We start from the raw sequence: 143,399 nt of genomic DNA, 5'->3' as shown, positions 1-143,399 counted from the left end.
GTAAACATACTGTGCCTCTACCGGGGCTGTCAAACATACCATCAGCAGGCCAAAACTGGCTCATTCGAGCAGTGGTTCTCAAACTTATTGCGAAATGAAAGCATCTTAGCCATTGCAATTTCTTATTACAACATAACACAATCATACTTATCTAACACTCCCAAGATCAGCAATAACAGGAACTCATCTTTTATCACTCACATTGTCAAACTCCAAAAATGCCTCCTTCCCTTTCCAGACAACTTCACTTTAACCCACATGGAGCAAAATGACAGATATCCTTTATTTGTGACATCTGTTGTCTTGTCTACTTCCACAGAAACAAATGGCCCGCCATTAATCTCCTTTTTAATATCATTTCTAATGACATCAGCGACTGCTTCAATTAAATCATTCTGTATTCTATTTGACAAGCCAGAAAACACAGCAGTTGTCTCCAAATGTCTTGCTAATGTTTCTGCGATTAAAAGAGCTTGCAATCTCGTCATTGATGCTAGCTCCTTTATTGTGAGGTTGCGTTGGTAAAGTATTTAATAATATCTCTCGACTTTCTTTTATCTTGGCATTGTGGATGCTAACATGAGGTCTCCGCTGCTCAACCAGAACTAAATTGATCCACGATCTCCCAAAGGTTTCCAAACCAATCTGACTTTGAATGATAGAAGTCTTTCCTGTTTGCTGAGATTTCTTAGTGAAATGTTTATGTCACAATTTCCATCCACACGTTGTCACCGGTGGAAACAACAAGCAGAGGAAAGAGAAAACCTGTTTCTTGTCAGGCAGCCACACAGCCAGTCTTTACCGCTACGTTTGAAAATAGCAGTTTATTTTATCACCTGATTGAAGCAGATCTTACAATTCGGGTGTTGGTCTTCCTTTATCTGTTAGACCCCGTTTCAATTGGTAGTCCAGTTTTGAGATGTTTTAATGGTTCAATATCTTCCATGTTTGGCTTTTATTAAAACGAACTGACTGCAGCTGTGCACTTGATTTTGGACATGCAGCTAGCGAGGTGTCTATGTAAAAGAACGGCACCAGCGTCAAGGTGCTTTTGTACGCCCCCTTCTGTTAAGGCGGCAGAATACTGTCTGCCTCAGCTCATGTTTAATCTGCACTTGTATGCGATCAGAAAAACTAAACATCTAACACACAAATTCAAATAAATTTTCAGCGAGCACTGAGTTTCTCCAGCCCGTGACACCTCCGCAAAGCGCGAATGACAAGCCTCCTCCACCAAGTAAGTGAGGGATTGTGCAATCTGAGGTGAGGCCAGCTGCTCGCTGCTGCTGTTCTTGTCTCGCCGATGAATTTGAACACGAATTACAGTGGTTCCCCACTTATATATGGTAGATAAAGTCGATACAAGCCGTTGTTCTGCTGATATTTTGCTTTAACCTGCGAGCAAAAATTTGAGATAAGAGCGCTGGATGGTGGCAGTGACCTTACCTCATCTCACTTAACAACCACCAGCAGTTTTGCAGATAGAGAAACATTCTTCAAACGAGAGGGTGCAAGCTGTTAAATGCCACCCTCAGTTGAAGTTTCCGTTAAACCTAACATAACATATACTAAACATTTGAAACAACCACACAACTTTGTCTTCTGCTAGCTTAATGCTAACCCGCAATGCAAAATGTTATAGGCAGGCTAACGACTAGCATTGACAGTGGTGGTGGGTACCCTTTAAGCAATGGATATTTGAAAGCAAACGGTAGAGCAACACATGTACACGAACAATATGAAAATACTCACACATTATCCTCAACAAAAAAACTTTTACTACCGCAGTTTATTGAGCGTACTTGTGACTGTCTCTACATGTATATCTGTATGTCTGTATTACACTGCACCTAGGTGGCCAAGGCATGCACACTAAAGAAGCGGCACAGTCACAATGAATAATGTAAACGAATCGTTAAATTATTTACATTGTATTTAATAATTTGATTGCTCTTTGTTGTTATAAAGTACAATATTATATAGAGTGCTATTTTCCTTCTAAAAGGAAATCAATATAAAGCATAGACCAGACAACTAAAATTGAAAATGATTTAATTTCATCATTATTCTTTTTTTGTTTTATTTTTTTACTCTTCACAATGCAGGAGAGGCTCCGCCTCCGCTGCCCCACCTGACCACACGTCCCCGTTAAATGAGTTGATATGCAGACCCCCAGCTTTCCACTCTGAAGGAGATCTGCCCTTCTCGTTTACGACTGTTAAGATCTGTTTGAATCCCCCAATGTAGAACTGATGATAAACTGTGTGGGAGGCCCCACAGGAGGCGTGAGAGGGCGTTGGCCACTAGAAAATGCGATTTGTGTCACTGGTGCTTGAAGATGCGATGTGTTACAGGATGTAAAACGAAGGCAGACATCCCATTTCCCATGTAGTAAACCATGTGGGCATTCATGTAGTTGTCTCATAGGGTTGGAAAAAAAAGGGGGGCACAGATCCAAGTTTGATTTGATGGTTTTGGATGCAAGCTTAAACATGAAGGTGATCGTATTTTCTGCAAATCATTAGCATGTTTTGGAAGACAGAGTTGTTCTAAAAACAGCACTAAGACAACTTGTGTGGACTGCACTTAGCTCTGATTAAGTACATTATTTACAAGAACAACACTACAGTTCATTAAGACAGTATTGACATTGGCAGCGATGTCTGATATTGACTAAATGAAGCTACACGCTAGGTTAGCTAAACAGCACGTACTTGATTTGTCAGTGACTGTAGCGGTGGGGGCTATTTGTGTTTGTTGATGCTTTTATTGTTTTCATGGCCACTGACTCCCCCCCAACACACACACACACACACACACACACACTGGGCTCTCTCACCGCAAATAGAAGCCACTCCAGCCGAAAAGTTAAGGCACCGCCCCTGGTCGTCATGGTAACAAAAGCTGGACTTGCCATTGGCCTAACAGTACAGTATATACCAAAGGACCATCGTTCAACTGTTGGAGGATGTTTTATAATGTGTGGTTGTGTGTTTTTAAAATATTTTCTTCAGATATCCACATATTCTGTCCTCCTTTCGGATTTAATTTCACACCAACGGATGGTAGAGTGATGACACAACTATCTGATGACTTTTCCATTGGGCTCTATCTAACATGATTGACATCGAAACACAAACCGAGTGAGACGACAGCGTGTTAAAATAGTTGCTGTTTGGTGGTGATTGTACGAGTGATGAATTAGAGCAAAAACAATCATAAATTATCAGATAATCCTCAATTGTTCCAAACGATGACAGCAATTGGCTCCCTTCACTCATTTATCAATGCTGTTAAGTGATATTTGTGACGACTTCTTTTAATGATGATTTTTCTTTTTTTTCTTTTCCTTTTTACTTTTTAACATAATGTGATCAATGAAAAAAAAAGTTTCATAACATTGTTTTTTAAATAGGGATATAAGAATATGACAAAAATCCCAGTTGGGTATGTACAATGGATATAAAAAGTCTACACATCCCTGCTCAAAGGTCAGGTTTTTGTAAAATGTAAAAAAATAAAAAAAAATGGACTAAAAAAAACTTTTTTTCCCACAATTAATGTACGGCTCGATTCAAAAAGGAAAGTAAAAGTAAATGTGAGATAATGTGGTCGCACAAGTGTGCACACCCTTTTAACTGGAGATGTGGCTGTGTTCAGAATTAACCAAGCACATGCAAACTCATGTTAAATAGGAGTCAGCACACACCTGCCACAATTTAAAGTGCCTTTAACTAGCTACAAATAAAGTTAATTATTATACCCGGCTATGACTGATAACTTTGAATAATGAGAGCCCTGTGATCCTATGGTGATGCGTTGGGGTATCGAGTTATTTCCAGGTTACAGGCGTTAACGACACAGGTGTCAAACTGGTGGTCCGTGGGCCAGATCAGACCCGCCACATCATTTTATGTGGCCCGTGAAAGCAAATCAAAATTGCACATTGTGTTCTGGTGTAATACTATGGAGATATTTGCAAGCATTTTTTGTTACCAATCTCCCTTTGAAAAGAAATGTAATTAATTGAAAAACATGTTTTTATAGGCTTCTGATTTCAAAACTGGTTATTCATCAATGTGTATACTGTATGTAATTAGAATATATGTGATAATCTTTCATTTAAATAGGTTCAAAGTTGTAGCACCACTCCGAGGGAAGTCATAACTACGATGTGGCCCATGACAAAAATTAGTCTGACACCCCTGCATTAACACATCACATCACAAGAAACTCTTAAAATGATGTCATCCATAATTATGGTTTGAATTGAAGTTTTGTTTGACTTTTGGGCTATATTTTTAGTTGCGCTTCAAATTGTCCTACTTTGGGGACGTTTGACTTTGAGGCTCGACAGTGTTTTTTCCAAATAGTGCCTTGAGCATAATCTTTTCCATCATGTTAATGGAATACTCTAGTGGAGTTGTTTATCTTGGGGTCCAAATGCCTAATGATCGTGTTGATTAATGACATCACAAAAGGAAACTAGCCCCTCCTGTACCGTAAGCCACATCTGTGAACAACATATTACAAAATATCACCACTGTCCCAATACGCTACTGCTTCCAGCAACCGTTCTGAGTTATGAACTGGCAACATATTTACATATTTGTCTTTTTTGTGTTATTATTTTAGAGGGATTGCTTAAGATAGATGAAATAGTCCAGGCCTCTGTCTTTAGCTCACATTGGGCTAAAGATCACGTGTGCGAAGGGGAAACCATACATTCACCTTACATGGTGAGATATATATATATATATATATATATATATATATATATATATATATATATATATATATATATATATATATATATATATATATATATATATATATTCATATCTGTCTGGTGTGTTGTGGACTAAACCAAGCTGTAATATTTCTTAATGCTTTTCTTAAAGTTTATTTTTCCAATTGAACATGATTTCATAACTGTGGGCTGTTGAATGTGACCTCGGTCCACTCGGACTTTCCAGGCAGCAACGTCTCACTCTTGCTGACAGTGATCAAGCCTCTTGAAATACAATTGGTTGACCATAGATTCCTTCTGTGATATTCACTACATTTTGGAAAACATGCAAAAGGGCCAATCGGCTTCCAGTGAGTGCAAAAATAACATGGTTGCACGTTGCAAGGAGTCCAGCAATGAAATGTTTGCAAACAGTGTTAAACAATTATATTAACGCCTCAAATGATGTCCAAAGGTGGGCCAGGTGAGGACAAAGCAGTTCAGCTGCCGCACACAACAGAGAAAGGAACACGGTGTTACATAGATAATGGGATAAGATTATTTATATACTTACATTTCTGAACTGAATCACATATGGTCCTATGAAAAGCATGTAGATCAAATTTTATTATTTATTAATTTATTGCAGATGAAACACAACACATTTGAAGACACAAGTTTTCCATTTTACAGTAACAATGTAATCGTTGGGCGAAACATTGCTTTCATTGGAGGTTGGCGATATGAAATTTGTAATTTCCAGATATTTGAAGGTAGATTTTATTTTTTATTTTTTTGAAGGCATCAAATTCGTAATTTGGCGTCATCGGTCGGATCTGGTAGTCCATTCTATCTTCATCCGTCCTGCTAGGTTAAGATCCTAAAATCTTAATCATGTTTTTTTCTCATGAATGGTGAGTCCATGAACATTTCCACTGCATAACCGTGCATGGATGTCCTCCCATTGCTTCCCAACCTCCTTGATTCTCCGCTGGTGTGACTTGGAGTTTGCCCGTGCATTCCTGGCAGCAAAGTTCGATTAGAAAACAACCAAATCTTTTCCAGATGTTCCCGTCGACTGCCCTCATTCGTCGAGCGTGCAAAGGGTCTAAAATGAAGAGGGGGGGGGGGGGGGGGTGATCCTAAAGTTGCTGTTGCTTCCACAGCAGGAGGAGTGTGTGCCCGTGATGCCCGGTTGGTGAAAATATACGGTCATGTTTTGCGACATCACTCGTTGACCCCCACGGAGGCCTCATGACTAGACAAAAACAGAACACCGTCAGTGAAGACTGTTGGAATTTATGCTACCAGCAGACATAGTTTTCCTCTTTAAGATATTTGATGAAGATCATCGCATTGAAATGACTTTTCCGACTTAATATGAAATTAAAAAAAAAATACATAAATCACCCGTGTGTTCTCTTTACTCGCGTTACAATTTCCTGCCGTGTCTGGCCTCACATGTGCAGGCTGTCACACGAAGCAACCTAATGTTTTCTCATCGCTGCTTTCATGCAGTTAAATGCCAGTAGCCAAGTCTCTGCGGGGGGAATCTGTTTAACACAAAGATGACCTTTCGATTGAAAATGGTCCAGTGGAGTAGTGATCAGCACGTCTGCCCCACAGTTACGAGGTTCGGGTTGAGAGCTCAGCTCTCTTTCTGCATGGAGTTCGCATGTCTTCTCCGTACTAGTGTGGGTTTTCCCCGGTCACTCCGGCTTCCTTACAAATTCCACAATATGCATAGAGGAAAGGAAACATGGTGAAGCAGCTTTTTGCTGCTATGCTGCACACAAATGGAATAAGTTACCAACAGAAATGAAGTCAGGCCCAAGTGTCAATATTTGTAAATCTAGGTTAAAAACTATTTTCTTATGCTTACAATTGAGCATTTTAGAGCATTTCCATTTTTAAATGATCTTTATTGCACTGTGCTTCTTTCTTTGTTTTTAAATGCTGTCTTTTACTTTCCTCTTTATTTTTTAATGCTTTTAATCATGTAAAGCACCGAGTTACTTTGTGTATGGAATGCACTAGATGAATGTACTTGCTTTGCTTTGCTTTGCTTTATCCCATTTGACTAGGTGAGAGGCACGGTACACCCTGTACAGGTCACCAGCCAATGACAGGTACAAAACGTAATTGTGAGCGTTTAAAAAAACACTTTGATGATTTTATTTACAGTGTAAAAGTTACACCTGATCGATCAACGGCAACATAAACATTGTGAGGGTTTTACACAATTCTGGCAGTGGGTAGCTTGACGCTATAAAATAAAACTGCTGGTAAATTATTGGCAAGCCTAATAAAAGCTTTAGAGGTTTTTTTTTTTTTTTTTTTTCTTTTAATACGCTGGCACCCTAGACGGGGGTCGGAAGGTTTCTTGAGAGGATTTAGCAGGATGAGGATAAGCGGTAAAGAAAATGGATGGATGGATGAGTTCAACGGGTTTTAACTAGTGTCTTGTAGTCCTTCAGTCGATAGCACAATCAAGTGTCGCGCCCGTTGATTTAGAGCTCCTCATAAAATTCAGGGACAAAGATACTGTAGCTTAGCACCATCGGTCAGCACGACCCCTGTTTGACTTTTCACTGCATTAATTAATGTTTCTTCATTCAAGCGTCATCCTGCTCAGTGTGCGCTCGCCTTTTTCTTATTTGTTTGGTCGATTAATTGGAACATTGCTTTTTGTGAATAAATCTTGTACCGTTGGAAAGCCTGTCCCAAATCAATGCAGACATTTTACGTCCTTCTCCTTCCAACAATTCTTGACCGATTCAAACTGTTGTAACTTCAAACTGTTCAGCTCATTTAGGACATTGCGTTAGGTTACAGAGTTATTATAGCATTCCTCTAATTTCAACATTTTCAAAATAACATTCCCAAATTAAGATATTTTACATATTTATCTCCTTCTTCCACATATTTTGACCGATTCAAACCATTCAAACTTCAAGTCTCACATTCTACATTTCAACAGTTCAATTTAATTCCACGGCATTTCAGTTCAGGGCTAATTTTTAAACTTTCTTTTCTTTGTAAGTGTAACTAAAATGTTGGCGCTGCTCCTCCTTTTGGAATAATAATAATAATTACGGTACTCCTATGATGCTCGCTGAACTGAGGTCTATAGCATGATGTCATGCATGACGACCGTTCAAACTATGTTTTGTGCGTCTCTCAAGTGTTGGTCAAATTCCAAATTTTCCAACCCAAGATGACTGTGTTTTATCCTATGATGCATTAAACGCAAAATCTTGCCAAGTTCCTTTGTGTGTAAGCATTCACCATTATAAACAAAAACACCAGTCCAAAGAAGACACATTAAACTACAAACTGGGAAGTGAATGGGGGGCACAATATTCCCATGGAGGGGTCCTCTGGTTTGAGGCAAATGGCCTTTACACAGGAAGTCAGCGTTGTGGCTTATTTGGATCATGTGCTGCTGTTCGTGTGGTGGCTTTAATCGCAACAATTTCGATTGGCCCTTGTGTTCAGGACTGTTCATTTTTAGATCAGGAAGAAGCGGGTAAGGAAGTGCTAGTAGAAATTTCCCCTTCCTCAAATTGTCTCTGCTTCCCCTCTCCCTGACCTAGAAAAAAGGATATACTATGAATACATCTTCTTGGTTTACAGACTAAATAAAACTATGTTTTACGATATTTTTCAGTACATTTTGAAATTTACAGATAATTTAATTTTAGCATTCAAAATATCATTGGGGGGGTTTGAGCTTTTACATACTGTTTTTTTTTTTCAACCAATAAAGGAGCATAAAAAATATTTTGGTCATTACTAATATTAATTTAGAGTAGCGGTGGCATAAACCTAACATTGGGTGGCGGTTTAATACATTTGTTAAGCACTATTGCACAGACAGATAAACATTCTTGTAGATACAAACTTGCAGAAACATTATTTTTGTGTCTATGAACAAGTAATTCACTTAAATAGCTTCATTCATCCAGTCACCCATTTTCTATAGTGCTTCTCCTCATGAGGGTCAGGGGCAAAATGGAGGCTTTTCTAGTTGATTTTACCTCTACTGGTCGCCAGCCAATCGCAGGACACATACAACCATTCACACACACATGTGGACAATTTAGAGTTAGTTGGCAAGAATAGTTTTATTTGTGAGAGTTCCAGCACTGCTACATTGGTTATACACACACACACACACACACACACACACACACACACACGCACACACAAATAATAATAGAAAAAATAATAATAATACAGAATAATGTGGCCTTTTTCAAGTGGTTGAAAACATCCAATGCAAGAATGAATTACACCCGAAACTGCCGTATTAATCCTAATATTCCTCGGTGTCGAGCGTGGTAAACTCAGTAGGTGATCCAAAACAAACAGACTCTGCAGACTTTGAATGTGTTTGTGCGGAAACAGGCTGTACTATTGATTTAGTGTGCTTAGATCCTCTTAAGGCCGCAATTGCATTCTCAGGGTTTTCCCGGTCAACTCATGAGCCTTAGAGCTGCCTCCCCAGACTCGGTGTGCTCTCATTCAAGAAGTCAATCGGCACCTTATTAAAAATGCTTTGACAGCCAACAAATGGTTCCTCGACGGAAAGTGTGAAAGATGGTAGTGTTAATTGGGAATGTGTATGTACAAAAATAGACACGTATAAATGTACTTAAGTAAAAAAAAAAATTAAAAAGTACATTTATATTTTCCAGCCCAGTAATAAAATATGTAAGGAGATTTTTGTATCTGTATATGTTTGTATCTCTCAATAATTGGGAAAATATTTTTTAGTGGTCGGCCAATGGCAGCTACATTGACACATTCCTTTAGATTCCTTTACGACCGAAATCCAAAATCCACGCTATCCTGAGGGAACATTCATTTGAAACGTAACGTAAGGAGTAAAAGAAAACCCACCTCTGCTTAGACTGTATACTACACAGTAACACCCCTGAGCATATAGTGTACACTTTATAGGTTCCAGTAGGCCACATGTGACCTTGTTTCAAAAATCTTGACCTGCAAAAGTGATCATCCAGTGCTTGAAGCACTGCCTCTGGTGGTCAGGAGGCTAGAACCAAACTTCCATCATCTAGTTTGTGGAAGGCATTTTCTCACAGGTATGTTCCAATGCCTCTCAATGTGTTGTGTTTCCAAGCATTAACAATGATGAGACAGTCAGCCAAACCCATGTTTACAGAAGTGAAACTATAACAGAAAAGTGAATAAAAGAAGAAAGAAGTCATTATTTACAACACTGGCATCGATATTTTTCTCCAATTGTTATGTTGACGTTTAGCAGTTGATGATTGGACATCCGCACTATCAACACAAGTCAGCCACGCCATCACCGGGCCGCCGGGGCAGTTACCTGAATCAAAATGTGCGATATGCTGTTTGACATTCATTGAGACGCTAGATTTACAAAAGCCTCTGGAGTGCTTAAGTCCACGAGAGAATATCCACACTTTGTGCGCCTGCTTAGATTTGACAGTAAACGCCCGCATTTCAGGGTTTCTCCGCCCATAGTGGATAGCTGGCATGATGGTACATAAATTATAGGTTTGACCTGATAGTGCAGCCAGAAATGCATGCAGCTGCACCTTTTCTGACTAATGCACATGGGAAAATATGGCCATAAATGAATATGGACACAATTAGCTCAATGTATGAATATATAATATATATTCACAGAGAGTGACAAAATGAGAATTTTTAGGAATAACAATACAAAATAAAGCTGCAAGCAGGGATGAATAGGCCCTTGTTTTGGAAATTCAAACAGATCAAATATCAACCGAGGTCAAAGAAGGGACTGTGCTCGCTCTTCAACCTTCCACTGTAGAGTCTTAACATACGGTGGGTACGGAAAGTATTCAGACCCCCTTAAATTTTTCAGTTTTTTTATATTGCAGCCATTTGCTAAAATAATTTTAAGTTCATTTTTTTCCCACATTAATGTACACACAGCAGCCCATATTGACAGAACAAAAAAATTGAATTGTTGCAATTTTTGCAGATTTATTAAAAAAGAAAAACTGAAATAATCACACAGGCATAAGAACCCTTTGCTCAGTATTTAGTAGAAGCACCCTTTTGATCTAATACAGCCATGAGTCTTTTGGGAATGATGCAACAAGTTTTTCACACCTGGATTTGGGGATCATCTGCCATCCCTTGTTGCAGATCCTCTCCAGTTCTGTCATGTTGGATGGTGAACGTTGGTGGGCAGCCATTTTCAGGTCTTTCCACAGATGCTCAATTGGGTTTTAGTCAGGGCTCTGGCTGGGCCATTCAAAAAGAGTTACAGAGTTGTTCTGAAGCCACTCCTTCTGTATTTTAGCTGTGGGATTAGGGTCATTGTCTTGTTGGAAGGTGAACCTTCGGCCCAGTCTGAGGTGCTGAGGACTCTGGAGAAGGTTTTCGTCCAGGATATCCCTGTACTTGGCCACATTCATCTTTCCTTCGATTGCAACCAGTCGTCCTGTCCCCGCAGCTGAAAAAAATCCCCACAGCATGATGCTGCCACCACCATGCTTCACTGTTGGGACTGTATTGGACAGATGAGCAGTGCCTGGTTTTCTCCACACCTGCCGCTTAGAATTAAGGACAAAAAGTTCTATCATGGTGTCATCAGACCAGAGAGTCTTATTTCTCACCATCTCGGAGTCCTTCAGGTGTTTTTTTTAGCAAACTCCAGGCGGGCTTTCATGTGTCTTGCACTGAGGAGAGGCTTCCGTCGGGCCACTCTGTAATAAAGCCCCGACTGGTGGAGGGCTGCAGTGATGGTTGACTTTCTAGAACTTTCTCCCATCTCCCAAGTGCATTTGTGGAGCTCAGCCACAGTGATATTTGGGTTCTTCTTTACCTCTCTCACCAAGGCTCTTCTCCCCCGATTGCTCAGTTTGGCCGGACGGCCAGCTCGAGGAAGGGTTCTGGTCGTTCCAAACGTCTTCCATTTCAGGATTATGGAGGCCACTGTGCTCTTAGGAACCTTAAGTGCAGCAGAATTTTTTTTCTGTAACTGACCAGATCTGTGCCTTGCCACAATTCTGTCTCTGAGCTCTTCATGCAGTTCATTTGACCTCATGATTCTCATTTGCTCTGACATGTACTGAGAGCTGTAAGGTCTTATATAGACAGGTGTGTGGCTTTCCTAATCAAGTCCTATCAGTATAATCAAACACAGCTGGACTCCAATGAAGGTGTAGAACCATCTCAAGGATGATCAGAAGAAATGGACAGCACCCGAGTTAAATATGAGTGTAACAGCAAAGGGTCTGAATACTTATGGCTGTGTGATATATTGGTTTCTCTGGTTTCTCAATTACGTTTTTTCTTCCATGTCACTATATGGGGTGCTGTGTGTACATTAATGAGGGGGGGAAATTACTTAAATAATTTTAACAAATGTCTGCAATATAACAAAGAGTGAAAAATTTAAGGGGTTCTGAAAACTTTCCGTACCCAGTGTAGACCATCATGCTCTCTGATCTAGATGTTGCTGCATGGCTTCACACCACAAGCCGCATATGCAACAACAACACTGCCATCTTTGACATTTCCTGTCTTGGGAATAGAGCAGAAAACGTGAGGAGGAACAAGTGCGTGGAAAAAGATGACACGTGAGATCATGGACGGAAAAGCAATGATGTCATGGCAGTACCTCAACACACTTGGCATTCATTGCCTCTGGGGATTGCTTTGATAGGCTTTAATGTACAAACATGCAACACAGGCCTCAATTATGCACTGTACTTTCTTTTGACAGCATCACTCGCAACTCCATCAATAATTTTCCAGACAAACCCCACCATCTAGTGGTTAACTACGATAGAAACTCAAATCAACTCACTGAAACACGCAAGACATGATACACACTTTCTCAACTGTTCAATGTTTCAATACTTTTTGCACCACTTGCTGTTCTCGAAAATGAAATGCACAACAGCTGTTTGATCTTTGAGCTTTTGATCCAATACATTTCCTGCTGAAATAAGAATTAGTTAATTACCCTATTCATCATGCTGTTCACATTTTGACATCATGTAATTGGTCAACAGTACCTCACCATGGCGAGGCTTCAAACAGCATTGTTCTCAGAGGGAAGTGGAGACTGGGTATAGTGTGTAACAGAAGGGTGAGATACACAGAGACTGGAAGAGTCACAGAAAGGGGTATAAGTGTACATCCTTGGCAATGGATTAATGGATCAAACAGCTGTTGTGAACTTTGATACTGTTCAGCCCTTTGTTAGAGACCAGCAAGCTGTGCAAAAAGTAATGAAACATTGAAGAGCTGGCATCCAGAAGTTAACGGAAGGGCGAATAAAATTGAACTGGAGAGGTTATAGTCCATTTTAGGTTCATCCTGTAATTTTACCCCTAAAATTAATCCTATCTTTTCGTGCTTTGTTTATGGTTCAGATACTAAAAACAAAATAATCATTGTTTATTGAGGATGCAAATTCATTACAATTGAGACTGCACACCCTAAAAAGCAAAGGTATCACTGTAGTATTTTGCATATAGTGGTTAAAAAACATGAAAAGGCATGATGAAATTGATTAAATTGCAGCCTAGAGTATAAATAAGTGTTGACTAAACGTGTTCATAATCAAGAGGAGCATCCTAATTCATCTTAATCTCAATTGTGAGCTACTCCAATTTGAAGGCCTGTTATGACCATTTCCATCAATAGGGGGAGCGCTGTAGAGTTGTAAAACCTGGGAAAACGCGTACGTAATGTACTGTCTTTTTTGTATTTTTATTTTTAATTTTTTAAAATATTTTTTAAAAAGCAGTTATGTCAATATTTATGTGAGAAGTGACTGAATTTATTTGTCTCTTTACACTCTCGGCCATCTGTTCCCTTTTTAATTGTGGCGTTTAAAAACGTCACTAGGTAGAGACCATAGAGAATTTCTCTGCTTTGAGGCGTGCTGCAAAGCTGCATTGAGTTTATGTCATATGGTGCGATCGGCAGTTTCGTCCATCACTATGTCTGGAGAAAATTAGAGATTCGTGAATTGTGTTATTATGATATGGTTATGTCATGAAAAGTATTTGAATCAGGAAGTTGTCCAACAAACAAGGCAATTTCAAGTGGGGCAAATCGTATTTAGCCAGCGTCACTTTTAAGAAAACGTGGGTATGTAGAACATGCTCCCTTTGTGATTAAGTTTATTCTATAGATTAGTAAATGTTCAGTTTTCAGTTTCTGCTCACTAAGTGTGTCACGGTGTTCCAACTGCGTTCATCGCTAAATGAAAGGTGCTGGTTCTGTTTTAACTATAAACTATTGCGTTTTGGGATGTTACTACATTAAACAGGTAACCTACATTGTGTTTATTAAAAGGGAGTTCTGGTGAGAGGGTTTTGGTAGTTAATGGAAATATCATATACTGTGCAGTATACGTATTTGGTATTGCTTTATTAACTGCCGTAAACCTTATCACTTTGACGTCATACGGTATGGCGTCAAATTGAAAAGGTTTACGGCAGTAGACAATATGTATGGCCCATACCTACTTCCGGGTGGCAAAAGTCTGGGTTTTCTCGATGGGACCAGCCGTTAACAAGCACTTTCATGTCATTTTAACCAATGCAGAGCGATTGAGAAATAGTGTAAAGGCATAAATGATTATTTGAGCCCAATTTTTTTTAACGTTGTTGTTTGAATGTGTGAAGTGTAAGTTTAAAAAAAAAGACGATTTTACGTGAGGTAAATTGCTTCAAAGCGAGACAGAACGCCAAAGTATTTTGTAAGTATATACAAGTATTTTGCCATTTCAACAGGTGAGTTGATTTTAAAAAACAGACGTGTTAGGAATTCAGACATAATTAACATGATCATTGAGACTGGTAGTTGACTTTTCTTTTGCTCGGATTAATGGCACAGGCATAGTCTTTTGACATGAAATTAATTGTGCATGCATAGAGCAGCCGTAATGTGTTGCTAAATAATCAAACACAACCAAACCAATCTCGTAAGTAGTCTCTACACAGAGCATAGGCTTTCCAGGGTATCAGTTAACGGTACAACAACACAACAAAAATGAAAACCAACAGGTGAATAAAACACAGTTAACTATTATTACGGAGAAAACACAAAAATGTCTAACATTGGAACTGACACGTAATTACCGCATGTAGAACATTGCTAGGAAGGCTGGGACGTCTGTGTCCACTTCTTTGGGCGCTACAGTACATACCCTACTGTAAATATTAAAATTGTGATATTGCACCTCCGCCAAAGGTGAAACTGTGTCGCTTAAGTTTAATAATCTACTGGGACCCTTTACTGATTTTTGTTCAAAACCCCAGCACAAAGTTACCATCCACCTGGCAAGAGGCAATCAGTACCGAGAAACAATTACTAAAAACTATAAAGGAACTACTTCTGGTCAAAAATTGTCGTTAGCCAATTTCATGACCTATAATAGCAGCCTGTTCGAGCAGTTCAGGTCAGTGTTAGTCAGTCACTCCTCTGTCACCCGGAAGTACACTGGGGCCTATTGTTTACAAACAAAGTGGCATTAGGTAGGTAGGGAGGAAGGTTGCTTGGTTGGATGATAGATATAGTCAATTAGTCAATCAGTCAGTCCTGTGAGGGAGAGATAGATATTCACTCCCTGAGGTCCACAATGTAACTAGCTAACTAGATAGATAGATAGATAGATATACCCATAACCATGTCAAACTACTGTATATGCAGTTACAAGGAGTAATTCCTTGGGTGTCTTTTCAGGAATAAGGAGTTCTGCCGTTGATGATCATTTTACCTCAATTAAGTCACGTTGCTGTGTTGCTCTATAAGATGAAGAAATTATTTGCCAGCTTCTCCAGCAAGATGCGAAGACCAAGTGATGCACCAGACCGTGGTGGTAAACTCACTGTTGGCTACAAGGTGAAAAAAAGGAAGATGGAACATTTCCACAAGGCTGCATGGTTGGGTGATATGACCAAACTGCGGTGTCATGCCATGTGCAGTGATGTTAATCAGGTTGACAAGTACAATAGGTGAGTGAGTGTCAAATAAGATGCGACACATATAGATAAGCCTGTCAGTATGTTGTCAGAAAATGAATGCTAGCAACATTCTCTCCTGTTTACAGAACTGCACTTCACCTAGCCTGTGCCAATGGACAAGTCGGGGTGGTGAGTTTCCTCCTAGGGAAAAAAGCCAAGATCAATCTACGTGATAACCAAAATAGGACCGCCTTGATGAAGGTGAGCCTGGACATCGTCCAGACAATTTCACACCGGCTGCATCATGATGGCCACCAATGACTGTCTATTCACTCTCGTTTTATCAGGCAGTGCAGTGTGATAATGATCTCTGTGTGAACATTCTGCTGGAGAACAATGCCGATCCTGACCTGACGGATGCAGACGGAAACACTGCTTTACATTTGGCCTCGAAAATCCCGTCAATCTCCTGTGTCATCTTGCTTGCGAAGAAGGATGCCGACCTTAATGCAAAAAATCTGGTGATTCTTTCTCACTGACCATTCTTAAGACATGTGACATTGAAATGCTGCATACTTTGTGTTTGTATGACTGTGATCTCATTTTCAAGAAAGGCCTTTCACCCTTGATAATGGCAGTCCGAGGAAACCACATGGGAGTCACTGAGTTGCTGTTGAAGAAAGGTGCTGATGTTAATATTTCAGACAAACACCAGAGGTTGGAGCAAAACGATGACACACGACTATCATTCATAATCAATCTTTTTACAGTTTGGCTTTGTTTGTGCGCGGTCTCTAAACAAACTTGCAGGACACCATTAATCATAGCTGCTGGCAATGGACAAATGGACATGGTGCAAATGCTATTATGGTTCCAAGCAGATATTACACTGAAGGACGACAGAGGACTATCAGCTGAGGACCATGCTGTGACAAATGGCCATCGGCCGTAAGTTTATCTTCTTTTTACACTTGTATGAGAGTCAAGCATGATAAAAAGTGCGACACATGAAGTCGACTTTCCTTCAGCAGCCCTCCCTCGCAACATTTCCATAGATTATACACGAATAGTGCATAGTTTTATTTTACAGTTGCGCCTTGAGATATGTGTTTAATTAGTTCTGTGACCACGCTCATAAAATCAAAACACGTATCTCAAATGGTCTTTCCACATTAAAATGAATGTTCCAGCCTCCTAAAAAGATCCCAAAAATGTTTGTAATGTCTATTAAAAAAGCAAAATAGCACTCTATAATATTTTACTTCATAAAAACATACAGTAATGACAATTAAGTAGAATGTAAATAAATTATATTGTTTTTGCCATATTTTGTTCTTCAATTCAATGGCCATTTTGCTGCTCCTTTTGGTGTGTGCTCCTTGGCCACCCGAGAGCATTATAGTGCAAACATAGGGATATAAGGAGACTGTCTCAGTTCCTGCAGTAAGCTGCACTAATATTTGTTTGTCACAGAGGATAAAGAATATATGCCTGTGTCATCCATCCATCCATTTTCTGAGCCGCTTATCCTCACTTGGGTCGCGGGAGTGCTGGAGCCTATCCCAGCTATCATTGGGCAGGAGGCGGGGTACACCCTGAACTGGTTGCCAGCCAATCGCAGTATATGTCTGTGATTATTGTTATATTATCGGTCTACGTGTTGCTCCACCATATATGTTCAAATATTTGTTGCTCAAAGGGTTATGAGACACCAATGCTATTTATTCGTCCGTCTATGGTGTTTCCCATTATGTGTTAGCATTAAGCTAGAGGCTTTAGGGCAAAGTGTTTTAGTTCTTTTAAATATGCAACATGTAATTCTATTTATTTAACATGACAGTAAACTTTATGCGCGAGTAAATATCTTAAAGCTATCACTATCTGCCAGTTTGCTGCTTGTCGTGAAGTTCTCTTCCACAATATAGTGCTAAAAGTTTTTGCTCACAAGTCAAAGGAAAAAAATCAGCCAAAACACTGTCCATCCATCCATCCATTTTGTACCACTTATCCGAGGTTGGGTTCAGCCACCTCATCGGGTCCAGCCACCTCATCTGGCTCTTCTCGATGTGGAGGAGCAGCGGCTCTACTCTGAGCACCTCCCGCATGAATGAGCTTCTCACCCTATCTCTAAGGAAGAGCCCGGACACCCTGCGGAGGAAAGTCATTTCGGCCGCTTGTATCCGGGATCTTGTTCTTTCGGTCACGACCCACAGCTCGTGACCATAGGTGAGGGTAGGAACATAGATTGACCGGTAAATTGAGAAATTCGCTTTTCGGTTTAGCTCCTTCTTTACCACAACAGACCGATACGAAGTCCGCATCACTGCAGACGCTGCACCGATCCGCCTGTCGATCTCCTGTTCCATTCTTCCTTCACTCGTGAACAAGACCCCAAGATACTTGAACTTCTCCACTTGGGGCAGGATCTCATCAGCGACCCGCAGAGGGCACACCATCCTTTTCTGACTGAGGATCATGGTTTCAGATTTGGAGGTGCTGATTCTCATTCCGGCCTGAATTGCTCCAGTGAGAGTTGGAGATCACGGCTTCATGAAGCCAACAGAACCACATCATCTGCAAAAAGCAGAGATGCAATACAGAGGCCACCAAACCGGCCACCTTCTACGCCTCGGCTGCGCCTAGAAATTCTGTCCATAAAAGTTATGAACAGAATCGGTGACAAAGGGCAGCCTTTGCGGAGTCCAACCCTCACCGGAAACGAGTCCGACTTACTGCCGGATATGCGGACCAAACTCTGACTCCGGTCGTACACTGTCCATATCGCGAAAAAGTCGTGAGTCGGGTATCTCAAGGCACAACTGTATTTTACTATTTTATTGTACAGCGGTTAACTTATTTTTACACTTGTTTGACCATTAAACAAAGCTGAAATGTTACTAAAAACTTTGCATGAGTGTACAGTTTATGAAGGTTTTATTTGTCTCTTTAAATTGATAAAATTTTGCATTATTTTCAATGGAGATATTCCTAAATTGTAACATTGGAACTTGACCAGCCTCCTGGATTGGATTGTGTTCAGCCTCAGCGGTCTCCACTGTATTTTGTCATAAAAGAACCTCTCCTCATGTGCACCACTTAAGGCCAAAAACATGGTCACAATGTCAGTGTCTTGACTTTCTTGTAGCTGTGCCCTCCTTATTACTGAGCACGCTGCCAAAAGGAACCCAGCGCCCTCCCTGTCTCCTCCAGTTGCATGTGAAGAGACTGTAAAATCAGAACAAGGCAACCCTTCCGGAGTCCTCGAAACTTGTGGAGGACCATCCACTAGCAAAGATGGTGATGGTTTTACTTAATGTGATTACTAAATGTCTTCCTTGTGTGTCATCACTTGATTGGAACTAGGGTGTGTTTGCCAACTCAGTAAAAGCTGTTTAAGCAAAGCAAATTTATTTATATAGTGCATTTCCTACACAAGGCAACTCAATGTGCTTTACATGATTAAAGCATTAGAAAATAAAGATGAATATAGAACACAGCTTAAAACATTTAAAAACAAAGAAAAAATATAAAAAAATAAAAATAAGAAACATACAGTGCAAGAAAGGTCATTTAAAAGTGGAAATGCTCTAAAATAATCATAAGCATGAGAAAAAAGATGAGTTTTAACCTGGATTTAAGAACATTGACACTTGGTGCTGACTTGACTTCTGTCGGCAATTTATCCCATTTGTGAGCAGCATAGCAGCTAAAAGCTGCTTCACCATGTTTGCTTTGGACTCTGTTTTCCATTATTTGACCTCAGTCTGTAGATGTCAGAACCCTACTGGGTTTATATTCCACTACCATTTGTTTCATATATTGAGGACCTAAACCATTTAATGATTTATAGACCAGTAGCAGAACTTTAAAGTCAATTTCAAGCTGACTGGGAGCCAGAGACTTGAGAATTGGAGTAATATGTTCTGACCTGTTCCGGTCAGAACCCGAACTGCAGCTTTCTGAATGAGTTGCAACTGTTTAATGCTCTTTTTGGGGAGTCTAGTCAGAAGACCATTACAATAATCAAGCCTACTTGAGATAAAAGCATGGATGATCTTCTCCTGGTCTGCTTCACACATGCAAGCCTTCACTCTGTATATGTTCTTCAGGTAGTAGAAGACTGTTTTAGTAATTGATTTGATATGTCTACTGAATGTCAGGTCGGAATCTATCAGCACACCAAATTGTCGGACCTGGCCTTTTTTTTGTTTTAAAGAGAGTGACTCTAGGTATGTACGAACAGCAAACCCCTTTTTCTTTGCTGCCAAAAACAATTACCTCAGTGTTGTTGTGGTTTAATTGGAGTTTTGGTTTTGGTTCATCACGTTATTTATTTGACTTCGACAGTGACACAACATAATCATCTGGAGACACTGCTAGATATAACTGTGTGTCATCTGCATAACTGTGATAGTCAACGTTATGGTTTTGAAAATTTTGACCCAAGGGAAGCATATACGGGCTGAATAGGAGTGGTCCAAGAACTGACCCTTGAGGGACTCCGTATGTCATGGCCATTCGATGAGATTGAAAACTTCCAATGGTTACGAAATACCTCCTTTCCTCCAGGTAGGATCTGAACCATTTAAGGACTGTTCTATTTAGTCCTACCCACATTTCCAACCTGTTCAGCAATATGTTATGATCTACTGTATTAAACGCCACACTGAGATCCAACAAGACAAGAACTGACACCTTTCCTGAGTCAGTGTTCAACCTTGTATAATTTAGCAATTTGATACGAGCTGATTCTGTACTGTGATGCTTCGGAAATCTGTGAAATTTGTCAAAAAGTCCCTTTGACTTCAACTAATTGCTGAGTTGATTAAAAAACACTTTCTCGACAGTCTTGGCTATGAGGGGGAGATTTTAGATGGGGTTTATAGTTTGCTAACATGGAAGCGTCCAGCGTTCTCTTTTTTAGAAGTGACTTAATGGCAGCTACTTTAGGGTTTGAGGTTTAGGAAACTCTGCTGACTTTAGTGAACAAGTAATTATTTGCTGCAAATCACTGAGCACAGGCTTCGCAATAGTTTTGAAAAGTCAGATGGTATTGAGTCAAGACAATAGTTGACAGTTACAGCTGCCGTTTTCGCTGCAATTGTTTAGTCAACTGTATTAAATTCTGGCATGTTAATAGAGTAATGCCTGGAAGGTTGTACGTGTTGTATCATATTTTCATTATGATGATTTGTGGTGATACTTGCCCTGATGGATTTTATTCTTTCACGAAAATAGCAAGCAAAGTAATTGTATTTATGCTCTGTGAAGTTATGGAGCTATCTGATAAAAGGAAGGAGGGGCCCTTCGCATCTTGATGGATGTTGGTTTCAGGCGAAGGGGGATGGATGGGAAGAAGATACTGGCGTGGTGTATGTTAGATTCCAACACTGGGAATGGCCTTCAGCCTGTCTGTGACAGGGCATTAAGGCTAGTGGAAAGGGAGTTTTGTGTTGGACTTAGCGCCAATGGGGCGTAGAGGAGTGTGGGAGATTCCAAGTGCTGCCTCATCTCAGTCGTCATTCGTTCCTCCAATTGTTTGGTTTATCTCGGTGACTCCGTCTGCTTGTCATATCGTCTTTTCTCTCATTTCTATTGTTTATATACAGCTGAAGACTTGTTCAGTGCCTTTTGTCCTTCAGCCACATCACCAAGGCCAATGTTTTCGTTTTGTGCCGCTGAATGAAGTACACAGTAAACAATGTTGACAGTCAGTAACGTAACCCCTTGTTTATTTGGAGAGAAACCTTCTGCCTTGTAAAGACCTCTGCAATACCCAGAAATACAGTCATTGTCAATGAAGCTCACCAATAGAGTCATGCACACTTTTTAAGTCACCTATTTAATTGCCTAAGCCTGCTGAAATGTTCATCTCTAGATCATACCATTGGGAAACCCTCAGCATCCAAACATTACGCTTTTGTGAAGCGATTAATTAAATCTTGTTTCAGTACCTCTGATTGCTGCTTGACAACATCCAAGGACCCTGGGTGTATAATGACAGATTTCACAGTTGGATGCTCATTAATGATCTTCATGATTTTAAGATATCAGACACCGTATTGTTGGTAAAACACTAATTCGGTGTTCTTCTCGGTACAAAAATGTTTCACATCCTTGATACTTCCATCACTGACTCCATCAAAAAATATTGGAATATGGCTACGACCGATAATCTACAAAAAGTACAGTCCCATTGGTTTAAAAATATCCAGGAGTTGCTGCTCCTAGTTTCTTTGGAAGAAGATTAACAAGCTTACCAAGAAAAATGTAAACAGAGGCGAAGCAAGCAGGGTGAGCAGCGTCACTGTATGAGAGCAGGAGTGGGAAGAACTAATAGGTTCTGGAGATGGTTGCTTAACTTTGATGAATGTATCTACAATACCATTTTCTATTCTGTGACGGTTTTGGTAAAGCCAATTATGTTAACATTTTATAGCTAAATTAGTAATCTTATGACAATTTTGAGTAGTAGTTTGACTTTATGTTGAAACGGGTCTGATTTCTGTTGTCCCTTGAGGGGTAAAATGAGCCAATGTAGACCTTATGGTTTTTGTTTTTTTTAACAGGAACCTATTCACCTATTGCTGAATGTGTTGATACTAGAGGTGGTCATGACATAAAAGAGGATCTTCAACCAAAAGAGGTAGGCCTAACAGAAGAATGCAGCCTATACAGTCAAATACATATATTTTTGAGATTCAATAGCATTTTGCCCGCATCACTAGACCGACATGAACAAATGGGGACTGCTTTTGAGCAAATGTGAAGAAGAGAGCCTCGAAAAGATCGGTTAGTCCGCTTCATTTCATTTCATCGCATGCATGATTTTGATTAACATCCTTGTTCATTTCACAGAATTGTTGGAAGAGCTTGGTTTTGGAAAGTTTGTCTGTAATGAAGGTAATTCTTACAAATGTAAAATGGCGTCCCAAGCTGAAATACACATATAGTATTGTACTGGTAGCCCCACTTACAGCCAAACCCTGTGCACATTTCATCAATAACTGCTACACCTTGCGCCTGTGTTCCTTTCTAATGATAAATCAGACACGGACAAATCTAGCAATAGCAGTAATGGAAGTCTGCCTGGATGCATAGAGGAAATTAAGCCTGAGGAATTCCCAAAATGCCCCAGTCCTTCTCTTGAAGAAGAGTTAGTAGTTGTGTCTCCAAAAGTGGCCTTTACTCTTCCGATAACAGTCAGCTCGGATGACAAAAATGTCAGCGCATGTCCTACTCCACCTGCACATCCCCATGCCTCAAATGTGATTCTTCAAGAGAGTGACGGTAAGATGCAGGCCTTACATTTGCTGTTTTGCACTTTAATATTAAGTGTACACATCATTGAAACGGGACCCAGGCACAAGGGTGTCTTTTTAATAATTGTTTTTATTCAAATGCACTTCTTCAGAATCAGATTGGGACCAAGACAGTTTGATTTCATTTTGTAATGAGACTAAAACAGAGAAACAGCAACTTCAAGAAGCAGTTACAGGAGGTAAAAACACTCACCATTTGTTAGCAGTCCAAGTTGTGTGTGCATGTTCTCTGTGTAAAGATCTTACCTCTGCTTAGGCTCCCCTGAAGTATCAATGGCAAGTGACGATAAAAGTAGTTTTCATTCTGACAAGCAGAAACAAAAGGTAACCACATTGCCAAAGAACAAGACTGTTTTGATCGCTTTGTAAGACACATACCATGCTTTAAGATCCCCTCTTGAATCTGTCAATCAAAAACATCAGCTAATGTGTGTTAAAGTACCTATACTGTACAACATTGATAAAGTTCTTATTTTAACAATACTATGTGTACTTCACAAACTCACATATGATCTGTATTGTGAACCAAATATTAATGAGATCATATTGTTGAGTTTTATCCATATTGAAAGAAGAATTGCAGATATATATTTGTTTTATATTTTTTTGTGTCTGTTTTGTTTTCCCACTCACTCCTTATAAGTAGACAGTTCTACCTGAGACCTTGGATGAGAAGCTTGGCGAAGAAGAGGAGGAGCAATCTGCCTTAAGTAATGTTGTTCAAAGTTTGAAGGAGATACTTGGGTTGTCCAAATCAGGAGGTGTTAACGGAGAAAATCAGAGTGACTCTACCTCTGCTGAGCAACAGTCCGGCAATGAAGAGGACGGACAGTCGATCGTGCTGTCCATTCATTCAGTTCATGAACCCCACCAGTGGGAGTTTGGAGCAGAAGATTCTGTGGCGGAGCCCGCTGACAATTCTCTGAAAGAGGGAAAGATAGAAGACTGTGAGTTCCCTGCTAGTGAGAACATCGTGCTTCAAATAGCAGAAGAATCACCCTCTAGTGAGGCACCATATTCCCTCAAAGCAAAGAAGGAGAGCTGCGTAGACTCTGCCCCCACAATTTGCACTGCTGGTCACAACACAAACGATGAGACCAAAGCTGGGCCTAGTCACAACCTTAACCTAGAAGAACCTGAAGTAAGGGTGCTGTTTGCTTTACTGTATTTATCTATTTGTGTGCCATCTGGAGTTTTGTAAAGTCAGCATATAGAATTTGCCCTTGAGGTTGCTTTTCAAATAAACCCTAAAGTTGGCCTAAACCTGTTTCTCTTTACTGTGATATTCTTTTGAGGTGGCCCCTGAGATTCCTAAGACAATGAAGGCTTCCTGTGACACAGGTGAAAGGGCACCAAAGGGGCTTTCAAAAGAGCTACCTGAGACCAGCTTAGCGAATGAAACTGAACTCTGTCAAAAAGTACGGAAACCTTTAACCTCTCAAAGGTAATCACTATTTTACATGTGCCTTTTTAATACGTTTTTTTCCTATCACAACAGCATATTATACTGGATGATCTTTACATTTCAAAACTTTCTTACATCGCCTCTCTTTTTGATTACCCTTTTTTGGCGGTTATGTCATTATGCCGCATCAACAACCTATTATTGAACTGTATATTCTGTGGTTTGCTGAACGTTGGGGCGGCAGGCTGGAATCACAACTTACACATCAGCTGTCCTTCAACATCAGACCTGATGGCCAGTCAGAGGAAAGCTCACAGCTTACAGTGGTTGGTGACGCATGTGGCCTCAGAGTCCTTCAGAGCAATGGTGGAATCAGCAGAGATCGCTTTGTGTTTGACAGCACTTTAAGTGATCTGTCGGAAGACGATGGAAGGTATAAATTCGCCTGATTGCTTGTGTGCCTGCGAATGCACTCTATAGGAGGTACTGTATCAATGTTTTTTTCCACGCAAACATGACTATTTCTTTAAAAGTATATTCATCTACGTTTTTATCTACATACAAACCAAGTATACCAGCTGTGTTCAACCTCTGTTCTCCCCCCCTCCAATCGATTTAGCCATGACCAATTTTCATTATGAGCACTATTTTGCTGTTTGTCTCCAAAAGGTGGCAATCAGCAGAATGGCTAAAAAGAACACGAAACACTGTCCTGGTAAGTTTAAACTGTAAGTCATCAGTTTTCACCTTATTGTTTGTCGATTTTAGTCCAAAGTTTAAAATGTTTAAATGTCATGCTCTTTTTCTTTCATCAGAACAGTGACGACAGTGAGATATCCGAAGATACTGATGGTGTCATTTCAGAGGACTCTGACGTTGCCCTCCACATTCAGAAAATGGGCACAGTCACTACAGGTATTGCTCATTGGAAAACCAAATTATGTTTTATTCATCTATTGCCTTATAAATACTTGGTTTATATTTCTCAGATTCCAGAGGTAAGAAGAAGCTGCAAGACATAATCAATGAGATCCGGTTGCTGAAACCGAAAGGCCCTCTTGGTCCTGTTGGAGAGGGGCTGAGACAACTGGAAATTGATAATCGTGTCTTGGAGCAAAGCAACATAGAGTTGCAAACTGATGTCACAAACCTCACGTAAGAACCGCTTAATTTTCTCTTCACTAACTTTACTCTGCTATGAATTAAATATGTTGAGTTTAGCCCATGTGATCAATCTTTAAAGACCCAGTAAAGTAATGTTCATGTTGTTGTTGTTTTTTAAATCATTAAATATGTTTGAAGGCAAGACCTCTATCTCACTGGCCTGTAGACTAGTTGGGAACCTAATGGCAACTCGAGTCTCCGTTGGTTGCAGTGACGTCTCCTGAAGACTAGTCTGTTGCCCAGTGAGTTGATTTCATTGGAGACCTTTTGGAGACTCCTCTTCCTGGATGGATGGAGGGATTTTATAGACGTTATAAGCGTTTTCTTCTTCATATGGGCGCGTGACGATCTTGGATTTTATAGATGTTAAGTGGTTTCCTCTCCATATGCTCACTATATAGAAAATGCTTAATGTTGTTTAATGTCACAAAACTGCAACCGCTCATTACCAAACCTTATGTAGACATCTCTATTTATGGCCCCTTCAACCTCTAAAACTATCTGAAAGGTCGCCCCAATATTATGGATTTTATGTACGCTATAAGCGTTTTCCTCTTCATATGGGCGCTCGGCTACACAGGAAGAAAACAGTAATGTCAAAAAACTGGGATCAGTCAGCACCAAAATTCATGAGGATATCTTTACTTGAGTCAACGTTAACCTCAGAAAATATCAGCACAATCGCACCAATATTTTGGATTGTATGGACGTTGAAGCGTTTTCCTCATTATAGAGGATTGTTCCAGTGTCTGTGCGCCGACGAAACCTCACCACACGTCGCCCCTGCATTTGAGAGTTCGACAGCAAAAGAAAAGAATAGTGTATTTAGGTCAATAATAAATTATTAGTGATGTAAGTATTTAGCAGAAGAAAAGAATACTTGGCTCAATAATAAATTATTAGTGTGCCACCTTAAACCAAATATTAATTTCCATCTCCGTATTTTAAAACACACACACAAACACACATTATATACAGCTGGAACCAGGCTATTTACCTACGAACAGACATACAGTAATATGCAGCTGAAACCAGATATTTACATACACTTCATAATAAGACACATATGCTTTTTTTTCCCCTCACTGTCTGACATGAAATCAGACTAAACATTCTCTGTTTTAGGCCACTTAGGATTACCAAAATAGCATAAGTGTAATGTTTTGTCTCAATTATTGACCAAGTCTGATTTAATTATGAAATCATACATGATTTTTTTTTGTCACTTTACTGGGCCTTTAACTAATTGAGTTTTATGGTGGTGGTGGTTTCCCTTTTGGGAAACTAAAAGGTGGCATTGACCTGACATATTTGCCTGACGCAGAGTTAAGCTGGAAATGGCCATTAAAAAGATTGTGTCGTATGAAACCACCAATGAGAAGGTAAGGTAAGGAAGAGCAGCATCAGTTGGGTAGTTTGTGGCAATTACATTTGTTTGTTGCGTATCACCTTCCCAGCTTGAGGAGGACCATAGACAGGCCCAAATGCTTTTGATGCAGAATCACCAAAAACTGAATGAACTAAAACAGGATGCACGAAGTCAGCTCTTCAAGCAAAAAGAGATGGAAGAGGAGTACAAAAGAAGCAAATGTAACGAGGTAATTTTCAGCTAATTTAATTGCTTAAGTAACCTGTTCTAAATTTGCCCCACAGTGATGTAAATGTGGTGGTAATTTACATAATACTGTCATGTCAAAGTCAAAAGCTAAACAGAGCTACATTGCGTCATGGGATGGACAGATTAGCGTGAGCCAACAACCTTGGCTTCTGATAAGCGGCACATATTTTAATGTTATTAGGGCAGAGGCATAGTTGTATTTGTCAATGTGTCCGCTGCATGCACCACATACACACCCACTGGGCTCCCTGTTTGTCTCCTTTAGGTGTAGCCCTCTTATCTTTCAGGAGCAACTGAGAGCAGAACTTGAGGTCTTGCGGGCCGACAGCAGCATCAAACAGACAGACCTTGCAGAGGAGAACGAGGCCCTCAAGGACCAAGTAGAAGATCTTCGCCAAGATCTCAAACTCACCTGTGACAACGAGAACCAAAATGCCTTGGATTGGAACAATACGATTACCTCATTAAAGTATGAGCTACAATTAGCAAATGCCAGCCTGGAGACTGAGCAACAGGCTCAGGACAACTTGGTAGCGGAGGTTCAGGCCATCCACTCCCGCTTGGCTGAGGCCGAACGAGCTCGATCAGACATGGAGAAAGCTCTGCTCCAAGAGAAGGAGGAACATCAGCTACTTAAAAGTCAGTATTTACATCTGGCCTCTTGTGGTGGCTCAACTCGTTTCTAAGTTTGTTCTTTTTCAGGCGAAGTACCCTGTCATCGTGAAGCGGTCAACAGACTGTCCCAGAAGTTGTCCAAAGTGAAGGCACACGCAAACACCATGGAGAGCGATGTACATCGATATGAGGTCCAAATGGTTGAGAAGACCATGCAGCTGAACATCGTGCAGCGTGAGAGTGAGCAGACAGCGGTGCGTGGTAAAGAGCTGGAAGCTGCTCTGCAGGGCGAAAAGGAGCTGGTTGCTCAGGCTGCAACACGACAAGAAGCCACTCAGGAGCTTCTAAACCAAGCCCAGAGCGAATGCACGTTGCTACGGAAACGTCTGGAGGAGGCCCAAACCAAAGCTGTTGCGAATGAGAATGCTTTGACAGATGCCAAAAAGAGTTTCAATGACACTTTGTTCAAGCTTCGCTCCGACTGTGAGGAAAGAGTGCAAAAAGCACACGGAGCACATAAGGAGCTCTCCTGTAAGGCAACTGAACTTGAAACTTTTGTTCGAAAATTAGAACAGGAGAAAACAGAGAACCAGGTAAGATCAGGGCTGGAGGAGCACCTTACTTTGAGCATTTGTCCGCATCCAAACTTACTTACTTTTTGTGTATACTGTATTCCCAATTACAGTATTTTTTTCCTTGTCTGGATTTTGTTTGGGGGTGCAGATTAGTCTGAGGCAGCTAAAGCAGGACTTAGATGACTCATTAAAGAAGCTATCAAAGTGTGAAGCTTCTTTGGAATTCAGCACACGGTATCGCAGCGATTTGGAAGAAGACAAGACTCGGCTCCTCCAAGACATTGACAAGCTCAAAGGAAAGGTAAAAGGAGAGTAGAGGGGCAGCATAGTGCATTTGGGATGTGTTATTGTAGTCACATCACATGCCAAAAATCACTTTCATGTTTCCTGCAACCAACTAATTGAAGAGGTAAAAGGCAAAGTGTAACTACTTCCTCTGGAGAGATACTGGTATTGTGCTTGCCAGCTTTTCAGAAACAATTTTATTTTTTTTAAACAAAGTGCAGTTGTGCTTAAACTTATGTCATGTATACTAATGCATCTTCATACAAACATAGCGAAAATAATGCATGACCACATTTTAATTGGACTGAGATGTTGATGTCAGGAAACTGCTAAGCGCAAGCACCTGCAAGCAGGGCCAGAAAAAAACAAGGTCCCGTCCTCTGTGTCCAGCAAAGCTTTAATAAAGAGTTTTTTCAGTGTCAAACATTTAATTTTCTTCCAAGACAAAAAAAAAAGTCTTTTGAAGACGACAAATTGTCCAACAGGAGAAAGAAGCAGGAGAGCTTTTATCTCAGAATAATTTATTATTGAAAATTGAGCACAAATTCATTTGAGCATCTCCCGGGAGAGAATGGAGTACATTGGGCAACTATGGACTTAGATTCATTTTGGACAATTCCCTTTTCTCTGAATGGTCAGTCCTGGAAGGGGATGATGTCATGATAATGACCATCCATGACTGGATTTGTTGTTTACTGGTGTATCAATTAGTCTAGCTGTGTTTATAAGATTTTAATTGTGTCCAGCGACTTATCCAGCCCCTGTATTTGGCTGTGTTGGGTTCTGTGCTTTCAGGCTATCACACCCGCACGTGCATATAAGGTTTTAATGAAAGACCTGCGAGTCCTGTGTCTATATGGGACTTTAGTGCTGTACTTGAGTTCCAACCCACATGTGCTGATAAGGTTGCAATTACGTCCAGAAGCTTCCTAAACACCTGGTCCTTGTCTCTCTCTCTGTGACCCAATTTGATGTAGTAGTCCCTCACTCGTCAACCTTGAGACTAAACTTCCAAGTTTGATAATACTGGAATCCAGGTCCAGAAAGTAGAAATAATTCTTAAGGTAAAAATGTAAGTTCAAACAGTGATATAAGGTACAAATCTAAGGATTAACACAATATCAAACGTGTATATTAAACTCAAAAGTTTAATACAAGGAATGAAAAAAAGCAACACTGCAGTCTTTTGCTAATGAGGTGACCCTGCTCTGTTATTTATGTAGCTGCAGGAAAGAGAAGCCCACCGCATCCAAGCTGAGAAACAAATGAAGGACCGAGAAAGTCTTTTAGATGAAAGAGAAAAAGAACTGAGCTTTGCTGCGCGAAAGCAGAAGGACGCTCAGGCTGCTGTGGCCGCCTCCAATGATATTGCCCAACAGCTTGAGGAGGCTGTGCAAAGGTAAAACCACATCAACAACACAGCAGTTTTCACTTTCCAAGCAACTGATTTATTTTGTTTTTTGATTTGTTTTACCCATTAATGACATATTCCACATGAGGCTGGAGCTTGACAATATCAGGCTGGAGGCTTCTGCAAAGCAACATTCTAACAAATTTGATGCGCTTCAGAAGGCGGCTCAGGAGGAGGCAAGGGTGAGTGCTGCATACCTGGTTTGTCTTCTCACTCCATCAGCCACAACAGGATGTCTCTTCCTCCTTAATTCGTGGTTAAAGATGAAACTCTCCTCGACCTGTGTCCTGGAACCCTTTCCCTCAGCCCTGGTAAAAACTCAGGACGTGCAGAGATAGACCATTATTGGTACTTCCGCTTTGACCTTTTTGCTCCGGATGAGAAAAGTGCCGTTTTCCATGGAGCCCTTTTATTGTTGTTGTTATTATTCATCAATATTTAAACAATGGGAAAAAATTATATAATTATCGGATTGTAGCATACTAAATAATAAATGCCTTATCTGCTGTTATGACTGTGACGCTGCATTTTTGAGAGGTCTTTGTGTAAACCAGGCTGTTGAGGTCACGGGTTGGTATTATTTCTTTGGACGTTGATGCAGTTATGAAGTTAATACTTGGGGGATGGGGACTTGACAGACAAAAAAACATTTTACAAGATTTTTTGGTATGAGGAGAAACAAATCCCAAAACAACACTAAAATATCACCTCTGTATTTTTAAAAAAAATTCTATAGATGAGAGTACAATTGGAGGACTTGGTGACAAATCTTCAAAGCAGGAAGATTACATTAGAGGACCAACTCAACAAAGAGGTAAGTGCTATAATGTAATGTGTAAGTAATGTTTTTACCTTCTTTTTGAATGTGAAAAGGGACAAATACAACATAACCTATTCTTTTATAACTGTTTTTGTATCAGCCATAAAATGGGGCAGGGAATCTATAATTTGCTTAATGCTTTTGAAGCAAATGTCCTGTTCTTATGGTCTTCTTTTTAGGTGCAAAAGCATAGCGCGTTATCTAACAGCACCCAGGACACTCAGCTCATGTGGGAGGAGGAGCTGAAGAGCCGCTCGAAGTTAGGACTGCGTTTAGCAGAGGTCGAAAAGGAAAAAAATGACATGAACACCCAGGTGGTCATAAAATTGCTTTGGTGTCATATATATGTAGCATACAGGAGATGGATTAATTGTTAGATAGGTAGCAAAGTTTAACAAGTTCTACTTCAGGTGGAAACAGAGAAGAAGAAATCAGAGCAAATAGCAGAGCAAAAAAGGGCCGCTGACTCTCGTCTGGAACAAGAGATGAAGAGAAACTCGGCGCTTCAAAAGGAAATGTACAGGTGATTACAAAAGCTCTGTCTCATGCAGTACATATTTGTCACGCTTCTGGTAGACACTTACCATTTTGACACACAAAATTCCATGGAGAACGCTAAACTATTTGTTATTAGCTTAATGTGTATCCCATCAAGATGTAGTTTTATAGTGCTTCAAAGCTTTATTTGTTCATAAAAGGACACTAAGGCTGACATCCAGACAAAATTAAACAAGCAAAACTATGTTGGTCATTTGCATAGTCACATCACTTCCTGTCTGATCCTCAGTGAGCTGACTGCTTTCAGGCTTAGCCTAGCATTTGGCACCTCCACAACAATATGCGAGAATTCATTCTTCGCTGTGAGAAACGCGTTTTCAAACCAAAACACAGGGTGCTGCCCGTGCAACTCAGGCGCATTTTTTGAGCAGTAAAATGTGCCCCCCTGCACCGACCGAATGTCTCCCCCAACTCCATCGAACATGCTCTGGCCCCGACAATTTTTTTTGGCTTGAGCACCTGCCCCCGAAAATGTCTGTGCACGTGCCTGTCTACGTCGATCCATCCATTTCATTCACCGCTTATCCTCACGAGGGTCGTGGGTTTGCTGGAGTATCCCAGCTAAGTGTGGGCGGGAGACAGGGTACACACTGAACTAGTCGCCAGCCAATCGCAGGGCACATATAAACAAACAATCATTTGCACCTGCGGACAATTTAGAGTCTTCAATCAACCTGCCGTGCATGTTTTTGGGATGTGGGAGGAAACCGGAGTACCCGGAGAAAACCCATGCAGGCACGGGGAGAACATGCAAAACCAACAGAGGCGAGGCCGGATTTGAACCCAGGTCCTTAGAACTGTGAGGCAGATGTGCTAACCAGTCGTCCACCGTACCGCTGTCTACATCCATGAATCTAAATTTAAGATCGTCTTTTTAATATTGTTCCCAATGTCGGAATTTCAGCATCAGTTTTGTTTGTAAATTACTCGAAACATTGTTGGGTTTTATGGTATGTATTTCTCAGTGTAGGAATACCTTAAGAAGGGTATCTCTATTCACTGATTCTGATTGTGTTAACAGGTTACAAACTCTACTTAAAACTGCTAAGAGGAAACTACAGGATCAGCAAATGAGTGGAGCAGACAGAGAAAAAGTTTGTCCCTCTATTATAGCACTTTCAATTAAAAACATGTTCTAAAAATATGTGTAGAGGTGGTGGCATAGCTCTGAATGATGATCTGCTTAACATTTAGTGATGTTTTCATTTGTTCAGTTAAATCACCGGATTAACGACCTTCAGGCGGAGCTGGAGAGAGAGGTGTCTTCCCGCAGCCAGTTGGAGAGGACTAAGAGGCAGCTGGAGGACGAGGTGCTGAGTCTGAGACGGAGTCAAGGACCTTCTTTTGATGGAGGCTGCTTGGCTTCAGCAGCCAACACAATGGGCATCCAATACAGATGCCACTGCTCAAAAGCCCTCAGTCCTATGAGTGAAGGACACACCTGCAGTGTGGAGGACTACCTGGCCAAGGTTTGCGGTGGAACCGGGAGGGGGGAATGTAAACGGTGAAGTACACCACCATTCAAAGGTTTGGAAATGGTTTCTCAATAATAGTATCAGAAAGTATGTCCAAACTTTTGACTGGTAGTTTATACAGGTGCAGATCCCCATGAATTAGAATATTCAGTAGAGCTTGTACTTCAGGATTGCGATTCAAAAAGTGAAACTCATAAATTATACAGATTAATTCAACACAAGAAAATATTTTTCGGAAGGCCAATTCCGACCTCGTTTCCATTTTAAAATATTTTTGACTGTTTCTTATGTAACATTCTAATTTCTTGGGAATGGTAAAATGTGGATTTTTGGTAGCTGTAAACTAAAATCCCTCCATCCATTTTCTACCGCTTATCCGAGGTCGGGTCGCGGGGGCAGTAGCTTTAGCAGGGGCGCCCAGACTTCCCTCTCCCCAGCCACTTCATCCAGCTCTTTCGGGGGAATCCCTAGGCGTTCTCACGCCAGCCGAAGGATGTAGTCTCTCCAGCGTGTCCTGGGTCGTCCCCGGGGTCTCCTCCCGGTGGGATGTGCCCGGAACACTTCACCAGGGAGGCATCCGAATCAGATTCCCCAGCCACCTCATCTAGCTCCTCTCGATGTGGAGGAGCAGCGGCTCTACTCTGGGATCCTCCCGGATGACCGAGCTTCTCACCCTATCTCTAAGGGAGAGCCCGGACACCCTACGGAGGAAACCCATTTCGGCCCCTTGTATCCGGGATCTCGTTCATAAGGTCACGACGACGAGTCCCATAGGCCAAAAAGGCCCATAGGCCAAAAAGGCCCGATAGGACTCCTTCTTCAGCTTGACGGCATCCCTCACCCAACGGGTTCGGGGATTGCCGCCACGACAGGCACCGACCACCTTACGGCCACAGCTCCGGTCGGCCGCCTCAGCAATGGAGGCGCCGAACATGGTCCACTCTGACTTGATGTCCCCCGCCTCCCCCGGAACATGAGCAAAGTTCTGTCAGAGGTGGAAGTTGAAGCTCCTTCTGACAGGGGATTCCGCCAGACGTTCCCAGCAGACCCTCACAATACGTTTGGGCCTGCCACGTCGGACCGGCATCTTCCCCCACTATTGGAGCCAAGTCACCACCAGGTGGTGATCAGTTGACAGCTCCGCCCCTCTCTTCACCCGAGTGTCCAAGACATAGGGCCGCAAGTCCGATGACACAACCACGAAGTCATTTATCGAACTGCAACCTAGGGTGTCCTGGTGCCAAGTACACGTGTGGACACCCTTATGCTTGAACATGGTGTTCGTTATGGACAATCCGTGATGAGCACAGAAGTCCAATAACAGAACACCGCTCGGGTTCTGATCGGGGGGGCCTTTCCTCCCAATCACGCCCTTCCAGGTCTCACAGTAATTGCCCACGTGAGCATTGAAGTCCCCCAGCAGAACGATGGAGTACCCAGCGGGAGCGCTCTCCAGCACCCCCTCCAAGGACTCCAAAAAGGGTGGGTACTCTGAACTGCTGTTTGGTGCATAGGCACAAACAACAGTCAGGGCCGTCGCCCCACCCTCTCATCCACCGGGGTGAACCCCAACGTACAGGCGCCGAGCCAGGGAGCAATAAGTATACCCACACCTGCTCGGCGCCTCTCACCGTGGGCAACTCTAGAGTGGAAGTCCAACCCCTCTCGAGAGGACTGGTACCAGAGCTCAAGCTACGTGTGGAGGCGAGTCTGACCTTATCTAGTCGGAACTTCTCAACCTCACACACCAGCTCGGGCTCCTTCCCTCCCAGAGAGGTGACATTCCACGTCCCGAGAGCCAGCTTCTGTAGCCGGGGATCGGATCGCCAAGGTCCCCGCCTTCGCCCACCGCCCAGCTCGCACTGCACCCGACCCCTATGGCTCCTCCCACAGGTGGTGACCCCATGGGAAGTAAAATCATGAATAAATAAATCATGAAAATAGTTTATGTACTGAATACTGAAAGTGTTTTAATTGAACAGCAGAAATACATAGAAGTGACTCAACTTTTCCCTGAATATTTAAAATTCATTGAGATGCACCTTTAGTTTGTCATTTTATATATTTCTTTTTGTCTAATCTTTAATCCAACCCTTTAGCTCTAACATTAGTGAAATTACAAACCAGTGTTCTTTTTCATACAGGGGAAACAAAGTAAACTGATGTACTGACTCCAGTGCACTTTATAAAAGCTAGTGTCTCTCTTATTGGAAATGTCAATGATTTGTGTTTTTGTATAAAGTAACATCTGAACTTTTAAGTTTATTTTCCAGCAGAAAAAGCAACATTGTTTACAATGGCAGTGTATAGTATTATGTAGTGCAGCAACGAGTACCAGACTTACTGGGGTATGCCTTTAAAGTAATATGTACTAATACATTACAATATTGAGGAATTGTAAATTCACTCATGATGGTTTGTGGTTCACTCACCTGACTTAGGTGCAGCCACCGTGGGTTTAGTTCCCATGAGTGACGGTGCAAATGTGAGTGTGAATGGTTTGTCACTATACAGTATATTCTTCGCAGAGGATAAAGGAAATGTGCCAGTGAGTATTGTTATATTGTTTGTCTGCATGTGTTGCTCCTCACTTTGTGTTTAAATACCTATTTCTTAACGGGTTATAACAACACAGATGCTATGCGTTAGCCTGTCAATGGTGTTTCCCAATATGGGTTAGAATGAAGCTAGTGGACTTAAAAGCAGTTCTGTGAATGTCATAAATGCACGTGTATTTTTCTTTGTTTAGTTTGACTGTAAACTTCAACTGGGAGTGGCAAACAGATTGAAGCCTCTTTTTCTGAATAATTTACTATCTGCCAAACTGCTGCTTGTTGTGAACTGAGTTGAGTTCACTATATAGCGCTCATAGCATAAGGTTTTGCTTGCAAATCAAAGCAACAAAAAAGAAATCAGCTGAATGATGGCTATGATCTCGAAAAACAAAATAGTACATGTTCTATATTATAGTATGAACTCTTGGTCACTCATTAGATGGAAGATCAACTCCAAAATCACTTGTACTTTTAATTTTCTCTGGCTTTTTCTGGTTCTTTCTATTCTGTGGCCATTAAAGATTCTGTTCTGTTGTATCTCTGTAGATGCGGCAGGACCTGGACGTAGCCATGTCAAGAGAATTAGCCAATCGTGAGTACACTGAAGCACGGCACTACTGATGACGATAATTATGGTGATACATTTGACCCTTAGGCACCTTACAAAACACTCAAGAACTGTCTTACAAAAAAAATGAAAGTGGTCAGATGCTGCAGTAGAATGGTCTATAACCAGAGTACGCCCTCCATCCCCAGCCTCTGTCAAACTGGACACGTCTTGGGGGCGTGTGTCACCTGTGAGTCGGGCAAGGCAGCAGTACGTGAATATACTGAAGAAGAACCATGAGGTGTAACCAGTTTGAAGCATGACATCACAGTGGAAGGTTTGAAGAGAAGGTTTGGTATAATGGCCATCTGAACCCAACTTGGACTGACTGCTCCTGGCTGAAATTTGGTCACGGTAGTAATAGTAGTAGTTGACTACATGTATTAGTATGAAATCTACACCTCTGCTAAACATATGATAAGTAGTTCCAGGTTTTACACAAAATATACAAAAAAAATGTTTTCACAGTGTTTAGTACTTGCAAGTTTCCTTTCTGATCTAAATTCTCAGTGGGTGAAATGTATATTCATTCCAAAAGGTACTCCTTTTTGTAGTGTATTGCTCCTCTCCTGAATGTTTTGTTGTCATATTTTTTTTCAGTCATGAAGTCGCTTTACACTTTAACAAATGTATTACAAATGCAAATGAATAGACTAGTTTGTGGAAATGATTACTGTGCCTTGCACGAAATGGACGTGACAGTGGTTGTCTTCCATGTACTAATGTTTCGCTGAGTCTGTGTATTCTTTTGTTTGTTGTTTTATTTGTTTTCTAGGGGTTCATTTAACAGCACTTATTCCATCAACAGCGTACCTGACTTACACAAATGTAATGTGATTAAAAACTAATAAACTACTGAGGATACAGAACTAATCTAATTAACATACACTACTCACAGTTAGGGATACAATATGCAGCTTTCGAGTGAACCTAAAGATACACTGTAACCTTTTCAGGTGAACTTTATTTGACCTTATCTAAAGTTCTGAATGCATTGCACATGTCCTCACTGTTTTTGCACAACTTGCTGCTCTTTGACAAGGAGCTCAACGGTAGGGTCCAAAATGCTCAGCAGCAAGAGACAGTTGAATCACCTGTTGTATATTTTGCTGTTCAGGTCGTCTTAGAGAACAGTTGGACAAAAAGGTACTGGAAAAATGAAGTCTTGACATCTTTAAAGGTCAAATTAAATTCACCTGCAAAGGTTGCATTTTAGGTTGATCTTCAATGTCTCCGAAGCCAAATATATCAAACTTCTTATCAGTAGTGTACGGTATCTCATCAACTATCTCAAAAATGTAAATCAAATATTCTTCCAACGCTGTTGTGGAAGTATAGTATAGTCAATGGCAGGATTAAAAAAAATTATAATTACTCCAGCATTCATCACATTCGTGAATTGGCGGAAGGATTCCCAGCAGAAGGCACTGAGACGACGAAGCCGCTACATCACAATGACGCCCCATTTCTTGGGAGCCAGCCCGTTGCCTCGTCGCCATTCTCCCCTTGCTCCACAGCAGGTGAGCAACATGAGACTTAAGTGCGTTCGAACCGTGTACGTTGTTACGAGGCCCAAACCCTTCATGTAGGTTCACCATAATATTAACGATACAATTAATGGCCTAAGTGTAAGAAGTGAATGGATAACACTATCTACCGTGCCCCTTGTGGGGAGAAAGAAAACCATTGACGTTCGAAACGACGTCATTTGGCAGAGAGAACTAATAATTTATATGTATAGACGCGTGTGACAATAAAGCCGTCGAAACCAATGATCTCATGACGCGTCTGAGATTTTCGTCCTTCCCTGTTTACTTAGATTTGTTTTAAAACTTGAAGAAAAGAAAAAAAAAGAGCAAAAAGTCAAAACTTTGTATGGTTGGGCACGAAAATGGTCAATACAATTAGCTCTTGTTTAGAGTGCCATTATCGCGAAGAGCCTGCTCACTTTAAGAAAGTGTGGGTATGTACTCACGTCTGTTATTGATATTTTAGTTCATGGTAGGAAAAACATCAGCTAATTAGCTAGCCTGCGTCTGTGGCGTCCAAACTTGATACATTTGTTATTAAACTATTTGACAAATTCACTGCCAGGATGTATTACATGATGTATTGGTACAGTGGTTCTCAAAACTAAGTGTTTTTTTTTTTGTTTTTTTTTTTAAAGAAACAGTTTTGTCACTGAAAAGTGTATTTAATATTGTAAACCATTTACATTGGGCAATTTTAAAATTGACATTGTGCACTTTAACATTAACATTAATATGTAGGAAAATCGAAAAAGCTGTACTTAAATGATTCCATTAAAATGCCTGGCACATGAAAGTTAAATGTAGATATACTAAAAAGTTAAACATAACTGAAGTTCCTTGTAAAGTGATTCTTTCCCGCACCACTTGAGGACGCCTGGATACCTCAAATGGTGGTAGTACCACACTTGGAGAATCTGTCTTAGTAAAATGAGTTTGTAAAAAATCACATCATCTTGTGGGGTTTTCTTTGTGGAAAAGTAACATTTGATTTGATTTTGGTTTTCATTTGATTTAGGGATGAGAGTCGCCACCTATGATCCTCTAGCAGCAGTTAAGTAGCAGTGTGGTGGTGCGAAAGCATCGCTTTGCTGCTGTGTTAGGATGAAGAAACTATTCAAGTTCCCGAAGAGGAAGACCTCATCAATTGATGCAGTTGACAGTGCTTCCATTGCCAGTGATCTGAGAGAAAATGAGATGGGCAAGTTTCACAAGGCCGCCTGGCAGAATGACATGGCCAAGCTGGAGCAGCTCGTCAAAATTGTTGATGTCAATCAGATTGACAAGCAGAACAGGTCAGTGTGGGTACAGGTGCGCTATTAGTTGCATCTTCCAATGTGTATTTGTTGAATTAACTTTAAAACTAAGTACAAAAATGTAAATTATGAAAGAGAAAAAGAAACTTGCAGTGTGGAAAAGTGAAAAGTTTGTCCATCTCATCTATAATGTTGACAAATGTGGTCACAATTAACTTTCAAACTCCTTACTGGTGGTGGTATCGGATATCTGAAAATCCAGACCTGGTTGAACAGTTTGGTCTTGAATGCTGGTCATGCTCAACATTCGATTTGTTCACATTCGGTCCGTTTTCCATCATATCAAAATATGGAGATTGAAATTATCTGTACAATTAAACTTGCCATCATAACCTGCCTATCATAATCAGGGTCACAGGGTTGGTGGAACTTATTCCAATTGACCTTAGGCGAGAGGTGAGGTACGCTCTCCACTGGTTGCCAGTCAGTTGCAGCACGTACAGAGAAAACAACCATTCACAAACACACCTATGGGCAATTGAGTCTTCATTGAGTCTTCATTGAAGCTAACCTGTATGTTTTTAGATAGTGGGAGCAAACAGAGATAGAATATACAAACTCCACACACAAAGGTTAATGTTATGTTGTAATGAAATGTAAAAACAAGAAAACCTGTTTGATAATGAGTAACAGACAGTGACAAACATGCACAGGGAGATTACTACACCTGAGAGGTGAGGCTCTTCACAAAAAGAAAAACTCTGTGGTGTACATTGCATTCTTTTTATTCTCTTTTTCTGACTTATCTGTTATAAGCAGCCAGGACATGAGATTTTGGTCGGGTTTAAAATAACATCAACAAATCTGTCTCTCCTATTACAGAACGGCACTTCACGTCGCTTGTGCCCGTGGAAACGTAGAGGTGGTGAAATTCCTTATCGAGAAAAATGCCCAGATCAATTTATGTGACAATCAAAATAGGTCTGCTTTAATGAAGGTAAGCTTGGACATCAACAGACTTGGAACAAATTTGATGGTCATTGATGGCTGTTCATTCCTGATTCACACTCATTTTATCAGGCAGTGCAAGAACAGCGTGAGCTCTGTGCGAACATCCTGCTGGAAAACAAAGCTGACCCCAACCTGATGGACTCAGATGGAAACACAGTTTTACATTTGGCCTCAAGCATCCCGTTAATCTCCACTGTCATCTTGCTCGTGAAGCATGATGCTGACATCAATGCCAAAAATCTGGTGATTGTCTATTAACTGCCTAAATAAGCACTTTCTCTTAACAAGGCACTAAGGCCTGCCGCACACCGACGGCGCGGCCTAACCAAGGATTTGGCAGCTAGTTTTTATGAGTGGCCGACCGTCGGCCACTGGATTTGCTGCGATTCAAAATTTGATTCGACGAACAATGGCGTCACAATGTGGCAGATAGAAAATGCACGAGCATGCTCAAAAAGAAAATGTGGGGTTTTAAGAGTAGGTCGTGACACCGCCAAGCTATACCGATTCGCTATTTATTGTTTCACGCCTACAATACTAAACTATATAATTCCATATGTACCTGTGGCGAGAAAGCAAAGTGTGGGGAGTCGCCGAAATGAATGAATGCAGTGAAATTGTCAGTAGGTCTTAGCCAACAGCCTCTCAAACGATCCACTCTTCTTTATCGTTGCCCTTTTTCTCTGTGGCAGTCCGCTTCTTCCTTGACAATCATGCCATGTTTAAGTGGTTCAATAGTAATAATTGTCCAGTATATTGTATGTGCAGCCTGGAAACCCAATACAGCTCGTAGTTTTTCCGTTGGCAACGTGTCATTATACAGTATGTGTGTAGTTCAATCTGCTGCAAGAGTCGGCATCTTAATTTTTTCGGGGTGGTCCACTTCAGTCACGTTCGGCTGCGCCGCTTAGTGTCCGGGTGGCATTAAAGGTAGTCAGTTGTTACATATCAATTCTGATGGCATTTTTAGGAGGGCATTTCACCCCTGACTGTGGCAGTCCAAGAGGACCACATAGAAGTGGCAGAGTATCTGTTGAAGAAGGGTGCCAATGTTAATATTTTGGATAGACATCGAAGGTGAGAACACAAAAACAGTGGCACTCTTATCCATTTAAAATAACCTTGTTATGTGGCTTTGTTTGTGCACTCTCCAAACTTGGACAGATCACCGTTAATGATGGCTGCGGGCAACGGACACATCGACATGACGCGACTGCTCTTACAGTTTAAAGCCAATGTTGAACTTACGGATAGCAAAGGACAATCAGCCACGGACTACGCCGAGATGGAATACCATGATCAGTAGGTTGAGCTTCTCTTTTCTCCCATTACAGAAGCATGGTGTCGTGATCATTCTCTTGACTGTCTTCTAGCTGTAGCCTCCTTATTGCCGAACACAGGAAGAAACAGGCGGCCTCCATCCAGATCCACTCAAGTCCAAGTAAAAACCAGTCCAAATCATTTGAACGCACCTCCAGCAAAGATGGTAAGCACTTTTATTTCTATTTTGTATTAAGTATTTACTAAAGCCCCACTTGTGAAATCTACCATTTTGTGTTGGTGTATTTTAGTCTTAATATGAGAATTGGAAACAGTTATGGTGCAGCCTTGCACCACACTTCAGTATGTTTGTACAAAGATGCAAAGGGACATCACTGGATAACACATACCACCCATCTTGTTCAGGCTAATTGCAACCCTTTACAAATCAATCATTTTAAAGAAAACACATTTGTGTTTATTTTTGTGTTTACTCCTGCAGCTGTAAGTCTTGACCGAGTGAGTTCCGCAAGTGCACGGAAAGAGGATCCCACACAAAAAGAGGTAGGCCTAACAAAAAATGACATGGGGTATTCATTTGGTGATTCTAATTTTCTTTTTCTTTTTCTGTCACCAGTGTGACATGAGCCAACTCTTCAAAATCTTGACTCAACTTGGAAAGGATAAAAATGAAAAGTTTGGTAAGTAAACCTAATCAACAGTATTCTCCAGTAGCTGGTGAACAATAGCTAATGCATGATCGTGTTTAACATCTCATTGCTTCTCTGACAGACCTTGAAGAAATTGGTTCAGGTGAGTTTCACCAGTATAGTCTTTAATCTTTTATTTATTTAATTGTGTTTTACCTGTTACGCTACAAGACTAGTTTCACAATGTTCAATCTAACATGAAGCTATGAATTTCGAATTGTAAGTTTATCAATAAGCTAAGAAAGACAGAGGAGTCATACTTGTAGTGTTCTTGATGTGTTCATTATATTATACCTTGCTCTTATTTTCCTTGCGTCAGACTGCGATAAAACCAGCAACGCCAGTAAAATAACTCTGCCTGAAGGCTCACTGGTCTCTCAGATATCCGAGGAATTCCCAGAATGCTCCACTTCATCTATGGAGGTGAGGGAGGTTGAGGTGCATCCAAAAGGACCTGGAAGGAACATCTCAGATGTGATGCACTTGAGCCCACAAACCAAACTTCATTCAAAGAAGCCATTTTTAGAGAGTGACAGTAAGCGTCAGACAGGCCTTTGTATTACCTTCACTTTTTTTAGACTTAACTTTTTGTATTACATTTGCACGCATCATGAAAACAGGATGTGAGCCAAAACTCATTCATCACCTGCATGGGACTGCAGGTGATGAATGAATGGGATAAAATACAGTGCACCCTCAGAACTTGAACGTTCCGATGCTTGAACTATTTTGAAATCAATCTAATATTTTAAGGAAAAAAATTCCAGGAACTGAATTAAAATTGCATTAGATGACACAGAGAGGTCTCGACACCAGTTAATCAGCTGTTTTTTTGCATTTTCTTTGTCTGTAAGCCAAAGAGGAAAATTGTAATCACAATAATAGAACCTAAACAGAATTTGGCACACAAACTGGTACCTATCACACATAAGTTTCATTGTTTTTAAGCTATAAACAAAAATAGATATATAGTTGCGTGACGATTAACTTTGTTTTTAAGCTATTAACAAACAATACTTGCGTGACAGTTAACTTGGCTTTAGTGCTGCTTAACATTACCTGTTCAGTAGTTGTAGTTTATTGAAAGTTCTATGATGGGATGGATTTATTTTGGGGAAGATTAATTCAATCTGAACAAATCAAAGGTCAAAAGGGCTTCTGGAACAGATTGTGTTAGGGGTATTGGGGATCCACTGTATATTTTTGTCTATACAGTGGTGCTTTGAGATACATTTTACCCGCCTTGCAAGTTTTTCCGAGATACGAGCTGTCGGGACGATTTTTTTGTTGCCTTGACTTGAGAGCATAAACTTGAGATATGAGCGCTGTATGGTGGCACCGAACTCAACATACTCACATATAGTGTATTTCAAATAATCAAACAACTTTACCTTAGGAATTAGCCGCTACCTTAATGCCAACAAATAATGGAAAATGTCGTACATGGGGTAACGATTAGCATCGATAGTAGTGGTGTTATAACCCTTTAGGCAACACATTTGAACACAAACGATTGTGCAACACATGTAGACAGACAATATCACAAAACTATTAAGATTTCAGCTTATTGAGACTAGAGGTGACTCTTCTTCGGGTGTACACCAGAAGCAGCACAATGAATTGAGTTGAAGCATCAAATCATGATGCACAAACTGTTTAATTCTTTACAGAATATTATATTTAATTATGTTAATACTGTTTTTATAAAGCACAATATTATAGAGTGCTCTTTTGCTTATTCGAAAACATTACAAAATTTTTTAAAATTTTTGGGCGGAGTTACAACGGATTAATAGCATTTCATTTCAATACGGAAAGATGATTTGACGATTTGTTTTTAAGTTGCGAGCGTGGTCATGGAACAAATCAAACTAGTATCATGCACCACTGTAGTAGTAAACATTTTCTATTTTGGTATCGCTGCTCTTTAGAATCCGATTATGACCAGGACATTATGTTTGTATCATGCTATGACGCCAAAACGGAGGACCGGCGTCGTAAAGGAGTGGTTGGGCCAGGTAAAAAGACTCACTGAGAATTTGAGACCAGATCTACTCGCTTAATCGAGTCCTGTTGTCTTTGTAAGCACTCTGTCTCTTCTCAGGCTCCCCTTGTGCCTCAATAATGTCAAGAGACATCAGAAGTCAATTGCAATCTGACACGCCAGTAGGCAGAAAACAGAAGGGGAGAAAGACCGAGGTAATTGTAATATATATTTACATTTTAAATACATTTTTAAGAAATGACAACTTCCCACGTGTTCCCCTAACATGAGGGCGGGTTCGTCATTGGGGAGGTTGGTGGTGGGTGGGGGTGGGCGGGGGGATTGGGGAGGCAGTGACATCATTGAGATGATGTCAGTGCTTTGTATCAGATCTTTAAAGTTTTTAGTGTCCCCTATCACTTAAAGCACATCAGATCCTCTAACTAGAAGTGTGAAAGTTCATGCCATTTGCAATTAGGAAAAAAAACATGTAAATGTTAAGCTGACTGTCTTAAATCATACAAATGGGATTTATTATGTGTGGAACTCCCATCTGTGTCAGCCAGTACGTCTGTGTTCAACCTGTGTGATGGTCAAGTTGTAATGTATTGAAAAGTCCGTTCTATTTATGCGCAGTGCACAAAGTGTCTATTAAAATGCTCAAGCAAATATTTTGAGCTCTCAGTGATAATTGATGTAGTATAATTCGGCAAGCATTAGTGCTTAACTCTTCTTTTTTTAAAACATCTTTATCGTTATCTTACGAGGGAGGACCACGAGAAGACCATGTTCTCAATTTGGTAATGGCCAACTTTTTGTTGTTTCCAGATTTATGTATGTAAACAACAAATGTTGAGTTGCTTGTTATACAGATAGAAATGCTATTGGTTAAGAAAACACCTAATGAAAGCAGAATACGGAAAAACAACTAATTTGATCATGTACATCGTGTGCACATGATTGAAATGTGGTAAAGGGACGCCATTTTCCTCTTTTCCTTGAAAATAATAAAATAATATATGTTACTTTAACACATTTCACACACGGGCCAAATCCTCATGTCAAAATTTGGTAAATTTCATATTTTTTTACCAATACTATTGGTCAGTCCCCATGTGTGTGTGATATTTTTTACAAGTTATTGACCTATCTGAAGTGTTGAAAATGGTTTACTCTCTTTCATGATGCAATTTTAATGGTTCAACAAACTCAGTTTTTTGGTCTCCTGTAAAGTGACAGTTTTGGAGGTACGAGGTTTCTGCCCGACACCAGCAATGTTAATTTAACACATTTTAATCATGTGCAATCAATGTACATCTTCCAATTAAGTTGATACAAAGGACTTTTTTTTCAGTGTAGAATGATATCTTTTCATCATGGCAAAGTAAAGCTAATGTAATTAAGTGACATTATGCATGTAAAAAGAAACAATTATCCGCAATCAGTGACCCAGAACTACTTTTCTTGCAGTGGTCTTTTCAGGCTGCCAAAGATGCCGCTCAGATTGTTTCTATGAAAAATCTAAGTACTACCAGTGACATTGGTGGAAGAGGATCAGACGGACATGCAAGTGAGAAAACGGAGAGTTCAATGAGCCGCAAAGAAAGTTCATTGAGAAGCAAAGACATGTCAACTCAACCTGAAACCCCTTTGCATTCAAAGAAGCAGGCACCATCTGCCGGGTATGCACAACTACATTTTGAAATAGCACGTTTTGTTTTTTTACCGGTATGTGCAATTGGTCTCTCCATTTGTAACCGTCCGACATGTGGTTGACACGTTTTCATAAAAATGGGGGGGGAATAAATTAAAAAAAATAAAAATTAAAATAAAAAAAATATATATATATATATATAATATCTTTGATTTCCAACTAAAAAAATTTCCCCAGGACCAAGCTCCCAGAATGTAAATAAATAAACTAGTTTTATTAGGCATAAACAAGCCAAAAGTCACTCACACACACACACTAGTATTTGTGTGTTGTGTGGCTTTAAGCGGTGTGGCCTAGTGAGTGATGCCATGAGCTGAAGTCGGAGTCGCTCCTTGCCAGTGTTTTCATTATGTATTTATTGTTTGTCCCGTTCATTAAACAGCTGAAAGAACATCGGCGACTGTGGGTCTCCTTGCCCACATGCAAGGGTATTAAAAGTGCCCGTGACCCAAATGAGGACATTGGGTTTAGAAAATCAATTAAAATTTGGTCCAGATCTGGGGAAAAATGCATTGACAGAATTAGGCCTGTCACGATAATTACTATATCGACTTATCGTTCGATAAATACAATGGACACGATAGTTTTTCTGGACTCGAAATATTCTCATTTACATGCGTTTGTTTACATACGTCGTCATGAAGCAGAATGAAAGGAAGATTTAGCATACTCGGCTAACAACGGCTAGCCAGTAACTGTACAATTACAAAAAGTTAAGCGGCATAAGTGGAATTAGTTCCTAAGTCTAATGCCACAGCAGCATTGTGGGAACATTTTGGATTCAAACCAGATGAACACGGTGAAGGGCGATCCGGCTAACTTCAACGAGCTGGCATGTCAAAATTGTATGAAGTCGCAACAAAAACAACAACATAAACCTCAAAGTGACAAAATCAATTGAAAACACAACCATCCCACCCAATTTCTTCAGAAGGAACAAAAAAACACAGTGGGACATTTCCCGTTTCCCGTCATCTTGCAATTAAGGAAGCCTTTGCTCAGCAATACAAATATAAATGTGACAATGTATATGGCGCACGTACGCTCACATACAAAGTATAGCGTTACTTAAGAGATGCAGCCATCCAACATGTTGACAAAACAGCGTTTAAAGAGGGAAAATATATCATCTTAAAAAATTTGTTATTGTGACAGGTCTAGACAGTTTTCATCCTATAGTCTGCTTGGAATAGCCCTCAGTGAGTCAAGAACAGATCTTACAGCTTGGCTTTTATCATGTGTTTTGCCTTGTGTTTCATTAGCAGGCCACTTGGGGAATCGCCAGTGTCACATCAGCGGTTCTCCATTGCAAACAAACCTGATGATCAGACTGTAGAGAAGATCTCACAGCTGGCAGTGGTTAGCAAGACCCGCCCTGCCAAAGTCCTTCCAAGCAGCAGAGACCTCGCTGTGAATGATGACAGCACTTTAAGTGATGTGTCGGACGATGAAGGAAGGTATATACGCAGCATTTATCCCCGTTTGTCCCTCTACCCTTTGGCAATAATGCGCAATTGTGAGCATAATTCAAGTTGGAGAGGGTGCATGATAAAAGTCAAGAGTTTTTAAAATAAGACTATTGTAAGAGTACAATAGAATTTCCAAAGTTGAACACTATTCTATGATGTTGGTTTACTTTATTTTTTTTCTGAAATAACATAAGAAATAATGCAAAGGGACTCATTTTTTACAGGCTGTCATAAAACCTTAACTGAACAAGCAGTGTTTAGATACATTTTTAACACTTATTTGTTCAAGGGTTATGTTAACCTCTGTATAATAAAACGAAAATGAAGTAAAACTACTCACCCTTGAAGGTGTCGAACATAATGGGGAGGGGAGTTTATTTAATTTAAAGAAAAATTTCAGTGATATCACCGAGAAGCATTTTATAGGCATTCATGAACTAAGTGTTCTATAGTGTATGTGTGTTTATATTGGAATCTGATAATTTCTGTAAATTTCTGTTTTTCTGTAATCACAGATTAATTGATGCAATTACACAATTACACATTTTCCAAAGTTTAGCTCGACTGTGCTGAATTCTCCTGACATCATGCCTGATCATAGTTTTGGTCTCGCAGTTTTTGACTTTTGAGGCATATTTTTAAAAACAGTTTTGATTGGGCTCCCAAATTGTTGGCTTTTGTGGTGTTCAACCTTGGAGCTTGCACTGTCGGATCATTTGTGGGGTTGATGCATTTAAAACCTTGTTGCACACATTAGGGTGGAAATTATAAACCTAAGATGTATGTTGATGCTCTATTTCTACAAACAAAAAATCTCATGTACCCACCTCACACTGAGGTGAACTTGACTGGGAAAGAAAAATATTCATTTTGAAATAACCTTCTGTTTGTTGGCAACAGGTGGCAAGCCAAACAAAAGCCGAAAAAACAGGTAACCAATAGTGAAATGGATTTTTACTGAATCTGTCCTCTGCTTTAAAAGTGAAATTCAACACAGTTTGCAGACAGGAAAGTGTACATTCAGGTAACATATTATGTTCACACATTCAGCGTATTGACGAAATGGAGATCTCTGAAGAGCTTGATGAGATCACGTCCTCATCAGACTTGACTCTAGATGAATGTGAGCTCCCCCCTCCAACCCATCAGGGCACGAGCTTTATCCCTGCGAACCTTTCACCTTCAGGTAATGCTGGTTTTAACGCCAAACAATGCATTAATTATGTCATTGTTTTGTTTTGTAAAGAATAAGATGCATGTATGTACAAGCCTTGTTTCTAGTCTGTAGACTTCCTCATATACTGTAGCTGGTTTATATTCACCAGAACGCCCATTTAAGATGAAGCTGGATGGCTTTATGGGCCAACAAAATAAGCTCCCTATTCTGAAGCCAAAAGAACATCACAGCTGTGCTGGAAAAATGACCAAACTAAAAACTGAAAAGGCAGAATTAAAGAACAAAATTGAGGAGGTTAAAGATGATCAATGTGCCATGGAGCATAAACAAATGCAAATGGAAAGTGAAATCACAAACCTCAGGTATTAACTTTTTTCTCGAGGCATTCTGTTCTGTAATTGTCTTTGAGCTGTGCAGCATACTTGAGACAGTTTTGAATTGTTTTTCTTTCTGTTAACATCAACAGACTTTCGACAAAACAACAGCAAGAAGATTGCCTTAATACCATCAGGATGGCTCACATCAACAATGAGAAGGTGAGAAAGATGAGTATGCAGTGGCTGGGAGTGATTTAGGAATTGTACAATCCTTATGTCTATGTAATTGTTCAACGCTGTTGTGCATTTGGAGATGATGTGAATGTTGCACTTGTGGCTTGTGTTTCATCAACCCCACCCAGCTTGAGGAGGAACTCCGACAAGCCCATGTACAGTTGTCTCAGGAACGTTGCACAAATGCACAGCTGCAACAAAAGCTAAAGAGTCAGGACTGCAAGCAACATACCATAGAAGAGGACTACAAAAGAATCAAACATAATGAGGTATTTTGCAACTGTTTTAGAATGTGGGCACTGTGTTGCTGCTCTGGAGAAGTTGGAATATTGCAGCTGACGAAAATATATATTTTTAAAATCATGTTAATGTTTTATTGTGACTTACCGGGGTAAACTAATTTGGTTGTTGTACAAACACGTATAAAATAAGAGAAACGTAAAAGAAGTGTAGGTCTTGCCAAAAGTACATCACTTTGTGAGGTACATATAACTTTTCCATGGAAAGTTTCCAACAAATTACCAGAGATTTGCAACCCTAATTTGCCATCCTTAATCTTTCAGGAACATCTAAGAACAGAACTTGAGGTCACCCAGACGCACAGCAGCACCAAACAAAGAGACCTTGCCGAGGAGAATGAAGCCCTCAAGGAACAGCTTGAAGATATTCGCCAGGATCTCAGACTTACCAACGACAACCAGGCGCAAAGTGTTTTGGAGTGGAACAATATGATTACGGGATTAAAGTGTGAAGTGACACTCGCGAATGCGCGACTGGAGGCTCAGTATCAGGCTCATAACGTATTGGAAGCAGAGACTCAGGCTGTCCGCGCCCGTCTGGCGGAGGCCGAGCAACTGCGGTCCGAGATGGAGAAAACTCTGCTCCAAGAGAAGGAGGAACAGCAGCGACTTCGAGACAAACTTGCAAGTAAGCATGGGTGGGGATGGAATGTTCTTTTTCCATATGATTTTAGCATGTCTGCTTCTATGGTGGCAGCATGTCAGGCTAGTCTGCCTCACAGAGAGGTTCTGAGTTACAATCTCTGCTTAGGCCTTCCTGTGTAGCATGTTGCATGTTCTCACTGCACCGGCCTAAGTTTTCTCTGGGCATTCTGGCTTCCTCCCACATCACAAAAATTTGCATGTTATGTTATTCAGGGGTGTCAAACTCATTTTTCTCACAGTGTTATTACGGTTCCCCTCACAGGGCCGAAAAAATCTTTAATCGCCTTATCAGAATCCAGAATCAGAATCCTCTTTATTAGCCAAGTGTGTCAAAAACACAAGGAATTTGACTCCGGTAGTTGGAGCTGCTCTAATACGACAATAGACAGCCATTTTGACGACAAATACTTTTGAGACATAAAAATATAAAAACACACTACGGCGAGTCACTTAGCCTCTAGCAATTTAATAGCAACAAAGAATTAATGGATAACTAGTTTTGATATCAGAAGTCAAGCATTATAGTTTGTTAAGCTATTGTTTAAGTTACTGTTAAAAAATATTTTAGTCACAAAAAAAATGCTTAAAATATAGCAGCGTTTGAAATTTTGCTAGACGTTTTAGCAAGAATCAAGGAAGTAGACATGATTTGCTTTCGTGGGCCACATAAAATGATGTGACGGGCCGGATTTGCCACCAAGGCCTTTAGTTTGACAGTTGTTCCCTAGAGAAAGTGGAAGGAAGGATGAACGATTCTGGGTTTATTACACTTTTTCTCTTTGCCATGAATGGCCCTTCAGGGGTGTTAAAAAAATTATAATAAAACCAAAATATTGATCAGCATGTTGAACCCTAGCTAGCTTGTTTATGTATTTTGTAATTGTAACATTTCAAGACAACTGGAAAAAGGCCTTGACTAATAATTTGATTTCCCCTCGTACACTTGTCTTATCTATGGCGGCTTGTAAAAGTATTGACTGACTTGACCAGTCCTAATTAAATGTTCTTTCCAGGTGAGATAGCCAGTCAACGAGAGGCAGTCGCCAAACTGTCCCAGAAGCTGGCAAAGGCGAAGGCACATGGCAACACAATGGAGAACGAGGTGCATAGAGTAGAGGCGCAGCTGATCGAGAAGAACGCGCAGATTGCCACCTTGCAGCGTGAGATGGATCTGATAAAAGCACATGTGAAAGAGCTGGAAGCTCTTCTGCAAACTGAAAAGGACCTGGTCAGCTGGGCCGGAGCGCGCCAAGAGGCCACACAGGAGCTCCTAGGCCAGGCCCAGAGTGAAGGCATATTGGTACGGCAAAAGCTGGAGGAAGCCCAAAAACAATGTGTTGCAAAGGAGCTCGCCGTGACAGACGCCCAAAAGTGTTTCACTGAAATTTTGGCCAAGCTTCGCTCTGACTGTGAGGGCAGAGTACAACTCGTGCAAGACAGGAACCAGGATCTAGCCACAAAGGCAGCGGAACTTCGAGAACATATCCACCAATTACAGGAGGAGAAAAATGAAAGAGAGGTAGCGCTCATGTCTAGTCATATGTTTAATGTGTTGACAATCACTATGTCTAAATATGGTCTCTGGGTTTTGTCCAGGCTTGTCTGAGGCAGCTCCAGGCAGAATTAGCTGACTCTTTGAAGAAGCTGTCAAAGTGTGAAGCTTCTTTGGAGGTCTACATGCGATATCGTAGTGAATCCGAGGAAGAGAAAACTCGGCTCCACAAAGAAGCAGACAGGTTTAAAAGAAAGGTATTGAAAGTAAACAGTCCCATCATGTGTGCTTGTTTTTTTTCTCCCTGTTTTCATTTATTTGGCACTGGATGTGATACTAAAAATGGCACGCACACAATATTTAACACAAGAACAGCCCAAATAATGATAGGGAGTTTTTCATTTTCTCCCTGTTTTCATTTATTTGGCACTGGTTGTGATACTGGAAATGGCACGCACACAATATCTAACACAGGAACGGTCAAATAATGATAGTTAGGTAGTTTTTATTTTTTTAACATTGCTGATGATCTTTGCATTACGTCATGTAGATGGAAGAAAAAGAATCCCATTGCATACAAGCTGAGAAACAGGTGACAGATCTGAGGAGTCGTCTGGACGAACGAGAGCAACAACTCATCATTGCTGCTCAGAAACAGAAGGAGGCGCTCTCTGTTGCAGCTGCCACCAATATCTCGGTCAAACAGCTGGAAGAGGCTGTGTACAGGTAGTCTTGTGCACATACACGTTTACATGGAAAAGCAAATCCAGTTTTAATCCCTATGTTATCTAGCTTTTCATTAATTGGGAGCAGTTTGTCATATAGTAAAAGTTTTCATAAATAGATTTTTTTTTTTTAAATCTGAAAATGAATATTTAAGCTTTTGTTTATTATGCACAATGCAAAGCTCTCCATTGATGATTTATATTCTAAAATTTAAACCGCTAGCCCATGTTTTAGAAACCCCTAAACCTTTTAATTAGATTTTGATTATTTTTGATTATATATGAACTATATACTGTATATCAACATTTTCTTATCTGAATTAAGGCTAAAAGCTCTACTAAAGGGTGCTAAGAAGAAATTGCAAGATTACCGAGCAAGTGAAATAGAGAGAGAAAAGGTTTGTCTTCCAATTGATGCTGCACTTTTAACCGACAGTAAATCTGTACTTGTGCTTCATATTTGCTCTGTTTGTTTCACGCTGAACGTGACCAGGCGAATGAGCTGCAGGCCGAGCTGAATAGGCAAATGTCCTTCCGCAGCCTTTTGGAGAAGAATAAAAAGCAGTTGGAAGAGGAGGTACAGAGCCTGAGACGCAGAATGGAGACCAACATGGTGGAGCAAAAGCATGTGGAACAGTACCGCCGTGAGATCGAGGAAAAGGCCCGACAGGAAATACAGAAAAAAATACACGAGGTCAACCTATTCTTGCAGGTAGAATAATACAGATGATGACAAAAACAAGTCAAGACAGCAGGTGTAGTCAGTATTTGTTTGGTCTGTTTTCCCAGTCCCAGGCAGCAACGCAGGAGGCCCAGGACCAGATTAAAGCCACCACCGAGGTCAGCCTGCGCTCCAAGATCCAAGAACTGGAGGGCGAACTGAAACGAGCTCGAAGCATCCAGCATGACACCATCGCCCAGAGAGACGCCTTGCACAAAGAGCTGAAGCGCTATCGACAGATGCACAGAGAAGAGCAGTGGCTCCGCAAGTCCCTCTCCAACGACCTCAAAAGGTCTGAATGCGGCCGGTTATGTCTGAACAAAAACAATGTTCACACTTTTCATGTCTGGGTCCGTTAAAAGGAAGTGTTGTGTTTACATCTTTTTCGAGATAGAAGTTATACACCTTTTTAAAAAAATATATATGTATATATATATATTTTTTTTTTCCCCTTCATTAAATTGAACAAGCACTTTAAACATATCTAAAATCCTCCATAACAAATCAATTCACAAAAAAAACAACTGATTACTGAAGTACTTGACCTCATCCACTGCCCACACTGCTCTTCTCACCAACGTTCTTGGAATTTCATTCCGTATGAGCGTTGGTGGATATTTTTAAAAAAATTATCAGCTTATCGGACAAAGGATTCTCCCCAAGCAGCAGACAAACTGAACCGGTAAAGATATAATTCCATCCATCCATTTTCATTGCCACTTATCCTCACTAGGGTCGCGGCCATGCTGGAGTTTATCCCAGCTATCTTCGGGTGGGAGCCGGGGTACGCCCTGAACCGGTCGCCAGCCAATCCCAGTGCACATAAAACAAAAAACCATTCGCACTCACATTCACACCTATGGGAAATTTTGAGTCTTCAATCAACCTACCACGCATGCTTTTGGGATGTGGGAGGAAACCAGAGTGCCCGGAGAAAACCCACTCAGGCACAGGGAGAACATGCAAACTCCACACAGGCGGGACTGGCATTTGAACCCGAGTCCCCAGAACTGTGAGGCAGATGTGCTAACCAGTCGGTCACCGTAATGGCGTAGATATAATTTACTACTAATTATTACATTTTACTGTTTTACTCTAATTTGAAGGCATTTTCTGACCAGAATTTCTATCATCGATATCACGTCGATATCACACAAAATATATCATATCACACAAAAACACAAAGGAGATTTTTTCCGACACACAAAAACTAAAACAAATAAATAAATCTCCTGAATTCATCGTCCAATTTTCAAAATTCTTGCTGCGTTGTACTTGGGTTGAAGTGGCCGTTCCAGCCAGACCCCACATTTAGATTGCTATTGAGATACGATTATATGGGCAAATTCGTGATCAGAGTATTTTGAGTTAATGTGGTAACGGAACGAATTAAACTCGTATCTCAAGGCACCAGTGTACATTTTAGATACTTTTTATGACATCTCGTGGTAAAAATTGGAAATGACCAATATTTTCACCCCAGCAAACGGAGCGAGCACAGTCTATCCGGTCACTACAGATCTACAACTGTAAAACCATTCTCAGTCTTTGTCAAGAAGGTTCAGTTTTCTCAGTGGGGGCAACATGTTTTTTTACTGTCTACAGGACTAACAGTCGGCTCACAGAAGCCAATTCCAAATTGCTCAGCGAGCGCTGCAAGTCTCTCGTCGCGTCGGGAACCCCGGGTACCACGGGCCCCTTGCCTTCTACCTCCGGCACAATGGCAGCACCATACAGGATGCGGAACTCGAGAATCCTCAACCCTGTGGCTGAAGGACAGGGCAGCAATGTGGAGGATTACCTGTCCAAGGTTTGTAGAGCTGCTAAATCACCATTCGTGTGAGACATTTTCACTTTTTCACACAACATTGTAAATTTATGATTCATGGTGTTTCTTTTGAAAATATCAGCTGTACCAAGTTATGGAAAAGGTTAAGTCTTCTACACGTGTGTATGTATTCAGCCTGTTCTTCTCCTTATCACACCAAGTCCACATGCATAGACACATCCACTCATGCCATGGTTTCAAGGGGGTCAGGTGGTTCTGTGTTAGGCAAATGCTGAACACAGTGGCAGTAGCAGTGCATTCATTTTACATTCCTTATGTTATTTACTTTTTATGTTTTAATAAAGTACAATAGTGTAGTGATATTACACACTGAGCTTTCTGACCCTTATATACAAAAAATGTGGTCTCATACTTTCACTCTAAAACGTATGCTTGTGCTTGCCTTTCAAAACAATGCTTTTCAAAATGAAAGTCAGCATGCACATTCAATCTTATTTAAAACTGCTACTAGGGCAGCGTTTCAATTGTCAAGTATGAACATTAAAACACATTGTAAGAATGAGGTTTTCTGGTGAACAACAAATGACACAGGTGTTTTTTTTTATGTTACTTAAGAAATCAAAGCAGAGTAAACTCTCCTGTTCCCTTCGCACCGACCTCCTGTATGTACATTAACTTCTATTTGACAATTCAACAGACAGAACATCAAGAAGAAACAAAACATTTTGAGCTTGATTTGATTTGTTTTCTTTTCAGCGGTGACCACAGAAAGTTCTCACGGAAGTAACAGATTGAAGGAAATCGAAGAAGACGAACAAGGGTGAGGACAATGAATTCACTCCTACAAAGTCTTTTGGTGTTTGGCATACAAAGTTGGGGCGCTGGATTCTGTTTCCTGTGACCAACGTGCCATTGCCCCCCTCAGCCAAAGCGAATCTTAATGTGTATTTGGCCTGCATGCCTCGTGGGTGGAGCTTGAGCCTGTTACCAGAGCGAAGCAACAGTGCTTCGGGGGTCCTGAAGAACAACCACGAGGGATGTCCCAGCAGTAACGACAAGCTGAGGTAGATGTGACGACAGAACTACAGAAGCCATCAGACCTGAGACACCTCAACTTGATCTCACAGAACTTGCTGGCTGTTGGCTCTTTTTATATGAATAAATGCATATAAAGAGCATGGCCCTAGCCCATAATTGCTCTTGTGATTTTGGCGCTACATTTCAAAATACTGACTGCACCAACCTCCTCATCTGTCACATTCCACCAAGATTACTATTTCCCTTTAACGGAGAAAAAGTAACACAATGCACATTGCACTTAAGGACTCACATGATCAGCCACATTCTTAGACGCACAATCTAATGTGATACAATAAAAACAAAAAAATCCTGCCTGTTTCTTTAAATTGACTATTAGAAACAGCTCATTATGATGTAGGGCAATCCTACTCCACTGCCAAGTCCAACCACAATAAACTTTATTACCTCCCTTGACAGTGTAACGGAGTATGACGAGGCCAAATTAATGATCTCATTAGATTGCAAATTGAACCTAGGGTGGCTAATTGGTGTGTGTATCTACCACATACTGTATGTTGCATCGTAAGAGCTATTATTTTTATAAGCAACATACAGTACAGATTTTTTATAATCCTGGTTTGGGATTTTTATGTTTGTTATTGCAGTTTTTGAATTTGATGTATGTATCATTTATAATTTGATATGTGCCATCATAAGGGGAAATGTCTCTGTTTTAGTGTTACAAATTATTTTTTTAGGTGACTGGAGAATGCGACTTACTATGATATTGCTGCATTTCTATTGCCATTTATGTGTTCAGCCTTATGTATTTGTGGTTATAGTATTAGATTTCTGTAAATATTTTGTAGTCATGTAAATAGAGAGGACTCTTTTAAATCCTGTACATTAACTGAAGGTTGTAAATAAATGTGTGCACCAGCCTTATCTAGAGTATCTTTAGTTGACGTGACTGTTAAGTGACCATTGTGTACATATGTAGTATTTTGCACACAGTGGAACATTAATTTTGTTCAGTGTTAGGGATTTATTAATTACATGTAATGAGATTGTGATTTGATTACAAAATTTATGTAATTGTGATCCATTTCATTACTGGGAGAAAATGTGTAATTGAATTACAGTTGCTTTTAGAAATTTCTATCATTACAATTTTCGTTACATTTGAAAAATTACCATTAAAGCTCATTCTTTTCACATCACTTGCACCTAAAGCCGACGCTTGTGATCGGCTCTCTGGTCGCGTGCCATTCTACATGACATAAAACATGGCTTTTTTTTTTTTTTTTCCCAAACATGACTTCAAAGTGCCCCGTTGTGGTGAAAACTATTTTTACATTTTGGAACGGTTAGACTCATTTGCACTTCTGAACACAAAGGAACACTGACTTCTGAGCTCTTTCATCTTTAGAACGTTTGAGTTTTTATGGAACTTTCACTTAATCTGGGTTGTCGTATGTCCCAATATTGTCTAAATTATGAACATTTAAAGTGATATGGTATGGTGATTTTCCACATGCTGAACACATAATGCAACTAACATTTTTTGTGTAATTCAACATTTCATCATGTTTTGTTATCAGTTTATTATGTAAAGAAAGTGGTTAATTTCAAAATTAGCTATACTTTTAATCCACTTTTTTAAAGGAGACATCCAAGGGTCATTGATGCATTCATTCTAAATAATGAAAAGTAATCAAATGCGATTAGTTATATTACTTTGAGAAAGTAATTGAAATAATTTACACTACTACTACATTTTCACCAAGGTCACTTGTAATTGTAGCCAACTACATTTCCAAAGTAATCTTCCCAAAACTGATTGCATCATTATGAAATACTGTATTCTTATTAGCAGTTCCTGTGAGGTTTTTATTCTTTGTTTTTATTTGCCGGGGCTCTATCTGGTTCCTCACGCCTCCAGAAGAGGTGGCCACATTTCTGTGCCACGTTTGATTTTTTTAAATTGACACATGGGGCAAGTCATTTGTTGATGTTAGGTTTAGTTAAATTGAGTTAAAATATGATTGTAAAATAGTTTTTCGTAATGGAACAATAATTCAATTTATATTTTAATTTGTGATTAGGTAATTCTGTAATAATGTAAATGCAAACTCATTATCTGGGGATGTAGATTAAGGTGTGTATCTGTGGCTAAATATGCTAGCTAACATTGCAGTTGCATGATGTCATTGCATAATTACGTAGAACAGTGATTTGCAACGTGTAGCATGATTACCACTGCTAGTACGGGTGATCCCTCTAGTGGTATGTGAAAGAATCACTGAAATGTTCAAACTGTATAATGTTGAAGAGGTTCAACTTTTTAAAATCCAGTACATTATATTTAGAATAGTTAAACTGTATTTAGTGCATTACATTTGCATTTAATCACCACATATTAATATTAAATGTGTTTCAAAACATTTATTTTGGTACCATTTTTATTTTAACTTTTTCCCTTATTTAAGTGCAGTGTTAATGTTTAAATTGTGCATAATGTTACAGTGGCAAACAAAAATATGAAATATACTGTAATGTCCTCGGATGTGGTCAAGGAGGACACAGTCGCCGATGCCTTTCAGTCACTTTATTCCCATGAGCGCTAACAAAATGCACATTCATACAAGAGCTGTTAGCGACCACAACTCACGTCCAGGTACTTCACATTCGGACTTGAGCCAACGTTGAAGCTTAAATGTCACTTTGCTTTTTCATCTGAAATGTTCCTTTGTTCCTTTTCAAGTTCATCTCATGTTGATGTCACAAAACTACTATGAATAGGCCCACACCCAGAGTTAAGATAATACACTATGTTTTAGGAGGGTTTTTTTTGTTTTTTTTTTTTTTTTTTTAGGCCTACTTTGCTACTATATTTTAATGTTGGTCGTGACGGTGGTACTTGGTCAAGTATTTTTTTTAGATGGTACTTGGTGTAAAAGATTTCAGGACCATTACGTAGATTACACAGTAGCATTACTCAGATGGCCATTTACGGAAAATGCGTGCGTTTTACCATCTGTGTGCTGAGCACCGTGTATAATCAAGCTAGAAACCAGCTGACTAAAGAAATTAACATTGCAAAGAGGAACTATGCAGCAAAGTTGGAAAATCTGTTTAGCGCAAACGACTCTAAATCAGTCTGGCATGCATTCCAATCGCTGACTAATTACAAGCGACGATCCCCCCAAACTGAGAACAATAGCACACTAGCCAACGACTTGAATACCGTCTACTGCAGATTTGAAAAGGACAGTTTCACACCACACACCAACCGGCCTCACCCGCGACCACAATCACACCTCTGACTTCTGCGTTAACCATCCATGAACAGGATGTGAGACGCAATGCAAACTAGAACTAGTAGACATTCCAACAGCTTCTTCCCTCTTGCGATCAACTTCTTAAACACCTAACCTATAATTCCATTACAACAAGCTGGCAATTTTTTGACTTGAGTTCGTTGTCACATTTCTGTGGGGCCAATTATGTATTACTCGTGCACTCACTAGTTGTCTCGCCATGTTGCACTATTTGCATATACTGGCCACTCATGCCAGAGTAGCATCTGCTCCTTTTGCACACTGATTGAGGAGTTATCTGCAACATTTGCACAACCGACATTGTCCCAGATGATCGCACTACTCGTCACTTTAAACCGCATACAATCCTTGAAGTCTCAGCGCCCTTTGCACAATGCTCATTGCACCGGACTATTGCAATATTAGTCATTCGAACTGCTCTAAGTGCTAGAGGACTCTGCATCTTTTTGCACAATTGTTTTTTGTCAATGTCTTTATGTCTCCAAAGTGTTCTGTAAATTGACTGTTGTACTAGAGCCGCTCCAACGACCAGAGACAAATTCCTTGGCAAATAAAGATGATTCTGATCTGAGTCACTTTTTTAAAAATCCTTTACTGCAAAAACTGGGCTTTTAAAAAAGTCATAAAACAGGGAATATATTAATCTGCCCATAGAAAAGGCCTTGAATATGACCTTGCTAGATTTCTTAAAAGAAGTTGCAACTCAAATTTTAAATGTCTATTTGAAAAATTTGCTGTTATTTTGGGGAAAATAGTGGTAGCTAAGCAAAGCAAATGTATCTATATAGTTCATTCCCTGTACAACTTTACATAAAGCATTTAAAAAATAAAGACAAAGAAAATAAGACCGCTTAAAACATGTAAAAACAAAGGGGGAAACTATATATAAAAATAAAGATAAGAACCATACAAGGCATGAAAGATCATTTAAAAATGGAAATTCTCTGAAATAATCATAAGCACGAGAAAGAGTTTTTAACCTGGATTTAAAAACAATGACAGTTGGTGCTGACTTGACTTCTGTCGGCAACTTATTACATTTGTGAGCAGCATAGCAGCTAAAAGCTGCTTCATCATCATGTTTGCTTAGGATTCTGTGCACCATTATTAAATTCCACTTGCATTTGTTTCCTATATTCAGGACCCAAAGCATTTACTGATGTTTTTCTATTCTGAAGCTGACTGGGAGCCAGTGTAAAGACTTTAGAATTGGAGTTATGACTTTTTTGTTCTGGTCAGAGCATTAACTGCAGCGTTGCGAATGGGTCGCAGCTGTTTAATGCTCTTATGTGAGAGTGCAGTCAGACGACCATTACAATAGTCAAGTCTACTTAATATAAAAGCCTGAATGAGCTTCTCCTGGTCTGCTTGGCACTTTGTAGTCTGAAAAGTCGCTAAATCTGTCAACATAGGTGATGAATTCTCCACAATAAATTCCTCATGCCCCAAGTTGGTGAAATTTACAGTACTGTATCAGTGTTAGTTGATGTTGATTTAAAAATAAAATCTAAACAATGCCCGAAGGTATCGTGTAAGTTTATTTTGAAATGAACAACAGGGGCGGTTTCCTTTCCGAGAAGTGACATGAAAGACTCCATGCCCCATGTGACGTCTGCACTGAGTTGTTTGAGCCTGTCACGGATTTGTTCATCGTACCGCGTGTTCGGTTTGTTTTGTAAATTCGATTCGAACGCTTGTCTCGATGGCGTCCAAGTGGCACGGTAACGACCCGGAACCACCAACCCTGTACATTTAGTCGGTAAGTTACCGCTACTCCCCTTTTTTATTTATTTATTTGTGTTTAAGTGTTATTCCGATAACACGACTAATGGGCCGTGAATGTTATTGTGTGGGTAGCAGCTAGAACTCAGACTTAACACATGGTTTAGTGGCCATTCGAGGTTACTGAGAAGTTAAAAAGCCTGGCAGGCAAGGTCAAACAGAGTTAGCATGCTACCATTAGCCAGTGAGGCTAGCTAAGGCACGGGACGAGGTTTCACGGTTGTCTTAAAATTGCTGGCGCTGTGATTTAATTTCACGTCTTGTGTTGCATTATGAACACGGTTGACTGTGCTGCTTTTTAAGATGTCGCGTTAGCGGTGTCGGTACAAGTCTAGGCTAAAACCGCAAAGGTGGTTTAATTTTGGTCTTATTTGTTGAAAACGTTTCACCTTTATCGCATCTTCAGGTATTTGTTTTTCTCTCAATGAGTTTTGGGTGGTGTTTTTTTTATGTCTCTTTATTTAACAACAAAAGTACAGAACAGTATGCTATATATTATGAAACAAACATATCAATAACATAAATACTATATAAACACATAAGAAAACAAAAATGCCAGGGTTTTCAGGTGACTCAGAATCATCTTTATTTGCCAAGTATGTCCAAAGAACACACAAGGAATTTGTCTCCGGTAATTGGAGCCGCTCTAGTACGACAACGGAGACATAAAGACATTGAGAAAAACAGTCACTGAGCAATAAAGTACCCCCCTATCCACCCTTGAGGACTTGCACGCTGCCAGAACTAAGACAAGAGCGTGCAAAATCCTCTCGGACCCTCCACATCCCGGTCACCGGCTATTCCAGCTCCTTCCCTCAGGTAGGCGCTACCGATCAATGCAAACGAGAACTAGCAGACATTCCAACAGCTTCTTCCCTCTTGCAATCAACTTCTTAAACACCTAACCTACAATTCCATTGCAACATGCTGGCAATTTTTTGTCTTTTTGTCTTGTTTGTTGTCACATTTCTGTCGGGCCAATTATATATTACTCGTGCACTCACTGTAGTAGTCTCACGACGCTACACTATTTGCATCTGTTGTTGACCAATACTGGCCACTCATGCCAGAGTAGCATCTGGTCCATTTGCACACCGACTGAGGAGTATTTGCACAATCAACATTGTCCCAGACTATCGTACTACTCGCTTGAAGTCTCGGCGCCCTTTGCACAATGGTCATTGCATTGGACTATTGCAATATTAGTCATTTGAACTGCTCTAAGTGCTAGAGGACTCTGCATCTTTTTGCACAATTGTCAAAAAAAAAAAAATGTACCGGCATTACCAGATAACTAGCAACCCTTTATTGCTCACTGACTGTTTTTCTCAATGTCTTCATGTCTCAAAAGTGTTCTGTCAATTGATTGTCTATTGTCGTACTAGAGCAGCTCCAATTACTGGAGACAAATTCCTTGTGTTTTTTGGACATACTTGGCAAATAAAATTTATTCTGATCAATCCTTGTTAACTGTGAGTCTGTGATGTCCTTTGAGACTCTGTGATCAAGGGCTATACAAATAAATACACATACAAACTATACAAACCAGACTTGAAGAATAAAAGTTGTTAGTGAAAGAAGAAAACCTTCGGGAGCAGTTAAACTGATTATCTTTTTAATCAAAATAAGACCTTTGCAAACGTGCTTTTACTTTAGAAAACAATGAACGTTTTTGCCTATTTTCTGAAGTTACAGACCATATCAGTAACTGAATTGTAATCAATTTATGTTTGTGCATTTTCTGCACTGTCAATTTTCAATAATGTCCTGTTTTTAAATAAAGGGATGGGACTTCGAAATGTTTTTTTTTGTCCGTTTTATCGAGTTAACTGAAAAAAAATAGATTGATTAAATTAATATTATTATTATTGCACAAAATGACAAAGGTTAGGTTTGACGTGTGTGAGGTGATACCTCAAGCCTCTTCTTCTGTTTGGGGAGGGCTTCTTTCACCCTCTTTTAGACTCTAGTCCACACCTAAAAATTTTGACCTGAAGAAGCCTTTTGGATTAAACGTGAAATGTCTTTAACTAACAAGAAAAGTCCAGGGGTCTCACGTACAAAAGGTGCGTACGCACAAAAACATGACGTCTGTTCTTTTTCACGGCAAAGTTCAGATGTATCAAGAGTGACATGACCGTGGAAATGTGCGGTGCCTCACGCCAACTGCATGGCTGGCGTACGCACGTTTCTGCAGCCTTTGGTGCTTTGGCGACACTTAGGTGATGCTGGGAAACTGTTCTCATAAATCTGCACACCAGAAACATATGAATAATTAGCACTGATGAACCGTTCATGCCTGCGATTGGCTGGCAACCAGTTCAGGGTGTCCATGCAGAGATTGGCATCTCAGGTGCAGGGTTCATTTAAATATGACTTGCATATTCAAATGTAGGCGTGGACAGGGAGGACTCTGCTACTCCAACATGTGCGCTCATTTCCACATTGATGGGAATGTATGAAGGAAATGTGCTTGGATTAATGAGTACGCAGAGTTTCATACATCTGAATATTTTTCTGCGTACGACATTTTCTGGATTCCCTACATGGCGTCATTGCATTATCTTAAGCAAGCCCATTGTTTTGTCATTGATAAGGTGAGAATGTCAGCAGTCACTTGGGGCCCCCTTCAGCTCATGTGCCCTAGCCAATCACGTGGGTTGCCTGCCTTCTTGCAGAATCAGTGGTAGTGGTGGGAGGCGGTTTCTTATCTGTTCCCTCGCCTCTCGGCCAAGTACCGTAACACACTTTTCTCTCCACATCAGGATGCATCACAGTCGCTTGGGTGCGGCTGACACACGTGACGCCTGACGGGAGGATTGGAAAAAACAAAAAGCAGTCGAGCCCACTCAGTGGATACGTTTGTGTGGCACGGTGGAGCCATGAAGCTGGAGACGAGGAAAAGCTGCCTGGCCACGGTTCACGCAGCTGGCAAGTGCACCCAGGAGCCTGTCAACAATGGCATGGGCGAGCCCGGCTTCCCTGATCTGAGTACAACGCTTAAAGCCAAAGTCACCAAGCAGAGCTCCAGGGAGAGCCTGCAGCAGAAAAACACAGAGTGCGAAGTGTATGACGACGGGACCAACACGTTTTTCTGGTGAGTGCTCTCTGCTCATGTGAGTCGTTCACACCAGTGCTTCCCAACCTTTATTTAGCCAAGGCACTTATTTTACATTGTAAAAGTTTCACAGCATGACAACCCTCACACCCCCGCCCAAAAAAATGCAAAGTACTTTATATATACTGAAATACAGTAATGATGATCTCAGTGTACTGGATTGGCAACAGGTGGATACACGTTAATTCTGTCATCTAGTGAAAGAGCATTTATGTTCTGCCTGTCACCATACGTTACTGGCATAGATAGGTGAACAAAGATGGTGAGGTGAGGTGGCGAATGACAAATCAGTGATGGTTTAATGTATAGGCACCAGATTGCCACAAATAGTGGCCATCCCTCCAAAAAAGGAAAATGAATTAAATTGTGAAACCTCACCCTATCATGACATCTCAATCATATCAAGCCCCTTTCTCACTGCCTGTACAAGTCTGCATTTTTCCACTATGGATTGGGAGGGAAGAGGTCAACCATGACAATTTTTCGTCTTCCTAAAATGGGAGGGCGATTAATAGAAAATTAATTGTGATTTTGATTTTGGCTTCTCACGATCATACAAACATTATAATAGAAGAAAAACGGTTAATGTGCCAAATGGCACCCGTATATCCATGCAAGTTACTATGTCATAAAAGCACCCTGATTGGACAATGTGACATATATTATTGTGCCCTCTCTGAGTGTGCTTTAAGATGTTTGACACTCCAGTCGGAGTTTACTATAAAACTAAACTCACAGCAATAATAATTACACACACATTGTATATTTAAATAAAACACATACTTAGTTTTAGCTGAAAGTCGCCATCTTAATGCTAGCATACAATGAAAAACCCTATTGATGGGCTAACAAAAATTAGCAATATTTAGAAGTCACGGCTTACAGGAGTGATACGTCTTCCAATAATGACTAGTCACACCAAAACTAATATAAGAAAATCCACAGGCAGATATTCTTCCTAATCTGTGAAAAACAAGTTATAAATAAACTACAAATAAATTACATCTTTCTTCTACTCTTCATCTTAATTTGTGTATCTATGCATGCACCACAGTGAGGCCAAGGAGCACACAGCAGAAATTTATTTTTGTTTTTTCCTTGCTGTTATTGTGATACATTACTATTTTACTTGTTACTATTTTTTTCTGGTTGTTCTTCTAAGTTATATTTATACTTAAGTTTTGGTAGTTGAATGAATAAGAAGTTTTAAAATCAATGAATAATTGTTTATTAATCTTAATTTCGATATCGACATAATCGCGATTATGTTTTCCCCTTAATCGACCAGCCCTACTTCCTACCTAGTTACAAAAGCAAGACCGGGAGTGTGACACATGAAAAACACCTTTCTTGCCCTGTTGTGTTTTTTTTCCATCTGATAGGTATTTAGAATGTCATGCCAGATGTTGGTGCAAACATGCTCATCACACATTTATCTACACATATTTACACCTACACACACTGGCTCTCAGTAGCAGTAAAATTTGGCATCAGCTTCTTCTTAATATGCCAGTTTGACACAACTTTCCGGCAATTTCATAAAAATCCTTGATTTTTTTTATTTTTTATTTTTTTCCCAAATCAATAAGTGACCAAATAATGTATCTGAGCTGAAGACAAAAGAGGTTTTATTTGTTCTTTTATTTTTAAAGACATTGGAGACAAATTTACTGTTAAACTAAAGAAGTCAGTTGTGCTTGCACCTGCTGACACATACATGAATGTACAGAGGTGGCCAATCCGGAAAATGTACATTCTGTTTGGCTTTCGTTATCCTAACAGAGGTCTTTCGTTGCCACCGCATTGTCGTGGACGGAAAATAAAGCTTGCTTAATGCTCATCAGCTTATCTAAACTTCTCCTGTCAGAATAATAGCAATAGAAGCGGTTGATACGTAAATTCAGAATCAAATAAAGATAAAGATGATTCTGATTGAAATTAAGATTATTCTGAAATTAATGTCAAATAGCATAACAACGAGATCGTGTATTTGGCTAATATGGAAAAAGAAAAACAGCTTTGGATCCCCCTGTCGAAATTTGCTCTCTCTCTCTCTATCTATCTATCTATCTATCTATCTATATATATATTTTTCCCCGGATTATCTACCGATGGGCTACAAGGTAAAAACTGCAACCCCCTGTTGTTCTTATCGGGAACCAATGTTTTGAGGTTAGTTTTTTATAGGAACACGACATGATTGTCAAGAATGAAACCGATTGCATTAGCAGCTGTAGCTATATTATAATAATAACAAAGAGAGGAAACTGTTGAGAATAAAGGAGGGAGTGTAGATAGTTGAGAGGCTATATGCAATGTTAGCCTCAATTAATTGACTTCACTCGTGCATTTCAGCGACAGAGACTGTCTACAATTTGCTTTTCAGCCATAAGTACACACATACAGTGGATACGGCAAGTTTTCAGACCCCCTTGAACTTTTCAGTCTTTTCTATATTGCAGCCTTTTGTTAAAATCATTTAAGTTCATTTTTTTCCTCATTAATGTACACACAGCACCCCATATTGACAGAAAAAAACATAATTGTTGAAATTTTTGCTGGTTTATTAAAAAAGAAAAACTGAAATATCACACCGCCATAAGTATTCAGACCCTTTTCTCAGTATTTAGTAGAAGCACCCTTTTGAGCTAATACAGCCATGAGTCTTTTTGGGAATGATGCAAAGTAAAATTAAAAGCATCAAAAATGTTACTGATGTAAATTCTCGCTTGATTTCTTGATCAGAAGAGTACCATCTGCTGTCTCCATGTCATGATTCTTGCCTTCTGAGTCAGTGCTGCTTTCAGTGCTACAGGATTCTGCATCTTTTTGCACAAATGTAAAAATAAATAAAAAATAGTGTACCGGCATTACCAGATAACTAGCAACCTTTTATTGCTCAGTGACTGTTTTTCTCAATGTCGTTATGTCTCAAAATTATTCTCTGTCAATTGACTGTCTGTTGTCGTATTAGAGCGGCTCCAACTACCGGAAACAAATTTGTTGTTTTTTTTGGACATACTTGGCAAAATAAATCCTAAATTTCGGCCTCTGACAAATTTCAAAGAATGCTGCGTTATGACACACACCCCTGTTACTTTTCACTGAAATATTATCAGTGCCAATCAATGGCCATCTGAGGACATCTCACCGAAGGCTCTTGTGTATTTTGCCGCTTGAAAAATAAAATAGAAGTCTGCTTATCAATTAATAGCAATTTCTGCTTCTGGCCTCACACTTATAAGTGCAAGGATTCATGGAAAATCCTTTAATTGTTCTTTTGGGTGTCACCAATTCACCAACATCCTCTGACGCTGTCATTGTTTTCTCTGCAGCTTTGGTGGATAATGGGGCGACTAATATGATAATAATGCTTGTTTTCGTTGGTCAGTTTTGCCGCTTCTAAGTTGTACCAAACTGGTTAACCCCATGTCGCCTTTGCGCTCTCTGCGGTGGTAGTGTGATCAGTTGGGGAACACTAAGGCCAGCCCTCCCAGTGGCTCTGAGCCAAACTGCTGTCAGAAGGGGTGTGGATGGTTTTATTAACATCCATAATGTCCATCACTTCTCCACAAAGACTGACTTGACAATGAAGTCATCTTTTTTTAGAGTGAGGAGTCAGCCAGTCAGTTTTGGTGTCCATGGAAGACGGCTCACAGTTTTATGTGGAACAGTTTATTTTGTGTTTGTTAATAACACGTCTCTGGATTTCAACATTGGGGGAAAAATGGTATTGACCATTATATGACTGATTTGTTTGTTGATTGTAATGTACTACCCTAGGTAAAACAATGAAACTCTATTTGGGCTTCCACCCACTTGCGTATCGTAATATATGAGGAACAACTAGTTTTACGTGGCGGCACGGTGGACGACTGGTTAGAGCGTCAGCCTCACAGTTCTGAGGACCCGGGTTCAATCCCCGGTCCCGCCTGTGTGGAGTTTGCATGTTCTCCCCGTGCCTGCATGGGTTTTCTCCGGGGACTCCGGTTTCCTCCCACATCCCAAAAACATGCATTAATTGGAGACTCTAAATTGCCCGTAGGTGTGAATGTGAGTGTGAATGGTTGTTTGTTTGTATGTGCCCTGCGATTGGCTGGCAACCAGTTTAGGGTGTACCTTGCCTCCTGCCCGATGACAGCTGGGCTAGGCTCCAGCACGCCTGCGACCCTAGTGAGGAGAAGCGGCTCAGAAAATGGATGGATGGATGGATAGTTTTACGTTTCATTGTCTGTTAATTGTTCGTTTTTTAAAATATTTTCTTTTATTTTTATGTCCAAAATGTTCTAATCAATAAAAATCCACAATATATCTGTTCGGATTCATTGCAATTGTCTGAGATTAATATAGTATAGTAAGATATGAGTTTGTTTAGCAGAAAGTAAGCAAGTGAGCAAAACTAAAAGTGGTTCATTCTATGTTTTAAACATTTTAAGCATTCATCATTGTGATATTGAGAATTTATTAAAACATTCACAGTTTGAAATTGTGTACCTTTCTGGTTTCAACTATTTCACCTGTCTTGAGTTTATACATCCGGAATGGATCCTATCCTACCGCCCTACAGTGTGTGGGCTAGAAATGCCAGATTATGTGGTAAAGGTCTATAACAGATGTCATGAGTCAACGTGTCCACCTCCGTGCAAGTTATTTTGTATGCCTACTTGTGCTATAACCCTGCTCTCTTCAGCACTCTGCTTCCATCTTGACAGGCGGGCCCACACCGTCACTGTTTTGTTCATCCTGACATGCGCTCTGGTATATGTCACGCTGCTGGAGGAGACACCGCAGGACACGGCCTTCAACACAAAGAGGTCAGTGGGTGTTGCGCTTCTTCACTCAGAAGCGCCAAAGTATCCATTTGTAACCCAGAAACAAGTGAGACTTTAATTTAATATTGTAGTAATATTTGATTTTTTTGTGGGTGATAGTAATATTTGAATTTGTTGTGGGTGGGTGTAAGATTAACGAGGACTTGTGAGACGGCAATTAACAAGATTCGCCGTGGTCGGCGCTAACTGGCTGGCAGATAAAGACTGTACAGCTTTTCCCTGGTAGTGGACAAACACACACGACCTTCTCAGCTTTCTTGTTCTCACTCAACGCACACAGCCCGTCACTTCCTATTCTGACACCGCACTTTAACAAATGGGTTTCACGGCCTCATGTCTGGTGTCTTAAGACTCTGGCAGGAAGGTCAACGCGGCGTTCTTGTCAGCTTCTCACACTTAAGCAGGACTAGAATAGTGTCAACTATGATGGAATTATAGGAAAACCCATACTAGGCTGGATTTACACTGCATGCTTTAAGTGACACAATTTAGATTATTTTTTTTGTGCTCAAGTGGGACACTTCGGATATGTGTCATGGCAGTATTAAAATTGCATAGATAGGAATATTTTCAGACGCTCTTCTAAATGTGGATAAAAATCTAATGCGTATCAGATGTGCGCGTGCAGCATGAACGCGCTCAGTACCACTAGGGGTACACAGGTTCTCTGTAGTGATATGTGAAAGAATCACTGAATTAAATGTTTAAACTGCATAATGTTACAGTGGCTTCAATTTTTGTTTTATTTTTTATTTATTTATTTTTTATGCAAACTTTTTAAGTACAATTCAGCTGATAAGTATGATACATTGGTATTTAATCAACTGGAAATGTTTGCTTTCAAACATTTCTTTAGGTAAAAAGAAATTCAGTTGTGTGCCATAATTCTTTGAGTCACTATTTAAACACAGTTTTTGTTTTTCTTATATTTAAGTTTAGTCTTAATGTTCAAATTCTGCATAATGTTTCAGTGGCTAACAAAAATATTAAATGTACTTTTAAGGAAAACAATCTCTAATTTTTGATGAACACTTATGCAACTATTTTAATATCGCTCGTGATGTTGATACTTGGAGAGTCAATACAGTGGGTACGGAAAGTATTCAGACCCCCTTAAATGTTTCACTCTTTGTTATATTGCAACCATTTGCTAAAATAATTTAAGTTCATTTTTTTCCTCATTAATATACACACAGCACCCGTATTGACAGAAAAGAACAGAATTGTTGGAATTTTTGCAAATTGATTAAAAAAGAAAAACTGAAATATCACACAGCCATTAGTATTCAGACCCATTGCTCAGTATTTAGTAGAAGCACCCTTTTGAACTAATACAGCCATGAGTATTTTTGGCAATGATGCAACAAGTTTTTCACACCTGGATTTGGGGAAACTTTGCCATTCCTCCTTGCAGATCCTCTTCAGTTTTGTCAGGTTGAATGGTGAATGTTGGTGGACAGCCATTTTCAGGTCTTTCCAGAGATGCTCAATTGGGTTTAAGTCAGGGCTCTGGCTGGGCCATTCTAGAAGAGTCACAGAGTTGTTCTGAAGCCACTCCATCGTTATTTTAGCTGTGTGCTTGGGGTCATTGTCTTGTTGGAAGGTGAACCTTCGGCCCAGTCTGAGGTCCTCCTGAGCACTCTGGAGAAGGTTTTCGTCCAGGATATCTCTGTTCTTGGCTGCATTTATCTTTCCTTCGATTGCAACCAGTCATCCTGTCTCTCTAGCTGAAAAACACCCCCACAGCATGATCCTGCCACCACCATTTCCTAATCAAGTCCTATCAGTATAATCAAACACAGCTGTACTCCAATGAAGGTGTAGAACCATCTCAAGGATGATCAGAAAAAATGGACAGCACCCGAGTTAAATATGAGTGTAACAGCAAAGTGTCTGAATACTTATGGCTGTGTGATATTTAAGTTTTTCTTTTTAATAAATCTGCAGAAATTTCAACAATTCAGTTTTTTTTTCTTCCTGTCAATATATGGGGTGCTGTGTGTACGTTAATGAGGGGAAAACAATACTTTAGTAATTTTAACAAATGGCTGCAATATAACAAAAAGTGAAAAATTTAAGGGGGTCTGAAAACTTTCTGCACCCACTATATTTTCTGAGGTGGTACTTGGTGTTAAATGTTTGAGAACCACTGCCCTAGGCCACTTAAACCTTATGTAACCTTTAATATTTGTGTCTTCTCTAGGGGGATTGTGGCAAGCATCCTGGTGTTCCTTTGTTTTGGGGTCACACAAGCAAAAGATGGACCCTTCACTCGACCACATCCAGGTAAGGTGAACACTGTTAGTATGGTCCAAATCCTGCAAAAGGTTCTGACCCGACACACCAAACGTGAAAAAGGCATGATGTCCAGTCTTGATGAAACATCCCTGCTAATATCTGATTCATTAAGTATATACAAATTTACCGTCATGTTTTGCTTTCAGAATCTGGCTCCCTTCTCAATATCCTCAAAAGATGCCATTTGCTCCATTCATTTTCTCTGGCCTGTTAAGCCTGTCATGTTGACGATTCAGCTGGTTAGCTAGCATAAAATCAGACCTGCCAGGCTCGGCACAGTGGATGCGACTGGTTAAACCAGACCGCTCTAAAAACCTCTATACTAAATGTATGAAAACGTATGATGGAACAACAGTTATTACAGTGAACCCCCTCTATATTGCATCTTTTAAGCAATTGTTTTTATGGGGTTTTACAGTATATACTATAGGCAAGTCCTAATTTAGGGTTGTTCGCCTTCAGTGTAGTACCACGTTGTGGTGCGACATGCCGGGCAGCATCTACAAGCTGTAGATGCAGCCCGAAGAGGAGACAGAAAAGGTCTGTGGTACTGTTTGCTTTTATATATTTATTTTGTTTAAATGTACGTTTGATTTTGTTTTGCTTGTATGTGACAGTGCTCTGTTTTAATCTATCAGTTTTTCTAAGGTTTCTAATTACTGTAACAGCTAAGCTGTTATATGGTTTGGTTGAACATTTTTCCGTTTAAATCTACAGTTTTTAATTCTCTTGTTGTATATGACGCTGCTACGTGTGTTAAACTAACAGTTGCTTGAAGGTTAATAATAACTGGAACATCAATGCTAATTTACGCTAGGCTGTCTATGGTGTTTCGCAAGTTCATGTTAAGCTAGCGTACCTTCATTATTATATGGCTCGGTTTAATATTTTTGTTAAAATATGCAATGTTTAATTTTATTTTAGTTTTATGTGTCAGTTTTACAGCCAACTTATACTGGGAGAGACAAATAACTTTGCTACTTTGGAGAACTCTGCCCAGGAGAGAAAGGGCACTAAGAAATACTTTAAAAGTGTGTTGTGAGAAGTTTAAATGTTTTGATGAATTTGTGTTTAAAGCGTGCGGGAGGGGAAAAACTATTTTTGAAAGTTTTTATATGGTCTCTTTAGCAGTTTTTCACCTATCGCATATGGATCTCGAACGTACCCCCCCGATAAATGGGGATTTACATTCTTATAGTTACAATTAGGAAAAGAGCCTCCAAAGCATGTACTCCACAAATGGAGTGGAGTACATGCTTTGGGGGCTCTTTTCGTAACTGTTTCTCTGTGGTTTAATTTGTTTTTCGATTTGCATGGCGCGCCACCAGATCATGATCCGTGGTCCGTAGGTTTCCGACCCCTCCTGTAATGGTGTTTTGCTGAGTACATTTCCTAATGTGCCTTTCACAATGTGTGCTTCTGTTTCGACGGGTGTCAACATGCACGAGACACTTGAATGTAGCCAAACATGTTTCCTTTCCTCTAACGCCAACGTTCTTATCACCATTACCTCCTGTAGTTCCAGCAGGAAATGAATGAAGGAAGCAAAATAACTGGGTGTGCACACAGCTTACATACATTGTTAATCTTGGTTTTACATTTCCTGCCTGTTTCTTTTTATGGATCAAAAGACATTGTTGGGCACTGTGAGCTAGTTTCAGTTGTTGTTCAGCTCGTGACAGTTCGCTTGAAACGCTTTGGCGTGGGTAACCAGAGAAAATACCCTGAGGGATTTGGAGGTGCAAACTTGTATCTCCTGCTGGATCAGTGTCATTAACACACTTGTTTGAATTTTCAACAACTTCTAATGAGGTCCAACTCAATAGCCGTATCAACAGTTCTGCCTTAATAAAGATAGTAACAAGATGGGAACTCTTTTATGCATGTTTAATGTGGAGTTGTAGATTGCAGCTGCTAATCAAAATATTAAGAAACCTTTCTCAGTACCCAGTACCAGACTGTTTTTGTATGTCTCCGCAGCGTATTGGCGCTTCTGGCTCTGTGTGACTGTCGTCTATGAGCTCTTCCTCATCTTCATACTCTTTCAGGTGAATATTAGCATGGAAAATGTGTTAATAAAACCTAACTATGAATATTTACCCTCACTTTCTTGGGCCTTAGTCGGGTGATTATGGAGGGTTGTGGCCACCAGGGTCAATCATTCACTGCAACATATTCAGATTTTGTGATTTCAGCAGTACTTCCAATGACCCATGAATAAGTACTCACTCTTGTGTACTGAGCAATAATATACAAAAATACAAATAAATTTTTCATGAGCTGAACTCATCTACCGATAAGACTTTCTATGCACAGTGGCTTTTTGTGAACAATATCTGAGAAAAACAGGCTTTTTGTGTGCATAGAAAAATTCTTAAATCTTTATGAGTTTAGTTCAGGGAAAAATGGGAGCAAAAACACAAGTGTTGCGTTTGAATTTTTCTTCAGTGTAGTTGTGTATAATGTGTCTACTCTATTTATGCTTGCATTACCAATTATCGATGTTGCTCAGGTGGCTCACCATTTGTGTTTACCAGTCAGTCTAATTTCAGCCGCAATTATACATCTTATTTATATCTAGACTGTGCATGACGGGAGACAGTTCATGAAGTACATCGACCCCAAACTGGGGGTGCCCCTCCCCGAACGAGACTATGGCGGAAACTGCCTCCTCTACGATCCCGGCAATGCCACCGATCCCTTCCACAATGTTTGGGTACAACTCTTTTGTTTGTTGAAAATTTTAATTTTGTGGTTTATTTGCATCATATTATATATAATACAGGGTGTGTCCACAACAACAAAATTTGAACTACACATCCTATGCAAACAAAATTAAATAGGGCTTCATGTGAAAAATTTATATTTATCTAACGTCCAACACCATATTCAAACGATATAGATTTTAGTGTTTTTTTGTTTTGTTTTTTGTTTTTTAATCATTCTCTACCCTGGGAAAAAAAAGTAAAAGTTAAGTTTAGCACTAAACTTTTAAAGTATTTACACGTTGTTGAAATTTTAGTCCAAATTGACTGTTGTTATACTAACATTTGTCAATTTTTTTCGACCAACGATTACTATAAACTTTTGTTTTTCCCTGCTCCCGGCAGGACAAGATGGACGGCTTTGTTCCAGCTCACTTCCTGGGGTGGTATATAAAGGTGAGTACATCGCCTCACCCCAAGCTCAGGATTTCTTCACCATGCTCAGGCTGCAGTCGTGTTTCCTGCAATATCGACTGTCCCACGGGTGGAATTCTGCTGACGTCTTTCCCACTTCCTCGTCTTAGACTCTGATGATTCGGGACTGGTGGATGTGTATGATCATCAGCGTCATGTTTGAGTTCCTGGAGTACAGTCTGGAGCACCAGCTGCCCAACTTTTCCGAATGCTGGTGGGACCACGTATGTGCCTTTCCTATTGTTTGCGTGCAGGCGGTCTTTGATTGGAATGGATTTACACCAACAAAGTTATTGTGATTTCAAAACAACAATTCCTGGGTGAAATAATATAAATTTAATTGATCACATTGTTCCCCTGCTTTATTGCAGTTCACCGGCACCTTTTGTTTGGTGGTATGCCGTGAGGTTTTTTCAATGTAAAGACTAGGGGTTATGTAATTAAATTGCTGTGCCTTTTACCAGTGGATCATGGATGTGTTGCTGTGCAATGGTCTGGGCATCTACTGTGGCATGAAGACGCTGGCGTGGCTGTCCATGAAGCCGTATCAGTGGCAGGGTCTGTGGAACATTCCCACTTACAAGTAAGACTTTGTAGCACTGTGGTTCCTTTTTGAACAGTGCTCTTTTGTTTGAAATAAGACAAACTAAGCAAGATATTGTCATTTTTCAGGGGCAAGATAAAGCGAATCGCCTTCCAGTTCACGCCATACAGCTGGGTGAAGTTTGAGTGGAAACCCGCGTCCAACCTTCGCCGCTGGCTCGCCGTGTTAGGGATCATATTCATGGTAAAACATTGGCGAAGCATCCTTGTTTGTTTGCAAGTGACCTTAAGCTGGAAAATGAAAAGTGTTACTTGGGAGCTCACAAAATGTTGGACTTTTAACCTTAATTTACTTTTAAAATCGCATATTCAACATCAGTAGGCTTTTTGCTTTTACATGGATAAATAAACATACATGTCTAATCCTTTTTAGGATTGGGGTTAGAGTTAAAGTGAGGGTTGTTTGCCTTCAGCTTCCAGATACAAGCTCACGCTCCCCACCGTCCCTGGGTGCAGTTTCCCCACTCTTCGACTCGCTCATCCAATCACATTCAGACGGCTTCACAGCCTCACAGACAGTTAGAAATTATAGAAGTCTCACAATTATTCACAACACAATACTGCAGAGTTGCTACTTAATACAGGAGGAGGGAATGGATTTGCCATTATGTGTGGTACTGGATTCCAGTTGTATTATGCTGATTGTTGCTAGAGTTGTCAAAGTTTTGACTTTCTTTGAACCAGTGAAAGTGTCTGAGTATGATTTGTGATTGGCTGAGTGAGTCTGGGAGTGCGGGATGAAGGGTTGAATGAAACAGTTCAACAGTTTATTTTGGGGGCGTAGTTACTACCGACTCGAGTCGACAGTAACCGTTCATTTTCACAATAGAAAAAAATTTTAACGACCACCCTCTTCCTCATTTTGTCGTCGAAGCAGACGCTACAGGATACCGTATTTTCACAGCCATAAGGTGCACCGTATTAAAAGGCACAGTCTCAGTTATGGGGTATATTTCTGTCTTTAACACATACATAAGGCACACCGTATTATTGGGCGCAGGCATGGTAAAAAAAGGTTTTTAAAAAGACAGCGGGAGCAAAACTGAGTTTGGTTGTACTTTATTGAAGTATTTAACAATGTACTCACGTTATTTTTTGATCAATCCTCATCCACAAATCCAACAAAGTCCTCATCTTCTGTATCCGAAATGAACAGCTGGGCAAGTTCTCCATCAAACACGCCAGGTTCCCTTTCGTCATTGTCGGAGTCAGTCTCGTTGCCGGGGGGCTGTTCAGCAATGATGCCGGCTTTCGGGAAAGCTCGGACAACAGTCAAAGCAGATACCTTAGCCCAGGCACCCACAACCCATTTTCATATGGTGGCGTAACTCACCCGGCGTTGCCTCCTAGTCTTAGTAAAGCTGTGTTCGCCATCTGTCATCCATCGCTCGCAACTTCACTTTGAATGACTGTTTACACCGATGTCCAGCAGTTGGAGTTCCTTCCTCAAGCCTCCTGGAATGATGGAAAGCTCCGAGTTCATTTGCTGCACTTGGTTTTTCACAGCGGCTGTGTTCGATGGACGCGCATGTAGTCACAGATCAACAAGGACGGTGATGCGTGGAAAAAGAAAAACATCCGGTCTCTTTACGTACACCTCACTCAGCCACTCTCTCATTTTCTCCTCGTCCATGCAGCCTTTTTGATTGGCCTTAACGATGACTTCGGCTGGAAACTTTTCTTTAGGCGGCGTCTTCTTCTTAAAAATCACCATAGGTGGCAGTTTCTGTCCATTACCATGGCAACCAAGCACAATAGTAAAAGCCGACTTCTCGTGCCCCGTTGTGCGTATCGCTACCGTGCTGGTCCCCTTCTTCTCAACAGTGTGGTTCACCGGGATGTCGAAAGTGAGCGGCACCTCGTCCATGTTGGTGATGTGGTTGGGCTGGATGTGTTTGTCGGCAATCTTTTTACTGCAGTAGGAGCGGAAGATGGCCGGCTTTTCCTTGTAATCCGCCGGAGGTTGCTGCGCCATGGTAGTTCTTGCCCGGATGGATAGATGGCGCCGTTTCATAAAACGAAAGCACCAAGACGGACCTCCTTGAAAATGTTCGATTTTCATTCCTTGTGCAAGCGTTATTGCACTTAGTCGAATGGTGACTGCAGAGACGCTTCTCCCGGCTGTTCTTTGCTCATTAATCCATTGCTCGAGTTGGTCTTCCAACTCGGGCCACCTCGCCTCGTTTCCGCGGAAACTCCGCTTTGTCTTCTTGACTTGGCGAAGCTCGTTTTCCTGCTTCCTCCACTTGCGAACCATGGATTTGTTGACCTTGAATTCTTTCGCGGGTACTCGCTTCCCATGTTCCTCCGCGTAACTGACAGCTTGCAGTTTAAACTGTGCTTCGTAAGTGTGTCTCTTCGTAGGTGCCATTTTCGGGAGTCTTTAGCCAAACCGATGTTGTTTTGCACAATGCACACCCCGGCGCTATATACCTACTGGGGGCGTGCCTTTAGCATCCTCCTTCACGCGCACCCTTCCCCCTTTAACGTCCGCATTCTGTCCTCAGATGGGTGTTCATAGTACTTGTGCTTTTGTTATATTTGAAGATAGACTTGTATGTTTTGCAAGTGACTGTGCTACTCGTCTATGAGGTGTTAGTGTTAGAGCCTAGGCTGATGTTATGGTAAAAGTTGGGGTTAGGAATCAGGTTGGGGTAAAAGGTGAGGGCTCGTTTCGGATTAGTGTTAGTTTGAAGAACGTGTGTCATTTTGCTGGCTTTTGTGCTGCTATATTGGCCCTTTGACTTCAAGTAGCTTGATGAAATCTGGGACTGGAAAATTCCTTTGATGTAAAGTACAGTTGTAATCTTCTTCAAGTTCCTGCTGGCTGAGTTGAACACCTTCTACCTGAAGTTTGTGCTCTGGATGCCGCCGGAACATTACCTGGTGCTGCTGCGACTGGTGTTTTTTGTCAACGTGGGGGGCGTGGCCATGAGGGAGATCTACGACTTCATGGACGACCCGTGAGTGGTAATAGTAACAGTAACGGTAGCGGCGACGACGACACCGACATCGCTCTCCTGTGACTTTGCCGACAGGAAATTCCACAAGAAGCTCGGCCAACAGGCGTGGCTGGTGGCGGCCATCACCGTGACAGAGTTCCTCATCGTGCTCAAGTACGACCCCAACACCATCATGCTGCCGATTCCCTTCTTCATCACGCAGTGCTGGTTACTGGGCATCCTCATCATCCTCATTTGGACTCTGTGGCGCTTCTTCATCCGGTAAGACAAAAGTACATGGGAGGTTAGGGTCGGGCTTAAGAACGAGGTTGAGGTTCAAATCGGGTTGGGTTAGGAATTAAGGATATTAATAAATAGTTTTTTATGCCAGACAATCACAGAGCGCACACAGACAAATAAGCATTCACACTTATGGACAATTTAGTGTTTTCAATCCTGAAAAATGGATTGATGTGTTAATATTTTTTATTTATAGGTGGCATTGTAAGGGCTTAACTAATCAAAAAAAGTTAGCGCGAGCACAAGACTAAGATACAGTATGCGAGACAGTCAACACCGTGGGCGAGACGCAACAATGGAAGATGCTGGGTGAGGCTGCGATGATGCGCAGCCAATCAGCTCACGGGATAAATCCACTCGTGCTCTCATTGGTCAATGTCTCGCCAGGAACCAATCACACGCCTTGTATGAGTGCCCGTGGCATGTACAGTACAGTACAGGCATGTAGTCTCTGAGTCAACTCATCTTTTTGTTTGGCATGCAGGGAAACCTTCTCTCTCACGCATCAACATGAAACAACGCGTCTTTCCGCAATATGGCTGCCGATATGGCTGTATTTTTGTTTTTTATGAATATTTTGGAAAAATCTGCGAAGCACTGAAGCTGCAAAACGTGAAGCACGAAGTGACGAGGCAACACTGTATATATATTAATTAACCCATTTTAGGAAGACATGGCTGAAATGGTTTCATTTCATAAAATAATGAATGCTATTTAAATAAATTATTATTAATAATCAACCAATTAAACAATTTATTTTAAATGTCCACACAAAGCTGTTTAAAATCAATTACATTAGTTATTGAATGAGATAAATTAATAAATATGGATCACTAAATTTAAATTAACCAATTCTAGGGGAAAACTGCTAAGTTGATGCACCTAAAAAGTATATATATTTTTTTAATTACATTATTAATCAATTATTTAATACAATTATTAAATATACGTATTTAAAATTGTGTAAAATCAATAAACAAATTATTGAATTAGAAAAATTCATCAAAGAAAAATCACTACATTTTCCTTAAGAAACATTTGGGGGAAAATAAATGAAAGAATGCAACAAAAAGATTGACGAACAAAGCGTGCAGCATGTTACTCGTGGGCTGCACTTGGGCCACCTCTAACCTGCTCCCTTTCGGTGTGCGCTAGTGACATCACCCTCCGCTACAAGGAGACGCGGCGCCGCAAGCAGGAGGACCCCACCGACCGGGAGCGACCCCTGGGCAACGGCGCCCCTTCGGGCCGCAGCAAACTCAACGACAGCTCTGACGTCCTGCGCCACAGGAAGTGCCTGAGTGAGGGCGAGAGAAGACGAAATCAACTGTGACACGAAGACTGACGCGGCTGCCTTTTCCGTGGGAAAAGCGTAGTGGCCATTTCGATTGGAGGCTAGGGTTTTTTGTTGTATTTTAAGCCCATTGCTGAGTCATACGTGGAACTTTCGTTATTTATACGCAACATTTTGGGACGTTGACTTGATGAAGATGGAGGAAAAAGAGACCAAACATTAGACGGTCACCAGGTCCCACAATGCATCACTCCGAACCACAGTGCTACAAACCGTGCTAAGCGCTATCAATGGAACTAAACGGACCGCGAATGAAAGTCAGGAACGCACACGTGTCGTGTCTAGAACATGTTTGTGTCCATCACTATGCTTTTACATTGGCGTCCGTATAAACACACCCAACATTTTTGGAGCCAGGGCACATATATTGTGTTCTCTAACACGGAGCTGAATGGAGAGACTGAAAGAGTCACAGGAATAAAAGTGGACATCCTGGGAAATTACAAAAAAAATAAAGCACCCGTTTATGAATTTTGTACGGAAAAAAAGAAAAAAAATCTAAATCCAAATATCCCCCACCTTTTTGTAAATGGTGCATTTGAGCCACAAGAGCGGCCTGACAAAATTTTGACCCCCCCCCCCAAAGTTAAGTGCAGAAATGAATTGAGAAAAGGCATCTTTCAGATGAATACTGGTCTCAATCTAGGTTTAGTTCCACTTTTAACATGTAGACACTCCGTTATTGCACTCATCAGAGTGCAATAACGGAGTGTCTACATGTCTTTATTTTCGCTTGGGTGTCAGTGAATCGACACATTAGTAGTAAGTGAATGTTATTTCTCGTCTCATTAAATATTGATAGATTTGGCGGATGTTTGTACTTGGACCACTGTTACGCTAAATAACAGCTGTCGGGTGGAGCCCACAAAACTTAAAAATCACTCTTTCAAAATGACAAAAAAATGGTAAAACCACTAGTTCTCAGTGGCTCATTTTAAACTAGGAAAAAAAACTTGCGACAGGAGTTAACCCACTGTAGTCCTCAGTGGGCTCACGTTACATTAGAGAAATCTTGCGACAGGAGTTAACCCACTGCAGTCCTCAGTGGGCTCAAGTACCATTAGAAAAATCTTGACGGGAGTTAACACACTGTAGTCCTCAGTGGGCTCCCGTTACATTCGAAAAATCTTGCAACAGGAGTTAAACCAGTATAGTCCTTAGTGGCTCTGTTTCACTAGAAAAAAATCTTGTGACAGGAGTTAGCTCACTATAGTTCTTTATTGCTCATTTTTCATTAATAGACTCAAGGCGGGCGTAAGACCACTATTTCTCACCAGCTCATAAAACTAAGAAAACAAATTATGACAGAAGTTAGCCCATTCAAGTTCTAAGTGGCTCGTTTTACATTCGGAAAATTTCATAAAAAGTATATCCACTGAAACAATGATGGTCTCGTCTCAATTTACTTCTGCATTGTGTGCATGCCCTTCTGTTATATGAACGGCAATGGATGCATACAGTTTGTGTACCTTCTCCCCCCGCGTGGAAGAGTTTTTGTTCTGCCTCTGACTGGCATGCATAGGTGAACAAAACATTATTTGTAGTTCTAAAATGAAAAAAGATTTTTGGACCCATTATGTGAAATTTGATTATATTCTGTGACGTCATAATGTTGGGAATCACTGGTATAAAGTAACACTCCAACTCGGTTCACAACACTCAAAAATCATTCAATCCCATTTCAGGTTCTTCATCCAAAACTCGTCAGGCTGGACTAAAACAAGAAAAAAGTTAAGTTTAAAAAAATAAGAGTGTATTCTCAGCAGTAACTACTGATATTCTTAAATGTAAGGCTAGTTTGTATTGTATCTTTTAGGGCCAATATAAATTTCCAACACTAGATTGTATCGTGTTAAGTATCATCGTGACAATCACACTCTGTTCAGCAGTTGTGGAAGCTTGCTTTAAACTTAAAACAAAAACAAAGAAATTAGATTTTTTTTTTAATTCTTATTTATTATGAACTTTTTCCATCAGGGGTTGTTTCAATTTTCTAAAGGTTTCTGAGGGCCATGCTAAGTTGATAAAGAAATGGAAATGCTCCTTATTATAAATTAGGAGCATTAGGGGAGGCTTTTGCTTTTCTAACAGGTGTCCTGAGGTTTTCTTTGTTGCCGAGTTTAATGTTAGGCAGGGTGGAATGTGCTTCTCAAGTGCTCAACTTGATCACAAAGGTGTCCTGTTACTTGAATGAACAATTCATGTCTGTTCTGTTTAAAGACCAAAAGCTTGGAGATATTTTGTTGCTGAAGCCATAAAACACATTTAGACTTTTAAAACACAAAATCATTTTTGCACCTTATTTAACTCATTTTTATTTGTGATTACATTCCATAGTTGTCTTAGTTCTACGTGGTTGTTTTTTTTCCCCACACAACCACAGAAATTGCAATACGTTTTTTTTTTAAATAAATTATTCATTTCAGTACTCTGTTCAGTTGTTAGTTTGGATTTATTTAAGACATAAAAGTTGTGTAAAAAACTAATAATAATAATAATCCATATATAAAAACCCAAACAAGTTAAAAGTTATTTCTGCTTTGGTTTGTCTCCATTTGTATCCTGGTCCAAGGTCGTAAATAACCTGAGATGCTGCTGTAGCAGAAAATTGTTTTCTATATAAAAAGAAATATATACCACCTCATAGCTGGACAACTATTTTATTTTGTATGTCAATAAAAGCAATACCTTGATGACAGACTGTTTGTGTGCAACTTCTTTTGTGTCAATAACACCACCGTTGGCATTGACAGCGCCATCTTGTGGAAATACATTAAATGTATAAACTTATTGTAGTTTATTATTGGACATTTTTTTTAATCCATTTCAGGAGATAAATAGTTAACAAGTCCAACAAATAAAAATCAATTTTAATAAAACGATTATTGATCATAATTTACCAATTCTACAGTCTTTTAATGTATAATTAAAAAATATTTTCCTTATTTGCAGTATATAAAGGAACAAATTAAATTACTGCAAATATAGTTTTAAAATGCATTAAAATCAAACAGTTTTTAGGGAAAAACCAGTAAAACACAATTTTAAAATATGTACAAGTCACTTGATGACATCACCACACAAGGCCCTGCGTTTGCAACAGTTATTTTTTGTCTTTTTTTCTTTTAATTGTACATTTTATTAATCGAGTTGTGAAAGCATTCGGACATGAGAATAACAGCATAAATAATGCACAAGTTTCCAAGTAAAGCTTCTGTGCATAATTGAACTCCTCTTTCATTACTGTAAAAACCTTTGCTTTCAAAATACAGTGAAAGTCATTGAATCAAGTGTATGCATAGAAAAGTGGAAAAAAAGAAAATCAAAAATATTCTGAAAGTTGTTTTTAGAAGGCTGTTCCGAGGTCACTGCTTTGGAGATGAAGCCCTTTGGCGTAAGTGTGATAAATAGCAACACTTTGGTGACATCAGAGTGAGAAGAAAAAGGCACATTGGTAATTATTTTATAATACAGACCAGGACATACAGTGCTTAACATTTATTCGACCAGCACCAAAGAAAACCCGCTAATTGATATTTTTAATACAAAAATCTATTCTTTTCATTTTAATTTTCATATTATTTCTAGATATCAAAATTAAGTTATCTACTGGAAGTCAAGGATAGAAACTTTGGTTTCATAGGTTGAGGCACAAAACAAAAGGTGAATTCAGTTTGAAATCCATCTGCTCACTGAAATTGAAAGAGTTTGCATTAAAGCAATTCACGATGCACGATGGTATCTTCTGGTCTCATACATTTGTTAAACACTGTAAATGTAAAAGAACAAGTGCAAACCAGTACCACTAGCGATCCATCTATTTTCATCAAGTTCAAGTGTGCGTTGGGGCCCATCCCAGCTGACTTTCAGCAAAAGGTGGGGTACACCCTGGACTGACGGCCAGCCAATGGGAGAACAAATACAGACAAACAAATATTCACACTCACATTCATATCTAAGGACAATTTAAGTGATTTCTTGATTGAGAACAGGTGTGGCAGTATCAGGCCTGGTTGTGGCTAGCAAAATTGAAGTCAGGTATGATAAACCACAGTTATGTATTAATGGGCGGGCGGGGGGTGACGACAATCACTTTTTCACACAGGGCCATGTAGGTTTGGAGTGGTTGCGCTTGTTTTTTTCCCCTTCTTTGATAAAAAAAACAATTTGAAAAAAAGGCATTTTGCGTTTACTTGTGTTGTCTTTGACTAATGAAATTTGTTCGATGATGGGAAACATTTGTGACATTCAAAAAAAGAGAAATCAGGAAGAGAGGCAAACACTTTCACACCACTGTGAATGTGAATGCATGTTTGTCTATATGTGCCCTGTGATTGACTGGCGACCAATCCTGGGGTTACCCCACTTCTCGTCCAAAGTTAGCTGATAGGCTCTACAGAAAAAGAATGGATAGAAATCTTGGAAACGCAACAGTTGGCACAGTTCTTTTTTTTTTTAGTCAGTAACAAAATGGCTGCTAGTTCGTAAGAAGATGAGCTGCCGGCGTAACGAAACAGCCGTTACTAGATTTCCCGTCTAAGATCGGACCAGTTTGAAGCCTTGTTCCGTGTCCAGTACGGCGGGAGGAAACCAGTTGAGTTTGACCCTCTTGAGGCACCTGAGGCAGGCGCTGCACGGCCACAGCAGGCTGAGGCCGCCGCACCACAGCGCCGAACGCACCACTGGGTAGGCCACGCGGGGGAAGTACGCCCTCCAGTGGTCGGTGAGGTCGCTGCTGGTGGACAGGTGCAGCGTGTAGTCGCTCCAGCGGCGGGACACGCCGTAGATGGCTGCCGGAGCCCCGGCCCTAAGTGACCACGGGACGCCGCCATCCCCGTCGCAGTTGTACGCCACCCAGTGCGAGAGGAAGTCGCCCCGCTGCTGCTGCTCGCCACCGCCCTGCACGGCCACGTAGATGCCCTCCACCTGCCGCGCCGCCTTCACCGTGGGCAGCGAGTGGTCGCAGTCCAGCACCAGGATGAGGCGGGAGCGGAAGGCGCCGTTCTTCTCCCGCCACCAGTCCAACAGTTGATCCAGACCCAGCGTGTCTCCCCCTTTAAAGGACACAGTACAACACTGCCTAAATACACTTCAGTTGTATTTAACTTGGAAGCTCGATAGATTTGCATTTAATATTTAAGAACAGTTAGTTTTTAAACATTTATTTAGATACAATTTTATGTGTCAGATGGAGCCTCTCCCAGCTGACTTTTGGCGAGCCAGCCAGGCAATCGCAGGGCACATATAGACAAACTATCGACACTCACATTCCTACCTAGGGACAATTTAGCCTTTTCAATGAGCTTAACATGGATGTTTTTGGAATGTGGGAGGTAGCCAGAGACTACTTGGCGAGCTAAGTATTTGTTGAGGTGGTAATTGTTGTAAAAAACTTTGAGATTCGCTTTTTTAAACTATTCAAATACAATAATCCCCCCTTATCACAGGAATTACATTCCAGACACACTTGCGATAGGGAAAAAATCTCCAATAAAGACAATTTCACAATGTTTTAAACAGGTACCAGGCAGAGGTGGCAAAGTACTCATATTCTGTACAGAAGTCGGAGTATAGATCGTTTTGTAAACAAGACTGGTAAAGGTACAAGTACTGATTGAACTCTTGTACTTAAAAGTAAAAAAATGTACAGACTAACATGTACATAAGTAATGTTTTCCAGTCAATTATATACACACAAAAGATACTATACCTACAGCATTTTGATAACTTAGCAAATCATACAGCTTTGCTGCAATGAAATTCCGACAGGATAATCAGGACTCAATTGATAAGTCTTACCTACATGAGCAAAACAACTCAACAACAACACAAATCTGAAAGTTGATAATAGTTAACAAAAAACAAAACATGTTTTTGAACAGCAGAAGCTGGTGGCTTTGAGATTGATACAAGATTCAACACATTCGCCACCAATCATTCTTGTGGCCGACAACGTCAAACATTTCTCTTAAATAAAACCATGGATTGGCAATACCTTCCTTTTTCTAATCTGTTGTGTCATCTCAGTAACGAGATTATAATTCATGCTCTGCATTATAAAACCCCAAGATCTCAATCAAAGAAGATATCAACCTTGGTTGACTTTTCTCTAGTTAAATCTTTTTCACAACATGTCATCCGCTGAGGTTGAAAAAAAGAGTAATAAGCCTATTGGGAAAAAGTAAGGAGTAGAAAGTACAGCTATCTGGTTTTAAATGGGGGGGGGGGGAGAAATCAAATCTAAATACAGTTCAGATACCTGAAAATTTTACTTAAGTACCATAACAATATATTTGTACTTTGTTACTTTCCACCAATGGTGCCAGGATATTTCCAGGTGGCAGAAAAGTGACTACCGCTGACTTGAACTGAAAACAATGACAAAAACTTTAATTGGTTTAAAAAACACATAAATTAATCCAGAGGAACCTCTGCGTGAATTAGTTAGCTAGCCCAGCAAAAAAACCATGTTAACCATATCTTTCCATAACAATTTTTTAATAAATTTACCTTTCTGAAATGTAAATTACGGCCGTAATTCTGTCTCTCGTTGAAGGAATTTACTTCACGTTAACATCATCTCGCTGGACACGTCACACATTCAAATTACAGAAGTAGAGAAGTCGGCTAAAATCATCATTCAAGTCTTTTCCCCTGCTTTCTCAATTGCTTTGCCTTGGTCAAATGACACGCAATGGTTTGTTTACAATGAGAATGCGTGAGCTTGTAATAGCGACCCACCTGCCAGTGCCCACTCCCCAGTGCGGTGTGTGTGTCCGCTGTAGAAGAGCACGTAGGTGTCGTGTCGCGGCCCGTCTGCGGTGCGCAGCTCCATGAAGGACTTGAGCTTGGCCTGCAACGCCTCCAGCGTGACGCCGCCTGTGGAGTAGTCGCAGCCGAACGTCTCGATGAGGTGCTGGGCCAAGAAGCGCTGGATGTTGCTCAGCATGGCCGTGGAGCGCAGGTTGAGCTGTTGCACCTGGTCGGGGGGCAGCAACACGGGCTGCCCGTCGGGACTGGAACAAGCACACGCAGCCGGTATTATAAATACATAGGTTTACTACACGTAGCTTTGATGATGAAACACAGACGGCTGTTGCAACTAAGCTGCAGTAATATATGTCGTTTTACGCAGAGGATAAAGAATATATGCCTGTAAGTATTGTTATATTGTACGTGTTGCCGCACTGTTTGTGTTTAGGCATTTGTGTTTAGGCGGCCGTGGATCAGTAGGTAGAGCGGGTCGTTCCGTGACCGAAGGGTCACTGATTCGAATCCCGACTCCGACTGTCTACATGTCGAAGTGTCCTTGGGCAAGACACTGAACCTTAATTTTCCCACAGTGTCATGGACAATGCAAAGCATCAACCGCACAGCACCATCTCCAGGCGGAGGCGCAGCTCCACTGACAGGCTGATGTTACTGTCCTGCTCCACTGACAGAATGAAGAAATCCTTCCTCCCCAATGTCATGCGGCTTTTTAATTCCACCCCGGGAGGGAAACGCGAGTAATACTGTGCCCTCAACTATGCTATCAGCATGTTGTACATAGATCACCATGCACCTTATTTCGGATCTTCAGACAGCCCTGGAATTGGGGCCTTTATCAGAAAAAAAAGGAACAAGACTTATATGGATGTGTTTAATATTTTTCATATAAATAATATATCTTATATACTTATATATACTATACTTATATACTAGTTTGGTATGCCTGCTTCAACCTGTGCTATTTTTTTGTCATTGTGGCGACTATTGAAACAGTGAATTACCCTTGTAGATGAATAAAGTAACTATCTATCCAGGTATCCCATCGAGCTATTTGCATGTAATCTTTGAGAACAATTTGTTTTAAAACATTTTATTGGATTTTATGGTGCGATTTATTTTTATTTAATAATTTTAGTAGTTATTTTATTTTCATATATTCAAGCACCTTATCGTGGTGGAGGGGTTTGTGTGTCCCAATGATCCTAGGGGCTAAGTTGTCTTGGGCTTTATACCCCTGGCAGGGTCACCCATAGCAAACAGGTCCTAGGTGAGGGACCAGACAAAGCACAGCTCCCAAAACCCCTATGATGACAAACAATTCAGGAAGGCATTTTCCCTTGCCCAGACGTGGGTCACCGGGGCCCCCCTCTGGAGCCAGGCCTGAAGGTGGGGCTCGAAGGCGAGCGCCTAGTGGCCGGGCCTGCACCCATGGGGCCCGCCCGGGCACTGCCTGAAAGGGTAACGTGGGTCCCCCTTCCCATGGGCTCACCACCTGTGGGAGGGGCCATAGGGGTCGGGTGCAGTGTGAGCTGGGCGGTGGCCGAAGGCAGGGACCTTGGCGATCTGATCCCCGGCTACAGAAGGTGGCTCTAGGTAAGTGGAATGTCACCTCTCTGGCAGAGATTGGGAGGAACGGCCCCCCCAATCAGAACCCGAGCGGTGTCCTGTTATTGGACTTCTGTGGTCATCACTGATTGTCCATAACAAACACCATGCATAAGGGTGTCCACACGTGCACTTGGCACCAGGACACCCAAGGTCGCAGTTTGATGATCGACTTTGTGGTCGTGTCATCTGAGTTGCGGCCGCATGTCTCGGACACTCGGGTGAAGAGAGGGGCGGAGCTGTCAACTGATCACCACCTGGTGGTGAGTTGGCTCTGATGGTGGGGGAAGATGCAGGTCCGACCTGCCAGGCCCAAACGTATTGTGAGGGTTTGCTGGGAACGTCTGCCAGAATCCCCTGCCAGAAGGAGTTTTAACTCCCACCTCCGGCAGAACTTCACCCACGTCTCGGGGGAGGCGGGGGACATTGAGTCCGAGTGGACCATGTTCCGTGCCTCTATTGCCGAGGCTGCCGACCAGAGCTGTGGCCATAAGGTGGCCGGTCGTGGCGGAAATCCCCGAACCCGTTGGTGGACACCGTCAAGCTGAAGAAGGAGTCCTATCGGGACTTTTTGGCCTCTGAGGCAGCTGATGAGTACTGGCTGGCCAAGCGGAATGCAGCTTTGGTTGTCGCCAAAGCTGCATTCAAAAACTCGGGTATGGGAGGAGTTCGGTGAGGCCATGGAAAAAGACTTCCGAACGGCTTCGAGGAAATTCTGGTCCACCATCCTGCGTCTCAGCAGGGGAAAGCAGTGCACCATGAACACTGTGTATAGTGGGGATGGGACGCTGCTGACCTCAACTCGGGACGTTGTGAGTCGGTGGGGAGAATACTTCGAAGACCTCCTCAACTCCACCGACACACCTTCCCATGAGGAAGCAGAGTCTACATGTGTTTTGTGGACTTGGAGAAGGCGTTCAACCGTGAGGCTCGGGGAGTCCTGGGAGGGGGGGCTTCAGCAGTATGGGGTACCGAACCCCCTGATACGGGCTGTTCGGTCCCTGTACGACCGGTGTCAGACCTTGGTCCACATTGCCGGCAGTAAGTCGGACTTGTTTCCGGTGAGGGTTGGACTCCGCCAAGGCTGCCCTTTGTCACCGATTCTGTTCATAACTTTTATGGACAGAATTTATGGACAGAATTTCTAGACGCAGCCGAGGCGTAGAGGGGGTCCGGTTTGGTGGCCTGAGAATTGCATCTCTGCTTTTTGCAGATGATGTGGTTCTGTTCGCATCATCAAGCCGTGATCTCCAATTCTCACTGGAGCGGTTCGCAGCCGAGTGTGAAGCGGCTGGGATGAGAATCAGCACCTCCAAATCTGAGACCCTGGTCCTCAGTCGGAAAAGGGTGGCGTGCCCTCTCCGGGTCGGGGATGAGATCCTGCCCCACGTGGAGGAGTTCAAGTATCTTGGGGTCTTGTTCACGAGTGAGGGAAGAATGGAACGGGAGATCGACAGGCGGATCGGTGCAGCGTCTGCAGTGATGCGGACTTTGTATGGGTCCGTTGTGGTAAAGTAGGAGCTAAGCCGAAAGGCGAAGCTCTCGATTTACCGGTCGATCTACGTTCCTACCCTCACCTATGGTTACGAGTTGTGGGTCGTGACCGAAAGAACAAGATCCCGGATACAAGCGGCCGAAATGAGTTTCCTCCGCAGGGTGTCCGGGCTCTCCCTTAGAGATAGGGTGAGAAGCTCGGTCATCCGGGAGGGGCTCAGAGTAGAGCCGCCGCTCCTCCACATCGAGAGGAGCCAGATGAGGTGGTTGACGCCTCCCTGGTGAGGTCCCACCGGGAGGAGACCCCGGACACGCTCGAGAGACGATGTCTGTCGGCTGGCCTGGGAACGCCTCCGGATCCCCTCGGAAGAGCTGGAGGAAGTGGCTGGGGAGAGGGAAGTCTGGGCGTCCCCGCTAAAGCTACTGCCCCCGCGACCCGACCTCGGATAAGCGCTAGAAAAATGGATGGATGGATATTCAAGCATGGTGTTAATGATGTAAAAATGGCTCACAATACAGGTCCATCTCAATGAATTTGAATAGTGTCAAAAGCTTAAGTTAAGTACTTCAATTCAAAAAGTAAAACTCATTATAGATACACTACACACATTCAGAGTTAAATATGTCATGATTTTTTTTCAATATGTATATATTTTTGACGATTATAGCTTACAGCAACGAAAACCCCAAATTCGCCATCTCTAGAAGCTAGGACGTGCTGTAACAAACAGTGAACATGATTAGGCAGGAATTTGCCTTCAAGTGTTTCATGAATCTATACAATGCAAGAGTACTAAAATAAATTGACTTTTTAATCATATTTATTAAGATGTACCTCTAATATTAGGAATACTGCAGGAATAAAGTGTTCATCTTGTTTTTGATTAACTTTGAGGTCTACCACGCTAATAAAGTTGGTCATAATAGTGATACTTACACAGCTAAGATTTTTTTTATTTTTATTTTTTTTTATAAAGGTGATAAAAAGTTTCAGGACCTCGGGATGCAATGCAGTACTTGATACGCATGTTGTGGCGTACCTGCAGTAGTTGGTGGGGATGACCACGGCATAGCCCACACACGTTCCCCCCAGGCTGCTGCCCAGCTCGTGGAACAGGCCGTGGAAGACGGACTCCAGAGGAAGAACCAGCAGGAAGGCGCTCAAGAAGATGCTGCTGGACACCTGCACGCAACGGACAAACGCCTCAGCCAAATGTACCGAACCACATTTGGGACTTAAGTTGATACAAAATGGCAGGGTCACGTCTGAGGCAGTAGAACCGTGTGATTGTCGTCAGCCTTTTGATTAAAAAACAAATATTCATACAGTGGAACCTTAACAAGTTGGAGTTCAATCATAAATGTCTCAACAACATGCCTCAAAAGTCATACAAAACTTAAATGTGCACTGACATCAGTAAATGTGAGACCTCAGGCAAGTAAGCAATCTAAAGGAGTGGTTGGTTGCTTTTTTAAAAAAAAATTTTACAGCCAACACAATCAGTAATGCAAACACATTTTGCTCGTGTTAAGTGGCACCCTTTGAAGTGAAGGTGAGTAGTTTTATTTTTAAATATTCAACCCTTCATTTTCTACAGCCGCTTGTTGTCATTAGATTTGACCTACATTTACAACTTACATTTTTTAAATTTGTTCCATGAAATTTTATCAATTTACACAAGGGCTGCAGCTATTGAATATTATTTAGAATTGAGTATTCTACAAACTATCCCATCGATTAATTGGATAAAAATGTATTTTGCTGAATAAAATATAACATGTGCATGTGAGGTGCAGGTATTATTTTTGCATACTTGGGGTTGCCATTTTCACATTCTACTGTAGTATCTGTGACTTCGGAGGCCTGGCCTGATAAGTGACGGGAGTGTAAGTGAATGAGAGTTGGCTGGCTGTTAACTCTCTGCGTGTGGAGTGACTTGGCGTAAATTATGTGTAAAATTATCCTAAACGTTGAACATTCTCTGTTTATTTAAAGCCTCTTTCCTCCTGGCTTGCCACCATCGTGCCAGTTTTTCTTCATGGAGTAAGGCGTGCAACTGCAAGTAACATTACTTTGTGTTGAACAATGATCATTACAAAGCTTGAGCCAAAGATTTGCCTTTGACTTTTACATTTTTTTGTTTTGTTTTTATTGAATGTTTGCAAAAAAAAAAACAATACAAAGAATCACTGGATTCTAAAAGACTACAAAAAAAGACTATAAAACAGAAATACCATAAGAAAAAAAAATTTAAAAATAGGATGAATCCTATTTCGAGTTATTCGATTAATCATCGCAGCCCTACAATGATACATTGCATTTTTGTGCTGTATTGTGGTTTGTATAATGGTGACATGATTCTAATGGAATCGCAGCCCTACAATAATACATTGCATTTTTGTGCTGTATTATGGTTTGTATAATGGTGACATGATTCTAATGGAATAACAAGGTGGATTAAGTATCCAATGAAGGCTCAGGTAGTAAAAAAGCACAACGGTGTCACTTACCTGCCAGCATAGAGCGGCAACAGCGATGGTGGACAACAGCGTGAAACGAAGCAGGCGCTCGGAGATGAGGCAAAAGTGTCTCATGCCTTTGGAGGCCATGATCTTATCCAGCCCGATGGCCCCGCAACCCTGACTCAGGTAAACCCTCTGGCAGTTGCTTAGCTTGCTGTGAAAGCCCCACAGACTGATGAAGAACACCAAGTGGCAGATGGCCCAGAAGACTGCGCACACCGCAAACGCCGGGACGGTTAGGTGCCAGGGGTACAAGTGACCCAGCACCTGCGCTGCCAGGACCAGGAAGGTAACCTCTAGAAGCAGCAGGGGCAGCAGGGAGAGGCGGCGCCACAAGCCCCGCTGGTGCAGGAAGGGCTGCCAGCGCTCGGTCACGGAGAGGCCGCTAAAGTACACGTCGAGGAGCGGGTCGCACACCAGCAGACCGAAGAAGCAGCCCAAGGCGAATGGGTTGGTATGAACTCTGAGGTGAAGGACAACTTTCCCGGCGATGGCGGCGAAGCAAACCAAGTTGGACAGCGCCAGCAGCGCCTTCATCCTCAGGGCCATCACCACGGCGCCGAGGGCGACGGCCAGCATCGTGACGCTCAGGGTTTTCTGCAGGACCAGCACCGTGCTGGCGGCGGCGAAACCCACCTAGTTGAAGCCGCTCGGCCGAGGTCAGGAAAGCGGGCCGGTGCCTGGCGTAGCCCAGCATCCTCTCCAGCAGTGCCCACAGGGTCCTCAGGGTCACGCTGGACAGCAGCAGCCCGTTGGCCACCTGCTCCTTAACAATGCCTCCCAGTTCGGGGCTGCTGACGAAGCACAACAGACCGAACAGGAAGCCGAACCAAAGGTGCAAAAGGCTGAGGCTAAGCCGCTCTGTGCCCAAGTAGCAGTACAGCACGCCGGCTAAAACCAGGACGAGCAAAGCCAAGATGAAGATGACCAGCAGGGTAGAATTGGCTGTCTTCTCCCAGCGGACAAAGAGGCCCAGGCACAGCGCCACCATCAGGTTGAGGCCGGACATGTAGCCCAGGCAGCGGACCGACGACCACAGGCCGCCCTCCCCGTTGACCCCCTCGAGTCGGGTCGTCGCCGCTCGGAGGCTGTGGCTGACGCAGTAACGCAGAAAACGCCACATTCTCGCCCCAAACTGATTTTGAACACACTCAAAACAGACACGCCGGTGATTTAAGACGACGTTTCGCTACATTTAAGGACATTGACGTCGCAAAAAAAAAAAAAAAAAAAAAAAAAAAGACAAAAGTTGAGCTGCGTTGCTAACTTGGCAAAAGTTGTTAGCCTAGCTGACGTTAGCATCTTTCGCCGCTCGTCGTTAAGGTACAAAGGTGTCATTTTCCATACCGAGTTGGATACCCGCAGAGTTACTTGCTTTGAAAAAATGCGGAAAGAGGCGAACCTGGTGCCAGAGAGTGAAGGGCATTTCAGTTCAGCAAGATTACGACGAGTTAAGTTTTCAGAACGCCATGATCGATGGCTAGGTGTCGGTTACGGCGGCCGCGAAGCCCCAAAACAGTCTCTCCACAGACCGCATTTTTCAGGAAACACTAAAATTGCCGTAAATTGACGTTTTGAAAATGTAATATACAAATCCTAAGGCAAGTATGTAAGGTCCAAAGGATGGTAAACGAAAAGTAAATGTTAAAACCTGCAATCACAGCACGTATACCCTTGGAGTATTGTGTCTACAGGCCTACGGTATACTTAATTTCAGCTAGGGTAACAGTAGTACTTTTGAAAATTCACGTAAATTGCATTGAGAAGTGTACTGATTCAGTTATATCAACTTTTTACATGAATTACAATTACTGAATAGCTTTAGCTTGGATGGGGTAAAATGTTACAAGATAGTACAACAAATTGGTTAAAAATTGATGGCGAAAAAAAAACACAGATACCTTCCATTTATGTTTATAAAAAAACACAACCATACAAGCACACGTTGTTCTGCAACTGTTGAGAATGTTTGATGATAAACCATGCAAATGAGTCTCAGGAAAACACTGGAAGACTACTGCACCACTCACACAACCACTGACTGAGCGATATGAACATGCATTACAGGCATAGGAAAGGATTTCCGTTAACCCTCAATAAGACAAGCAAAACCGTTGTGCTGTCGACGTGTGACATCTTTAACACATTCACTGCCATTCGACTGCTTTAGAAGTCAAATATCCATGTTAACGGGGAAGGCTGGCAGTGAATGAGTTAAGGGGGAGGAAATGGTCTCTGTGAAGGCACCTTCGGACGTGCCACTTTCTCATCTTGCTGGTCATCGTAAGAAAATAGGTCAATTTGGAACGCCCTTTGGGATCAGTGAGAGATAAAGTGCCAGGACGCCGTCATTCATACGCACAAACGCCGACGTCCGCTAGTCGCTTAAAAACCTCAGCAGCACCTATTGCTTTAATAAGATTAAAAATAATAATAATAAAAAATTGCTTCACGCTTGTTTCTGAGGTTTAACTAGTGCAAAGATTTTCAGTTAAGGTGAATTCTCAGTCTTAAGGAGCAGGGTGGGCAACCTTTTTGCTGATACATTTGTTCCATAGTTACATAATGACCATTTACGAATTAAATGTGCTTTTATTCGGTTTTGAAAAATCACATGGTTGGCCGGATCAAACTCTCTTGCGGGCAAGTACCTGACCCACGGGTCGTCGGTTGCCCACCCCTGCTTTAATTACAAGGATGCGTGATATCAAAGTTACTGCTACCAACAAGTCTGTTTGGCAGCGACACACTTGTATAATTTCTCTGCTTGAAAACAAACAAAAAAATGGTTGTTATACAAGAATAACCAATATCGGGGATTTATGAAAAAAAATAAAATAAAATATTACTTTGAACATTAGTACCTTGTGACACTATAAGAAACACACCTAAGTCACATTAGAAGAATACTCCAGTTAGATGGTCCTAGAATGCTACAAATACCACATTGCTGTTAAGGATGCATAAATCATTAAGGAGTTAAAAACAACGCAACACTGAACAACACCAATGTCTTTGAAAGGAGTGCTTCTAACTTTTTCAAGGCAGCCCACCAGAGTCCACTTGTTCAGTCTCTTCAGCACAATCATCAATCGTCACGCTGCTCAGGTTGTCGTTTGGTTTTGGGGGGATTATTGTTAGCGAGCGGCCCGACGCACATAAGCTCTTGTTCGGCACGCAGGCACACTGGGGGACAATGGTGGACGTCAAGAAGCAGGAAAGCGTTGCTATTTTAGGGGCGCTCACTTTCCAACTCTTAGAAAAAGTATCTATTTATCAAAATATATGTAGAGAGAGAGTGTTATGAGAAAATAATATGTAAACATCTCTCTTTCACACTGTGCAAACCGTATGGTTTGGAGGAGTGGGAGGGCGAGGGGAATGCAGCAGGTTTACGTTTGGCAGCGCAGCAGTTGAGTTAGAGAGGAGAGGGGGGTAGGCTAGGTCTGGAGCAGGATGGGGTCCTCCAGCTCCTGAAAGCCAGGCACCGAGCCACTCTGGCTCTCCCCGGAATCCGAGTCGTAGGAGTCGGGAAGCTCGGCGAAGGCCCAAGCCAGCTGGTCGTCCTCGAAGTCGGAGCGGGCCTGCGCCTCGCCGGACTCATCCTCCTCGCTGGTGTGGAAGTCCTGAGGGATGTAGAGCATCTCAGGGTAGTTGCGCGACACGAGGTCGCTAGTGGTGGCCAGTGACACCTTGCGGAAGGCGATGAGGTGCATGTGGGAGTACTTGACGTACTTGTAGCGCTTGAAGCCCAGCGACTCCACCGCCACGCGCCAGCTGCGCATCATGAGGGCGTGGCGGTTTTGATGCGAGGAGTCAGGCGTGATGATGAGTAGCAGGCCGTGCAGATCCAGCAGCTCGTGGGCCTTCTTGCAGCAGATCCAGCGCTGGTAGGGTGACGGGAAGTAGGACAAGAGCAGGGAGAAGACTACCACGTGGAAGAGCTCTCCCGGCAGGGCGTCGATGGGGTTGTGCAGGTGACGGAGGAAGGCCTCCACGGAGTCCCTCGTCAGCTGGAGGGGCCGCTGGAGCTGGAGGTTGAGGAAGTCGCACTTGTACACACTCTGAAGGACCGGAAAAGCGCACACAACCTCAATGTCATCCTATTTATTGTCATTTTATCTTAAAACAAATGCCTGTGGTGGAACATTTCAGAATTCGGGAAAAATATTCAATAGGAGTGGTGACCATATTAAATACAAGTTCAACGAGGGAAGTTAATTTAAACGAGTGGATTTAAAGAAATAAAAACTTAATTATTGTATTATATCTTATCAAATTATCAAAAACTTATCAAAAAAAAAAAAAAACTACATTCTCTCTCAAAAAAAAAAAAAATGTTTTTAAATTCCTGTAATACATCACTGGTTCCCTAAAAAAACAACAGAAAAACAGAACTTAATTCATGTCAGGCTTATAGATATATGTGATGATACAGTCACACTTATATCAGAGCTTTTAATTTACCCAAAGCTGAGGTTTTGAGGGGTGATCAGTTTATTGTTTTGTTTTATGGGTTAGTGCTCAAAAAGTCAGCACACTGTAAAAATATAGAAAAACAATTTTATCAGCACACTGTAAAAATATGTAATTTTTTTTATATGATCGCTCATATTTAAATTACTTTTTTTTTTTAATAAACTAATATACACCCCCAGTTAAATGTTTGGACACACTGTCTCTTTCAACAGCATGAAAAAGTGTGTCCAAATGTTTGATTGATGGTGTATACACACACAAGTAGCAGCTTATTTAAACAAAATATGAATACAACTCAGGTTAGCATGTTGGTCTGAGTCTAACCTCTGGAGTCCCTCGGTGATCAATATTAGGCCCCCTTTTATTTAGTCTTTATATCAACGATTTGCCCACTGTTTGTTCTGAAGCTGAGTGCGTAATGTATGCAGACGACACGGTTTTCTTTGTTCATGGTCGCTCCAAAGATACTATTGCTGCTAAACTCACTAATACAATGTCCTGTGTCACAACTTGGTTGCTGGAGTGCTGTCTACAGCTAAACGTTTCTAAAAATGTAGGCATGTATTTCACTAAAACAGAGTATCACCTGACCCCGACATACATATAATAGATTCACAGCTTTCCTTTAAAGCCCATATTGACAAATTGTGTAAAAACAAATTAAACCTTGCAAATTTTTGTGCAATTCGAAATGAAATGTCAACTGAAGCCACAAACATTTACTTGCATTTAATGAGTTGGTCCCAGGCTGGTCAGAATGCAAAAAAAAACATTTGAAGTTTTGTACAAACAAGTAATTAAAGTGATGGATTAAAAAAAAAAAAAAAAAAAAAAATAAAAAAAGGCATTATCATCACTGTGCAATTTAAAACAAATACAGTCTTTTAAACTGGGACAACTTTCACATATTTGCAGATTTAAATTTGATTTATAAAGTACTGCATGATTTGGCTCCAACTCTGGGTGAGTTCATCAGCCAAAGAAACAGCTCTGAGCGTGTCACTCAAGGCTCTGTCAGAGGTGACTGTCTCATTCCTCTGTGCAGGAGCACTTTCAGTAAGTCAGCCTGGTCAGTGAGGAGCGCTGGTGAGTTGAACTCAGTACCTGAGGAGGTTAAACTGCTTACAACATACAAGGCCTTCACAAAAAAACTGAAACAGTGGCATGTTAACACCTATAGCTGCCAACACTAAAAGACAAGTATGTTATGATGTGTTTTTTTTTTGTTATGATCAAATGATTTCGTTTTATTCTCTCTTAATAGTATAGTAAGTCTTTTGATTGTGTATCCTGTATTATATTGTCTCTTAGATGTATTTTACTGCTTTTTTACATCATGGCCAGGGGACTACAGATGAAAACTAGCCTTCTGGCATTGTCCCCTTTCAAATAAACTGATTAATAATAATAATAATAATAACTTGTTTGTTTGAATTCATTGTCCAGCTCTGCCCTACACCAGCACTCTCCTGGAATAGTCTTGAAAGTGGATGAGGTGGGAGAGAGAGGAGGTGGCGGGAGGATAGGGTGGCGAAAACTAGCAGCAGAATGTTATTGCGCAAATCTCAAAATTGAGAAGCATTGTGGACCTCATAGTTTATGCTCACTGTAGCTGTAACAGTGAGGTCCCCCCTTTTAAAAAGGTGCTCTATTACAAGTTTTATGTTCTCTTTGACATGAAAGGTTCCACACAGACTGCTAGCATCACAACATCCGTTTCATTTTCACAGCCCTAGTCTGTGGAGCAGCCTGCTCCCGGAGTACGTCATGGCTGTTGAGAATGTCCATATTCTTAAGAACAGGCTTAAGCCAGACCTTTTTAAATTTGGCTTTTAATTAATATTTAATTTACCTTTTAAACACACGTATAAATTGTTTTATTTTCTCTTCAACTTACATTACATTTTTCATTGTGTCATTGTTATTTATTGGATTTTATTTTTATGCAATTGTTGTTAAATAGTTTTAGGTATTTTATGTTTGAAATCATTCTAGCGTTCCTTGAACTTTGAGTTACATATACATATGTTTATGTTCATGATTATTTTATTATCTTTCAGTGTTTCCTCAGAGGGAGCCCTCTGCACTGGAAGCGGTGATGGACCGTGGCCAAAGTCCTGCCTCATGGGGTCCTAGGTCACCATACTGTATGCAGCTCCTCTTACACCACTGTACTCTGTGCCGGTGTCCTGTGGCCGCGGTCTGTTGTCTGCTCTCAGTGCAGACGGCTCCTTGAGATGGTGTTTCCCCACTTGGATTCTCTTTGCCCAGCCATAGGTCCGTCCATCCATCCATCCATCCATCCATCCATCCATCCATCCATTTTCTGAGCCGCTTCTCCTCACTAGGGTCGCGGGCGTGCTGGAGCCTATCCCAGCTGTCATCGGGCAGGAGGCGAGCAACACCCTGAACTGGTCGCCAGCCAATCGCAGGGCACATGGAAACAAACAACCATTCGCACTCACAGTCATGCCTACGGGAAATTTAGAGTCTCCAATTAATGCATGTTTTTGGGATGTGGGAGGAAACCGGAGTGCCCGGAGAAAACCCACACAGGCACGGGGAGAACAGGCAAACTCCACACAGGTGGGGCCGGGGATTGAACCCGGGTCCTCAGAATTGTGAGGCTGACGCTCTAACCAGTTGTCCACCGTGCCGCCCAGCCATAGGTCATTACATTATTATTTTTTAACCTGTGTGTGTCTGCGAGTGTCCGTGTGGATGTGTGGAGGGACGGGATTGATTTTAACTCTGTTAAGCACTTCGAGTTGCTTTTCACTGTATGAAAAGTGTTTCATAAAATTTGATTGGATTTGAACAAAATCGGCCACCCATGAGTCACTCTTGGCCACATCGAAGGCGGCAGGAAAAGCTTCTAGCCGTCAACATGAAGTCAAAACACGCTCTCACCTCAACCGCAGGTACAATGTCGATACCGACTGTGAGGAACTCGTCAAACTTCATGAAAGGGTTAAAGCAGCTTCCCACATCCAGGAGGCGCATTTTCCCCATCTGAGCGCCTGAACTGCAACACAGAATATGCTCTCTTTCAAACCAGTTGTATTGTCCACACACAGTTTAGAACAACACCAGCTCAGACATTTCCTTATCATAGTTGGTGAAATGTATAAGTAAGTCAGAACAGTAAACCCAAACTATTTGCAGGGGGTAGGGAAAAATCCACACCCCAAACAGTACTGGAGCCCCACCAAAAAAACATTCAAAATTGCCTATTTTAAGATTAAACCATAAATATAGCAAACTATGACCTTTAAATGCTTTGTCATTTCAAACTCATTTTACACATTCCCCTTAAAAATTAATGGTTTAGAAAAGATTTTTTTTTTTAAATACAATATTAGTTTCTCAGTTGAGATTTATCACTTCAACATACTTTCTTGATACTACTTACTAATGTCTTTTTAGCCAGGGTTTGGTGCCTTTTTGTGGCATCTTAGACCAGTTCAACTAATAGCTGAGAATAGGTTCCGCAGAAGGAAAAAAAAAAAAAAAAAATGCTAATGGGTGACTTAGGGAAATACGAACTGGAAATAGGGAGGAATGTGCTGTACTACTGCAAAATATACACTACATAATATGTTGAGGAAATGAGAATTCATCTTACCATTGGATAGAACAAGACGGTCGTCCACTCGAAGACGGTTCAATGGGACTGGTGGAGAAAGAAGGACTTTTCTCATCTTTCTCCAACATTCTTTTCATGCCACCATCCCAGAAATACTCCTGGCAGACACTGCGGACACAAACAACACAAACACTGTCCACCAATACCTCAATTTTTTTTAAACCAATAAATAAAGTTTATTGGGCATTTGGAATGACATTATTTCTCAGCTTTTGGGGGCAATGTTAAGTAATTGGTTGCATCGGTTTCAACAGGAAGACTCACCTGCGACACCATTCGATGCGTCCCTCCTTTTCGCAGTTGGCAGCCCAGTGATTATCAGCGAGGTTCTTCATGGCGACAGCGTACTCGCTCAGCGTTTGCTCATCCTCGCAGTGCTCACGCCAGATCTTGTCAAAGTTGCCCACTGTTCAGGAAAAGGCAGAGGAGGTATGTCAGAAAACAACATCGGAATTTTGAAACCCCCAGGAATGGGGTTTCAAAATTCCAGGAATTCAAGGGATTTAACGAAAAATGAACCAGGAATTTACAAAACTGAAATTTGACGTATAGCTGGTGAAATTACATTACATTAACATAAGCCTGACTAAAACAACCAAATTGTATGCAAGTACAGTTGAAAACCATATGCAAGTACAACGCCATCATTTCTAAAATCTATATCAGTGGTTCGCAAACATTTTACACCAAGTATCACCTAAAAGAAATACCTCTACAACCATGATGAGCAACATAAAAAGACAGTAGTGTAGAGATAGTGTTTTTATGACTAAAAACTAACTATTATTGTAAGCCACTGCAACATTATGCAGTTTAAACAACAACACTGTGCTGAAATAGGAAAATAAAACATTTTACTAAAACAACAACACCATCATTCCCGAACTCTTCTCCTCCAAGCTTCTCCAGCTCAGCGGCGAGAGCCTGCCATCTGTCAGGGGATTTACAGGTCCCTGACGGGCAGCACACAGCAGGTGAGGCTGGGGGACATCACCTCATCTACATGCACCATCAGGACCGGGTCGCACCAAGGACGTGTCCTCTCTCCGTTGCGCTCTCTCTCTGTACACAAAGGAGTGCACCTCAACGCACCCGGCTGCCAAACTCCTGAAGTTTGCAGATGACACCACAGACATCGGCCTCATCAAAGACAGTGACGAGTTTGCGTATAGACAGGAAGTGGAGCGGCTGGAGCTGAACACGCTCGAGACTTTGGAGATGATTGTGGACTTCAGGAAGCATCCTTCACCACAGCTGCCCCTCACGCTATCCAACTGCCCTGTGTCAACCATCGAAACCTTCAAGTTCCTGGGAATTACAGTCTCTCAGGACCTGAAGTGGAAGACCAACAGCAACCTCATCCTCAAAAAGGCCCCGCAGAGGATGCGCTTCCTCCGGCTTATGAGGAAGCACGGCCTGCCACAGGAGCCGTTGAGGCAGTTCTACACAGAAATCATCCAATCAGTCCTGTGTTCTTCCATCACAGTCTGGTTTGGTGCCGCCACAAAAAACGACAAATGCCGACTACAACGGACAATCAGGACTGCTGAAAAAAAATTGTTGGTACGCCCCTATCTATCCTTGAGTACTTGCTCGCTGCCAGAACCAAGACAAGAGCATGCAAAATCCTCTTAGACACTCCACATCCTGGTCACCACCACTTCTAGCTCGTTCCCTCAGGTAGGCAATATCGAACAATGCAAACTAAAACTAGCAGACATTCCAACAGCTTCTTCCCTCTTGCCTTTAACTTCTTAAACCGTTAACTTACAATTCCATTGTAACATGCTGCCAATTTTGTCTTGAGATTGTTGACACATCTCTGTTAGGCCAATTATACATTATTTGTGCACTCACTGGAGTAGTCTCGCCACTCTGCACTATTTGCATATGTGACTCATGTGCTTGAGAAGTATCTGTACCATTTGCACAATTGTCACTGTACCAGACTATTGTTCTATTCCTCATTTTAAATTTCTCTAATTGCTAGAGGACTCTGCATCATTTGCACAATTGTCAAAAAATAAATAAAATGTATCGGCATTACCACACTACTGGTAACCTTTTTTTGCTCAGTGACTCTCCGTACTGTGTTTTATGTCTCAAAAGTATTTTCTGTCAAATGCCTGTCTGTTGTCATACTAGAGCGGATCCAACTACCGGAGACAAATTCCTTGTGTGTTTTTGACATACAAATGTATTAGGCTTGAAAAGTTATATACAACTGAACTGTACTGCATTGGATTAAAAAAAATAAAATAAAAAGTTCAAGTCAATGTAACTATTCACAGTTTGAACATTTAAGTGTTTCTTTTGCGTAGCAGTAGAGAGCTAATGTACCACTGGCAGTACTAGGACCACACCGACAATTACGGAGCTCAACTGTTTTGAAGGCATTTTGAGTTGAACTTTTTGAACCAGAGCATTTGAATTTTTTAATGGGTTGGGTCAGATGGGTGAGTATTGAGTATTATTTAAGTCAACATTCATGTTTTCCTTCTTCAATGAAATTGATTGTTCATTCAAACAAAAACTTGAAAAAGTTCAACTTAAAAAAAAAATGTTGAACTTTACTTTTTAAATGTATTTGGCATGCATGCATGTCTGCGTATGACAAAATAAAATGTTTCTTTTTATGCGCAATACCTTTCCAAATTTCCACAGCGTAACTTTCAGTGGACACTTTCCGGATATTTACTGGAAATGATTACCCCTTTAAGAAAGCGTATTAGCACCGCGACAACCCGTTTTCAAAGAAGCATTAGCAAATGCTTGTAAACAGCAGCAGCGCTAGCCTCAGCCCAAGGTCATGACCACCGTCATTCAATCAGATCACACCTTTGCTTGTTAGCCAATCATGTGGTTAGCTAGCACACACTGGAGCCTTTAAAACAACCAACTTGACATCAGTCTCGGCCAGGAGTCCTCAATAGGCGCACTGAGGCAAATATTGACCCAGTTGACTTTCAATACAGATCCAGACCTATGATAACAAACACTATGTTTACTCCTTCAACTATTTATAGTTGTTGTGTTTGTCTGTATTGCGCAATGTGGTTCTTATCATATATAACTGATAAGGAATGATCAGCCTGGTGTGCATACACCCTGTAAACTGTCAAAAATAGCTGATGAGTTCCACAAATGTTTGTTTCCACCCTCTCTACAGACTTCCCGTTTCAGTGCACGGTCTTTTCTGGACTGGCACTATCAGTATGACGGAGCGCAAACCATCGCCACGATTATAAACAGTTGATAAATTAACAACTCTCTGACAGTGTCAATCAAAATTTGGTTTAAAAGTAAATCATTTTAGGCAGAACAGTCAAGTAGGTGGGAAGGAAGGAAAGGGGAAAAAAAAACTTAAATCAGGTCTGAGGTGGAAGGAAGGACGCAACTGGCAGAAAAGCAGGTTCAAGGAACAAAGTAAGGATGCATAAATAAAAAAACAGGTGTGATGAAGGAAGGAAGAAAATTACTTCTCAGCAAAGGAAGGAAGGATGCATAAATACAGGTCTGTCTGAGGGAAGTAGAAAGGAAAGCAGAAAGGAAAAGCCAAAAGGAATCCAAAAGAAGAAATTGATGTAAGGGTGCGTGAATAAAAAGCAGGTTTGTGGGAAGGAAGGCAGGAAGTAAGGAAAGAAGGAGAGAAGCAAGGAAGGATGTAAGGATACATGAATTAAAAAAAAAAATGACGTGATGGAGGGAAGGAAGGAACAAACAAACAAAAGTACTTTTATGCAAAGGAAGAAAGGATGTGTGAGAAAGTGTGAATAAAAAGCATGTCTGAGGAAAGAAAGAAGGAAGGCAGGGACATGGGGGCAAAAGTCAGACCGGAAGAGATGTCGAGAGGAAAAAGTCGGTCTGAAAGGAAGAACGGCAGAAAAGAAGTCAGTTTCTTTTTTTGGGTCAGTCTTTATGTCTCAAAAGTGTTCACTGTCAATTGACTGTCTGTTGTCGTCTTGTGTGTTTTTTGGACATACTTGGCAAGATGATTGATTGTGAAAAGACAGAAGTAAGGTGGACAAGCAAGTTTCAAGCATGCATTCACACAAAGCAACTTTGAGGGAAGAAAGGAGTCCAGGAAGGAAAATACACCAGGAAAACAGTTTTTTGATGTAAGTGAAAACATTTGAAAGTGGACAGCAACTTTTGGCCCACCCTTGTATAATGTAATGACGCCGTTTATTCTACCAGGGACCACTTCAGTCAGTAAAATATGATGCAATGCAACGGTTATTGTCTTACTAGCGTATTAGTGGGTTAAGTGGTATTTTGAGCTCTTATTTTTCAGTTACTGTGAATTTCTGTGTAACACTAGTTTTGATGTCAAGAGTTATTTGAAAAGTGTTTGCACAGGCTAACTTAAGAGGTAATATTTAGTCAAGGGCTGATTCATGTTTTAACATTCAGCTAGTGAAATGCCCTGCAAAACAAGATTTTATATATATATTTTTTTAAATGATCATTGTAGTTATAAGTCATACTTGTGCACATTATCTCCCAACAGGAGGGGCTGGTTATCCCCGTTAATTGAAGCCTACTAACTAGACTATGCAACTTTATTGTGTTCGTGGTTATAATTTCTGCGTCCAGTTAAGCTTTAATCACAAACGTTAGCCAGTTTTGTAGTTCGTTTAATCGTCAGTGCTAACGGTGGCCAATATTTAAAAGGCCTCCCTCGGTAAAAACGAAGCCTAGCGTCGACGGCAGCCAACGTGTAAGTTCCTCAAATAGCACACAGTATAGCAAGACAACGCGATAAATGTTTTACAACGACATGAAGGTGAAGTTGTTGTCGTTCCGGGAAGCTAGCATTCGGTTGGCCGAAACTGCGGACGAGCGGGCCTCACCTTCTCTATATTTCCTGCGGAGCTTTCGGTGGACGTTTTTCACCACCCCAGACAGCTTCTCCTGTTCGTTCTTAGTCGGGGACGCGTCTGGAATTGGCACGTAGAAGAGTGCCGCGTGTCTCTCAGTCTCCCCCGTCTCAACATCGTCGCTGGGGTCCATCGCAGCGGTCTGGTGGACTCGGCTGCTGGTGACTTGCTTCCTCGATAAGCCCCCCACCCCCAAACTCAGCTGCTTTAACTACCGGCGAGCCGGCGGCGCACACCTACCAAGAACAAGCAAGCTGATTGGTTGAGCGTGGCACACATGCCCACAGAAGTGACAGTATGATATCCAATCACGAGCCAGGAAACTCTTGCTTCTCGTGTATCACATTCAAGGCACCACGTAAATCTGGAACTCAAACTCCATAAATGCAACGGCAAACAAGACTTGTAGATAATAATCTACCCACAAAAATAGTCGATAAATGGCAACATTTGCCAATGACATTGTTAGCTCGCTAAATGCTGATGTTTCCTCACATTTATATGGCCCAAAACAACAAAGTCAATTTAGAGAGACAAACACAACCATAAATCTTATCAAACCCATAAAACCGTACCCGTATTGATGAGCATTATGAAGCAACTTTCCAACGGACGTTCGAGTTTAAAATGATAATCATCCCAAGTTTACAATGTTTCATTGTAGGCTATCTAACAGTGGAGACATTTACTTTTATTACTGTATGATGTCAGATCACAAGGTAGTTATGCGGTTTTTTTGGGTGAACATTTCAAAATTGTAGAAAATGTGAACAAATAATCGAGACTTAAGGCCCACTTAATAAGTTGCTAAGACAATGGGCACTTACATTTTTATTAATAGACATGTTTCAATATAGCATACATATTGTATGTAGTACCTCCTGTATTATATAATGAAATATGCGTTGGTAAAACTATAATTGCACAATGTTTTCCAAACAGCCCGTACAACACATCTGATCATACACGTGTCAATTTAAAAATATAATTGCACAATGTTTTGCAAACAGCCTGTACAACACATCTGATCATACAAGTGTCAATGCATGCACAGTGCACACCAGTGAGCTTTCATTTACATTTTATAAAGGATGTGCCTGTGTATAGAATACAAGTCATCTGCGAGAAAGTGTTAAGATAGTTGGCTTATATTGTATTACCTCATAGTTATGGGTAAGGTGTTAATTCTGTAAAGCTTCATTTTTACAATAATTTCACTCCTGCTAAATAAAGGACTTTCCTCTTCCACCGTAAACGTTTACAGATGCCAGGTCTGGGGTGAAGGCAGTGTGTTGTGCTAAGCAACTTGGTGGTTATCCGACAAGGTAATTTTATTGTTTTATTTTATTTTTCTCGGAAGGAGGCATTAATAAGGGTATGGCATTTTAGTTATTCAAGTGGACAATGCACTGAAGCCAGATAAATTGAAGTACGCCATCTGTCTAGGCAGAAGCCACTAATTCAGCTAACGGGTTGAAATGTGTTACATCAAGTGTATTGTTTAGGATATAGTTCAAATGTCAATAGGATTCTTTCTTGGGCATGAGTATATAAAAAAAAGTCTAATACAGTAATCCCTCACTATATCACGGTTCAGGCTTTCGGGTCCTGCTATATCGCACTTTTGTTTTTTTGTCAGTGTTAGTTGTTAACTCTTATTCCATAGTGTTTGTACAATATCTTTGTGTTATGCATTGCTCTTGATCTCTCTCAACGTGTTCAAACGTTTGTATTGTTTTAAAGTGTCATAAATCCTATAAAAACATGTTTAAGATGTATTTAAATAGGGAATTTCTATATCTCTGATTTTACTTATTGCGGGCGAGGTCTGGAAGATACAGTACCGCATAAAAAGAGTACCGCATAAAAAGAGCATGTTTATTTTTTTGTCACAAACAATACAGATGTGAATGTTGCATGGGAATATCAAAGAACTGTGATATATTTTTCAAATGGAATTTAGCCTATTGAGTTGTCTTTAATTGGCTGTTTCTCTCCTTGACAAAAGAGCCACACCACAGAAATCAAGTAGAGGCCAAAACAGGCAAGAAAATCGTAATAATAGGCCGTGACAACAAACACCGCTAACAAGGTGGCATACAACAACGTTTTGGAGATAGACCTGCAGGAACAGGTCTCTCGCCACCTTGCCACGTTTCCGCCTGTGCTTTTAGGTCCACTCGGCTGCGACTGAGCTGTGTCGTCCACTTGCGTGTCTTCACGGCCATCTTGAAGGGAGCCAACATGTTCCTCATCCACTGACTCACTGATGGACGGCATGAGCGAGGAGAGCGGTTTGCTCCTGCTCAGAGAGGGTCTCTTGCTCAGGCTGAAACCCGTCTCAGTGCTCTGGTCTTTGGTATGGACCGCACGCAGGCAGTGCATGTAGAGCTCCACCTCGTCGTCCGAGTCGGACTCTGCTGAGGCGTTGTCGCTCTCGGCTTCCTCGGTGAAGTTGCATAGCCCGTCGTCACTCTCCTCACGAGTCACAGTCTTGTCTTCTTCATCATGGAGAACCTTGTCATCTGGATTCTGTTCAGTGGTATCTTCTACGGATTCATCACCCTCACCCAGATGACTCAAGCCAGCATCCTCAAGCTTGCTTTGATCGAATTCTGACCACCTGATGTCTTCGCCTTCTGCCTCATCAACTGAAATTTCCTGCTCTTTATTCCCTAGATCTACAACTCGCTCCTGATCTTTCAATTTTGCATCCACCCTATCTTTATCATTGACCTCCTCCTCCCACATCTCCACCCCCAATTTGACTACCTGCATCTCCACAAAGTGTTCTTCAGCTTCACGATCTTCAAAAATCATCTCATGTTCTTTTTCTCCCTTTATTGTCTTGTTCTGGCACGGAAATACATTTTCAGGCTCTTCCACCTCTGGAGATGTGACCTCCTGAATTTCTTCCTTCAGGTCATCAGGTTTCTCTTCTCCTGGACAGTTCTGGATCCCCTCCTCTAATATGTTAACTTCCTCTTCCTCCACCATGGTCTCCCAGTTTCGTACCACATCTACCTCTGGATTGCTTAAAGGCTCCTGATGGATTTCTTGTGAGTGGTCGTTGCACATCAACACTTTTGTCATCAGGTCACGTTCATCCTCATCTAAACGGTGCCCTGTGCCAATGCAACACGTTTCCGTCTGAGTTCCAAGAAAAGTCCGCGGCGATCTGACAGACACTTCCGTCTCCGGTCTGTTAGTGCCTGTGTAACTGGAAACTTCGGGATGGTTTAAAGCTTCTGAAGGGGAAATACTTGATTCTGCCACCGAATCTTCTCGATTTGACTCATCTGCAAGATCCAAACGGGCCCGGTGAGCTACGTCATCGCTAACAGGCTCCGATTGAGTCTGAAAAGCTGACAGAAGAGGGACATCATTTTTGGTTCCACCTGCAGACTCATGTATTGGCGGACATGTTGGCACCTGAATGGTGTCTGGTTCAAAGCTCAGACAATGTGAGTCCTCTGATAGTAAATCCGTATCTGTGTGCCTCTCTGTTATGTTTATATTTGTTTGATCTGATAATTTACTTTCAAAGGCATCATCAGGCACCATTCCAAGCGTCGTCCTCAGGAAGAGGAGCTTTCAAATTGGCGTCAAAGCACTCTTCCGTTGAGTTCTTGATCAAATTTTTCTCAAGTTGTTCATGGTTCTGTGTGTTGTTTTTTGATTTCATTACAGCATCTTCTGTATCTGACCAGTCTGCCGTCTCCAAACTAGCCAGGTGATCTACACTGTCGCTAACAAGCTCTGTTTGACTCTGAAAAGGTGACAAAAGTGCGACATCATATTTGGTTTTACCTGAAGGTTTATGAATTGGCAAACATGTTGGTACCTGAAGGGTTTGTGAGCCCTCTGATTTCCAAGTGTCATCTTCAGAAAGAGGAACATTCAAACTGGCATCAAAGCACTCTTTAGTTGAGTTGGTGATCACATTTTCCAAAATTTGCTCATGGTTCTGTGTATTTTCCACTGATTGTGCATCAGAATCTTCTGTACAGGACCAGTCTGCACACTCCAAACTGGTCTGGTCATCTACGCTAAACAGATTCTGAAAAGGGGACAGAAGTGACACAGCATTTTTGTTTCCACCTGACAATTCATTGATTGGCAGACATGTTAGTACCTGAATTGGTTGTGAGAGTCGTGATGGTAAATCCATTTTCTGAAGTTGTTCATGGTTCTCTGTTGATTTCATCGAAGCGTCTTCTGTATCGTACCAGTCTGCATGCTCCAAACTGGCCTGGCGAGCTCGGTCATCACTAAACAGATTCTGAAAAGTTGACAGATGTGGAACATCATTTTTGTTCCTGATCAAATTTTCTTGAACTTCATGGCCAGTTGAACCGTTTTCTCCCACAGTCTCTTGTGGACATGTCCAATCTTCATTCCTGCCAAGCATCTGACGGTGTAGAGGAGTCACCACAATTTCAAAAGTGGAGCCGTTGCTTTGATTCAGGCAGCTCTCACTCGTGTCTTCAGCCTCTGAGACAAACGTGTTGCAATGTTCAGTGGGAGGAGGCTCATCATTTGACATGTCTGTGCTAGCGTCACCTCCTATTAATGAACCCAAACTGATGTCCTCAGCTGTCTGTGGTTCAATATGTGCCTGTGTCTTGTCTTGTTGAGTTGGCGTTTCACTGAATATTTTTTCCATAATACCATGAGAGCCTTCACGTTTCCATTTCTCTTCGGACAAAGATTGCTCATCTGCCTGATCCCCCACTGGGATTTCTTCTTTGTCTTCTGAAGGTGGTGTGTCTCCTTCCTCATCTACTATGCCGTCTCTTTGAGAAAAGTAGTCCCTCACCCGACCCATCCGGGCCGCCTTTCTTCGGTTGCAGTTTCGCCTATACTCAGCCTGTCCATCAACAAGAGAGATATGTATCACAACTTGTTTATACATAGCAGGATTCTTAAAATAAACAACCTGTAACATGGCTGAAATAAAACGATTGTCCTTAACTTGTGTATGATTTGGGAGAAAAAAAACATTTCACATGGCAGTTAATGGAAATAGAACTAATGTTACAGGGTTAAACTGTTACCATAAAACCTTTATTAACCGCAAAGTTGTTGTAAACGACATTTTAAAACATGTAACTGTCATACAAGTGTAAAAATAAGTTTAAAATGTGTGTTAGAAAAGCTGCAGGACTGACATCACAAAAGATATACTGTATTCTAACCCAATCTACAAGTTTTCCCGTTCGATGTGGGCCAGAAAATCAACCAGCATGTCTCCAGGGATCCTGAGTGTGTTTACTTGCAGTAAGTATATACAATTCTATTCAACTCAAGGTCCAATCATTTAGGTTTTTTTTTTTTTTTAGCTATACAGGTAGTATGAACAAATGATGGCAAGGCTTCCCTGATGTCCCAAAAGGCATACGGGAGAGAGAGAAGGGGGGGGGGGGGGGGGAATCCAAGGTAAATGTGGTGCACAAATGGCTAAAGTGTACGAGTTATGCAGTAATTGGTAAGTTGTGATCATCAGCGTACCTGCAAATTGTCCCCATCTTCTCCTGACTGATCAGGAGGTGGAATGGCTTGCTCATTGTTGACTTTTTCTCCATTTGTTAACACATCTAAAGAGAATAAAAAGACTGTTAGAAATTTTTTTTTTTTTTTTTTTAATGTATCGACCCATTGATATTAAGAGGTTTGTACCTGGTGACTGATTTCTTTGGGATGGCGTTTCCTTAGTGTCTTCCACAACGTTTTGACTGTCAAATATGAAGTGTAACACAAACTGAGTTTAAATGCATCTTGTATACGCTAGTAAAGTATTGTTCAGTACCTACTGCTGTTAACAGACATTGGTGTAATAAAAATGGAATTCTAGTAAGCGCACTTGGTCGGAGTGAGTTTGGTCAAAGCGCTGAACTCTTCACATGGGATTATGAATGATCCCCAACCACTGTGCCATTAAAGATTCCCAGGTGTGTCGTGGGTGTTATTATTATTATTAATTTCACTTAATTGGTCCCAAAAAGGCGTCACGGTGGCCGACTGGTTAGAGCATCAGCCTCACAGTTCTGAGGACCGCGGTTCAATCGCCAGCCCCGCCTGTGTGGAGTTTGCATGTTCTCCCCATGCCTGCATGGGTTTTCTCCGGGCACTCCGGTTTCCTCCCACATCCCAAAAACCTGCATTAAATTGGAGACTCTAAATTGCCCGTAGGTGTGAATGTGAGTGCGAATGGTTGTTTGTTTGTATGTGCCCTGCGATTGGCTGGCAACCAGTTCAGGGTGTACCCCGCCTCCTGCCCGATGATAGCTGGGATAGGCTCCAGGACACCCGCGACCCTAGTGAGGAGAAGCGGCTCAGAAAATGGATGGATGGATGGATGGATGGTCCCAAAAATATTTACTCCAAACAATGTCTTTGTTCATCGGTCTATGCCAGTGACATATAATGACAGGCAATTACATTATCTGTCACTAGATGGCAGTTGTGTTGCAATTCACACAACAGAATAATAGCTGTGTTCAAGTCCATAGCCCCAAATTTCACACCACTACTAAGTACATTTCAGAGTAAAATAAGATGCGATTGTCATTATTTCAGCACATATATACTTTTTGGGACATTTTTGTTTGGTGGTGTGCCGTGATATTTTACTAATGCTGTAAAATATGTGCCTTTGCCCACTAAAGGTTGGGAAACACTGGACAAGCCTACCTCACGGTCTTCAGACAACTTTTCTTTTGCCTATTCTGCTTCTGGTGGTTCTCCTTCTGGTCTTTCATTCTTTGGTGACAGACCAGCACATAGTTTCTGTTGTTATTGTTGGCCCAGAAAGTTCCCATGGGCGTCTCATACCGCAGACAAAAGTCAACACGGGATCCCTGCTCCTGGAAGGGCGGCACTAAGGTGAGTTTAAAGGAGAAGTGGTCCGTGTGAGCGTTGCCGGAAGTGGGGATGTACTCAGTCAGAAGGTCAAAGTGGCTGGCCCAGCAGTCCAAAGTGGTGCGCACATAGACGGCTTTATGGAAGGAGATGTTGAGGACACAGATCAGCCCTTTCAGCGTGGTCGTTCCTGGGATCAACTCCAGGGACTCCAACTCTATTTTCTGCTCCTGGACCCTAACCAGCAGATCCTCAGGAGACAACGGCGATTGGAAAGTCAGAGGAGACAGGGAGTATTCCTCTGTAGATATTCCGTCGCCCTCCTGGGACTCCATTCCCGGCAGCTTGGGCACGTCCCACAAATCAAATTCCTTGACTTGCACCAAACTTAGACCCTTGGCGTCTGCAAAGGACACTCTCCTGGAACCACAAGGAAGTAGCTCTGACTCTGAGTCCTCGTCAGAGACCGAGTTTCTTCTCCGTGGCAGGGGAGAAGATTTGGGCCTGATGCTGATCACCACCTCGCTCTCATCCTCATCCATGTCTGGGCCCGGCCCAAGGAGGCGAAAGGCCCGAGACGGTTTTGCTTGTCCCTCCAACTCCATGATCGCGCTGGGCCGGAGTGTGTGGACGGGAAGGTGATTGCGACGCCTCTGCCTGTCAAGTGACATTCAACGAGCTCTGACTTAACAGATGGCGTCGAGTTACGCATGACATTGTTGCGAGGGCCAACCCTAAAAATAGGTGGGAAGGGACATGAAGTATGTACAGTAGAGTCAAAGCTCAGGAGTAGAAAATATCATCCCGCCCCCTTTGTGAGTCAAAGCATTTGGTTGAGGCACTCATGGCTTTGTGAAAATCCCATTACGAGAGTTGCACGTAGCGCAACGACTTTCTTATCTATCTTCAGATATTTCTACCATGCCTTTGTTCACCTTCCAGTGTTGAATCCTCCTATCGCAGCTGTGACAAACAGCACGTCCGTATCGTACCACCACCACAAAGGTTAGCCCTTTATCTCACTGAGCTAATAAAGAACTTCCTTTCACCTATGAAGAAGGAAAAGGCCTTACAACCTCATTGGGTTAAAAAAAAATAAAAAGGACTATGTGGCTTTACTGTTGGCTCAAAGACAGTAGCCTTAAACATGACATAATTTCTCTTTGCCTTTGTGATGATGTATAGATACGACTTTCATTTGTTCCGTAACCCCGCTCGTCGTTTCCCAAATCATTTCCCCCCATTGAGATGAATGAAAATACCATTGCGTTATCCTGACATCCCCCCAAAAAACATTTTTTTTTGTAATGTGCTTTTTAATAAGGAAAATAGCATTATATAATATTGTACTTTAAAAAAACATATAGTAATCCCTAATTAAATAGAATGTAAAGAAATAATTAGTTCCTTCCGATATCCGTTGAATTGGGGTGCGTGAAGACGAGGTTCCACTGTATATGCCTGTGAGTATTGTTATCTTGTCTGTCTACATGTGTTGTAACAGCGTTTTTGTGTCACCATTAAGCTAGCGCAGGACAGTTATGTGATTGTTTTAAACACACAGTAATTCTCTTTGTTTAATGTTGAATTTGACTGGGAGTGGGATGAAACAGAAAGCCTCATTTTGAAATTTTTTTTTTTATAAGTTGCTGCTTGTTGTGAAGGGAGTTGAGTTCACTGCCACTCTACAGCACTCGTATCTCAAATTGTTGCATGAAAGTAAAGGAAATTGGCCCAACGACAGCTCGTATCTTGAAAAACCTTTAAGTTGGGTCAGTCGTAGCTCAAGTCATCAGTGTATAACGTAAGAAATCGGTATGTCTCAGTCCTTGCTGCTCGGTACAATAAATCGAAAATAATATTCATCATAAGAGTTGTTTTTTTCTTAATATATGAGGTGACTCACTTATCAAGCACAAACAGTAAGATCGCCCTCTGCAACCTTCTGTGAACATCAGGGTTATATGTTGTGTGTTTTAGTCAGGTACTATTACAAGTGAGAATTGATCAAACGCTAACATGCTAACAGTTGATATGGTAACATAGAGCCAGATAGCAACCTTAACTGAGAAGGTGCTGAGGCAAATCCATAAACGGTTATATTGCATGTGTTTTAGTCCGGAAGGCCACTATATCAAATGAGAATTGATCAAATGCTAACAGCTGATATGCTAACATATATGTAGGCACTCCTGCACAGTGTGGAGATCTCCCCTTCCCTTTGTTTCACCAGCACAAGCTGCATCTTGTTCCTACTCAAGTGGAACCGCTTTGAACAAAACTAGCAAATAATAATAAAAAAACAAAAAAATACAAAACAGCGTCACTCCTTAACTTCTGTTCATGTGAACCTCCTCTGATTACAATTTATTTCTCATTTGATATTCAAACAACTGAGTCGGCCTTTGATAAAGAGTGTGACGTATGTTCTAAATGAGGACACACACAGACTATACTTGTCCCATCCCAAAGACAAATATAAACGATGCTCGATTGTTTGTTTGTTGTGTATTTATACTCAATTGTGTCTCATGTGACTAAGTGATATATTTATTTCGGAGCTCTGTAACAATCAAGTCATAAATAGATCTAAAGCAGCTGCTCATTTGCCAGTTTTCCCACACCCTCCTAGTCTAATTTGTGGCGCCTCCCACTCAGGTAGCTTCTTCATCCAGTCTTCATCTTCACTTGGAGGCTCTGTCAACACTGACTGCAGACTTCACTTCACTGCAACTCCAGAACAGTAAGTATATTTTACACAGTAGACTATTTAAACATTGATTTTCTTGAGGGCCTTTAGGCTATACCTTGTATTTAAGTATATGCAGTAAAAATATGTACATATATTGTACATGATAGATTTAAAAAAACCAAAAAAAAAACAGTAATGGGGCTCATTTTTTATTCATTCAACACTGTTGTTGAGGTTGTAGTTTGCAGCTGTGTACAACAGCAGTGCATCATACTGAGGTGTCGAAAGAGCAGAAACAGATCTCAGTATGATGCCGAGCACCTATAAACCGCTGCAAACGACAACTGAAAAAATATGCATACATGCATCATTACACTTTCCATAAAGTTGTTTTTGAATGAACAAACAAGAGTCCAGTTGCCTCGATTCAACATTTGTGGATTACCATGAGGTAATCGACTGAAAGTCTACACAGACAAAGAAAAAACTGCATTTTTAGCAAGCACATTAGTATTTTTATTTGTAATAATGTGACAGTAAGTTAAAAATGACTTAGCCAATTATGCTGTTAACAATATTATTAAATTATTTGTAGTAGCAGAATTTTGGATGAAGCTAGTGTATAGTGGAGGAAAACAACAACTATGGAATTTGTGGAATTCATGAATGGAATTTGTTAAGTCATTTTCTGGAAAATGTGAATATTTAATCATGAATTTATCAGGGGTAAAAAGTATCATAAATGTAAGGAAAATCTAATTGTACTATTTAACTATTGAGCCTTTGAGGTTTGATTGTTAACGCTTGATAAAGCCTGAATTAACGTTTTTTGATAAGCGCAGCAGGAATGACCTGCTTGCTAAATAGTGATGCCGCACAATTTATAAAAAGGAATAAATTGCAGTAGCTCATTTGTACATCAATAGAGGTATATTTTACACTTTGCAATGATTCTTTTTCACTTCTACATGAACAGCGTGACAGCTTGATCCGAGATTTAAGCCAAATGCATATGATAGAATGCGGGGGAATACCTTGAAATTGCCAAATTGTGAGCCTTCACAACTAAATATAAGTCATTTATATTACAGCTATTAATGGGTTACACATTTTTTTGATATTTCTCTACAGTAGATATTATATTTAATTATATCTCTCTTTAACACTATATAATCATCCCAAAAGAAGGATTGTTGAATTAATTTTGTCTTTGAATCACAAGCACAATGCAGTAGTGCCTTCTATTTTTTATTTTTTTTCCCTCTTTTCAGTTGATCAGCAGCGCGATGCCCGAGTCTTCTCGTGTAGCTCATCAAAACCAAGAAGGCGGTCACCTCCATTCCGGGGGAGACGACGCAGCAGAAGCAGGAGGCACTGTGGATAGTCTTTATCTTAAACAGGTAACACCTCCTTCCTGTTGTCCTCCATCTTCATTATACAAAAAAATAAAATAAAAATAAAGTATTTAATATTAACTGAAAAACAAAAAAAGTACATTACTGTACCTTAAGTTGTGTAGTGTATTGTCACTCGGGCGGTTCAAACCCTTGAGCAGAAGTGACTCTGCATTAAGGTTACGAGAGGGCAGAGTATATGGTATTTTATATGTAATACAGAGCAGTAATGCAATTCCTAAATGAAGCGTTCCATTCATTATCGACAGCCCAGTTCGCATGACTGACTGGAAAAAGCAGATTTTTTTATTTTCTATTTCTGTTGATGTTGAATTTGCTGGCAAAATAAAACTTTTTTTTTTTTTTAAATAAATTAATCAGAAGATGACAGAGAAAAAAAATGAAGTACATTAGTCATAAATAAGAGAACTGCCATTTTTTTCTGTAACCCCGTTGGTAAACTTCCAAATACACTAATCGCTCATTTATTGCAGGGGCTAGGTTCCGGACCACCCCCCGCAATAGGTGAACTCTGTGAAGTAGCGACCACATATTTATTTAGTATTGTTGAACTAATTCAAAGCAGTCCAGCATGTTTTTTGATGAAGCAAATAGGATAAGACTTTGGTGTCAGTTCTTCCATTTTAATCAACAACACAAAAGTGTGATAAGAGTAACATAACAGCAAAGTGAATAGCCATGCAGAGCTCTGGTCTGGGTCAGCTTTCTTTTCTTTGACTGCAACAGAGTGTTGTCAGTTCATGAAGTCTGACTACTGTTCTTCCCCTGACCCAGTTGATTTAAAGTGTGACATGGTTAAATCAGCCAAAATGTATAATGGTTAGATATTCTATTTTCTTCAGCTGTGGCGCTGGGTGCATTCCTCTCTTCTGATTGACTCCCTTCCTTCTTCATGTTCGTGCGTCATTGTCCCATCTGCTTCTTTAAGATACAGTGGGTACGGAAAGTTTTCAGACCCCCTTAAATTGTTCAGTCTTTGTTATATTGCAGCCATTTGTTAAAATCATTTCAGCTATTTTTTCCCCTCATTAATGTACACACAGCACCCCGTATTGACAGAAAATGTAATGTAATTGTTGAAATCTTTGCGGATTTATTAAAAAAGAAAAACTGAAATACCACACAGCCATATGTATTCAGACCCTTTGCTCTGACACTCATATTTAACTCTGGCGCTGTCCATTTCTTCTGATCATCCTTGAGATGGTTCTACACCTTCATTGGAGTCCAGCTTTGTTTGATTATACTGATTGGACTTGATTAGGAAAGCCACACCCCTGTCTATATCAGACCTTACAGCTCACAGTGCATGTCAGAGCAAATCAGGAGGTCAAAGGAACTCCCTGAAGAGCTCAGACAGAATTGTGGCAAGGCACAGATCTGGCCTCCATAATCCTGAAATGAAAGACGTTTGGGACGACCAGAACCCTTCCTAGAGCTGGCCGTCCGGCCAAACTGAGCAATTGGGGGAGAAGAGGCTTGGTGATAGATGTAAAGAAGAACCCAAATATCACTGAGGCTGAGCTCCAGAGATGCAGTCGGGAGATGGGAGAAAGTTCTAGAAAGTCAACAACCATCACTTTATGGCAGAGTGGCCCGACGGAAGCCTCTCAGTGCAAGACACATGAAAGCCTGCATGGAGTTTGCTAAAAAAAAAAAAAAGAAACACCTGAAGGACTCCAAGATGGTGAGAAATAAGATTCTCTAGTCTGATGAGACCAAGATAGAACTTTCTGGCCTTAATTCTAAGCGGCATGTGTGGAGAAAACCAGGCACTGCTCATCACCTGTCCAATACAGACCCAACAGTGAAGCATGGTGGTGGCAGCATCATGCTGTGGGGGTGTTTTTCAACTGCAGGGAGAGGACGACTGGTTCCAATCAAAAGAAGGATGAATGCGGCCAAGTACAGGGATATCCTGGACGAAAACCTTCTCCACAGAGTGCTCAGAACCTCAGACTGGGCTGAAGGTCCACCTTCAAAAAAGACAATGACCCTAAGCACACAGCTAAAATACCGAAGGAGTGGCTTCAGAACAACTACGTGACTGTTTTTGAATGGCCCAGCCAGAGCCCTGACTTAAACCCAATTAAAGAGCTCTAGAAAGACCTGAAAATGGCTGCCCACCAACGTTCACCATCCAACCTGATAGAACTGGAGAGGATCTGCGAGGAGGAATGGCAAAGGATCCCCAAATCCAGGTGTGAAAAACTTGTTGCATCATTCCCAAAAAAGACTCATGGCTGTATTAGCTCAAAAGGGTTTACTAAATACTGAGCAAAGGGTCTGAATACTTACGGCTGAGTGATTTTTCAGTTTTTGTTTTTTTTAATAAATCTGCAAAAACTTCATCAATTCGGTTTTTTTTCTTGTCAATATGGGGTGCTGTGTGTACATTAATGTGGGAAAAAATGAACTTAAATTCTTTTAGCAAATGGTGAGTGAAACATTAAAGGGGGTCTGAATACTTTCCGTACCCACTGTATGTAATAGTTGTTGTTTACCTGTAGCGAAAGTTAATCACAACCTTCACAACATCCTGCATCTGTCAACATGCTTGCCCATGTTATTTTTATTTTATTTTTTTTGCATACAGTATGCTGCGGACGACATGCGCCACAATGGTGTTCCGATCCCAATATGTTTGATTAAACACTGGCAATAAAGCATTTGTTTATATTTCAGTAGCATGTAACATTACAGTTCAAAATACAATGCATCCACTTCAAATCCCCCTTTGTGAGACCAACATATAGACCCTGTAGTATTACAGCACATCCACCTCAAAGTCATCTTAAGGCATCAGAGCCATGAGCGGCAGTGGCGACAATGACATGGATGCACAGTGACCTCATGCAGGAAATACAACCACCACCACCATAAAGCAAATGCAGACATCATTCCTACCAGGGAGAGGAACACAGATACCATCACAGGCTTCCATTGACCAAACCAATTGTTGAGAATTTGATCGGAGGGATTGTCAAGTCTGGAATTATTTGAGCATTTCATTGGATAACGTACGCAGACCTTCCAGCGCCCGAGTAAGTGAGCCATCTGGGGCTGTATTACTAGCGATGAAAGTACAGCATTGATCTCCGAACATGGCACAGACAACCGCCAACATTTCCAAGGCCATCGTCTGTTCTGTATTGAATGTAATGAATTTTTATCTATTTATTTTTTGAAGTTATGTTTTCGACAAGGAAGCATTTATTTTACGGCAAACAAATTACACCATACACTCAAAATGCCGCGATATGACGAATTATGCGTGGTACGAATATGGAAAAAAAAATTCTGTAATGCTCTGAATCCGCAAAAGGTGAACCGCAATATAGCGAGGGTACACAGTATACATATACACATACTTATCAGGGAAAAAAATAATCTTACATTTACTTAAAAGCACTGTTTGTTGTTTTACATTCGTTTTTTTTCAATAATTTCAGCACAGCATATTTTATGAGTGAGTACATCAGTATAAAATCCGTTCTAAAAGCCAAATATTAAGTGGTCATTTGTTGATATGGCCGTCATTAACAGGCGTACACTCCTATTATGGCTCACAACAAGCATGTAATTGTGGCGCTTAATTAACTTCTCAGCCCAGCGCGCCCATCTCATTTTGGCTCAATGACACCATACGCAGCCACGGGATCTTGGAATTGGACAGGCAAAGATTGCACCGTCTTGCATCGCTGGCTGACCTTTTGTCATTCTGCCCGCACTCGTTCTCGTCAAGGTCTCCCTCGCCATGGCGGCTCCTCGTCAGGTGACGCGGACTCTGTCCTCCGGTCAGCTGCAAGCTCTGATGCAGCACAAACAGCAGGCCATCATCCTCCACCAGGTATCCACATGGTCCTATTTCATACAATAGGAGGATTAACGTTTTTTGTTTGTTTGTTTTTTGTTTTTCCTTTGGCTTTTTTATTGGGTACCACTTGTTCCAAAAAGAAGGGGCAGTTCGACAAGGTGATGAAAAATATACACGTGTTATACTGTAAATTGTGTACTGTAAGTTACGTGAAGTAAACAGACTCATAATACCAGTGGTGGGCCGTGTATTTGGTATGTGGCACTTACCACTACCATGTTGCAATTAAAGAAATCATCAATAGTAGGCCCATACAAAAACTACAGAATCAACATTTATCGAATAACATGACAAAAACATGAAACACACCACAGATGCTAGTTATTAGATTTATGAATGTGTGCTGATCACTAAAGATGTTTTCTCCTAGTCGAAGTTGGGGATTGCAAGTTTTGCTCTGACCAACCAATCAGAGGATAGAAAAATGCTGACAACATCGTATGGCATGCTGGAAAATCTTCCTTGAAAATCCTTCAATCACCACCGTAACCTTTCTGGCAGTTGAGTGGCACTGAATTAGGCAAGCACACATTTATGCACTCTGCAGCCGCTGCTTGGAATTCACTTCACCACACTTTAAAACTGAAAGAACTAGTTTCTCTTGGAACTTTCAAAAATATTGTGAGTAACTCGGCTGCATCCTAATATCGCTCCTGCTCTTGTTTTAATTGATCGTCCTGTTGTTTATCTGTATAGGTCTTGATTACCATGTATTTTTGTTTATACCTTTTTTTTTTTTAATTACTGTGTGAATATTGTCTGCTTTAATTTTTGAAACATTGTGTTTTAAGCTGCGGTCTTGGCCAGGCTTCCCTTGAAAAAGGAGTTGCTTGTGTCTCAATGGGACCCATTCATCCATCCATTTTCTACCACTTATCCGAGGTCGGGTCGCGGGGGCAGTAGCTTTAGCAGGGACGCCCAGACTTCCCTCTCCCCAGCCACTTCATCTAGCTCTTCCGGGGAGATCCCGAGGCGTTCCCAAGTCAGCCGAAGGATGTAGTCTCTCCAGCGTGTCCTGGGTCGTCCCCAGGGTCTCCTCCCGGTGGGACGTGCTCAGAACACCTCACCGGGGAGGCGTCCTGGAGGCATCCGAATCAGATGCCCCAGCCACCTCATCTGGCTCCTCTCGATGTGGAGGACCAGCGGCTCTCCTCTGAGATCCTCTCGGATGACCGAGCTTCTCACCCTCTCTCTAAGGGAGAGCCCGGACACCCTGCGGAGGAAACTCATTTCGGCCGCTTGTATCCGAGATCTCGTTCTTTCGGTCACGACCCACAGCTCGTGACCATAGGTGAGCGTGGGAACGTAGTTCGACCGGTAAATCGAGAGCTTTTCCTTTCGGCTTAGCTCCTTCTTTACCACAATGGATCGATACAAAGGCCGCATCACTGCAGACGCTGCACAGATCCGGCTGTCTCCCATTCCATTCTTCCCTCACTTGTGAACAAGACCCTAAGATACTTGAACTCCTCCACTTGGGGCAGGATCTCATCCCGACCTGGAGAGGGCACGCCACCCTTTTCCGACTGATGACCATGGTCTCAGATTTGAAGGTGCTGATTCTCATCCCAGCCGCTTCACACTCAGCTGCGAACTGCTCCAGTGAGAGTTGGAGGTCACGGCTTGATGAAGCCAACAGAACCACATCATCTGTAAAAAGCAGAGATGCAATACTGAGGCCACCAAACCGGAACCCCTCTACGCCCCGGCTGCACCTTGAAATTCTGTCCATAAAAGTTATGAACAGAATCGGTGACAAAGGGCAGCCTTGGCGGAGTCCAACCCTCACCGGAAACGAGTCCGACTTACTGCCGGATATGCGGACCAAACTCTGACTCCGGTCGTACAGGGACCGAATAAGCCCGTATCAGGGGGTTCGGTACCCCACACTCCCGAAGCACCCCCCCACAGGACCCCCCAAGGGACACGGTCGAACGCCTTCTCCAAGTCCACAAAACACATGTAGACTGGTTAGGTGAACTCCCATGTACCCTCGAGGATCCTGCCGAGGGTGTAGAGCTGGTCCACTGTTCCACGGCCAGGACGAAAACCACACTCTCCTCCTGAATCTGAGATTCAACTTCCCGACGGACACGCCTCTCCAGCACCCCTGAATAGACCTTGCCAGGGAGGTCCCCCTTCTTAAAAAGGGCGACCACCAACCCAGTTTGCCAATCCAGAGGCACTGTCCCCGATGTCCATGCGATGTTGCAGAGGCGTGTCAACAAGGACAGCCCTACAACATCCAGAGCCTTGAGGAACTCCGGGCGAATCTCATCCACCGAGGAGCTTTTTAACCACCTCGGTGACCTCAACCCCAGCGATAGGAGAGATCGCCTCAGAGAACCCAGACTCGGTGGAATTGAGGAGGTCTTCGAATTATTCGCCCCACCGGCTCACAACGTCCCGAGTCGAAGTCAGCAGCGCCCCATCCCCACTATACACAGTGTTGATGGTGCACTGCTTCCGCCTCCTGAGACGCCGGATGGTGGACCAGAATTTGCTCAAAGCCGTCCGGAAGTCTTTCTCCATGGCCTCACCAAACTCCTCCCAACTTTTGCTTCAGCGACCACCAAAGCTGCATTCCGCTTGGCCAGCCGGTACCCAACAGCTGCCTCAGGAGTCCCACAGGCCAAAAAGGCCCGATAGGACTCCTCCTTCAGCTTGACGGCATCCCTCACCGTTGGTGTCCACCAACAGGTTCGGGGATTTCCGCCACGACAGGCACCAACCACCTTATGGCCACAGATCCGGTCGGCCGCCTCAGCAATGGAGGCGCGGAAGATGGTCCACTCGGACTCGATGTCCCCCGCCTCCCCCGGAACGTGAGCAAAGTTCTGGCGGACTATATCTCGTCGGAACTTCTCGACCTCACACACCAGCTCGGGCTCCTTCCCTGCCAGAGAGGTGACATTCCACGTCCCTAGAGCCAGCTTCTTTAGCCAGGGATCGGATCGCCAAGGTCCCTGCCTTCGGCCACCGCCCAGCTTGCACTGCACCCGACCCTTATGGCCCCTCCCACAGGTGGTGAGCCCATGGGAAGGGGGACCCACGTTACCCTTTCGGGGTGTGCCCGGCCGGGCCCCATGGGTGCAGGCCCGGCCATCAGGCGCTCACCTTCGAGCCCCACCTCCAGGCCTGGCTCCAGAGGGGGGCCCCGGTGACCCGCGTCCGCCGGGCAAGGGAAACCTGAGTCCATTGTTGGTCGTCATCATAAGGGGTCTTTGAGCCGTGCTTTGTCTGGTCCCTCACCTAGGACCTGTTTGCCATGTGTGACCCTGCCAGGGGCATAAAGCCCCAGACAACATAACTCCTAGGATCATTGGGACACGCAAACCCCTTCACCGCGATAAGGTGACGGCTCAAGGAGGGGCTCAATGGGACCAACCTGGTTAAATAAGGGGAAACAAATAATAAATAAAATCGAGGTAGGGCTGCGACTAACGATTATTTTAATAATCGATTAATCATTTTGCAATTAATCAATGAATAAGATAAAAATATATTTTATCAATTAATTGTAGCCCCAAATCAAAGAGCCAGTGCTCTGGCCCTGTGAGGACGAATCTGTAATTTGTAGATTGCTAATCTAAATTTAAATTACATCGGCCGGCACTACACATTTTGAAGACTCTGGGCAAATTACATTGAGATGTCAACACACGCAGTAGAAGCTGAAATCTGTTCTTGCAGTGATTGTCAAAGTATAATTTGTCGCCCTCTAGTGGTAGGCATAGAATCCCTGAATTAAATGGTCAATGCATAATGTTACACTGGCTTAAACCTTTTTTTTTTTTTTTTTTGGTAATCCAGTACAGTACATTTGTGAAGTACAGTTCATCTAATCTTTAAGAAAACTGTTTTTCAAACATTTATTTAATCACTGCCAGCCTTCCCAGTTAAAATGGGTATTTGACTTCTAAAGCTGTCAATGGCAGTGAATGTGTTAAGTAGACATTTTATATATCTTATATGTGCTATACATTTTAATTGAATCATTATTCAAGTAGGTTTTTTTATGTTTCTGTACTTAAGCAGCGATATTTAACTCATTTATGGTATTCAAGCATCAGTTTTGATGTCGTTTTATTATGTCTCATGGTCCCTTAACTTTTCCAGCATCATCTCAAAGAGTTTTACAAGAAACAGCAGCAGATCAACACGCAGTTGCTTCAGCAGCAGCCGGCAAAGAAAAGCAAAGAGGTAAAGATTGAGATCGCAGTCTAAGGTGTTTTCCTTAATGACAAGTTGGTGCAGGGTTTTACTTGTCTGTCAGCTCCTCGCACAGCAGCTGGCGCTCCAGCAGCTCCTGCACATCCAACAGCATCTTCATTTTCAGCATCAGCAGTCAGTCTGTTCCTCTGCAGGTAAATTATTTCCATTTAAAAAAAATAAAAAAAATAAATATATATATATATATATGTATATATGTATATATACATACATACACACAGTGAACTCTCGCTATATCACTGTTCATCTTTTGCAACCCCGCTATATCGCGGATTTTTAATCGATCGTTTTTCTTTTATCGGTATTTACAATATACAATTGAATTCAATTTTATCTCTACAGTGCCAAATCACGGCATGTGTTGTCCCAAGGCACTTTACACGGAACAGGTCGAGAATCACACTCCTCCACATTCAGATAGCAACTGAGTTTAGCGTGTTGTAACATGCCGGGCAGGACTGAGGTCTACTGGATGTAAATGAAGTGTAATCAAGAGCAAAAAGAAGAGTTAGAGAATGTATATTGTCTTTGTATGTATTGCTGCTCTAATATTTGAAGGTTTGTAATTACTGTAACATCTCTGCTAATTTGCATTAGCTTTATATGTAAGCATTACACTAGCAGACTTAAGTTAGACAAAATAATATGGCTTCGTTAAACATTTTGGTGTTTAAATAACCAATGCTTATTTTATTTAGTTTTTTTTGTGTCACTTTTACAGTACAATTCAACTGAGAGGGACAAAAAAAAATGCTTGTAGCAAGCACACGTGGACTCTTATTTGGAGAATTGTGCGAGCGACAGTTTTCTTTGTGATGTTATAGGATCGTCTCCCACTTCTTGACAGCGAGAGAATGAGAACAGGGGCTAAGGAATACTTTAAAAGTGTGTTTGAATAAATTTTAATTTTTGCATCATGTGGCAGGGGTAACATGAAAAAACGATGTAGTTTCTCTATAATGTGGCTTTTCACCCATCTCAGGTGGGTGTGTAACGATACACACAGGTTCACTGTAGAAAGAAATCACGTTCCATTATTCTGTACACTATTACTTAATCACTAAAGCAAGATGAGCGTTACATTTGTTTGTTTGTTGTTAGCTAATATCAGCTCTGTGGAGTCAAAGCACGTTTGGAAGGAGATGACGGCAGAAGAAGAAGACGAAAACACCAAGTGCGATCATAACGGCGCTGATAAAAAGAAGACAATTGATGAGAGACAGACGCGCGACCTCCTGTCATGTTGTCCTCAAAATTGGTACAACGCGGCTTTTCATGCTAACATTAAGGCAGTAAAATTGTACTGTCTTTTTAAATGTTTGGACCACTCGATGTGGTTGTTCCTCTATCTAGCTCAAGTGAAGCTGACTTAACGACGATAAATGTCCTCTACGGTCACGGCGTGTGCAACTGGCCAGGGTGTGAGTCCATCTGCCAAAACTACAGCAAGTTTGTAAAGTAAGGGAGCTGCAACTTTTTTTTTTTAATTTGATTTGAACATATATTTTGAACACGAAAATAATAAAACAACAACCAACAAAAGAAAACTCAAATACTAGCCCTTCTCCATAATCTGTTATTTTAATGTATTTATGTATGTTGATACGTATGAATGAGGAATTTCTAACTTGGTCACCTTTTTATAGTCAAATTTAGCAAGAAATGACATTCAACAACTGAATCTTTTTTTTTTTCTGTTCAGAAATCCTACTCAAGAAATAATTGCTTTTCAGTATTTCACATTTGAAAATGCATGGATAATAATAATTATATTTTAGAATTAGAAACATGGGTTGAAGAGCATTTACGTACAGGTTTATTAAACATTACAGAAATGTTTCATTTAGGGTTGTTGTTATGCACGTTATATCTCAAAACCTAGTGTTAGTTTTTCTCTTTTAGAAAGACGAGACGAGAACACATTTGTGTTGCTTTTCCCATAAAACAAAAACCAAGTCATCATTTTCATTGGACAGCGACGTTATTGCTGTTGATTCAATTCAAGGCATTTTGCCTTGACGACAGAATCTTTCAGCATCCACATTTTTGATTTTGGGATATTTTATTCTTTGTTGCCTCGAACCCAACTAAAACTTTTTCTTTTTCCCCCGAACACAGAGCATTGTATGTATCAAAGCCTGCAAAACTGAAGGCCAGGTTGATTCTCTGTAACAGCCACAGGGTTGCTATTTTTGCATTTTTAGTTGTAAAATTGGAGATAATTTTGTGCTTCATACCCTCTTTTAATCTATGTGCGTTTTTTTTTTCAGGCACATGCACTGCGAGCACACACTGGATGACAGAAGTGCAGCTCAGTGCCGAGTCCAGATGCAAGTGGTTCATCAGTTGGAGATTCAGGTGGGCCTGGCCACAACATTAGGGACACCTGCACGGTCTACTCATGAGATCCGGCATTAGAGCTGTACTCAAATGTGCCACAAGAATATGCGAATGAACATAGTTGTTATTATAGATTTTATTTTTTTGGGGGGGGGGCACATCTCATCAGCTACAATAATGCAGTTATTTGTTAATCATGCAGCTCAATTGCTGTTTTAAATTAGGACTGAATATATTTTATGGACTGCGATTGGCTGGCAACCAGTTCAGGGTGTACCCCGCCTCCTGCCCGATGACAGCTGGGATAGGCTCCAGCACGCCCGCGACCCCAGTGAGGATAAGCGGCTCAGAAAATGGATGGATGGATGGATATATTTTATGGATTCAACAAAACAGTCAACTAAAACAGCAAGGCTGAATGGGTGTCTGCTACCAAAAGTTGAAACTTGTGCATTTGTCCAAATATCGTCTCTTTTGTTCCTTCAGCTCCTCAAAGAACGAGAGCGTCTGCGAGCGATGACTGCTCACCTTCAGCTGACGCCCACTGCAGAATCCAACTCTGCACCCACGGGATCGCATTTGACCCCACGAGACACGTCAGTCGACCCGCTCTGTCCTCAGGTAGCTTGTGTGCGCTGATGTCTGTGTGGACAAGAGTGGTGCAAAATAATTGTTGAGTCATACATTTTCACACTATTGTAACAGTAACACTTCGTGAGGCTTCCGAATGGTTCTCAATGAGCAAAAGTAACAAGGTGGCTACACTATAGCAACAACAACAATGTGCTTTGATGCACTCTTTCAATTTCTGTGTTGTTTTTTTCCCCCCAGAGTTTTACCATTTTGAAGAATGAGGAAACTAAACTTGCTTTGTTAGACTCCAATTTTTTCAGCATCTGTAAGAAGTCAGAAATGAAAAAAGCGCATGATTTGAACATTCAACATTCATGTTCAGGAATGCAATACCTATACAGTGGTTAATTTGTTCCGTGGCCAGTGACCACCCTTGTAACGCAAGACACTCTTAACTTAACCCATCTTTCCCCATATAATTGAATGGAAATGCCATTGATCCGTTGCAGCTTACTTCCCAAAAACGAACAAAACATTTTGTAATGTGTGCGTTTTTGTTTTTTTTTAATAAGGAAAACAGTGCACTTAAGGCACCGCTGTATCTTGTTTTGGAGGGGACAGCGAGGAAAAAAAGATAACAAAAAACAACTACAAATCAGTAACAGCTTGCTTGCTTTTCTGTTGTGTTCACGCAGTGTTTAGACTGTCAACCAATCATCTGTTCATCTCCCTTATTAACACACCCCAATTTCACCCTGAGACTAATGGACTTCTTGGCGTGTGCTACATTAGTGTGATAATTACCTCAAAGGAGGCCAATCCAATCGTTCCGTCACGCCGTCCTCCTCACACGCTCTTTTGTTCACTTGCAGTCCAGCTCGGTCACCTGCAACTCGCCCTCGCTGAGTCCTCCTCACCTTCTGGCCCCCGTCGCCGCCCCGCTGCAGGAAGGACCCCCTCGTACGTCGTGTGCTGGGGCCATGAGACACCGCCATCACCGGTTGGCCTACTCATCAGGTCATACATAGCAAAGATGCATTTTTGATATTTTGAATTGTGGGGTGTCCCAAAATATTGTTCTCACTCTTTTACTGGCCTTTATTCATATACACAAAATAAAAATTCACTCCACATAAAAGTTAAAAATTGTACTTAAATAAAAGTTTAAAAAGAGTTGGAAAAAATTTAATACCAATGCATTGTTCTTAAAAGTTAAATACAACTGAACTGTAGTTACCAAATGTTCTGTACTGAATAAAAAATTTAAATAAACACATTATGCACAGTTTAAACGTTTTAATTCAGTAATTATCCCACATATTGCAGTACATCTTAACAAAATCTAAAATACAAAAATGGACAAAAAAACCCACAAAAAAAATCAACAAATTGAACAAAGATTTTCACAAAAACAGAAAAACATCCCCTTCAAAAATGTACTTGTATCCATGAAAGAAATGGACAAAGAAAACCCTACAAAGATAGAAATATATTCCCCCCATAAATGGACAAAAAAAAAAAACCACACATAAATTGGTATAAACAAAAATAATCCCACATAACTGAACAAAAATTACCACAAAAATGGACAAACATCACCCCAAAAAATAGACAACAAATCCTACAAAGATCAAAATAAACACCCCTAAAAAAAACAGCATAAAAACCCCATTAAAGAGAAAGAAGCTGGAAATAAATCCCCAACAACAAAAACACCAACAGTAACTGAACAAAGATTTCCACAAAAACGGACAAACAGTCCTGTAAAAATGGACAATAATTCCCCACAAAACCCAAACAAAATTCCCACAAATATGGACCACAAAAATTGCACAAAAACATTACACTAGCTCACGTTTTGACCCTTTTGATGTTATAGACACTTTTGAAAATAAATGGATAGAATGTACAGTCAAAGAGTGAGTAACGTTTTTGGGGGACAGCATGTATAAGCGGGTTTTCATCTTTTTCCTCTTTCATTCCAGAAAAAGAACATGATCTCTCCAAGAACGCTGACATCAGACCACCTTTTACATACGCAACCTTAATAAGACAGGTGCAGTCTCGCAGGACATCTCTCTTTGTTTTGTTTGTTCTCTTCAGTTGTCATAACTCCCACTAAAACACCAGTGTGAATTCCCCTCATTGCTTGGGTAATATTTCCTTCTACAGGCCATCCTAGAATCAGCAGACACAGAGCTAACACTAAACGAGATCTATACTTGGTTCACGAGGACCTTCGCCTTTTTCCGCCGCAATGCCGCAACGTGGAAGGTAACCATGAAAAAGGGGTGACTTAACTGCTGGCCCAATGGCGATTTTGTTACCATGAAGACTGGGTGTTTTTTTTTTTTAATTATTATTTTGAAATCCAACAGGCTGGTAAAAATGTAGTCTTTAAGAATAACACAGTACATGTCACATGTTCTGGGTCAGAATGCTGTGCGCCACAACCTGAGCTTGCACAGATGCTTCGTGCGCGTGGAGAACGCGAAAGGCGGCGTGTGGACGGTGGACGAGGCGGAATACCAGCGGCGGAGATCCCAGAAGATGGCGGGGTTAGTAGATGGACACGCGGCACAATCATCCGTGGCTTGAAAGACTCATGCTTTGTCACTTAATCTCCCAAAAATTTGCACTAAATCTTCCAACTTTTACAAAGTAAATAATTTGTCAATACGAGAACATCACTTCATTATACAACACTTATTACCGCATTCCTGACTTGGTGTACTATTTCTATTTGTTTTATTTAGTTCTATCGTTCAAGGTGACATCACGAATAACTGTTGAGAGGAGCGATCGCATTGATCATATGACACGTACAATACACTCTACTAGAACAGATGAACTTTATTTGGGGTTAATCCAGGGGGATTTAAATGGTGGCAGGTGTGTCCCATTTAACATTTTTGAATGTGATTAGTAAATTTGGTTAAGTGTAATGTGGGCTCAAGTATGGGGAGGGGGAGAGAGAGAGATTTTGTCTCAACATGAACTGGATTTTTTCATGATGAAATGGTTATCTTGCAGGAGTCCACTATTGATGGACCTCGGGTCCGTTTTGAACGCCAGCTTACAGGTAAGTAGAGAAATAATTTGTTGCAAGTGAAAGTGGTAAAGGACACATTTTAAGATGTATTTTGTCTCCTAGACGACATTTACAGACGCAGCATCGCCGGGTTTCAAGTGCGGCAATGGAAAAAGTTTGGAGTCGCCCGCACAACTGTGAGTGTTTCGCTGTATTCAAACAGCTGAAAGTGTCATGTCAAATCTTGTCTTGAATATCCATTTTTCTAACAGGTGTCATTTGAACATGTTACACACTCACCATCGAGAATCCGTGATGGGAAACAATGGCGGTCCGCAACTTGACGGGACTCGAATCAACGACAAAGACTTGCTGTGACTCCTCAGACTCACACACTGCAACATTACGATTCAAGTCATTACCCACAAAAACATTGGGTGTATAGTACAGTCTACATGATGTGTGTGTGTGTGTGTGGAGGGGGGACTCGTTATGGTATCAACTGTGGAAATCTTCTGTACTGCTTCTGAGTCTTGAATGATCATCACATGCATGTTTTGGGGATGTGTGAGAAAGTACTTTTGATTCTAATTACTCCTTGGAGGTGGAAAGCAGTAGTTTCACTTTTATTTGTGTTATTGTTGTCGTCTCTTGTTGTGTGATGTACTGTATCTCATTAGTGTCCTTAATAAACTGTTTGATCAATTGATTACTGACTGCAAAATGTTATTTTATTCATCACTGCAGCTAAGGTGATCAGAGAGGCAGGCAGGAGAGTACTTGATGTATCTTCTGGCAGGAAAGGAGAGAAGGAGACTTGGTGGTGGAACCTCACAGTACAGGAAATCGTACAAGGAAAAAGGTTAGCGAAGAAGAAGTGGAACACTGAGAGGACCGAGGAAAGGCAAAAGGAATTAATTGAGATGCGACATAGGGCAAAGGTAGTGGTGGCAAAGGCCAAACGAGGCATATGATGACATGTATGCCAGGTTGGGCACTAAAGGAGGAGAAAAGGATCTATACAGGCTGGCCAGACACGGGGATAGAGAAGGGACGGATTTGCAGCAGGTTAAGGTGATTAATGATAGAGATGGAAATATGTTGACTGGTGCCAGTAGTGTGCTAGATAGATTGAAAGAATAGTTTGAGGAGTTGATGAATGAGGAAAATGAGAGAGAAGGGAGAGTAGAAGAGGCAAGTGTGCTGGACCAGGAAGTGGCAATGATTGGTAAGGGGGAAGTTAGAAAGGCGTTAAAGAGGATGAAAAATGGAAAGGAAGTTGGTCCTGGTGACATTCCTGTGGAGGTATGGAAGCATCTCGGAGAGGTGGATGTGGAGTTTTTGACCAGCTTGTTCAATAGAATTCTAGCACATGAGAAGATGCCTGAGGAATGGAGGAAAAGTGTGCTGGTGCCCATTTTTAAGAACAACGGTGATGTGCATTGCTGTGGGACCTACAGAGGAATAAACGTGATGAGCCACACAATGAAGTTATGGGAAAGAGTAGTGGAGGCTAGACTCAAGACAGAAGTGAGTATTTGCGAGCAACAGTATGCTTTCACGCCGAGAAAGAGTACCACAGATGCATTATTTGGCTTGAGGATGTTGATGGAGAGAAGGTCAGAAGGAGCTCCATTATGTCTTTGTAGATCTAGAGAAAGCCTATGGCAGAGTACCCAGAGAGGAACTGTGGTACTGGATGCGTAAGTCTGGAGTGGCATTGAAGTATGTTAGAATAATACAGGACATGTACGAGGGCAGCAGAACAGCGGTGAGTTGTGCTGTAGGTGTGACAGACAAATTTAAGGTGGAGGTGGGACTGCATCAGGGATCAGCCCTGAGCCCCTTCATGTTTGCAGTGGTGATGGATAGGCTGACAGATGAGGTTGAACTGGAATCCCCTTGGACTATGATGTTTGCAGATGACATTGTGATCTGCAGTGAAAGGATGGAGCAGGTGGAGGAACAGGAGGAGGCATGCACTGGAAAGCAGAGGAATGAAGATTAGCCGAAGTAAGACAGAATATATGTGCATGGATGAGAGGAGTGGTGGGGGAAGAGTGAGGCTACAGGGAGAAGAGATAGCAAGGGTGGAGGACTTTAAATACTTGGGGTCAACCGTCCAGAGCAATGGTGAGTGTGGTCAGGAAGTGAAGAAACGGGTCCAAGCAGGTTGGATCGGGGAGAGGAAGGTGTCAGGTGTGTTATGTGACAGAAGAGCATCTGCTAGGATGAAGGGCAAAGTTTATAAAACAGTGGTGAGGCCAGCCATGATGTACGGATTAGAGACAGTGGCGCTGAAGAGACAACAGGAAGCAAAGCTGGAGGTGGCAGAAATGAAGATGCTGAGGTTCTCTCTCGGAGTGACCAGGTTGGATAAAATTAGAAATGAGCTCATCAGAGGGACAACCAAGGTTCGATGTTTTGGAGACAAAGTTAGACAGACTTCGATAGTTTGGACACGTCCAGAGGAGAAATAGTGAGTATATTGGTAGAAGGATGATAAGGATGGAGCTGCCAGGCAAGAGAGCGAGAGAGAAGGTTGATGGATGTCGTGAGGGAAGACATGAGGGCAGTTGGTGTTCGAGAGGAGGATGCAGGAGATAGGCTTACATGGAAAAGGATGACGCGCTGTGGCGACCCCTAAAGGGACAAGCCGAAAGGAAAAGAAGAAGAAGTGGCCTTAACGAGCTGTTTAGCCACAAGACGAGTGAACGACTGATTGGTACGCAAAACGATTATTTCACTAACCACACTGGGCGACAACAACACCACCCAAATGTTGACCACCCACCAAAGCATAAATACGTAAAAAAATATAACTGAAGAAGCCTTTTGGATGAAAGGTGAAACTTCTTAGCGGCACGGTGGACGACTGGTTAGAGCGTCAGCCTCACAGTTTTGAGGACCCGGGTTCAATCCCCGTCACCGCCTGTGTGGCGTTTGCATGTTCTCCCCGTGCCTGCATGGGTTTTCTCCGGCACTCGCATGCATTAATTGGAGACTCTAAATTGCCCGTATGCATGACTGTGAGTGCGAATGGTTGTTTGTTTCTTTGTGCCCTGCGATTGGCTGGCAACCAGTTCAGGGTGTACCCCGCCTCCTGCCCGATGACAGCTGGGATTGGCTTCAGCACGCCCGCGACCCTAGTGAGGAGAAGCGGCTCAGAAAATGGATGGATGGATGGATGAAACTTCAACAAACAAGAACAGTCCAGTTGCCTTGATTCAACCTTAGTGGAATGGCTGAAAGGATTATGTCTGAAAAGAAAAAAAAGCAAGATTGTCATTAAAAAAAATAAAGTCTCAACTGTAAGAACAAAAAGGATAATTAATTTTTGTGTTTAGTGTAATCGTCTAGTAATGACACACAATGGTGTTTTATTTACAAATACAAAAAGTGAGTTTTTGATATCTTCTCTAATAAAGTGACTATTTTTTTTCCAGACTATTTTGTGTACTTAAATGTCATAATTAGAAATAGATGGACTAACATAATGAGACAGATGTACAGTATACCTTGTGTTTGGATTGTTAAACTGAATTGTAATTTTATGCAGTTTATTTTTATACATATATCATGTTTTGACAAAATTATACAAACACACAAACCAAAGCATGATTTGGTGTTATATATTTGTAAATGGAAGTCAAATTATGGCTTGATTAGAGACATGCTCCACATTGTCCAAAATGTGTATGCTTGAGCACATTGCTTCTTGTTATATTTGCATATAAATCCTCAAAGCATCATTCTGTTTTTAAACAAGCAAAAGAGCACACTTTACATTATTATAAATACACATGCGAATGTTAAGTCATATAGGCTCAAACGGGAATGTGTGAATCGTTGCAGATTTTGTGACGTTAATATCAGTTTTTAAATGCAATTAACCGCCAAATAAAACTATGCAGCTATACATAATTAGGCATGCATGCGCTTTATGCAGCTCACGATTGAAAAGCAATGATATGCATCAGGAGAAATTAATGCTACGCTGAAGCAAGAGGTACCGTAATTGGGTAATGTCACAATTGGAGGACGTTTCTGCCACCACCACCCATGAAATGAATGCAGAAACATGTGCTGTAGCTGTGTTAAAAGTGACTCCTAAATATTTAAAATACCAAATAGCTTTTGAGCACACCCTAAAATGACTTTTCTGTTGTCCCTCCTTCTTGGTCACAAACTTACAGATAAATTATGACAGATGAAATAAGTTTTAAATCAGAACATCACTTTCAATATTAAGCATTTAGGCGCTGAAGTTGTGTCTCTCAACATCCACGTAACCCAGTTACTATAACCTATTGAGCCATTTAGGGGAAGAGGAGAAAAAGTGAACTACCTGACTCAGCAGAAATGACATCATCAAGCTAATTGCTCTGACACCCAAACCAATGCAACCCTGTTACACGTATTATTAGAAAAAGACAATATCAAAGTTTTTCTTTTTTTTAATCATATAGTTTGTTCTTGACCAACACACAGCTAGCATGTACGCTAAAGCAAAAACTAACATTAGTGCCTGCAATCCTGTTACTGTCATTCAGGTATTACTAAATTTAATTTAGGATTCAAATAAAATTTTACTTTATTTAATTGTAAAGTATTTATCAAGTATGGTTTAAATTTGTTTTCACAAGCTTGTGCCAAACAGCAAAATATATGAAAAATAAGATATCTCAAAAAGTGTGCTGTTGATAGTTGAGCTGGATGAAACAAATGATGACGGTTTATTACCTGATATTCTTGAAAACATAAAAAAATAAAAAAAATAAACAAATGGTCCGTCTTTCAAAAATGTTGGTGCCTAAATTGTCCTCCAATTCTGGAATGACCCATACAGTATGTTTCCTTTTCAAACAAGTCAACATTTTGATCAACTTTTTTGGAATCTTGCCTTTTAAAGTTTGTTTTAAGGGCATACTACAAACACGAAAGAAAGCCTCAGTTCGGGTGCGTAAAGCGACTTGTCGGCGTGCCGTCGTCTCATCCAAGTGATGTCACCGTGGAAAGTGCAGCCTTCACAATTCAAGCGAGAACAAAGGCGCCATGTTGTGACTAATGTCAGTAATTGTCTGGGCTGATAACGAGTTAGCTTTAGCGTTACTCCCGCCTCCCTGGGCCGCCTTTGATTTGATTGGCTGTCAGTACCGTGACACCCTCCCGCCGTTTGTGTGTTTACCGAGAAGACAACTTGAACACTTTTCGTGTGTGTGTCTAGCTTTGATCTGACTGACGCACACACACACACGTACACGTTGTCATTGTGTTTTTAGCACTTTGGACAGCATAATAATCATCACGCATCATTTTCTCTTGGAGATATAATGATTATAATAATGATGATGATGAAGCTGTCGCACGTGTCCAAACATCAAGCCATCACCCAATCATCAAGATCAATACTTACTGAATGCAAAATATATGAGACAGTTGGCACTGAAGCGCCGATGTTCGCTCACCAATACATCTGCCATAAATTTAGTTACAGACACATATTTAATGGATCCAAATGACCATTTTAGCATGAATTTTAATCTGATTTTTAGTTTTAACACGGGCTCAAATGCGCCTTTAGAAAGTTGCTTTGCTGAATTCATCCTTTGTTCTATGTGCATATTAAAACAATGACAAAATTGTCGGACTCCGTACAAAATGTTTGTGTTAATTTTGATAAATTCTTTTGATTTAACACAAACAGTTTTATTTCAAACCAATCTTACATCATTGCCCTTAAAAAACAAAAAGCTTAGTTTATTAGAGTTTGAATAAATGCACTGTTTGCGATCTTAGTAAAACGTCCGCTAACAACCCAGGCTAATCTTAGCTGATCCCAGACAAACAAAGCTTATCTCTCAGTTGAGATTTATCACTTCTTGTGGCATCTAAGAGCATTTCAGAAAAAGCACAAGAAACACGACTAGTTGGGGATGTTCCACAGGGAAAAAAAAAAAGTCAATTGTGAACGGCAAATACGCAGCGGATTCCTGCATTCAGTTTACGGCAAGTCTCTCCATTGGCACAATAGTATAATGAGGTGGCTTGGGTCTATCTCAGATGATTCAGGCAAGGTAAGCTATGTGAACCACTACATTAACAATGGCTCAAATGAAGATAATGAATCCATTCAGAAAATAAAAGGATATATTTTACATTAGACAGCAATATGTGATTTTTCAGTTGATATTTCTAACATTGTGTGGACGGCACATCTGCCTTCAAAGGTTTGGATTGTAATCTCATCTTGGAATAACCTGTATGATAGGTTAATATACAATTGGCTGGCCACGGTTCCAGGATGAACCTTGCCCCAAAAGTCAACTGGGACAGCCTCCAGGTCACCCACGTCCCACAACAGGATAAGAAAATGCACGTATGGCTGAGTCGTGTTAAGTGGGCCTGTGACTTAAAGACAGAAAAAGCTCACACACATGTGGGGCATGTGTCTCCATTGTGTGAAAGCGTTACGGCATGTTGTACCGGGAAAGAGGAAGAGTGATTGTGGCTGGAAGCAAGTGAAGCACAAGCTCACGGTTTCCTGAGCAGTGAGTCAGGCCCACGTTAGGCCCAAGTTGGCTGGATGGGTTTCATTTTAAAGACGGAACGACATGAGCGTCAAACACGAGGATGGGAGAAACTCCACTGGTGAGCTACGGAAAAGACGGTACGGGTGAAGGCAAGTGGTCATTTTCATACTTTCTGCGATGTGATGACAACATATTGACACTTTTGCGGCAGTTACTGTGGAAAGTTCAACCAAAATAGGCTTCAAAAGTAAAATAAAAGGGGAAATCTCAAGAGACCTCAGATCAGTGATTTGCTTTTTTGCCATACTACTCAGAAGGGTACCAGTGATGACAAAAAGTGTGATGCTAACCATAGAACCGAAAATGGAACGTCACAGATTTCTTTTTCAATGATAAAAAAACAAAACAAACAAAAAAAAGAATTATTTTTATTTGTATTTATTATTTTCCCCCCCACCCCCAAAGTTATGCCATGTGAATAGCGAGGGTCCACTGTATAGTATAGCTAAGGATTCATTCTCACATTCTATGGACAATTTTGACTACATTGAACCTAACATGCATGTTTTCCAAGAGTCAAACCACAGAACTGTGAGGCAGACAAGCTAACCACTAGCAACCAGGCTGCCCCAGCAGTATTTAAGTGTATGATAAATGCAGGAGGGCTCTTATTTGGATCAATTGGATTTAATTGATGATGAATGTTATCCAAATTAAGGTGAGATTGTTTTGGTGTATTCCAGGGAGCATGCCATTTAAACTTAAAGGGGAAGTCTCTCCTGTTACCATGCCAACAGAACTCATCAACAGTAGGTGGAAATTTGTCAACTTTGTGAATTAAACATTTCGACTCTTCATTAGGACACGTTTTTGCTGTATAATCCGATGTCTAATAAAAATTGTAATATCCAACATAGACTGCAGTGATTACCTTGAGATACGGTGGCCAGATTTACGGGTTTTTCGAAATACTAGCTGTTGTACGGACAATTTTTTGCTTTGACTTGCGAGCAAAACTTTCAGATACAGGTGTTGTATGGCGGCAGCGAACTCAACTGGCTTCGCAGTTTGGCAGATCGTGAGCAAGTCTTCAAAGAAGAAACTTCAAGCTGTTTATTGTCACCCCCTGTTGAAGTTTACTGTCTAATTAAACATAAAACAAAGAAAATTGCACATTGTGTATTTAAAACAACCACACATCTTAGCCTTTCCCAAACTTAAAGCTAACGCACAATGCTAAAACGCCATAGACGGGCTCACGAACATTACAATTTTTTTTAATGTGTTTTTTGGGGAGGTTAGAATGGATTAATGGAATTTCCATTTATTTAAATATAGGTGTTGTTTGTGTTTACATATTTCATATCACAATTGTATAAGTACATGATATAGTATATGGGGAGTACGGGGGGTGCTGACGGCAGATTTTCACTAATCAACAACGGTCCAAAAACAATGGGTGGTACATCTTTACATTGTAAATCCACCCTCCCAACCCCCGCAAAAGATTGTACGACTTGATTTATGACGTGCTTAAGCCAAGTGTTGACTCGAATTTAAATTTAGTGGCGTCTCCTTGATTTTTGCCACAGTAACTCGGGACTTGCTTGAAACTTGAAGGTTAAGACTTGAGACTTATGACTTCCACTTACTCCCACCGCTGCTAATAGGCCTTTAATCTGATGAGAAAGACATACAGTATGTGCATTTTACCTTCTATAAAGAATTAGGATGATTTATAGTGTGTCTATGTTGTCCAGCACAGCCTCAGAGAGGTGCAACCTTGCCACAAGGAAACGCTACAGTGCCCGACCCCCCTCGACACGTCACGCGCACACCCGGTAGCCCACGATGTGGTCTGGCGGTTCCGAACGACCTCGCTGGATCCCGCGGCATGAGTCAAGGGCGTGGTTCCAGCTTGTCCGTGCAAAGCGGCAATGTGGCGGATTCAAATCAACGCGTTGCTACACCTTCAGGAAAGCACAATCAGTTTTCAATTGTCACCTAGTGGTCATCAATCATTTATTTATATGTAAACTTTTGCTCAGTGGTTTACACACCCTGGCAGAATTTGTAAAATGTTGGCAATTTTTAGGAAAATATGACTGATAATGACCAGTTCCTTTTATATATATATATATATATATATATATATATATGTATATATATGTATATATATATATATATATATATATATATATATATATATATATATATATGCGTGTGTGTGTTATATGAAAACATTGACATTAAATGTTTACATTAATTTAGATCTTTAAAATTAAGCCGCCATCCTGATATGCTATGCTTGAACGAGCTAACTGCAGGTTTTTTTTTTTTTTGTGTCAAATCCTCAATTTGGAGAAACCTGTTCAAAGCCAATTTTTCCTTCCCAAAAGAAACTCTGAAAGAAAGCGCAGATAACCAGAGCAGTTTTCTTTTTTTTTTTAAATCAGTTTTGAACATGTTTGCGGAGTGAAATAAATATATAATGCTTGTTTTCCCATTTTCCCATCTACACACAGCTATTAGCATACCTTATATGCATATTTACTGTATGTGTGTGTGTGTGGGGGGGGGGGGGGGGGGGGGAGGAGTGTACTACTTGGTTGGCTGAAACAGGAAAAGGCCAAAACCCTACTCCAGAGGGAATTTTTCCATCTTCCTTTCATTTACTTCCTGGAGTAAACAGGATAAAACGACACAATTTGCATGAGCTCGCTCTGCGTCTGGTCCTTGTGAGGATTAAGACGGGAGACGAGCACTAAAACAATCGTTAGCATCACGTAAGAGCCACTCGAACGTACCACAGGGGTTAATGTAGGCAATTTCACACGCACCTAATTGGGGCAGGGGAGCAATTATGTGGTGACAGATTCTTTGTGGTGGAAACTCATCACCAGGGAGACTTTGTGGCCCTTTTCGTTTTTCTTGATGAGTCTCCCTGGAGGGCTTTTGTGATTAAGGACACAATCACACATGATCTGTGCGGCTTTCAAGTATTCCTTGGCACCACAAACAAACATGGGAGATTAATTTTAAGGTTCCGCTGGTTTGATGCTGTCTGACAGGCTTTTAGAACAGGTTATGACCTCATGTTGCTTACTGAAACACTTTACACACACAGTTGAGTCGGGCTACCACTGAAACGTCACAAATGTGTATTGAAGGAGACGCATGCATATTTTTCACAAATTATAACAGTTTCCAGGTGTCTTTTTAACATTTCTGTGACATGACCCCATCCATCCATCTATCCATTTTCTTTACCGTTTATCCTCACTAGGGTCGTGGGCGTGCTGGAGCCTATCCCAGCTATCTTCGGGCGAGACGCGGGGTACACCCTGAACTGGTCGCCAGCCAATCGCAGGGCATATAGAAACAAACAACCATTCGCACTCGCATTTAAACCTACGGGCAAATTAGTCTTCAATCAACCTAGCATACATGTTTTAGGGATGTGAGATTAACAATTACAGTCACTTTGCACACCCATTTTTTTCCCATTTACTGAAATCAGTCCCGTGTCTCATGCGAGTGAGCCAGCCCTCATCGCGCCCCACATTCAGTGAACCTCCATTTTTGGCGGGGGATAAGTTCCACAGTAGCTAAAACTTTCACAATCGAGTATTCTATTGATTATCCCATTAATTTTTCAAGTATTCAAATAAAAAGTGATTCTGCATTGTTGAACACAATAACGTACATGTGAGGTGCAGGTATCATTTTTGTCCACTGTGGTTTTGCCACCCACACGTTATACTGTAGTATCTGTGATTTTGAGTGTATGGCTTTAAAAGGCGGGGCCTGGCCTGGCCTGGCTAGTGACAGCTGCTTACTGGCTCACCCATTAGCCAGTCTGCGTGTTGAGTTACTCGGCGTGAGTTTTGGCTATCAGCGAATCGTAAACGAGAGTTTGCTTCGACCATTTTTTTAGGGTTAGAGAGACTGAAATTTGATTGGACAAAATTAAATCTAACATCCCATTCACATCCAAGTACAGTATTGAAAGCACTGCAGCCAAGAGTAATACTAAAACAAAAAATGAAGAGAATACACTGTTGGTAAAATATTCATATAATTTCATGGAACAAATATGAGATATGGAAATGTACAGTAGTTCAGTGTTTGTACTAGTGTGTAAAGTGAGTGATTTTGTCCATCAGACTCATGTGCTCACCTGCTGCTGGCCTGCCTCTCCTGCCAATGCTCCATGCTGCTGCTGGCCCTGCTGGAGGCTTGCACGTCTGGCCTGCACAACTTCTGCGCCTGCTGTTGCGGCGCTTACGCCCGCTGCTGCCAGGCGCTGCGCGAGGCGCCGGTGGAGGAGTTCAACTGCCACGCCCACTGCCACTCGGTCCTCTTTCAGTCCTGTGGCGAGCCGACAGAGTGTCTCGAGTTTTGCATGGAGTGCTGCCAGATTTGCCACCACAACTAGTGGACTATAAGGGCTGAGAAATAGCTGGCGGAAAAAATTATGAATGAGCGAAATGCCAGGTCAAGATGCCGAAAGACTACACATTACATTGACTATTATGGGACAGTTTTCAATTGACGGCATAAGGAGTATTAGGGCCACACTACGAGATTAAAATAATGTAATTTTAGGAGAACAAAGTCATGCACCTTTGAGAAATTTTCCTATATTTTCAAGATTAATGTAATATTACCAGAATAACGTTTTATACAGTGTTTTCGACAAAAAGTAATATATTTTCAAAATTTGTCTTAATTTTCCAAGAATAATAATATACATTTTCAGGAAGAAAAAAAAACATATTTGAGATTAAAGTCATAATATTGCAAGAATGTTGTGACTTTTGGTTTGTCCTATCAATGAAGCCCTGACATTTTGAGCAAAAGGTATAATTTTTATATCATATCACACAAATAAAGTTCCATGAAAAAATGTTTTATAGTTTTGAGATTAAAGTCATAATACTATGAGAATAAAACTTTTTTTTTTTTTTAGGTAAAGTGATATATTTGATAAAAGTCATAATATGAGAAAAAAAATTCGATTCTTGAGATTACAAAAAAAGTATATTTTCAAATCAGTCATAATTTTTATGAAAGGAGGAATGATAGAGGAGCAGTTTCTTGTCTAAGTAAATATCAGCAAATATCAGTAAATATCTGGGATCAGCTAAGCTTCCCCGTCACATTACTGTATACTTAAGTATAGCTGGTAACTTTTATTTGATTATTAGTATTACGTGAATATGGTCATAAGTTTCAGAGAAAAAAAGTCCAATATTTGCCAGAAAGTTATTTTTTAGATTAAAGTTGTAATACTGTGAGTACAAAATTGGCTTTTTTTTTTTTTTTTGATAAAAAGTTGTATTTCATTTAGATTAAAGTCATAATCATACCATAATAAAGTCATGTTTTTACTCGTGGAAGTGAAGCAGTCTGTTACTTGCGTAAAGATGAGCAATGTGCCATTTTCAACACTTTATATTGGTCAATAATTTGTAAAAATAACACTCACGTGGGATGTGTGGTAAATATATCAAAAGTACATCTGAAGTGTTACAGCTATTATATAAAAATAATGATTCCTAGAAAAAATGAAAAACCTAATAGATAAATGTTGTGCATGTTTAATATTTAATTTTTTAAGAATCTTACACGGATATTAGATGAGATTCAGCTTTTCTGTCATTCCAGTGAAATGTTGATGAGCATGATACAAAAAAAGCAGTAAAGTGGAGTTCAAAATAATGTGTATTTGTGTACTGTGACATAAAGCTTTTCCATTTGAACAGTTAAAAGTAATAACTAGTTTTGATTGAATTAGGATGATTGAATTGAATTGAACGGCACCCTTAGCATTTGCCTATTATATTGGCCCTTCTGCTCCTTTGTGCATGTGGGCACAAGCATTCAAGCGTAAAGATAAGTCACTCTACTCATGTCCAAACCGAAAGTGTTCCACATAAGCATGTCTTCATCATGTAAAGTTTATCGTCTCCTTTACTATGATGATGACGGTATCGAAATTTTTTTTTATCTATCTCCTATGAGATTTTGGGGAGGAGGGATAGAAACAAAACAGCAAGTAGCTTTTGAAGTATTAAAATAAATGTGCCAAGGCCATTTATCTGCCAGTGAAATCTCTTTGGACAGCCAGCGTGGGACTCGTCAACTTGTTTTTTTTTTATTTAAAGACTGCATTTACTCAGGGAAAATGCATCGTTTGAGTACATTAAGTTTCATTTAATGACTTTGACCCGCATAAGAGGGGCCCTCCTTGTTTGTTATCTGAGAGCAAAGTGTCTTGTTTTAATATCACAGCGTTGACTTCAACGTTAGGAGCCGAGGAGTGGGGCAAAACAGAGCCTGTCATCTCCCCCTTGAATTCCTTCACGTATTTGTCTTGAACATAAAAGAAAGCTTTAAGGCTGCCAAGATATTCAAGATGGAAGGCGGCTTCTTTAAAAGGACGTCGAGAGGGATGACAGCAGAGAGTAAACAGCCAAAAATAAAACAGAGCAAGCAAAAAAGAAAGAGACAACATTGTCAATCTGTCTGGAGGGGGAGCAAGGAGGCTTGTTTAAATAGCGTTAAAGACGCTTGTTATTCTGCTGCGGTTGACAAGAAACAGTGGTAATGCCTCATTTGGACCGCAGCGAGCGGACGTTAACAAACAAACACCTGCGTTTGTTCCGGTTGTCCTCCTCAATTTGTCCTCCTCTCAAGCCACAACTGATATCTACGACGCTCTCAAGGCACATAGAGATGATTGACATTTTAACTTTCGCTCAGTTGCCACAAGATTATGTTACGTTTACACTATGTACCCGGTGGCCATGGCAATCACGTTTCAAGCCGCGTAGGCAAAACAGGATGCACGGGAGACAACGCGGCGTGGCGGGATGGGTAAACATGAATGGCTGTGATTGCCATGGATGCCTAGCCAGATTAAAACTGCCAAATAAGTTTCCATAGGTGTCACCGTGCGCGTGAGAAACCGAGTCGGCTGTAGCAAAACTGAGTGAATGCAATAGGCCTAAGTAATAGTGGCGTAACAAATTCTGGAGGCAGTGAGTAGTGGGATGGGAAGCTATATGCTATTTCCCCAGCATCTCAGTTTTTAGGTTTGGGGCACTTTCTTCCCCGTTTGGTGCTCATTTTGTTAGTGCACTTCAGCTTGAGGTCACAAACTGATGGCCGAACATTCTCCCACAGGATTTTCTGGTAAAGAGGAGAGATCGTGGTTCCATTAATCATAGCAAATCATCCAGG

The 143,399-nt window shown here is 41.2% G+C and overlaps 7 protein-coding genes across 14 annotated transcripts; 4 read left to right on the top strand and 3 right to left on the bottom strand.

Moving 5' to 3' along the window:
* The first annotated feature begins 14,262 nt into the window (after positions 1–14,262).
* On the top strand, positions 14,263–36,966 carry LOC133403230 (ankyrin repeat domain-containing protein 26-like). Its single transcript, XM_061677941.1, has 33 exons — positions 14,263–14,480; positions 15,467–15,738; positions 15,834–15,948; positions 16,035–16,208; positions 16,298–16,404; positions 16,498–16,635; positions 18,833–18,984; positions 22,257–22,333; positions 22,416–22,479; positions 22,546–22,590; positions 22,738–22,977; positions 23,102–23,188; positions 23,266–23,333; positions 23,656–24,150; positions 24,305–24,453; positions 24,659–24,847; positions 25,084–25,129; positions 25,230–25,329; positions 25,404–25,569; positions 26,903–26,960; positions 27,036–27,176; positions 27,484–27,835; positions 27,899–28,404; positions 28,535–28,687; positions 29,895–30,070; positions 30,171–30,264; positions 30,819–30,896; positions 31,082–31,216; positions 31,313–31,425; positions 32,482–32,554; positions 32,675–32,929; positions 36,037–36,082; positions 36,247–36,966. Exons 2-33 carry the CDS (start codon positions 15,488–15,490, stop codon positions 36,342–36,344), a joined length of 4,941 nt encoding a protein of 1,646 aa, XP_061533925.1. The 5' UTR covers positions 14,263–14,480; positions 15,467–15,487; the 3' UTR covers positions 36,345–36,966.
* A 1,764-nt stretch (positions 36,967–38,730) lies between these two features.
* On the top strand, positions 38,731–56,219 carry LOC133403231 (ankyrin repeat domain-containing protein 26-like). Its single transcript, XM_061677943.1, has 28 exons — positions 38,731–38,921; positions 39,765–39,879; positions 39,963–40,136; positions 40,864–40,970; positions 41,058–41,195; positions 41,267–41,379; positions 41,656–41,717; positions 41,791–41,854; positions 41,946–41,966; positions 42,183–42,398; positions 43,795–43,881; positions 43,968–44,062; positions 45,318–45,529; positions 46,824–47,018; positions 47,931–47,961; positions 48,081–48,216; positions 48,356–48,569; positions 48,674–48,743; positions 48,887–49,027; positions 49,322–49,685; positions 50,716–51,221; positions 51,299–51,451; positions 51,745–51,920; positions 52,245–52,317; positions 52,413–52,631; positions 52,709–52,932; positions 54,246–54,450; positions 55,186–56,219. Exons 1-28 carry the CDS (start codon positions 38,731–38,733, stop codon positions 55,189–55,191), a joined length of 4,308 nt encoding a protein of 1,435 aa, XP_061533927.1. The 3' UTR covers positions 55,192–56,219.
* Positions 56,220–60,375: 4,156 nt separating this feature from the next.
* On the top strand, positions 60,376–81,896 carry ptdss2 (phosphatidylserine synthase 2). Its single transcript, XM_061677940.1, has 13 exons — positions 60,376–60,549; positions 63,338–63,669; positions 68,403–68,504; positions 70,726–70,808; positions 72,801–72,868; positions 73,402–73,536; positions 73,931–73,981; positions 74,110–74,223; positions 74,464–74,582; positions 74,672–74,786; positions 77,420–77,565; positions 77,641–77,826; positions 79,000–81,896. Exons 2-13 carry the CDS (start codon positions 63,455–63,457, stop codon positions 79,175–79,177), a joined length of 1,512 nt encoding a protein of 503 aa, XP_061533924.1. The 5' UTR covers positions 60,376–60,549; positions 63,338–63,454; the 3' UTR covers positions 79,178–81,896.
* LOC133403228 (transmembrane protein 168-like) lies at positions 81,869–93,163 on the bottom strand. The gene is given in 5 exon segments (XM_061677939.1): positions 81,869–84,252; positions 85,940–86,214; positions 90,109–90,251; positions 91,580–92,227; positions 92,229–93,163. Coding segments are annotated over 5 exon segments (2,070 nt in total). The 5' UTR covers positions 92,715–93,163; the 3' UTR covers positions 81,869–83,734.
* Positions 93,164–93,489: 326 nt separating this feature from the next.
* Positions 93,490–104,788, bottom strand: bmt2 (base methyltransferase of 25S rRNA 2 homolog). Of its 2 annotated transcripts, XM_061676579.1 has the most exons (6): positions 104,570–104,788; positions 99,981–100,122; positions 99,696–99,824; positions 98,981–99,095; positions 95,327–95,655; positions 93,490–95,217 (listed from the first exon to the last, which is right to left on the bottom strand). In XM_061676579.1, the coding sequence occupies exons 1-6, from the start codon at positions 104,727–104,729 to the stop codon at positions 95,010–95,012; spliced, it is 1,083 nt and encodes a 360-aa protein (XP_061532563.1). In that variant the 5' UTR covers positions 104,730–104,788; the 3' UTR covers positions 93,490–95,009. The 2 variants fall into 2 exon arrangements, with proteins under 2 accessions (XP_061532563.1, XP_061532561.1); XM_061676577.1 differs by having other exon boundaries at positions 93,490–95,655.
* A 3,348-nt stretch (positions 104,789–108,136) lies between these two features.
* LOC133403226 (uncharacterized) lies at positions 108,137–112,450 on the bottom strand. 2 transcript variants are annotated; one of them, XM_061677938.1, is made up of 6 exons: positions 111,290–112,450; positions 110,276–110,331; positions 110,108–110,193; positions 108,732–109,466; positions 108,441–108,656; positions 108,137–108,365 (listed from the first exon to the last, which is right to left on the bottom strand). In XM_061677938.1, the coding sequence occupies exons 1-6, from the start codon at positions 112,126–112,128 to the stop codon at positions 108,150–108,152; spliced, it is 2,148 nt and encodes a 715-aa protein (XP_061533922.1). In that variant the 5' UTR covers positions 112,129–112,450; the 3' UTR covers positions 108,137–108,149. The 2 variants fall into 2 exon arrangements, with proteins under 2 accessions (XP_061533922.1, XP_061533921.1); XM_061677937.1 differs by having other exon boundaries at positions 108,137–108,656.
* Positions 112,451–112,687: 237 nt separating this feature from the next.
* LOC133403225 (forkhead box protein P2-like) lies at positions 112,688–130,321 on the top strand. 6 transcript variants are annotated; one of them, XM_061677932.1, is made up of 17 exons: positions 112,688–112,920; positions 114,120–114,200; positions 115,421–115,549; positions 119,310–119,414; positions 123,561–123,644; positions 123,718–123,808; positions 124,776–124,932; positions 125,028–125,132; positions 125,945–126,032; positions 126,501–126,635; positions 127,460–127,604; positions 128,573–128,643; positions 128,760–128,861; positions 128,966–129,145; positions 129,621–129,669; positions 129,742–129,815; positions 129,891–130,321. In XM_061677932.1, exons 3-17 carry the CDS (start codon positions 115,436–115,438, stop codon positions 129,960–129,962), a joined length of 1,572 nt encoding a protein of 523 aa, XP_061533916.1. In that variant the 5' UTR covers positions 112,688–112,920; positions 114,120–114,200; positions 115,421–115,435; the 3' UTR covers positions 129,963–130,321. The 6 variants fall into 6 exon arrangements, with proteins under 6 accessions (XP_061533916.1, XP_061533917.1, XP_061533915.1 ...); XM_061677933.1 differs by having other exon boundaries at positions 114,116–114,200; positions 129,024–129,145; XM_061677931.1 differs by having other exon boundaries at positions 114,116–114,200.
* The last annotated feature ends 13,078 nt before the right edge of the window (positions 130,322–143,399 follow it).

Source organism: Phycodurus eques, chromosome 5 (assembly GCF_024500275.1).
Source record: "Phycodurus eques isolate BA_2022a chromosome 5, UOR_Pequ_1.1, whole genome shotgun sequence".
Classification (NCBI taxonomy): domain Eukaryota; kingdom Metazoa; phylum Chordata; class Actinopteri; order Syngnathiformes; family Syngnathidae; genus Phycodurus; species Phycodurus eques.
This window is presented reverse-complemented; position numbering and strand designations above follow the sequence as displayed.

Coding starts and splice junctions, on each gene's coding strand:
- LOC133403231 (XM_061677943.1), top strand. CDS start 38,731: ATGAAGAAACTATTCAAGTTCCCGAAGAGGAAGACCTCATCAATTGAT. Junction 47,019..47,930: donor GTGTCGGACGATGAAGGAAG/GTATATACGCAG, acceptor TGTTGGCAACAG/GTGGCAAGCCAAACAAAAGC. Junction 48,570..48,673: donor AGTGAAATCACAAACCTCAG/GTATTAACTTTT, acceptor TAACATCAACAG/ACTTTCGACAAAACAACAGC.
- ptdss2 (XM_061677940.1), top strand. CDS start 63,455: ATGAAGCTGGAGACGAGGAAAAGCTGCCTGGCCACGGTTCACGCAGCT. Junction 74,224..74,463: donor CCGAATGCTGGTGGGACCAC/GTATGTGCCTTT, acceptor GCCTTTTACCAG/TGGATCATGGATGTGTTGCT. Junction 77,566..77,640: donor TACGACTTCATGGACGACCC/GTGAGTGGTAAT, acceptor CTTTGCCGACAG/GAAATTCCACAAGAAGCTCG.
- LOC133403225 (XM_061677932.1), top strand. CDS start 115,436: ATGCCCGAGTCTTCTCGTGTAGCTCATCAAAACCAAGAAGGCGGTCAC. Junction 123,809..124,775: donor GTCAGTCTGTTCCTCTGCAG/GTAAATTATTTC, acceptor GTTTGTTGTTAG/CTAATATCAGCTCTGTGGAG. Junction 129,816..129,890: donor TTGGAGTCGCCCGCACAACT/GTGAGTGTTTCG, acceptor TTTTTCTAACAG/GTGTCATTTGAACATGTTAC.
- LOC133403230 (XM_061677941.1), top strand. CDS start 15,488: ATGATCATTTTACCTCAATTAAGTCACGTTGCTGTGTTGCTCTATAAG. Junction 27,836..27,898: donor GGAACATCAGCTACTTAAAA/GTCAGTATTTAC, acceptor GTTCTTTTTCAG/GCGAAGTACCCTGTCATCGT. Junction 30,265..30,818: donor CGGCTCAGGAGGAGGCAAGG/GTGAGTGCTGCA, acceptor AAAATTCTATAG/ATGAGAGTACAATTGGAGGA.
- LOC133403226 (XM_061677937.1), bottom strand. CDS start 112,128: ATGTCACTTGACAGGCAGAGGCGTCGCAATCACCTTCCCGTCCACACA. Junction 110,332..111,289: donor AGTTGTCTGAAGACCGTGAG/GTAGGCTTGTCC, acceptor CATATTTGACAG/TCAAAACGTTGTGGAAGACA. Junction 109,467..110,107: donor AAGATGGGGACAATTTGCAG/GTACGCTGATGA, acceptor GTTGATGGACAG/GCTGAGTATAGGCGAAACTG.
- bmt2 (XM_061676577.1), bottom strand. CDS start 104,729: ATGGACCCCAGCGACGATGTTGAGACGGGGGAGACTGAGAGACACGCG. Junction 100,123..104,569: donor CCGCAGGAAATATAGAGAAG/GTGAGGCCCGCT, acceptor TTTCCTGAACAG/TGGGCAACTTTGACAAGATC. Junction 95,656..98,980: donor ACATTGTACCTGCGGTTGAG/GTGAGAGCGTGT, acceptor CCGGTCCTTCAG/AGTGTGTACAAGTGCGACTT.